This window comes from Microtus pennsylvanicus, chromosome 4 (assembly GCF_037038515.1).
Source record: "Microtus pennsylvanicus isolate mMicPen1 chromosome 4, mMicPen1.hap1, whole genome shotgun sequence".
Classification (NCBI taxonomy): domain Eukaryota; kingdom Metazoa; phylum Chordata; class Mammalia; order Rodentia; family Cricetidae; genus Microtus; species Microtus pennsylvanicus.
In genome coordinates, this window is record NC_134582.1 from 72302402 (window position 1) to 72446580 (window position 144179).

The window sequence follows — 144179 nt, forward strand, 5'->3', positions numbered from 1 at the left end:
CCAGACTTCACTGTGGCTTTGAGGTAAATAAAACCAGGGTGGCCTGGGCACCCTGTGCCCCTGTAAACAGAATGGAGGCAGCTGTTCAGACAGTCCCCCCCCCCCCCCCCCCCCGTCCAGCCTTCAATCACCCCGCCCAGCGACATGCCTTCCTGCTTCCTATTCAGACCCCAGAGCTGAGCAAGAAAACGGAGACCCTCGAAAGGAGTCTTGGCCTCTGATGGGAGCAGAGCTGTGCCCACGGGGCTTCCGAGATCCTGATTTAAGTGGGTTTCAAGTACAATCTTGACCAACACTTTAGAGTGAGCGCTGATGATCAGTCTCTACAGCACATACTCAGTCTAGACCTCTGAAACTTTCTGGAGTATTTAAAACCAAGTAGTCAGTGTTTCCAGAGACACTCTTGAGTTGTTTTCTTAGATAAACAGGCCAACTGCCTTCTCATGGACATCTTAGCTCCATCTTTCTCTTCAGGGCCTTTAAACAAAGGCACCTCTTGCTTTTCCCTGTGGTCCAAGAGCTAAAGCACCACCTTTAAAAGTATTGAGACACACACACACACACACACACACACACACACACAGAGAGAGAGAGAGAGAGAGAGAGATAGGTTATGCCCTGCTCGTGCCAAGGCCATGAAGTGCTCAGTGTTCTGTGTGTGGCATGTGGATGCAGATACCTAGAAAGATGCTTTTGACCACCTGTTAACAATTCTGCCACTCAAAAGAGCTCAGCTGCAGTTAACCCAAACACACACCGTACCTGTACCTGCACTAATAGCTTCCCTGGAGCCATTCAGTAGCCACATGTGGCCAGCTGCCCTCTTGTTACCTTGCTTCCCTCATTGATCCTCCTGATTCCCCAGGGACATGGGTTCTTTTCAATGTCTCTATCAAAAGGGCAATGGGTTCTGGGTGGCCCTCTTTCCCTTCCCTTCCTTTCCTCCTCTCCATTCCCTCCCTTCTATCTCCTCTTCTTTCTCTTTCTACCTTCCTTCCAATCCCGCCCTTCCTTCCAACCCTGCCCTTCCCTTTCTTTCTCTCCTCTTCTCTATCTCCCCCACTTTCCCAGCTCCAATCCCAATTAGCATCACCAAACTTAAGAATTCAAGGAATGAGTAGCATCCAGGGGCTTAGATGATACCAAACAAAGCAAAAACACAACCCAAATAAGTTTTTCCTTCAGTTCTTTCTGCTGGTCTCTTTCAGTGGTTTTAGCAATCCAGGCTCTGAGCGTGGGAGGAGTGAGAAGAGTATCATTCGAATGCTGTGTAAAAAAGCAAGAGAGATCTGCCAGCCAAATTAGCTGCCATCCAAGAAGTCTTCTAAACACAAATGCTAGGGGTTTCAAATAAAGCTTAATAAGACCCTAAAGGGAAATGAAAGACAAAAAATAAAAAGACAGGAAGAAAGAAAGAAAGAAAGAAAGAAAGAAAGAAAAAAGGAGAAAAAGAAAGGAGAGAGAGAGAGAAAGAAAAAGAAAGAAAGAAAGGAAGAAAGAAAGAAAGAAAATAAAGAAGAAAAGAAAGGAGATGAGAAAGACCGGGAAGAGGAAGGAAGGGAGAAATCTAGAGAAAGTAGAAAAAGTGTTCTAAGTTGTTACATCTATCTGCAATCATTGTGTATCAGTTTTTAAATTAATGAATTAATCAATCCAAAAGTGAAACTCTCAGAGAAGGCTGTGGAAACTCTGTTTTACAAAGGGTTCTGTTGGGAGGTGAAGGATGGAGGAATTCTCTCACCACCGAGATGGTCAGGGTAGAATGGTTTCCAGCACAGTTGCCTGAGGGATTCGAGCTGACCTGCCGATGACTTCAAAGTGCATCAGATATCAGCAGCCTGACCCCACACCATTTCCCTCTACCACAGTGAGGCTACAGATTAAGATATTAGTCTCCAGAGGGGAACTGAGGAACAAAAAAGAGGATTTGGAGCAAAACCAGGGAAGAGATTGGGAATGACCCCGAGACTCTACTGTTACTGTCAGCCACTGAAAGAAATCCACTATTGGCTGGCTGACCTGCATGTATTTTACAGAATTCTCTCTGGGGTCAAAAATACACAAAGGGCCCAGGGACGAATCAAACCCAGGTTTCAGTTCCCTTCTAAAGGATGTAGGCAGTCTGGGAACTGCCTTCATGACTAGCCTTTACTAAATTCCTGAGGACAGGCAGTGTTGGCCTGGGGGCTGCATCCACTCCACCAGGCTCCCAAATCTTCATCCACCCACCATGTTAGATGTCCTTCTCTTAGGGGAAAGAGGCTGCTGGAAACCCAGACACCCAAAGAGGGAGGGGACTGGTGCCAAGACGTCTGGGCCCCTTCTTCCCCATCCCACCCGAGGAAACAGGAAGCATAGCTAGGCTTGTCACATGGCCTAAAGTAGGATGGATGGTTCTGGTAAACGGATCCGGCTAGTACAGCCATAGGTGCTATTTCATATAAAGACATCCACCGAGACATTCCCCATCAGCACAGCTTCTCCCCACGAGGCCTCACTTCCCCCAGCAACTTCAAACCTCCGAGTTAGTCAGCAGCCTCAGTGGATAGTGACCAGAGTTTCCCGAGCATCTTTGCCACAGCCCACACGGGGGTCCCCAGCCTGCCTTTTCTTCGTCTACCATTTTCTATAACGTACCTATCACATTCCCCGTTCTCTCTGGTCTTTGCCAAACTAAACAGCCTTGGTTTTACTAATCTCTCCTAGCACGGAGGCAAAGGCCATAAATCTAATCACCATTAGAAAAAAAATGCCTTCCCAAGCATGCCTTGGGCGCTTAGTAAAGCACAAACTGAAAAAGACAGGCAGGGTGTGGAAGGAGGCTGTCACAGGATGTATTGCAAAACACAGATGTGGCTACAAAGTGTCTGTTGAGGAGACTGCGTTGTAAATTAGCCTGCCTGCTAAAGAAATAAAGGTGAATGAACTTGCTGATCGCCCCACCCGCTCTACCCTCTTTATCCTTCGTCTCATTGGTGCCTCACGTTTAAAGTGAACTAGGAAGAGGAATTAGATATGGAGACACAGCACAACTTTAGCCAGAGTAATATAAAATTAAATCTTGTTAGCTTCTTGCACCAATATAAGGACTTTACGGCTTCAGTTGGACATATTGTCTACATATAAATTTTTGTTTTTGTTTTGAGACAAAGTTTCACATATCTGGGGGGGGGGGAGGTTGCTGGAACTCTCTAGATAGCCAAGAGTGACTTTGAACTTCTTGTCCTCCTGCTTCGGTCTTCTAAGGGATGGGGTTACAGGAGTATGCTACCAGGCTTACTTCATACGGTCCTGGGAATGGAACTCAGGGCTTCCCACGTCTCAATAGGCACTGATAGAAGTGTATGTAACCCTGACCCCTTTTTGCATTTGTTTTAAAGTAACAAGTACAGTAGAGCTGGTTTAACATCTGACCTCTCCATGGCAAATTCCCATCATGTCTTCCTCCTAGTCTTCCAACCATGAATTCCTGAATTCCATTTTCAACACATACTACATATCCTAGGTGCTCTCTGCTTTCAGAAAGTAAGGGCGAGACTTTTGACACATCCATGAGACTAAAGCACATCTATGAGGAATAGCATCCCATGGGACAACTCTTTCTTAGCACATTTTAGGAATGGGAATGCAATCCTCCAGGAAGGCTGATATGTGGCGTGTAGTCTTGGACCACTAAGAAAACTAAATGCGTTCTTTTTAATCTATCTCTTTTCCCAAATATCTTCCAAAGACCAGGAAGAGAAAATAGGAAGATGAGTTACTTCTTATCTGTGAAAAATCTGTGCAGAACATTGAGCTGAGCTTGAGATCTAAAAAGCAAGGCCAGTGACCAAGAACCAAACGCCCTGGCGCCAGTCTCCAGAGCCAGGGTCCAGCTGAGAAACTCACCGTCTGGAACTTGAGAAATCTGACAGTGGGTCCTGTCTCGCGTCACCTTGAGCGGTAAGCGGCCTGGGAAAGATCAAGGTTCCAAGTTACCTGGTGTTTTAGTCAGGGTTCTCCAGCAGGGTATTAATGGAGACAGTTTATGAGGAAATGTTTTGTAGAAACTGACTCATTTTTTATGGTCAGGAAGCTCCACCGTGTGCTGTCTGCATGCTGGAGACTTACAAAAGACAAGGTGTGACTCAGTCCATACCCAAAGCTGAAAAAGCTGGGGCTCCTGGCATAAACCCAGGAGTCTGAAGGCCCCAAAACAGGAACCCTACTGTTGGCAGGCAGAAGACGATGTCTTAGCATAAAAACAGAAAACGTGACCTTCCCCCATCTTTTATATGTACATATAAGTGTTCTTGTAAACAGAAAATGGGAGGTGATGTGGGATTCTGCTCTGTATGCTGTGAATACAATTGGTTTAATTAATAAAGAAAACTAGCTTGGCCTGATAGGGCAAAAGAATAGAGGTAGGTAGGGAAAACTAAAAACTATAGATCCTTCCATGCCCCAGATTTCTCTGTGCACCAGAATCTCCCTGCACCAGATCTTTCTGTGCACCTGATCCCTCCCCGTACCAGATCCCTCTGTACACCAGATCTCCTGTGCACCAGATCCCTCCCTGCACCAGATCCCCCTGTGTACCAGATCCCTCCCCGCACCAGATCCATCCATGGGCCAGATCCCTCCCTGCACCAGATCCCCCTGTGCACCAGATCCCTCCCTGCACCAGATCCCCCTGTGTACCAGATCCCTCCCTGCACCAGATCCCCCTGTGTACCAGATCCCTCCCTGCACCAGATCTCTCTGTGTACCAGATCCCTCCCTGCACCAGATCCCCCTGTGTACCAGATCCCTCCTTGCACCAGATCCCCCTGTGCACAAGATCCCTCCCTGCACCAGATCCCCCTGTGCACCAGATCCCTCCCTGCACCAGATCCCCCTGTGCACCAGATCCCTCCCCGCACCAGATCCCCCTGTGTACCAGATCCCTCCCTGCACCAGATCTCTCTGTGCACCAGATCCCTCCCTGTACCAGATCCCCCTGTGTACCAGATCCCTCCCTGTACCCGATCTCTCTGTGCACCAGATCCCTCCCTGTACCCGATCTCTCTGTGCACCAGATCCCTCCCTGTACCCGATCTCTCTGTGCACCAGATCCCTCCCTGCACCCGATCTCTCTGTGCACCAGATCCCTCCCTGTACCCGATCTCTCTGTGCACCAGATCCCTCCCTGCACCAGATCTCTCTGTGCACCAGATCCTTCCCTGCACCAGATCTCTCTGTGCACCAGATCCCCCTGTGCACCAGATCCCTCCCTGCACCAGATCCCCCTGTGTACCAGATCTCTCTGTGCACCAGATCCCCCTGTGCACCAGATCCCTCCCTGCACCAGATCCCCCTGTGTACCAGATCCCTCCCCGCACCAGATCCCCCTGTGTACCAGATCCCTCCCTGCACCAGATCTCTCTGTGCACCAGATCCCTCCCTGCACCAGATCCCCCTGTGTACCAGATCCCTCCCTGCACCAGATCCCTCCCTGCACCCGATCTCCCTGTGCACCTGATCCCTCCCTGCACCAGATCTCTCTGTGCACCAGATCCCTCCCTGCACCAGATCCCCCTGTGCACCAGATCCCTCCCTGCACCAGATCCCCCTGTGCACTAGATCCTCCCTGCACCAGATCCCCCCGTGTACCAGATCCCTCCCCACACCAGATCCCCCTGTGCACCCGATCCCTCCCTGCACCAGATCCCTCCCTGCACCAGATCCCTCCCTGCACCCGATCTCCATGTGCACCTGATCCCTCCCTGCACCAGATCCCTCCCTGCACCAGATCCCTCCCTGCACCCGATCTCCCTGTGCACCAGATCCCTCCCTGCACCAGATCTCTCTGTGTACCAGATCCCTCCCTGTACCCGATCTCTCTGTGCACCAGATCCCTCCCTGCACCAGATCCATCCATGAACCAGATCCCTGTGCACAAGATCTCTCTGTGCACCAGGTCCCTCTGTGCAGAGGCAGAGCAGTTACTATGTGGTGATTCTCATTGGTACTCTTCCTCTACCCCCTTGTACTTTGCAAATACCAACCCTGAATCTTTCTGTCTGAAGACTCTTTGGGTCTACTGGAGTCATGTTTACTCTAACCTGGTCAAATCATCAGGAAATTCGAGACTCTTCCACAAACTTCTAGACTAAGGGGTAGAGAGCTGATTATTGCTAACCCAGGACCCTGTCTTGGAACAGATGACCTGGGTTAATCAGGTTCTTATCCTAAGATGTTGAATGAATGGCTGGAGATGGAGGCAGTCAGCAAGATGAAATAAAGGAAGTGTCATGGGGTGAACTTTCATAAGCAATGAGTGTTTCTTGTTATTTTTCTTCTCCATACCCATCGCCTTTCTTCTCATGGCTTCATTTCCTTCTCTGTTTTATTGGTTAAGAATGGCCTTCTCAGTTGCTTTTACTCTTGACATTACCATCAATCAAGATATCAAAACAGCTTCTTGTTTCTATCAAAGCTGCACTCACCTGCGCTAGGATAACTAGATTCCTTCCGTGAAGGGCAGACAACCATGGAGATTAGGGTTCCTCCACACAGCCCTCAGAGCTCCTTCACAGGCTGCAGATGTCAGGGCACCACTTTAGAACTCAACAGAATAAAAACAACAGTTTAATTTGGTCTCACAGAATTGCTGGCCATTTTCAGACTCCCTCACATGGTTGCAGGATATAGTTGAGGCTTCTTCGATTATCTTGTTTGGGACAGCTGGGGGGTAGTGGTGTACTTTTCCACTCCTGTTCTTTGTGTGATGTCCTTCCTTCCTTCCTTCCTTCCTTCCTTCCTTCCTTCCTTCCTTCCTTCGTTCCTTCCTTCCTTTCTTTCTTCCTTCGTTCCTTCTTTCCTTCCTTTCTTTGCTTTCTTCTTCTTTTTATTTTTGTTCTTGTTCTTTGTTTTAGAAAAACACTTTACAGTCCAGGTTCTTATTTCTTTTTGTACATTAGGTCATGAATTCATACAGAATGGGCCCAAACAGCTCAGACTCCTTTCCATTAGTCCTCACAAAGTGTGCTTCTCTAGGTGGAGCAGGCTAGTGCCTCAGCTGAACCTAGGTGCCCTTCTCTTTGGCTTCCTTTTTCTTCTGAATATTTCCTTCACTCACTACAGGAAGCTGTCTCTGATCATTGAATATTTGTGCATATTAATTCTCATGGAAAAGAAAACCTACCCTTAACTTATTTGTTTACAATGATACTCACGGCATTCTGGGTAACACTGTAGACTCTCCCAGTTTTGCCATGGTAGCACTTAGGAGGCATTCCTTTTTTAAACAATACCCTTTCCCTTAATGTCTACAATATCACCCTTCTTGTAGATTATTATGTATGTGGCCAAAGGAACAACTCCGTTTGTCCTAAAAGGCCTAGAGAACATAGAGTGAGTGCCCCTCCAGAAAAAAAGGGGGAAAGACTTTGTAGTTGTCATTTTGGTGAATTACTGGAAAATGACGGCCACAGTGGCACTTTCTTATAAATGGCTGGGCATTCGTCACTACATAGGCTTGGTGGTTTGGGGGTAGCTAGATTTTGTCCACAGCTACTGGGGGGTGGTTAAAGAGTATGGTATCTTAGTATCTTAGTTTTTTATTGGTGTTGACAAGACACCATGACCAAGGCAACTTTAAAGAAAACATTGAACTGGGGGCCTGTTTAAGTTTCAGAGGGTGAGACCCTGACCATCATGGAAGGAAGCCTGGCAGCGGGCAGGCAGGCATGGTGCTGGGGCAGAAGCTAAGAGCTAACATCTAAGCCCAAAGTTGCAGGCAGAGAGCAAGACTGGGCCTGGTGTGGACTTTAGAAACCTCAAAGCCCACTCCCAGGGACACACCTCCTCCAGCAAGATCATACCTCCTAATCCTTCCCACAACAGTTCAGCCAGCTAGGAAAGAAGCATCCAAATATAAAAGCCTCTGGTGGGGGTGCATTCTCATTCAAACTACCACAGAGACTCAGGTACTATCAGTCAAGCACGAATTGTACTGTATTCTACTTCAGGCTGGTCAAGAGAAGAGAAGATGGAGAGATAATTCCAAGACCAGTCTGCCTACCTGGGAACTGGATTGCAGCAGGCCTTTCCACTCTTTCCTCTGTGCAGTGACTGATAATATCATACTTCAGAGACAACCCCATAAAGACACAATTTATGGGATTTCTGAGCAGAACTAGATAGTAAAGAATCGCACAGGTGCCTAGGCAATGCCTGAGTCTGCATTAGGTATTTATATCAAGATCTGAAAACAAAACAAACAGAAAGCGCACACACTACACACACACACACACACACACACACACACACACACACACACACACAATTCATCATCAACTCTTGAAAACTCTGATTGGAAAAACACAGGAAACCAGGGATGGAAAGGTTCAATGATTTAACCAAATAAAACCATTAAGATCTTACCCTTTTAGGTTGGATTCAGAGTTCAGAATCCAAGCAATTTGTCATGCTAATCAGGATACCTTGGAGAGGGAAATGGAATACTATTAATAATTAAGGACCAGGACTATCAAACAACAACCAGAGTCCTGGAGACCCAGAGCATACCATGTCCCATATGCGGAGAATCGTTGAACCAATAAGCACAGTCTAAGATCTTAACCCAATTAGTTGCTTTATTCTTGGTAGACAGGGGAACGCTGAAAACTTTCCTAACCATGGAACTTAGAGATCTGAACTCATGTCCAGTTGCCCCCTTTCTGACCCACAGAATCTGAGCAGAACTCAGCCTTCAGCAGGGCAGTTGGAGAAATGGGAATGATTCTACCTGTTTATAAAGATGTTGGGAAGATCAATTGATCAATTGATGAGGAGGGCCTCATTCAGCAGCTGCATGCAGGTACCTGTCCATTCTGCGGCAAACATGAGCAAGCTCAATGCATAAAAAAGCTTAGACCTGACCCATGACTCCTTGAAAGCTATGAAAATAATTGTTTCATGTTTCCATTGTGGCCTCCAAGGAGTAAGCCCTGTTTATTTTCTCCTGAAAACCTCCCTGTTACAGGCCGCCTTTCATTCATCTGGAACACTGATTTTTGACCCTTGAGCTCTTAACACCTTTCTCATTGGAGAGAAAGGGCAGTTCAACCCGTCAGCAGAAAAGCATGTGTATTCCTTGACTCTGCCGGACGCTACTCAGTTCCACCCAGAAGAGGCCACAGGAGCAAGCTGTATTCAGCCCTCATCTGTCTCTGTGACCAGAATGAGGAGTAACATGGAAAAACTCATAAGGCATAAGAAGAATAATATGGGGTTATTTTAACTGTAAAAGAAGACCACACACATGGTCCCATGTGGACTGCACCCTGGCCCATCTTCAAAAACATGGAAGTTGCGTTCTCTCCAGCCATGCGTAGGCCTGGTTTAATTAAATGTAGGCCATGAATGGGCTGGCAACCGCAACGTTGAAGCGATGTCGATGGCTGTGGGAGAGGTTTCCCACAGTTCCCCAGTCCCCGATAAGATAGAGCACATGAAGTGAGCAACCTGAATGCTTGGCAGATGTTCCCCCCTTTTCCTCACCCTTTTGAATTTAGCAGGAAACCCCCAAGATGAGGTTTGACACAAGCATGCTTTTTTTTTTTACTCCTACATTTTGAAATGGCTGTGTTTGGGGCTAATTAAGTCCACATGCTTCTGATTCATTTACACTTAACTCATCAAAATGCTGTTTTGTAATAGCCATTTGAAGTCCAAGGCGCCTCACTTGAGTCTAAAAACCCAGGAAGTTATGGTTTGCCAGCCAACAGCAGGGTTCATAGACAGAAGGTTCAAGTGTGGTTCAAGACCAGAGAGTGTCACAGTTAAAAGTTGTCCTGAATGTCACCGTCAAATGTGGGCTGGTTCTGAATCTTCTGTTAGTCACTTGCTTGGAATGGCAGAAAATAATCACTAGAAGAAAACATGAATTAGGCAAAGTTCCTTGGACGTGATAGGGAAATTTAGTTTAAGTGACAATTGTATTTTTTAAAATTTCTCATAAAGTGCAACTAGGGTTTACAACCGAAGATTTTATGTCAATGTCCGCCACCTATTTTTGCTGTAAGAACTTACTTACATCCTGTGAGGTTTTGTTAAAGGTCAGCTTGGCACTCTTGGAAGTTGAGAAGACATAGTGGGAAAAACTTAAGTCAATGAGGGCGTGTCCTTGAAGAGAATATTGCAATGCCCGTTCCTGCCTGGGTGTCTCTTTGTTGCCCACCATGAGGTATGGGCCTCCCCTACCCAACCCACAGGTACACATGGTCGTCACATACCAACAACAGGGCTGAGAGACCATGAACGGAGACCTATAAAACCAGGGCCCAGAATAAACCTTTCTGCCTTTTAAGTTGATTGTCTCGGGTATTCTGCCACAGTGGCAGAAATCTGACTTACACAATTATACATGAGGTGGACTGAGAGACACAGCTCACACTCTTCTCTTTAAGAGCCTTCCTTCCCTAAGGTTACCTGACTTCTGCAATCTGTGATTTTTACCAACACCCAGAGTACATAAAGTGGGATTTTAAATTGTAAAATTTGATATTTAGACCACTAGAAAAGCGAGCTCCTACTATCCAGGAGGAAAGATGGATAGAAGGTATGGTTTTATGATCCTATCAGCCAATGTTGATAGCCTGACAGATCCGAGCATTTTCCTTGGCTAATGGTATAAGCCGGCCTTTCGCCTGCTTCTCCACCGGTTAGTGCTTCCGCTCAAACAGTGAATAAATCTTTGATTAAGACTCACTGGAAATGTGTTTGAATAAGGCCAGGCTGGCAGGGCATAACCACAGAGCATCCATCAACTTAGATCCACCTGCTGCAAGTAAGCAAATGCTTCCCCCCTAGGCTCAAAATAAAGTCTCACAGACTCATTGCCTACAGCTCATACTCTTTCCATGTGCTATGAGCAGAGTCTTTAAGACCCCATCATAGCTACTTAGTTCTGTTTATTTCACAAAAAACATGAGCATCCAACCACACCTTTTGGGGTTGTACCCACACCCCCTCCACTTCACAGGGAGGGGCATCCGTGGATTTAACCCACACAGCCCCTGGTGGTCCACAATCCCCAGAGCTTTTTTCTTAGCCTGTGGACTAGAAATGGCTATGCTGTCAACCCAACATGGGATCACTACCGTCACTGTGGACACAGCCCTCAGCGAGCCCTGGGCCTTCTTGTCCTCCCTCACGCTGGTCTGGAACCTTTACAGGGCACCTTGGAGGGAGTTTGATCCTCTTATTATAAATCCTCACGCCTCGATTCTTTCCCGTTTGCACAGGATGATTAAAATATTTCTCCTAATGCGATGGTAAACACAAGCGTGGAAGCAGGCAGCCATGAGCAGCAGGTCTCGGGTGATGCGCTTCTCTGCAGAGTCCCTCAACTTTCACTATTATCCATATAAGGGACTTTCTTAGACATTTTTCCCCTAACTTCTGCCCTATGAATTCTAAGACCACAGATACTTCATAAATCTGTTCATATAAACATAAATATGCATAAATTACAGCGCCTCACCACCACCCTCGAGACTCGCGGCTCTGCCCCAAGGAGAGCACATAGTCCCCTGTGAGAATATATGGTCCGCATCAGTGTTCCCCAGAGGGAATAAGCAGCCAGCAGCAGGACCCTTGCTCAGCTGCCCAGGCTCTGAGTTCAGTCCCAACGCCACAAAAAGTAAAATCAGATAAAAAGGGGAAAGGAGACTGAAAAAAAGCAACACAGCAAGTCCCCTCTGATGGTGCATTTTCTAGCTTACCTCTACTTAATAGTTGTTTGTTAATTATATCTCAATAAAATTAGATTTGTTTCACATTGGACACATTAAAAAGCAAGAGGGGGCAGGTAAAAGTAATTTCAGTAATAGATTTTACTTACGCTAATATATCTGAAGTATTATTGCACCAGGTAAGGAATCTAAAAACTGAGAAATGAGATATTTATGCTCTTATTTTCTTACCAAGTCTTCGAATCCTGGTGTGTTTCAGCCTTCGCACACACCACGGTGTTGAATAATGACTTTACGAGTTCAGGAGCCAGCTGTCATCAGCCCTGGACAGTGTGGTTTTAAATAATCCAGACTCATCTACGCTCATCATTCTTGCCATTCACCTCTCCCAACAGCTCCCAAGGTCAGGAGGACTTCTCAGAGCTGCAGTATTCCCCTCAGCCTCAGGGGACAACCCCCAGGAGATTCCTGAAGCCACAGTCAGGATGCCTACACACAGGAATGTCGTCTGACGCTGAGCCAGCTCCCAGGGCTCCCAGGTCACTCGTGAAAGGAGGCAACTGTGAGGAGGAGGAGAACTTACCTTACCATGCTGGTTAGAGTGGCATCTACTGTAAAGCATCAGTGACCCACTTTTGCAATTTTCCACTTCACATTTTCAGACTGTGCAGGCGGTAGCTGACTTTAACAACAGAAAGTAGCACAGTAGATCAGAGGGGCTGTTGTACTTGACTGTGTAGGCTCTCGAGTTCTGGCTTCTATTTTTTTGTACCCTGTGGTTTCACTTTTTTTTTTTTTGTACCCTGTGGTCCAGTGTTTTTCATTCTTCTTTCAGGGTGGTCATCCGTGTCTGTAGTGTCTATATTAGCCATGGTCTGACACTATAACAAAATACTTTGCAAAGCTTGGAAGATTGATTTGAGTTATGAGTGCAGAGGTCTCAGGCTGGGGCCTGAGAAGAGACAGGTATCACAAAACTCCTGGCAACTAGGAAGCAGGGAAATGTGGTGGAGAGCTGCCAAGATACCGTATAGCCTTAAAGATTCTTGTCCAGAACCCGCTCATTCCAGCAAGGCCCCATCTCCCTAAGCTGCCACCAGCTGGGTACCGTAACTCCAACTCAGGAGTCTTAAGAGAACATTTCAGATTCCAACCCTCCCAAGTCGGCTAGCTGCTTTTTCTTCTGCTCGATAACTCTAAAAAGTAGTCTGTTTCCACCATGGGATGTTGCTTCCAGGTGGGACATTCTCTCCAGCTCTTTGATCTTGATCCCTAACAGGACCACTTCCAGTTTACAGGAAGAGATTTATGGAGAATGGAAGGGACTGGCATGAGTGAGAAGCATCAGTCAGGGGTAAATGGGTACGTTATGTGCAAATGCATTCTCAATTGGCTGTAAAATAAAGCTTTATCTGCTGCCTCATGAACCAGAAGAAGGAAAGAAAGAAAGAAAGAAAGAAAGAAAGAAAGAAAGAAAGAAAGAAAGAAGAAAGAAAGAAGAAAGGGAGGGAGGGAGGGAAGGAGGGAGGGAGGGAGGGAGGGAGGGAGGGAGGAAGGAAGGAAGGGAAAAGGAAGGAAGGAAATAAGGAAAGGGAAGGAAGGAAGAAGGGAAGAAGGAAGGAAGGAAGGAAGGAAGGAAGGAAGGAAGGAAGGAAGGAAGGAAGGAAGGAAGGAAGGAAGGAGTAGACATGTCTCTGTCAAGGCTGGGTGCAGAGACTGCCTTTAGCATCCACAACACTCTTACAAGCCCTAGTATAGCATCTTTGGCTGAGCCTATGCCATCTGTATTGTCTTAACTCATCAGCCAAACTGTAAAGAAATGAAAACAAGAAAAATATACTAAAATAACCCTGAAAAGCTGCAATTCAGAACTCTACCCTTCCACCATCGGAGTAAATTTTGTGGGCTTCCAGATCACCTCCACTCTAATATCCCCAGAAGAGAGGAACTAACGGACCTCTGACAGACTTCAGGGCAGACTCACTGAAGACTGCAGGCTCAGTACACTTCTACCATCTAATAGTCTCCAGTTCCTCCCTCCTGCCTTCAGGTGGCCCAAGGCTGCCTGTATTTCACCCATCCTGACTCATTTCCAGACAGGTGTGGAGTCAGGTGGGAGGAGAGAACAGGGGAAGATGTTCGAAGCCTTTGGGCCAGCTACTTTGTAAGGCACAGCTCAGCAGGAAACAGGAGGGAACTGACTTTATCCAGGAGGAAGGCGAGAACTGGTTCCCAAAGGTTGTCCTCTGACCTGCACACACACTCGGCGACACTCGTGACACATTCACACACACACATGCACACTAAATAATAAATAAACAATATAATGTAATATAATACAAGAGTCATAGTGGCCAAGATTGGGTTCTGCAGCTGTTTTGGGGCACCGTGGCTACACACACACACACGCACACACACACACACACACACACACACACACACGCAGGCTCCCCAACCTTGGTATTTAGTGAGCATTAAACGCAGTCTGGGGCTGTTGAGATAGCTCAGCAGGCCTCCCTGGATGCCAATCCTGACAGCCTGAACTTCACCCTGGTGGGAGAAGAGAACCCACTCCAGCAAGTTGTCCTCTGACCTCCATGTCTGTGCTGCACCACACGCCCCTCAAATACATAAATGCAATTCTTAGAAATATATATGTATTTAAAAAGAGCCATGGGGTGGGTAGAGAGATGGCTTCAAGGTTCAAAGTGCTTTCTGCCCTTGCAGAAGTCCTGAGTTTGGTTCCCAGAGACTGTGTCAGGTGACTCACAACTGTCTATAACTCCGACTCCAATTGCCACCCTCTTCTGGCCTCCTCAGGCACCCTCACACACGTGGAATGGACACACACATGCAGACACTTAAGTAAAAATAAAAACATTTTTTCCTTTTTTTTTCTTGACCTTTTGATATAGGTCTTATTATGTAGCCCTTGATGTCCTATGTAAATTCACTATGTAGATCAGGATTACCTTGAACTCACAGAGATCCTACTGCCTCTGCCTCCTGAATGCTGGGATTAAAGGTCACATCACCAAACTCAGAAAAAAAGTTTTAATTAAAAATAAGTAAACGAAATCGTAAAGGAAGTATGCTTCTCCTTAGGATGGGAGTCCCAATCAGGAATGATTTCTCTCTGTGTACTTACTGTGTGTAGGGACAATTTTGCCTGTGACCCTGCTAGTCACTTCTTGTGCACAGAGGCCAGGCATTCTGCCAAAATGCCTACAACGCACACCACAGCCCTAGCTCTGGGGAGCCAAAGGATCCCTAGGGTGTGCTGGCCAGCTAGTCCAGCTGAATCAGTAAACTCCAAGCTCATGTGAGGCCTGTCTCAAAAATAAAATAATAATAAGGTGGATGAGTTGATAAGATGGCCCAGTGGGTAAGGGTGTTTGCCGCCAAGCTTGAGCTCTGACTCGTATCCCCAGGACCCACACTGTGTGCGCGCACACACACACACACACACACACACACACACACAGATTCATTCTCTGGTCATTTCCCCTGTGTCTCTCCATGAACCAGGCCCTCTTCTGAGCACACAGGAGAAAGTCCAGCTGTCGTCCCCTTGGCTTGCAGGCTTTGATTGCAGAGATGCAGAGAGGTTAAACAAATAGCCCCGGGCCTCACAGCTGGTAAAGCACAGGAGCAGAACTCTAACCAGTTGTTACCCTGACAAGAGAGCCTTCACGCTGGACCATCGGCATGGCGGTCTGGGGTAATAGAGCCTGACACTTTCAAGTTATCAGAGCCGAGACACGCAGGTGTTTCCACCTACCAAATGTCTCCCCTTAGCCACATTGACCTAGGGACACTATGGAAGAGGACCAAGCCCCCAGGCCACTCTTCCTTCCTTGACCCTGTCTTCACCCTGAGGTCACTGGAAACTGCAGGCACCACACTCCATCCACAAATTTAAAGGCACAAAGAGGCAGGTTACTCCTCAGGGCTCTCGCCCTGGTTCTGAGGAGCAACTCTAAGACTGGAGTGAATCCCCACCCGTCTGAGCTAGCCTGAAGGAAACACCGGCATTTTAGAAACACTCTCCCATGAAGGGAGGTGAGCTCACTTCCTGAGGAAATTACTGCAGGGGGCGTCTGCAGGGGCCAGCTGGGCCTGGTTTGACAACCTCTGAAAAGGCCTGTGGTGTAACCAGGCCTGAATATTGATTCAGATGAGTTATGCATATTTGTGTCCTTTATAATTTTATCACATTTTCCCTCCACATAGTTCGTCTGTATAAGACGCTGGGCTCATCAGCTCTTAGACGCCATGAAGACAACCGCTTTGAAATACTTGGTAACCAAAGAAGCTAAAGTCACTTGTGAAAACTATAAGGAAAGTGGCAGAAAACCCTCATCTGGGAGGGATCTGAGCGCGGGTCCTCAGAACCAAACAGTGTCCTGTCTCACTGTCTTTCCTGAGACCGTGGAAGGGAAAACAGGGCTGCCTGCGAAGTATCCAGCGATTGTCGTTAAAATGAATAGGGCTCTTTTCAAATATCCACATTCTTTTCACATGGCCTCACGAAAACATAAACATTCACTCCATCCTCAAAAAATGCAGGGGCTCTGGAGAAAAGAGCCACCTGTTCAGCCTCCTGGTCAGGGCAGGAGCCACAACTGGGTGTTAGCAGTCCGTTCCCAGCAGGGACAGCTTCCGGCTTTAAGTACCCTCGTCTAGGAGTGAGAGGCAGCGTTTGAAAGCCTCTGTCCAGGACGCTTCCCGGTCCTGCCCGGCAGGCAGAACTGGCCCTCAAAGAGACACTCAGAGAGGAAGTGGGCCCTCCAAAGCCTGTGTATTCTATTATTGTCTGATTTCTTGTGTCTATTCTTAGTCTTTCACCAACCCAAAGGGCAGGAGAGCATAAAGTCTAGATTCCTTCCCTACATGATAAATAGACTTTTATTCATTTTTTTTATCCTGAAAACTCACTGATAAGAACCTCAGTTGACTGTTGGTTCCTCTGAGCCCCAGTTGGGGAGGGGAGTCAGATAGGAATAATTGATTTCTAGTGATGGAATCTTAATCGTCATTATCCAAGAGAAATGAAGCATAATGTATTCAAACCCAAGAATAACAAAGTCAGCTGTTGTTTATTTATACTGTGTCTGTGTGTGTGCATGTACGTGCATGTGTGTCTGCGTGCTTATGGATGTGTGTGTGTGTGTGATGTAGTATGCATGTGTGTGCACATGTGTCCAGGTGTGCACACAAGTGGGGGAAGACATCAGTGCTCTTTTTCATTGCTCTCACTGATGGTCTGAGAATGTGTCCATCTTTAAATCACTTCTCTACATCTTGGGGTTGTAGCAAGAATAATAAAAACCCAGAGACAGTTATTGGGGTTCAAGGTGAAGATCAGAAAAGCAAAACAGACAAGCCACTAAAGTGTAATGATATTTCATTTGTATTTTAATAAATAAAGCTTGCCTGAAGATCCGAGGGTAAAACAGCCCCCCTGGCCAACCTTACAGACCAGGCAGTGGTAACACACCTTTAATCCCAGTAGCCGCACTAGTTTGCCAAGGAAACAGGGCAGTAATGGTGCATACCTTTAATCCCAGCACTAGAGAGGAATATAAAATGGGAGAGACAGCTCTCAGTCAGTCTCATTCTGAGGATTCCTGGGGTCAGGATTGTCATTTCAGACTGAGGGAGAAGTAAGAGCCAGTGCTGGCTGCTTTGCTTTTCTGATCTTCAGGTTGAACCCCAATATCTGTCGCTAGAGAAGTCTTACCTTTACCAAGGCTGAACAACTACAGACTGAGCCCTGAGTCTCTGTCTCTTCTGGGTTTATATTCTTCTTTAGTGCTGGGATTAAAGGCATGTGATTCCCTAGTTCTGGATTAAAGGTGTGAGCCACCAACACCTAAATCTGTTTCTGTGTTGATCTTGTGTAGCCCAGGGTGGCCTTGGACCATCTGCCTCTGACTTCCAAATCCTGGGATTTGATTAAAGGAATATGACACCACTGCCTGACATCTAGTGGCTTAGTTTTAGCTTCTGATCTTCAGGCAACCTTTATTTATTAAAACATAAATAAAATATTGTTTACTGGGTCCAGCCTCTGATGACAAAAGCGTCTCTCTGGATGCTAGAGGAAAAAAGAAACTTTTCTAACGGAAGACTCTATGTGCCTGTGGAAGAGAACATTGTAACTCCAAATCAAATGTTTAAAAAATGGCCAGGGTATAGTAGTGCACGCCTTTAATCTCAGCACTCAGGAGGAAAAGGCAGGTAGATCTCTGTGAGTTCAACCCAGCTCAGTATACATAATTAGTTCCAGGTCAGCCAGAGCTATATAGTGAGACCCTGTCTTGAAAAAGAGAGAAAGAGAGAAAGGAAGGAAGGAAGGAAGGAAGGAAGGAAGGAAGGAAGGAAGGAAGGAAGGGAAGGAAGGAAGAAGGGAGGGAAAAAAGGAAGGAGGGAAGGAGGGAGGGAGAGAGGAAGGGAGGAAGAAAAAACATTCGGTTGGTTACATCAACCAAACTGATCTCTTTGATTTCAGAGAACAGCACTGTCAACTGGTCTTTGGAAGTAGTAGAACAATGCAGGTCAAACAGTAGATTCCACAAAATTCATCAGAAAAGTGCACTCCTCAAACTATGTGCTGAGTGGGACCAGAAAAGTGCCCAGACTCTCCCCCAACGGGAGTCTCTTGCTGCAACTTCACCAGGAGCCCACAGTCTTGCACAGTGTACAAAGAAGAGGGAAATGCTTGCTGCCTAGGTTTATATCTGTTCCTCACTGGGAAGGATTGTTGCAGGAGCCATGAAATGGGATGAGTTGGGGAGCAATACCTCCCTGGGTAAACTACCTTCCCTTAGACCTTCTCTCAAAGGGGTGGGCCAGTGAGTACCAAAGTGCAGGCTGGGGTCTCTACATAGTCTACACAGTACATCGCATATGCCAAACATACCACGCCACACATCAAACCACATACAAAGATACACCAACACATACATACATCCACACATGATAACATACATCAAACATGCCATATTATATACACCAAACTTCACATTGTGGCACACCCCTCTGCACACCACTTCATCCTACTGCACACATACCATACCATACATCACACACTCCTCACACCTTACACACCCTAACAATACTATATACCACACAGAAACATTACATTGTGTTATGCACACCCCCACATAAACACACTGGTAAATCTTGCTTGTACAGGTAGAGAGACCATGGTGAGAATCTGTGCCATGTCTCTGAAGAGTCAAAGAGGACAAGGACATAAGTGGCTCTAGGAGACCTTTATGTCACTGGGTAGCCAAATGTAATGACATCCCAGGCTTCTTCTCAGAGCACAATAGGCTGGGCCTCTCTCAGCTGGGAGGCAGTACATTGTTAGTCACTGCTTTTGCAAAAACAAAGTGGACCACAATCCACACTCTAGAAAGTGCCCGTGTTTCCAACTTTATAGATAGGAAAAGGAACAGTAAATCTCAACAACAAATGAGCTTTTTAGATCAATTGGTAGCAAACCAAAACGGATGTTTTGTAAACAAAAGTAAGTTGTAGGTGGCACCTTCTTTGTGAGACCAACCCAAGCTTCTATCAGTAAGGCAAGAATTTAAAAGGGGTGCACGAGTGAGCTCTATAGGGGCAAAGGAAAGAGGACCATAGCGTGTCATTCATATGGAGTAGGCATATATCCGTTCATGTGTGGACAGGAAAAGAGCATGAAGGAGCCACAGCAACAGCAACAGTTGTCTGTGAGAAAGAAGAAGGGTTGTCCAGCAAGGAAACAGTCAGACCCAACAGCTGTCTGTGAGAAAGAAGAAGGGTTGTCCATCAAGGAGACAGTCAGACCCAACAGCTGTCTGTGAGAAAGAAGAAGGGTTGTTCAGCAAGGAAACAGTCAGACCCAACAGCTGTCTGTGAGAAAGAAGGGTTGTCCATCAAGGAGACAGTCAGACCCAACAGCTGTCTGTGAGAAAGAAGAAGGGTTGTCCAGCAAGAAAACAGTCAGACCCAACAGCTGTCTGTGAGAAAGAAGAAGGGTTGTCCAGCAAGCAAACAGTCAGACCCTTTCACATTTGACTCTGTTACTCTCATTTACTGGAATTGCTGAGAATGAAAACTCATTTTGATATTAATTGTGTAGCTTTAAAAACCAGTGCTAACAACAAGAAAAACGAAAGGAAAACATAAATCAAACTTATACCCATAAGTAAAAATTATTAGCTTTTAAATGTACGCCTCCATTTGCCCACCACTCTGGTTTAAAAGTCTGATTTTGTTTTTAGGCAAATGAGCTTCTGAAGATCACTCACAGAAATCCAAGAGCTATGTGTCCAGCCTCTTCTGTGTCCCAGTGTACTGGAGAGTCAGGAACTCCAGGGCTTGATGGCAGTGGTGGATGCCACAGCCAGCAGAGGCGTTAACGTTGTGTGCTTGGGACCATATCCAGCTGTCTCTGGCTCCTATCAACACGTGACCACTCTCCTGTTTAAGTTTCTACTTCTCCTCATACTGGAGAAAAAACAGTCCATTTACCCTCTGGTATCCATGGGGTTCTAGGATCCATCACATCAAAACGTAGGGACATAAATCCATTGTACAAAAGTCTTAGTCTTTGCATAATGCCAACACTCCTCCTCTTGTCTACTGTCGTCTCTGTCTTAGCTGGGCTTTCTACGGCTGCAATGAAATACCATGACCAAAGCATCCTGGAGAGAAAAGGGTTTATTTGGCTTACACTTCCACAGCACTGTTTGAGTTCCTCAAATAGGGCAGGAACCTGGAGGTAGGAGCTGACACAGAGGCCATAGAGGGGTACTGCTCTTCATGACTTGCTCAACCTGTTTTCTTGTAGAACCAGCACCACCAGTCTCACAGATGGCACCACCCACAATGGGCTGGGCCCTCCCCCATTGATCACTAATTAAGAAAATACCTTATAATTGGATCTTAGGAAGGCATTTCCTCAACTGAGGCTCCCTCCTCTCTAACGACTCTAGCTTTTGACAAGTTGACAAAAAACTAACCAGTACAATCTCTATATTACTTATTTTTAAAAAATTTACTCATTTTTATTTATATGTGAGTGTTTTGCCTCCATGTGTTTATGTATCACATACATAAAGTGCCCACAGAAGTCAGAAGAGGACATCAGATCCCCTGGGACCAGAGTTAAAGGTGGTTGTGAGCTACCATGTGTATGCTGTGAACCAAACCAGGGTCCTTTGCAAGAGCAGTCAGTGTTCTTAATTGCTGGGCCATCTCTGTAGACCCTCTGCCTATTATTTATTTATTTATTTAGGTATTTTTTTAGATAAGGTCTCTCTACATAGCCCTGACTGTCCTAGAACTCACTACTTTAATCAGGCTGGCCTTGGACTCACTGAGATTTGCCTGCCACTGTCTCCTGAGTGCTGGGATTAAAGGCAAGTGCCACCACACCCAGCATATACCTTAATTTTTGAGGCCAACTTTCTCACTGAGCCTGGACCTCACCAATTCTGACAATTTAACTGTCTATAGAGCCCTAAGGATGCTTCTGTCATAGTCCTGAAATTGGATTACAGGTTTAGGCCAGCGCGCCCAGCTAGGGCTCTTAACTCAGGTTGTTAGCACTTCACCACCTAGCCATCTCCCAGCCCCATAGCTGACAAACCTCAGAGAGTGGCCAGGCTTGGGGACACAATGGCTGACAAGCTCAAGGCCAGACAGATTTTTGCCACAATTCCTAGCTCATTGTCTTGGCATCACCAGCACAAGCCCTTCAGAGGCCATTCCCTCCACCTGTTCCCACTCTTTTGATCCCAGCGAGGAGACAAAGGAATGAATCACACCTAGATGTTTGTGACAACTCCCAGTCTACTCTGAAACCAAGCGAAGGTGAAACACAGAATTGCATTCACCAGAGCTGCATGTCTCTGGGGGGGAAATGCATCATTGCAAAATCTGACCGCTCAGCTTTCAAAAGAGTAGTCACATGGTCATTATTGGGATCCTTGCTGGAAATCTGTCCTATGCCAAATGCCGTTACTTCACAAGATAGGAAACTAGGCCCCATCCGGATGTGGGCATGGAATCCATGACTGCTCACATGTAGCAGAGCAGAGCCCCTGCTAAAAGGTCCTGACAGTATGTAAGACACCTGCAAAGTAAGGAGGGTGGGATGCACAGACCCAGCGTTTCCTTGCATTTCCCACAGCTCATGGGCCCCAAATTTCTCAAAGGAGCCCTTCTCCCACAGTTCTCTGTGTTTGATTGACTGTAAACACAACAAAGAAGCTGAGGCTGAGCTTCCTAGGGCTCTGAACTGAAGTCTCATTTGAAAACCACTCAGCCAGAACTTGTCATAGATACCCAATTATTAGGATGATGCTGTGGGACAATTGTCTGATTCTATCAATTATATTTTAAATGAACGCTGATTGGCCAGTAGTCAGGCAGGAAGTATAGGCGGGACAACCAGACAGGAAGTAGAGGCGGGGCAATGAGAACAGGAGAATTCTGGAAAGAACGAAGTCCTAGTCTGCAGTCCTGTCCAGCCACAGAAGAAACGAGATATAAATGCCTTGACAAATAAGGTACCAAACCACATGGCTAACATAGACAAGAATAATGGGCTAATATACATTATAAGAGTTAATAAGAAGCCTTAGATACTAGGCCAATCAGTTTATAACTAATGTAGACCTCTGTGTGATTTCTTTGGGACTTGATGATTGCGGGAACCGGGCAGGACAAAAACCCCCGGCAACAGGATGACTTGTGTCCTTAAGTGAGGTTCTTATTCCTAAAACTACATGTGTATGCGGGCACACACATACACATGCCAACTGTACTTGTAGTTTATCTCTCTTCTTCTTTATTTTGTTGATTTTTTAAATCCTGTATTATTCAATTATTTTATACTTGCTCATAATCTACTTTGATCATGTCCACCCACAACTGCCTTCCCCCTTCTGCTTCAACCTAGCTCCCTGTCAACTGATGGATGGATAATGAAATCGTCATATGTATAGACAGCAGAAGTTTATTATGCTGCAAAGGAAAATGAAATTATGAAGTTTGTGGGTAAATGGATGCAACTAGAAAAAAAGTAAACTGAGCAAGGTAACTCAGACCTAGAAAGACAAATACTGTGTGTTCTTTCCCATGTGTAGATAGCAGCTTCAAATTCATGTTTATCTTGGAGCACCATAGAGGTAGAGAAATTGGAAAAGGACCACTGCTGGGACCTTGAGGGAGAGGACAGGGGTGGGTACGAAGGAGAAAGAGGAATAAAGGGTTGGGAAGGTTTCATGAGAAGAAAGTGGAGGAGAGAACAAGGAGGGTATAGAGGAAGAATAACTAACACTAGGGATGTTTGGAAAAGCCATATGGAAACCAACTATTTTGAAAGTTTCCTGAAATAAGAGTTTAAGTGGAGTCACCATCACTGAGAGACAATGCTCCTTCCAGAAGCTGATAGGTAGTTCAACAAAAACACCCAAGGCCAGCTGTGGGATACCCATCTTCAAGGGGTCAAGAGATCCCAAATACCTCCAAAACAATGTAGGCTATTAGGATGGCTCATGGTTACTCATCAGAATGTGACGACAAGGACTTATTGCTGAAGACGCCAAGCACTTTCATCACAGACATGGAGAGGCCAAGATGCTTACTGGCCTGACACTGTGGGTTGAATTCAAGTGTCTCCCAGTGGCTCGTGTATTTGAAAGTGAGCCCTGGGGTTTCTCAGCCCAGCCGGGTTTCCTGTCTGTTCTCTGTCCTAACCGTGCTTGCAAAGTCACCAGCTGCCTTTCAGGCCTGTGGTCATGCCTTCCCACTATGGTCTCCTTGAACTATAAACCAAAATAAACCCTTCCTTCCTTAAGTTGATTCTTGCTCTGTGTTTGGGGACAGCAATGAGAAAGTGGTTAGCACTCTATGCAAGCAAGGTCCCCACGTTCGTCCGGTTTTTAGTCTCCCCACCCCCTTGGATTTCAGGAATTTTTAAGAAGCTATACTCATGATCCCTCCGACGTTGACCAAAACCAGATGTGTTAGGAAATATCTGCAATCCCTATCTGTCTCGTCCTAGACCAGGCAGATAGCTTTCCCTGGAGCTCCTGCTTAGCAATCCCACCTGCCACCTGTTTCTGTTCCCCACGTTCAGCCACAAGCCCCTAACTTCCCAGCCCCTGCTGCTCCCAATAGAACTGTAGATGCCCCCAACCTCAACCCAGTGACTCCTAAAGCGCAGGGAAACCAGAGCATCAAAACCAGGGAAGGTTTTGAGGAAAACAATCTTCAGGGACTTAGCTCCCATGTTTATTCAATTTGGAATGTCTGCTGGGGTGAAAAGAATCACACATGCACAGGCATAAGCTCTTTGCGCATTTTCCAAGGATCTGCAATGAAAACCTTTCCATGGGCAAAGCGTGAGGCTCTTCAGCTTTGTGGGTGGGATGGTGGAAAAAGCTCTGGGCTAGAAGAGAGAGGCGTTCATCCCTTAGTCCCAGCCTTAAGCAAGTTGCTTGCTGTGCAGCTTTTCTAGTGTCTGTAAAGAAGGATTTGGATTTATCTGCTGTTCTTTCCAGTTCAAAAATTCCATAAGCCCGTGGCTGTATTTCACCATGGGTATGATCTTCCACGTAAGGACCACGTGAACAAGAGCTGGGGTCTGCGATTGGCTGTGGCCCTGCCCTCTATACACCTTTCCCCTGTCTGCTCAAGGCATTATTAAATTTCCTATGGGTCTTGTGGGTTGGGTAGGCCACCAGCCCTTGCTGACAATGTAGTTAGTCAGGAAGCCATATTCCTTCTTCCTGCTTGTTCCTGTCCTCAGTTCCTACAGCAGAGCCTGGCACATGACCCAACACGGTGTAAACAGCAGACCACAGCATCTCCAGCAAACAGGAATGGATGGGGAAATGCAAAGGGCCTAGAAAAATCATAACCATAAAGATGATCTTTGGTTGGTACTGTCAGCTTTGAATCTGGCCTCCAGCTTCCTGAGAGTCGCAGAGAAGGAAGCTGGGTAGATATTCCATTAGAACCTGGGAATGGAGACTTCCCTGATACGTAGACCAGAACTCCCAGAGACATGCAGCTCCCTGCTAGGCGATTTCCAAAAGCTATTATTTTCTTACGAGGAACAGAGCAAATGCCATGCTCAGTGATGTATCTGAAGTGTGCCTGGTGGAAGAGGTTTCTGGGTAATTTTTCTATAATTTCTCAGAAAAGCCTGTGGTACAGCTAGTCACTTTGTCTGTCTGTGGCTAGAAAATCAGGTGATCGTGCTGGAGAAGAGGAACAGGATAAGCGGATACAGGTGAGGTGGTAGACATGTATAAGGGGACACAGGTGGCTAAGCAGAGGTTCTGGGTGAACTGTCAGCTGCTACACATTTCCCCGCCCTTGATGTCTGCTTCCACACAGCTCACCAGGAAGACTACTGAGCTTGTAGGCCAAGGGCAGCATCACTGCCCGGCACTCTCTGTCTCCCAGCAGAACAAGCCCTGGGGGCCTGCTCTAGACTGCTGTGTACCACCCTAGCCTCAGGGCCAGCCACTGGTCACAACTGTTATGCTTGTAGGCTGTGGGAAACCCTACAGCCCCACACTTTCTCTATCCCAGCAGGGCAGGCAGCATGGACTGTAGGGTGGCAGCTCCATACTGGCCCTAATCAGTACTGACCTGTTTCTTTAGGAGCTCTGGGCCTCTGTGTATCTCCTTGTCAGTGGTCCAGCAGCCCCACAGCTCATCAGGTATGCTGTTTGTACTTGAAGACTTCTGGCTGAGATGTAGCTATGAAGTGCATAGATCATTCATTTTCTGCTTGTACTGCTCTGTTCCGCCGTCTTTCCTTCCAAATTCATGAGTCCACTTCTTAAAAGAGTTTTACCATAAGACTTGCCCCCTCCCATTTGTTTTTGGATATTCTACAGCTACTTAATGCTCTGGAGATTCCTTTTCCATCACTGAGTCACCCTGCTGAGCCTTCGTGGGTCTCTCAGACTCCATGGAGCTCCATGCTGGGTCTGGATAGTCATAGCCATCTTTGTTTTCTCCTTACTATAGATTTTTAAAAAGAGATGTATCTTTCTGTGTATGAATGTTTTATCTACATGTATGTATGTATGTATGTATGTATGTAAATCTTATAGATGCTGTGACTGTGGAGGCCAGAAGAGGGTATCAGGTCCTCTGGAGCTAGGATTACCATTATGAGCTCCCATGTGAGTCCTGGGAACTAAACCTGGGTCCTCTTCAAGTTGTCTCCCCAGTCCTCTTATTGTGGTTTTATGTATGCTGTAGGAAGGGGTCCAAATTCACTCTTTAGTGTGCAGACATCCAACAGTCCCAATGCTATTTGCTGATAAGAACAGCTGTGATGTTTGATTCTATGTGTCAGTTTAATTGGGCATTGGGCTTGATGCTAATCTGCAGGAATCTGTAACAGAAATCCTGTGTAACAGTGGCAGGATCTAATTTGTAATGTTAAATACATTCCTGTGTCTCTTGGTGCTATTGACTGTTTCTCTATAGAACTCCCAATAGTTACTGTAGTCTTTTCTAGATTGATTTATTGCTAAAAGTTTCATGTTTCAGACTCAATTCTTAGGATACACACTTGTGATTTTTTTTTACACTGGGTGAATATATGTCGCTGTGATTAGTCTAATAAAGAAGCTGACTGGTCAATAGTTGGACAGGATAAATTTAGGCAGGACAGCCAAACTCAGAATGATGGAAAGAAGAACAGTCAGAGGAGTTGCCAGCAGAATACAGAGAGAAGCAAGATGGGCATGCCGTACTGAGAAAAGGTGCCAAGCCACATGGCAAAATGTAGATAAGAAATATGGGCTAACCTAAATTTAAATGTAAAAGTTAGTTAGTAACAAGCCTGAGCTATTGGCCGAGCATTTATAATTAATATCAAGCCTCTGTCAATTATTTGGGAACTGGCAGGTGGGAAAGAAAAGTCCACCTACCCTGCTGGGTCTTTGGTAGCCATGGATAAGAGGCGCCTGAAGGAGTACTCAGTGGAAACCCTAAGGGAGCGAGGGAGGGAGAAGGTGAGTTGTTGGAAGTCTGAGACATGAATGTCCTGCTACAGTTATCCCAAATTCCATTTAACAGGGTAAGTTTTGCAAGCAGTTACTTCAAGGAACGGAGGAAGGAGGGCATTACACACTTCTGTCTGGCTGCTCTCTCAGCTCAGGTGAGTTCCCCAAGAGGGCCTAAGCTGAGTTGTCATCAGCCAACACTCCTGGCAGCTTGCCAGCATGCCCAGTGGCTCAGAGACACACCATGCAATATCTACTATGCCTTCTCCTATGTCAACTCGATCCCATGAATTTTCAACTAAATCAATCAAGAGGTCAAATCATCCTCTTTGGTCTGAGGAGCCATCTTCTTGGGTATCTCAGAAGCTTTAAGAAGCTAAGCCAAGTGAGAAAAAGAGAAAAACCATCCTCACTAAGTAATGAAAGAATTCTACAGAACTGGCAAGAACACTGTGACGCTAGTGTTTGGATCTGAAAACGAAACCTCAGAAGCTCTTGTACAAAACTCTGATCTTCAAAATAGAGGCTCTTGAAGACATAGACAGGCTGGCTGACAGACTGACAGCCAGGACCAGTGGTTCTCAAGGCAGATGTCTTAGGTACAGTAGCTCTTAGATTATTTAATTTTCCCCAGTAAGTGCTGCATTCAAAGGACCTTTGTGTGAACTATTGAAGACCAAAGTCCACACTTTCAAAGGAGAGAGGAAGCACAGAATTAACTTCCAAACACACGTGTGTTCTGAGCTGTGAAGACTTCCCACCCTTTTTGATGGGAAAATGAGTGGTGGACAAGAAAGACCTGGGTGATAGAACTAGTTGTGTACATACCATTGTCAAGAGAAAGGTGCTGCCTCTGTCCAGGACCTTCTGGTTTCCTGGGCTGAGCTCCCAAAGTCCAGCTGAAGAGTGGAAGGAGTGAGAATATGAGCAAAGAGGTCAAGACCATGATGGGGATACCCATTATAATAGTTTACTGAGTTAATGGGAGCTCACCAACTCCAGCTGGACAGGGAAGGAACCAGTACAGGACCAAACTAGACCCTCTGAATGTGGGTGACAGTTGTATGGCTGGAGCAGACTGAGGGGCCACTGGCCGTGGCACCAGGATTTTTCCCCACTGCTTGTACTGGCTTATTGGGAACCCGTTCTCTTTGGATGGATACCTTGCTCAGCCTAGACATAATAGGGAGGACCTTGAACCTTCCCCAAAGCAATGTGCCTTACCCTGTCTGAGGAGTGGATGGGGGGTGAGATAAGGGGGTAGGTGAAGGGGATGGGAGCAGGGGAGGGAGTGGGAACTGGGATTGAAATGAAAATGAAAAATGATAGTTTGTTTTCTTTAAAAAATAAAATAAATTATGAGAGAGAGTGAGAAGTGCTAAATTCAACACAGTGCTAGCCTTTCTCCAAAGAGAAGCTTCTAGAATTTGGAATGTCAGGACTACAGAGCTGGTTCGGACAGTAGAGTGCCTGCCTCAAGCATGGTGGAATATCTGAATTCTGATCTCTAGTACCAGACTTTTTCTTTTGGGTCACCACCCAGCTCCCAAATCTTGACACAGAGACTTCTTTTTACTATGAATGCCTTGCTTCTGGCTAGTTCTTTCAATTTAAATTAACCTGTTTCTTTTTATCTACCTTTTGCCTCAGGACTTTTTGCTTTTCTTTCCTTTTGTATATCTTACTTTCACTGCTCTTGGCTGGCTGGCTTTTTGCCCCAGGCATGTCCCCCCTCCTTGTTTTTTTTTTTCTCTCAACTTCTTCTTATGTAGCCTAGAGGCCTCCTCCTATTTATTCTGTCTGCCTGCCAGCCCCACCTATCCTTTCTCTGCCTAGCTATTGGCTGTTCAGCTTTTTATTAAACCAATCGGGTGCTTTGGCAGGCAAGGCGAAACAAATGTAACACATCCTTACATAGCTAAAAAATGCAGCATAAACAAATGTAACACACCTTTACACAGTTAAAGTAATATTATGCAGCATTAACAAATGTAACACATCTTTACATAGTTAAAATAATATTCCACAATACAGGCATGGTAGACAGTTACACAGCATTCAACACCCATCCAGGAGAGGTGGATAAGGGGGAAGGATGGAGACAAGCAGACCCACAGAACTCATTGGCCCTCAGACTAGCTGAAACAACAGCTTTATCAGTGAGATACTTTGTCTCAAAAACTACAGGTAGAGCTGGGAGTGGTGATGCACACCTTTAATCCCAGCACTTGAAGGAAGAGGTAGGTGGATCTCTATGACTCTGAGATCAACCTGGTCTGCATACCAAGTTTCAGGCCAGCCAAGGCTACACAGTGAGACCCTATCTGAAAAATAAAGAACAACTGAGGGAAACACCTGATGTTGACTTCTGACCTCTACACCTGCACACACTCACACTAGCAAGTATAACACACACACACAGAGGCACATGCAAACAATAAGAAGGAACAGAAAGAAAACAGAATACAAGACATATGCAAAGAAAGTAAAACCACGTGTGACCACCTCACTTGGCACAGGTTTTGCTGCCATTACTCTGGCGACAACACAATAGCACCTTGAATGAATTTACACATCACAAAGCGCGTTTGCAGCGAATCTCACGGATTGCACATCTTTCCCCCTGTAGACAACAGCTTCTCTTTATAAAAATGTCTATTCCCTTTTTCCCAGTCTCACTTCAAGTACAATTTATATCAAAGGACTCCTGAATTTTTTTTCTGCTTAGGGGTAAGGGTTGGGGAAGAATCTTGTGGACATGTCCTGAAATTTTTCTGTAGCAGAAACACAATACATATCCAGTATTTCAGTGCAATGAATGCTTCGAGTCCCGTGGCAGGTGCTGTGGACACACATGACTAAGACACAGTTCCAACTTACAAAGTACGTGCAAGACAGGCTGTCCAGGTGACCTGGAAAAGGAAAGCTCAAATCTGACTACTCCTGTGAAGGAAGCTAGAGAAAGAACCTTGAGGACGTGAAGGGTCGTGAGCCTCATCGTATTGAGTGAGCCAAGTGTTAGATGAGCATGAAGCTCTGGGAGAGCACTCCTACCTTGGCGCATAGCAACTGCAGACCACACTGTTGTGCATAAAAGGAGGGAGAGAGCAGGAGAAGAGGAGTTGAAGAGGTAGCAAAACACAACCATGGAAGCCAAGTTGACCAGCTTTCCTTCGCTGTAACAAATACCTGAGTTAATCAACTTACTAAGAAAAAGGATATTTTGGATCACAGTTTTAGTAGCTTGAGTTGATGATTGAGGGCCTCACATGCTTTCCTTTACAGCAAGTCAGCACCTGACAACAGAGAATACAGCGATGTCCCACAGTCCTTAATGAGGCCAAGCAAAGAGAGACAGAGACAGAGGGAGAAAAGAGGAAGAGAGAGCGGGAGGGGAGAAGCCAGGCAGGAAAAAAGAAGTGGTTTGAAACTCCCGATTCCCTTAGGACATAATTCCCCATGACCCTCACACTTCCCTCTAGGTCTCAAAATTAAAGCTCCCTCTGCCTATTGCAAGCACCTAACAGAGAATCAAGCATTTAATACATAGGCCTTTGGGGTCTGAATTCAGTGCCTAAAGCATTGAGCAGTGGTAGATTTGCATGCTAAACCAGCTGTTCTGGTGACTTGGTGGATGGAGAAGGATGTAAAGGGGGTGAAGAAGACCTGAGAGACAAGTGGGAGAGCCCAGGCAAGAGATATTGACAACTTCATTAAGGAGGAACATTTAGGGACTAGCTGAGGAGACAGATCTGAGGAATACTTAGAAGCCAAAGAAAAACTGAATTCCTGGTAGGACTCCGGAAGTGTAGGGAGGGAAGAAATTAAGTATTGTCCAGGATCTCTGGATTGGAAGAGTGGATGGATGGATAGATGGATGGATGATGGATGGATGGGTGGATGGATGGGTGGGTGGATGGATGGAAAAACAGATAGCTGGACAAAGTGACTTTAGGAGAGTAGATCTATAACGAAAGGACAAGAAGTTGAATTTTAAATATCAATAGTTTTAAGGGACAGTTCGGTGAAAATAAATTTAAATTTCTTAAAAGAACTCTAAGCTAAACACAGATGGGGTGAGTCATGTATTATATAGGCGTAGAGTTGGGTTTGTTTTCAATGTCCCTCATTCACTGATATATTTCAGCCCCTAGAAGAGTGTACGCCATCAATGTCTGATAAGTAGAATAATTAAACTCTTGGGAGTGAAATAAATTGTCGAGAGAGACACACAGAATGACAAAGAAAATATGCAGTCACATAGAAGCAAACAACTCGGGGGGCTGCAAAGGAAGCTCGTCAGTAAAGTACTTGCCACACAAGCAAGAGTAACTGGGTTTGGGTCCCAGAAGCCACGTATTAGATTTAAAAAGCCTGATGTGGTGGTTCGTGCTTATAGTTCTGGAGCAGGGAGGCATAGAGAGGCAGATCCCTGGGGCTCACTGACCAGACAGCCTCGCTTGGTTCAGGGAGCTCCAGCCCAGTGCAAAAAGTGACAGATTCTGTTTTTAAAAAGTGGACACTGTCCTGACTCTGGGCCTTGTCCTGATCTATAACTCATTCCTCCCAAAATGTTGTCAAATTGGATGAAATCCGTAGCTTTGTCTCCACGGCATGGGTGGGTTGTGCCTCCTTTTGTGATATCTGCCAGTCATCAATATTTGCCAAAAGATCAGACTTATGTCTTCATCGCAAGAGATTAAAGTTCTCTTTCCCAACCCCTATTACTCTGGAGATAACTGCATGAATGGAAATGTTGAGATTATATTATGTAACCAGGAGCAACATTTTGTATTTTGTTTAAACTGGAAGTACAGAGTTGGTGTTTGGTACTGACAATAGCCGTGGTGATACACAACAAGTCAACTGTCTCTTTAGTATTGTGTGCACCTCTTTCTCTCTCTCTCTGAGTGAATGTGAGTGTGTATGCGCATGTGTACACACACATACATGTATGCTTGGGGATGCATATTACTGGAATATAAGTGTGTATCTCAATTTTCGGTTCAATATCTCTATCTGAATGACTCAAAATTATTCTTTTATTTATTTATTTATTAAAGATTTCTGCCTCCTCCCTGCCACCGCCTCCCATTTCCCTCCCCCTCCCCCATCAAGTCCCCCTCCCTCTTCAGCCCGAAGAACAATCAGGGTTCCCTGCCCTGTGGGAAGTCCAAGGACCGCCCACCTCCATCCGGGTCTAGTAAGGTGAGCATCCAAACTGCCTAGGCTTTCACAAAGCCAGTACGTGCAGTAGGATCAAAAACCCATTGCCATTGTTCTTGAGTTCTCAGTAGTCCTCATTGTCTGCTATGTTCAGCGAGTCCGGTTTTATCCCATGCTTTTTCAGACCCAGGCTACCTGGCCTTGGTGAGTTCCTGAAAGAACATCCCCATTGTCTCAGTATGTGGGTGCACCCCTCGTGGTCCTGAGTTTCTTGCTCATGCTCTCCTGCCTTCTGCTCCTGATTTGGACCTTGAGATTTCTCCATCTGAATGACTCAAAATTATTCTTGAGAATAATTTTACTATAAGCAAAGTCAATCATCCCATAACCTGGAATAAACAATACCAGCATCTATACTTAGAGGTCAGGGGACCATCTCCCTAGCATTTCTTTCTTCCTTGATTTCTATGACTACACCCTCTACACTATCTTCAAGTCCTATCATCCTGAAATCTCACATGTCCCTGGCATCTAGTCCTTTTTCTGTCACCCCACATTTATTCAAGGAAGTTCCATTTTTCCCAAGACTTCTGCAAGAGCCCTTTAACTATCCACCCACCACTTATCCCCCACAATCCTCCAGACCACAAAGGCCAGATACCAGCCTTTAGGGTAAAGATTTATTTTTATTTTATTTGTATAAGTATCTTGCCTGTGTGTATGTTATATCTGCACTACATGTATGTAGTGCCCTCAGAGACAGGAAGAGCTTATCAGATCCCCTGGAACATGCCACTCGAGTTTCAGGGGATCCAATACTCTCTTCTGGCTTCTTTGGGCACTGCATGCATTTGGTACACATACATGCAGGTAAACACTAATACACAGAGAAATAAATATTTCACATAATGCACATTCAATCTTATTTCCTTCCTGTATTACACACTTCATTGGATTTCTGTGGCAGCCAGGATGAGGACAGGGCTCTTTGTGGGGGAGGGTGATGTTTTCCAAAACAGGGTTACTCTGTGTAACAGCTCTGGTTGTCCTAGAACCCACTTTGTAGACCATGCTGACCTCAAACTCACGAAGACCTACCTGCCTCTGCCTCCCTAGTGCGGGGACTGTAGTGGTGTGCCACCCCTGCCTGACTATGGTTCATACTTGTTTACTGCTCCAGTTGGTGGCCTGAACCTGGGAGAACAGGGCCTAAATATGAGGCAGACTTAAGGCTATTACAACAGCCAACTTTATTCAAAGCATAAGAATCACTGAATGAAGTATACACAATCACAAGCACAGGTCGCACATGGCTAAACGTGTTTTCCAGAGAGGTATATGAATAACAACAACTGAAAAGAAGAAGAAAAGCCTTGGCGGGAAAGAAATGTAGATACTAGTAGTTGGAAGCTGGGCCTGTGTGCTGAGAGAGGGTAGGGAGAAAGCCATACCACCCACACTCACATCTACTACCCCCGACATGAGATATTTGAAAATAATCCCCACTTACTGAGTTCTGGCTGTGCGCATGACACTTCTGTTTATTATTCCCTTTACCAGGTTCTAACAAACCTCCGAGAAAGCTATTATTTTTAGGATCGTGCAACGAAAACGTGAGGGTGGTAACTTCTCCCAGGTCACGTACTAGTAATACAGAACAAGATCCATCTGTTCCCAAGCATCCCTTCAGGACCTTGACCCCGTACTGGAAGAGCTCCTCTCCCCCTCAATAAATACACAGACCACCCATCCCACGCACATTGGCGCTGACGGAGAACCAGAATGTCTGTCCTTCCTGGCTCCTGGGCACCGCGCTCTTCGCCGTCGCCGTTTCTTTTGGGTTGGCATTGAAAGCTGTGCCAATTATTCAACAGTCAGTTGGCCAAATACAGGACAACTTTGTGCTTCGTAGCGGAGCTCTGAGTGCCTTTGACTGAACTTCCAAATGAACAGTGCGTGCGGCCAGGGCTCAGCGAGAAAGGAGGTTTAATGAATCTCTGCGGAGTCTGACTAAGGCAGGCCTGAACCACCCGGGCTTGAACACAATTAGAAGAGGGGGTCGCCCCAGTGCTTTGGGCCACAAAGTATCTGCTATCTGAAGTTGGGAGGGAATTTCCTGAAATAGCTGAGGATTGCACAGTGAAGCTCAGCATACGAATTTGCTTGTTCCTCCTGCATAGTTCCTGTGACCAGTGAGGGCATTGTGTCAGATCCTGAGATTATTTTCACAGAAAAACCGCCTACCTTAAATAACTTTCGTGTACTAGACTGGTGATAAAGGGCTTTGTTTTATGGAACCACTGAGTATACTGGTGAAATTCGAACCAACCAAGGGTCCATCCTGAAATTGAAGATTGTCCCGGAAATCTCCTATATTTGTATGTAAATCTATCACAGACTTCTCTTTGGTTTTTTTGTTTGTTTGTGGATGATCTCAAGGTTAAAGGACAGCTAGGGAGGGTTCGTGCTCTCCTTCCAGATTACATTCCGCAACCAGAGGGAAACTAAGGCAGACCCTTCAAACAGCTAGTCACATCCCACCCACAGTGGAGAGCAGAAAGCAAGAGATGCATGCACTCTTATTTGCTTAGTTCGGCTCAGTTTCCCAACTCTTACAGTTTAGGACCCTGCTTAGGGAAGGGCGCCGCCCACTGTGGGCTGGGGCTTCTCACCTCAATTTAAGACAGTTCCCAACATACATACTCACAGGTTAATCCAACATAGACTCTCCCTCCTGGAGGCTTTCTTCCAGGTAATTCTAGGTTGTGTCAAATTGTCAATTAAAGCTACCCTCACACTGGTGTGTCTAATTCAATAGCTTGCTTTCTCAGGCTGAACCATAGGTGTGGATGCAAAAAGTATTCTAGGGAAGTGGTGGCGCTCTCCTTTAATCCCAGCACTCGGGAGGCAGAGACAGGTGGATCTCTGCGAGTTCGAGACCAGCCTGGTCTACAAGAGCTAGTTCCAGGACAGGCTCCAAAACCACAGAGAAACCCTGTCTCGAAAAACCAAAAAAAAAAAAAAAAAAAAAAAGTATTCTAGCCTGGGAAACATAAGACAAATCTGCTGGGGCCGCTGTTTTCTTCCTGGATCATCAGTCAACAGATCACGACATAATAAATAGAAATCCCTTACTTTGGCCACTGATATCATGGTTCTACCAATGTGTCCAAAATCTTACCTCTCACCGGTCACTTCAACAAAGGAAGAGGTTCAAGAATCTAATGGCAGATGCTCGTCAATTTGCAATGAACTAGGGGCCAATTAATGTGTGGGACTGCAGACAGCCGGGTATGGAGTTTGAAACTCAGGGCAGAGAGAATAGAGAACAAACACATTTCAGTTGTCCTAAGACATCTACTATGTGGCATTTTGTCATGGAAGCCCTGGAAAAGGAACACATAGAAATGTAGAGATCCAATGAAGAATCGCCTCCATCAGATTGGCTCCTGGGCATGTCTGTGGGGCATTTTCTTGATTGCTAATTGAGGTAGAAGGGCCCAACCCACTGAGGGTGGTGACGTCACTAGATAGGCGGGCTTGGGTAGTATAAGAAATCCGGTTGAGCTAGTGAGAGTCCAGGAAGCAGCATTTCTCCATGGCTTCTGTGCACGGTTCTTGCTAAGGTTCCTTCTCAGTGAAGGACTATGACCTGCAGGTGCTAAGCAAAAATAAACCCTTTCTTTCCCAAGATGCTTTTGCCAAGATATTCTATGAAGGCAGTAGCTGACACCGCAGATAAGGATTCTATCAACTGAGCTCCATCCCCAGCACCATAAGTTATTTCGATACGATATTTGTCAAAGCAAAAAAAAAATTAGAACGTATGATTCTTTGAATATTATTTTAGTGAGCATAACTTTGTGTTGTTGAAAATTAGTTTAAAGGCTGGACAGTGGTGGTGCATGCCTTTAACTCCAGCACTGGGGAGGCAGAGGCAGGTGGATCTCTATGAGTTCAAGGCCAGCCTGATCTACAAAGTGAGTTCCAGGGCAGTCAGAACTGTTACACAGTAAAGCCCTGTCTCAGGGGAAAAAAAGAAAAAAAGAAAGAAAAAAAGAAAATTGGTTTATAATTTTTAATTTAGATTCATTTATATGATTTTAAATTATGTGTATGTATGTGTATATCTTCCTATAGGCTTGTGCCCAGACCAGAGGTGTAAGATCCCCTGTAGCTGGAGTTACAGGTGGATGCGAGCTGCCTGATGATGGGCTCTGGAAACCAATTTTGGGCTTCCTGGAAGAGCAGTGGGATGTGGGATGTCTGAGTAGCCTGGAAATGAGTGAGCGGTCTCCATTTACTGCAGTATGTGCTCTTAACCACTGAACTATCTCTCTCACAAGGTTTTAAATTGTGATCGTTCATCATGCAGGGCTTTAAATCATGGTAACCCGAGGAGCCTAAAGAGAGCATCATTTCAGAATACTGAAGAGATCATTCCAAAGTCATGCTCAGGACTCTGTGTCGGCATTGTAAGCACCACAGTTGACATCCGAAAACACGAAAGAACACAAAATGATTTTTTTTGGAAGCTTTATAGGAAAGTTTCACCTTTAATAAGCTTTTTAATGCCTCTTTTAAAAAGAAAAATAGGGTCTTTTATTACATAACTCTAGCCGTCCTGGAACTCCTTACATAGACGGGGTTGACCTTGACCCCCAAGATGTCCACCTTCTGCCTCCAGAGTGCTGGGATTAAAGGCATGCACCACCACACCCAGTTCTTTTTAATGCTTTTAGGAATAATTCACAATATTAAAAACGTAAATTTTATACTCATTCCCCAAAACACAAGAGCCTTTGAATCTACTCCAGTGTGCTCTAACAATATTAGCATCCATTACCTGAGTCCTGTAACTTAAAAGTTGGACAGGAGATGATTCATTGGGAGCATGAGCTCCTCTTGCAGAGAACCTGGACTCAATTCCCACGGTCCAGATGGTGACTCATGACACCTCCAGTTCCAGGTGAGCCAACACTCTCTTCTGGCCTCTGCAGGCACCAGGCATAGATATTCAGGGAAAACATCCATACTCATAAAATAAAATAGTTTTTAAAAAATATCTTAGTTGTTTTTCTATTGTCGTGGTGAGACACTATGACCAAGGCAAGTTACAAAAGAAGGCATTTAGTTTGGACTTAAGGTTTCAGGGAGTAGAGGCCATGGTGGCCGAGTAAGTACACGATAGCAGAACAGCTGAGAGCTCACATCTTGATATGAAAGTAAGAGGCAGGGGCTGGAGAGATGGCTCAGAGGTTAAGAACACCAGCTGTTCTTCTAGATAATCCTGAGTTCAATTCCCAGCAACCACATGGTGGCTCACAGCCATCTACAATGAGATCTGGTGCCAACATTGTATACACAATAAATAAGTAAATCTTTTTTTTAAAAAAAAAAAGTAAGAGAGAGAGAGAGAGAGAGAGAGAGAGAGAGAGAGAGAGAGCTTTTGAAACCCGAAAGCCTGACCCCAGTGACACAGCTCTTCCAACAACGCCACACCTCCTAATCTTACTCAAAGAGTTCTGTCACGGGGGGCCAAGTATTCAAACATATGCACCTATGAAGATCATTCTCACTTGAACCACTACCAAAAAAAAAAAAAAAGTAAAAGCCAGAGCCAGACAACTCCAGGAACATTCAAAGAGAAACACATCAAGCTATGAGGACTGAACTGGGTAGATCAGATAGCTATATGGGGGGGAGGGGCGGCGCAGGTGGGTTAGGCCTGTGTGATGGGAGGAACCTACAGAACTGTTTGGCTGCTCAGTGAGAATGAGCCTCGTGGTGATTTCAAGTCAGGAATCTTAAACAGATTTGTTCACTGTAAGCAAGCAAAGAATGACAATTGGCAAGCAGCTTCTCCTTTGCATTCTCCAGTCAGTGGTTATCTGTAACTGAGTATCGCTAAAACAATCTGTCATATCCGCCACGGCTAAATGAATTCCTCAGTGTGAAAAGAGAGGTTAAGGACACGGCTTTATATATTTTTTACTATGGCTCATGTTTATAGCACCAAGCACTGTTGTCTGTAAATAACATCACCCGGCTCACACAAGACCAACGGATGTGTCGTAGATCACTCTACAGACAGGCTGACTACTGAATGCACACGCCCTGGTCCTCCATTGCGGATCATCGCACGCAAATGCTTTGGGCTGTTGTGGTCAGAATTCTCTGGAATGCATTAGCTTTTCAGCCTCTACCAAAGGCTGATACAGGGAAGGCGTGATGGCACCGCAGAGCTTGAGCTCGCTACGGTCCACAGACAGGGTCTGGGAGATCCCTGACTTTCTCCCCTGGCCCTGAGGACTGGTCCTCTATCCTCCTCCTTAGTCTGTCTCTCACTCTATGGTAGTATAGGAGACAAGGCTTGGGGACTTTGCTCCCTGCTCCTGTGGCACCATCTATACGCCTCTTATTATGCTACAGTGTTGCCTTCATGCCCAAGTAGATCTTGCTTTGATCTAGGGAGCTTTGATCTAGGGAGGAAGAGGGAGAAGAAAGATTGGAAGGAAAGAAAGGAGGGATGACTGTAAATAAACAAAACTTTTATTGTGAAATTGAGCACACTAAATTACTATAACCAATGTATGCTTTTTATTTATTATTTATTTCTTTGCTTGCTGGCTTTTGTTTAATTGATTGATTACAGTCTTGCTGCGTTGCTCAGGCTGGACTAAAACTCGCTATGTAGCTCCAGCAGGCCATGAACTCACACGCTCATGCCCTTCTGGGATTCCAGGTGTGCACCGCTCTGCCCAACTCATATTTTAAAACAAACTGCTTTTGAAGTCAGGAGTGATGGGGCAAACCTGTAATCCCAGTGCTCAGGACACTGAGACAGGAAGATTGGGACAAGATTGTAGATGACCTGAGCTATGGTAACAAATTCAAAACTAGCCTGGGCTATAGAGTGAGACTCTGTCTCGAAACACCAAATAGATATGGCTGAGTGAATAAAATGAGTTGCTCTCCACCTTCTTCAAAGCACTTCCACGGTTGGTTAACAGCTTTCCCTAATAAGTTTTCATCCCTCTGCTTTTCTTTATCGCTCTTATGCAATGGAATTGATACATGCCTTCATGGGAGATATGATGACCAATCTTGGCTGACTACATCTGGAATCAACAAAAACCCAAACTGCTGGGCACTCTTATGAGGGCTTTTCTTAATAGATTATTTGAAGCAGAAAGACCCACCCTAAATCTGGACCACACCTTCTTGGTTGCAGCTCATGACATGGAAGAAGGAATCTTGTTTTTACCTCTTTACCCCACTCTTGTTGGCAAGTTCATCTATCCTGTCACTGTGGCCAATATTAAATCCAGCATCTTCAGGATTCCAAGGTAGACTGGAGACCAGCAGCTCTCTAGGAATCCTCTAGAACTTCAGTGCTGGACTGGGACTGCTGGGACATCCAGTCTTGTGGACTGAATGGCTACCAGATTCCCATCGTTTCTGATGTGAGACAGCCATAGTTGGACTACCCAGAGTATACCCTATAGGTCCATCTATTTCATCCCAGATATGAATATGTGTATGTTCATGTTCTCTTCGTTCTGTCAGCTCTGGTCCTTCAGGGAGCTCTGACCAACACAAGGGACTTGCTCCTGACCCAGACTTTTCACTCGTGATCAGGCTCCCGAGTCATGCTCTGCTTTTGGAGGCAGCCTTCCTCTTTCTCTGTAGCTTGCTTATTTCCAGCTCTTTGCAGAATCCCATTGTGTGGCCCCGTAGTTGTTTTTTTTCTTTACCTAGATAGACACTCAGATTCTGTCACATTTGTCCTGTGACAGTTGTTTTTACAGACTTGCTCCTACTGTGGAGGCCAGTATTATCAATTTTACTTTATTATAATCTCCTGAGTAAAAAACAGGATGGCATTTCTTTCTGTTTTTAAGAAAGATGACTTTTCCGTTCCCCCAAATTCTCAGCCCTTAACAGAGGACTGTGCACACAGTACAAGCTTACCAATCTTTTCTTTAAAAAAAAAAAGAAAAAGAAAAAAGAAAAAATACTTAGCTTTTTGTTTAGTGTGTTTGAGAAACACACACACGGAGACAAAAGAATAAGTTGGAGCCGGTTCTTTCCTACCATGTGGAATTCTAACCTCAAACCCTGATCCGGCAGCTTGGCAGCAAGCACCTTTGCCCACTGAGCTGTCTCACAGGCCCACCCATCTTTTATTTGATGAATGAACAACAGACCTACAGTACAGACAACACGACAAACTTACTCATAAATAACCAAATGTCCTTTGTCTTCGAATCCCATTGTATGGCTGAACCATCTGTGTTAGGTTTCAAACCTGAAACAAATGGCTGAGGTGTCTCTTTAAGATTATCAAAGCAGGGCCATCCTGGAATGGCATACCCTGCCCCCACCCTAAGCTTCTCGAATCCAGGGGCTGGGCTGCTCTTCCCCCAGCTACCCTACCCTGCGTAATCCAATCATTTTGGTTACCTGGTCTCTGTTCGTCTACTCTGTTTTGGGACTCCTAGCTGCTGCTCCAGGTTCCCCTCTCTCCCTCCCCCTTCTCTCATATGATTTAGGGTCACACCCACTCAGGACTCTCCCAGATGTCCCTGCCTCTACCTATGTTCCCCATTTTATCTACAATAAACTTTCTCCTTCATCACATCTAAGAGCAACCATGACCCTTCTTTTCTTTTTATTTCTTTTTTTGTTCATCTCAAGTGGTCCTCAATCTCTTCAGAGATCTGCTGAATTTAGCATTTAAAGTATTTAATAAACAGCTTCCCATTATAGAGAGGAACACCCCATCCTAGCATTTTCAAAGAAGACAGATGGAACACGAAAAGTCCATTTGGATTGTAGGAATGCAAACCACTGGGAAAAACTGCCCCATGCTTCACCTCCTCCCAGGGTTCTGTTCAAATTGGGGACACTGTTGGGTTGACTGCTTTACTCTGCCTGGCCAAAATAAGGTCAGTTTCCCCAAGTTCCTTCTCCACAGAAAAATCAGACCTAGGTCTCACAGCCAAAAAGCCTCTGCTGCTCTGTGTGCCAGTCAGGATGGTCCTATAACAGGTAGGGACTGGGGGATGCAGGGAAAGCCTGGTGGCCAGTGTCCACTTTAATATGGTAAATAGGCATTTCAGCCATTTGTCCCAGGTTTGAAACCTAACAGTCTGTAGGAGCATCTTACCTTCATACTGCTGTTTTATAATGAAAAACCTCAATCATACACTGAAGGCTTAGTAAGCTAAATAGTTTTCCCATGAACAACTATGTATGCCCACATCTAGTTCCTTCCATGAGCATTCCCCCATATAACCACTTTAGAGAAACTATTTTTAAAAAATACTTATGCTTGTGTCTGAAATTATGATTCTGCAGCCCTGGAATGGGGAGGGCGATGGTGAATAATTGATTTCTGTCTTTGTTTATCTTTTTTTTTTTGTTAACTTCTCAGGTGAATTTGTTGAGCAACCACCTTTGGATGCCACTTGGTGCTTGGTTAAAGAATTTACTGAAATCAGTAAAGAAGATAGATTCATTATGAGATTGGCAGTGTTCATCTTTTTGAGTTAAAAAAAAAATGTTGTACTGGAAGCCCAAAGCCATTTTCCTAGATAACCAGAATTCCTAGGGAATGTATTCTGGAGATTGTGGGGCAGGTCATCAGCATCAGGTACCAGCAAGGGCTCAACTGCAGTCTGCCCCAACTCTTCCCTCCAAATGGCCTTGTATTTCAGACCCAGTTGTAGGTTCTGCAATGGGCTGCATTCCTGCTCACAAAGTCACATATGAGGTCCCAACTGTCATTAATTCAGAATGTGCTTTTAAATATGGGCAAAAGGGTTAAAAAAAAAAAAGAAAGGCGAAGTGGGTACCTTTCAGCAGGTCCTGCCAAGATATGCCACTAAGCAAAAACCCCACCCACAACAGAGTTAGTACAAGAGGTTTATTGGGGCAGGGGATAGTGAAAGAGTGAAAGGCTGTGGAGGAAGGGGCATGGCGGCATGGGCGAGGCAGGCAGATAGACAGACAGGGAGACGGAAGAAAGAAAAGGAAAGAAGAGGCAAGAGAGCAAGCTGTGACTGGCCAGCACTTTTAAGGGTGCACATGTTACACAGCTGACAGTGGAAAGGCACCTGGTGACAGGTGGTGATGTAACTGCTTTGGTGTCAGAGGCAGGCTGCTGCCACAGGAGGAACTGGCAATGGGGGACTTTGGAAAGGTCAAGTCAAGGTGAAACTATTAGTGTGGCCCTGATCTGGTATCCTCTTAAGAGGAGCACACACACACACACACACACACACACACACACACACACTCAACACACTCACACACATATACACACATACACACACTCACATACACACACGCATACACAGACTCATACACACTCAAATACACACTCACACACATACACACTCAAATACACGCATGCACACACACGCACACACACACACACACACACACACACGGGGAGGGGGAAACACCTCTAGAGGACACAGACAAGTCCCCATGCTCCACCCTTCTTCTTTTTGAGACAGGCTCTCACATATCTTCGGCTTCCCTTGAACTCTATGTATCAGAGGACGACCTTCCACTACTACTGACCTCCTCTGGGCCTCCTGCTGGGCTCACAGGCACACACCACTGACGCTGTACTGTAGATCAGAGCCAGGCTTCGTGTGCGCTAGGCAGGTACCCCCCCTCCACTGAGCCGTATCCCCAGCACCATGGGCTGCTTCTAGTTGTGAAGTGACCATGAGATTCTTTTGCACACTGCAAACATCTCTGGGGCTTCCTCCTCTTCAGCAGTGAGGCCCCATGGAGCCTTTGGTTTATGACACAGCAGGATTTGCTCCACTCCCTCCTTTCCAAACTGCTTGTCCTGGTTTCTCTATTCACACCACACCATGCTTTATCAGTTGGCAATCCTGTTTCCCTTCTTTTTTTGTTCTTGCTGTTTAAATAATTCCATTAACATGTTCTGGTAACTCAGCTGTTCGTTTCCTCTGAATCAGTGCTTTAACAGACACATTCACCCTTAAACATTTTTTATCTACCCCTTTGGTCCTCAAATCCTTCGTTCTATCAGTTGGCTTAGCTGCTTGTGGTTATCTCTTTTACAGGGAAGAGGCTGGTATGGGGGTCGGGGCAGTCACTGTAGAGGAATTTCTGCTTTGAGCAAGAGCTCTTTCAGGAAAGCCTAAGGAGTTTCCTGATGCCAGATTCAATGGATGGCCACAGTCAAAGTGTGGTCGGTATGGTACAGCCACCAGCTCTGGGCAAGGTGGCATCCACCCTGAGTGGAGAGCCTCCCACTTGGGAGTTTTCCAGGTGTTAGAGCTAGTCATGGGGAGAAGGGAATAGACATGCTTAGGCCCAAAGAGTATGTGCGTGTGCACACGCCTGTGTACAAGGCAACAAATCTCCAGTCGCCAAAATACTCAAGACAGGCAGAGGGGGGACAATCTTGCTGAGCCACAGACTTGGTCATGCCCCTGTGTGGTCTGTTGGCAGACCTGCTTCAAAAGTCTTTCTTCTTTGACACCTTCAGTCTCCATCTGGCCTTGTTCTGAAATCTCCACTTTGGGAATTATTCCTCTGGGTATGTCCTGAAAAACCAAGTTAACAGAGCACTACCTAGTAGCCTAACACCTCCATGCCAATTGCTTATCAGTCCATACACAAGCCAGGGCTAAGCTGTTGTCTGGTAGCCTTGTCGGTCATTAACACCTCCGTGCCAAATGGGTTGTCAGACTGTGCGGCTCTGAAGCTGGGTTTTCTGGAAGGCATGGGGCAGAAGCCATGTTAGAGAACTGAAGTAGCTATTAGATGAGAAATGCCCTTTGCTGGAGTCCCAGAAATGCCAAAAAGTAACACATGAGGGGTCTCAGCCAACCTTCCCCAGAATGCTCTTCAACAAGGTTATGGACTTTGAACATCCAGTGGATACAGGAGAGGTGCGGCCTTAGGAAACTGCAAAGATTGATTCCAGAGGAAAGAAGAGGGAAGGCTGCTCTAGGAGCCCGTGTGTGTTCCTTCCCCAGTTTCTCACTCCCAGCACCAAAGGTTTGCTTCTTTCTGTATCACGATGCTGTCCTTGCTTAACTTCAAGTATTTGTCCTGAAGACAGTTTTACCGTGATTTTAAGGTCAGGACCTAAAAATATGAGCACAGATATTTCAGTTATATGGGTGATGGATTTTTTTTCACTAAGGTCAAATGCTGTGTGGCTGTGTCTCCCTTTCCATACTCCCAATGGAAGGTCAGGGAGTGTTCCTCATGGCCTAGGCCTCTTCCAAGCCCTGTGCTGAAATCCGTTTTTGCCAATTGAGTGCCAAAGGAATGTCCAGCATCACACAAACTACTAACATCCAAGGAGCGAGCAGCCACACGTGCTACCAAGGAGGCCTTCCTTTTAATGTGACTAGAATGTGACAACCTCATGAGGTCTCTGGGAATTCTCCCACCTAACAGCTTTTTCTAGAGGGCATCTAAATGTCCTTCCCACAGCTTTCTTACCTCCTTTCTATTTTGTATTCTAGATCACTCTAGTTGGAGATGCAGCTATTTTTCCAGCGGTCCACACACAAGCATAGATGGAGAGGGGTCGGCCCTTAGGTATGATGTCAAGGGAGAAGCTGGTGTGGTGTTTTTGTTGTCTTGTGGGGAAAAAGTTTCCTTTCTCTCTCCCTCCCTTCCATCTTTTTTCTTTCCCTCTCCCTCCATTTCTTCCTCTCACCTTATCTACTTCTTTCCCTTTTCTTATTTCTCTCCCTTCCCTTCTCTCTTTCTTTCCTCTCTCCCATCCTTCCTTCCTCCATCCCCTTCCTTTCTTCTCTTCCTCTCTTCCTCCCCTTGTTTCCTTTTCCCTTCTCCTCCCCGTCTCCCTCCCTCCCTTTCCTTTCTCTTCTTTTTCTTCTTTCTGTCTTTCTGTTTCCTTTCCTCCCTTCCTCACTTTCTTCTTTTCTTCAGTTATGACTCCGAATCCATTGTTTGGCTAACACTCGTTTTAGTTCATTTTGACTAAAGTCAGTTGGCATGAAACCTATTCATAGGCCAGCCTAATTTACAGGTTTGTCCATCATTCTGATGCTTAATTACCTAAAGCTTTTCAAGTGCAAGCATTCTGGGAACTCAAATGACCCTATTAAAGAACATCGCATAGGGAGGGATAAATGGTAACTCCCGGGATTATTTAATAACCCGTGGGTTTGGGCATGTCCCCACAACACCTAATCACAATCAGCTAGAATGAAGAGCCTACAGGCCTACGTTGGGGGCTGGAGGGTGACTTGGTGGTGGAGGTTTGCCTACACATGCACAAGGTTGGTCGGGTGGCTGTGATGGAAGACCAGCTAGTGAAGTCTTGATAGCTTTTCTCTCGAACCCTTTGCCTTTGCATTTCTAATTCACCTTTATAATGTAGTCCCTTTAAAACATCATCTCCCAGCTATATGAGAAACAGGCTGTATTCAGCAGTTTAACAAATACAGGCAACTCTTTCCTGAACAGGCCCTTGAAATTCAAGGGGAGAGGCCCCCTCAGGGCCAACCAGCACCTCCACCCAAACCAATCATCGGAGGTTACCTGGTACGGGAAGGCAGCGTGGGTGGGATCATTTGGGTGGTATCCCCCAAAACCACAGTAATTGGAGGGGAAAGGAAGCAAATATCAATTAGGATCCCTCAGCCCTTCCCGGGCTTGGATTCCAAGGAGCCCCACCTTGGTGTCTTCATAAGTAGTGGCTTTCCGGGTCAGCCAACAAAAAACAAAACAACCAAGGCCCCCTCACTCCCACCCCAACCCAGCACCCACATAGGCCTCCTTTCCCAGAAAACCTCTGTGATATGCCCACGACCCTGATGTGTGCCTGGGAATTGTCAGCTGGATCGTTGACAGCTTCTCAGCGCTTTGTGGGAACGCGACCCGGGCGGGGATAAGGTGCTGTCTTTGAAAGTCCCCCCCCCCCCCGCAAAAACATACACATCCTTTGCAGGCTATGGGATACTAAAACGCACTTCCTCGCTCGCCCCCCATCCACGTTCTCCCCAACCCAGGATTCTGGAACCATGGCCAAAAGGAGCGCAGCCGTTCTGGGAGGGGGGCGCCGGCTGGCGGCGAAGAGGGCTGAGGACCCCCCGCACTGAGGCCGCGGGGGGCGTGCAGGGGGTGGCCAGGGCTCGCCAGGGCTCGCCAGGCCGGGCGCCTCCCAGGACGGCGGGGAGGGCAGCCTGTTTACCCAGGAGGGCTGCACTGATAGCACGTTTCTCCAGTTTACTTTGCCTTCCTTGGGTTTATTGTAAAGGGGTAAAGTTTTCGGATCCGTCACGTGACCCTGACAGGTCCTGCCTATGGCGCGGCAGACCACCCACGCCGAGGGCCATGGACCTGCTTAATAGAAACAGGCTTGTAATTGTGAGTCCGCGCCGCACTCCGCCGAAAGCCTGCGGCGGCCCCGCGCGCCGGGGTTTTTACACTTTCCGTTCCTTTTGTAAAGACGGAGGAGGAGGAGAAGACGAAGACGAAGACCGGGGAAAGAAACGGCGACAGGGCAGACAAAGAGACCCGCGGCGACAGGGCCCGGGGGAGACGAAGGGAGACAGGGAGAAGACAGAGCCACGCAGCTCCAGTCAAGGGGGGCCCCGGGAAATTAATAAAAGGAATTGATGTGAACCTCACGGCCAGCGTCCGCGCCATTGGCAGCTGCGCTCCGGCCAGGGGCTGAGGCCGGCTATGGTGAGTGCGCAGTGCCCCCGGGGACGCCCCACGCCTAGTCCCGACCCCTGGGCTGGCGAGGAGGGTGGGTGGCCGGAAGGCTGCAGCTCCGGGGTGCAGGATCGGGGTCCGCATCCCCACGCTTGCCTGATACTCTCACGCCGGGACCCTTGCCCCCAGGCCGGCAGGGCAGAGAGGAGAGATGGCTGTGGCGCGCGGGGGGGCAACGACTCCGGGGGAGTTCCCACGGAGGGGGTCGCCTGGGATCCTATTTGCACGCTTGAAAGGGTCGCCACCTTGGTTTCCGTTCCTCGAGCCGGGTGGTGACTACTGCCTGGCCAGCGCTGGCAGCGCGGCTGATGGAAGGGTTGGTGGCGGAGAGTGACAGCGCTGGGGGGCCGGCAGGGGGCTGCTCAAGGGAGCACGTGCGCCGCAGACGCTTTTCTGGGAGCAGGGGACACCAACTGAAGGGGACCGGTGCACCCACACGTAGGGCTGGCGGCAGCGCGCGCAGACACCTGGCTGAACGTGACACCTAGAGCGGAGGGAAGCGCCTTGTCAAAGCCGCCGGCTCCTCCCTGCTGCGGTTCTTTGGGAGAAAAGAGGCCAAGGGCGCTTTGAGTTCACCGCTGGGCATGGGTAGAGGAGAGGGGTGTGTGCTGACTCCTGAGCCTACGGAATCGGGCACTCTGGTGCCTGTCACCCATTAAATAGGTGGGCGGGTGGCGCAGTGCCCAGAACGATGTGTGGGGCCTCAGGGGAGCCTCGAAGTAGGTTTTACTGACCCAGACCTTCAAGAAATGAGTCGGTCCCAACACAGGAACCCTCCGGTTCCCAAAGACTGCTTTTGATGACACGTGGTATGTCTTCATGTATTTAAGTCCATGTTTAAAATCAGTTGTTTCTGATGTCAGTGTCTGTCTCATAAGGAATCTTGTTCATGAACTACCCCAGAGACCCGTGTTGTGTTGGACTCGGATGAGAGGATCATCTTCCCTTCTTATCCTTCCTTTCTCCCTTGGAACTAGGTAGAAGTACTGAAGACCCTCACTGGGTGCTTCTAAATAGTTAATAATTGAACCACTGAGTTCTTGAACCACAATAGTTATTTTTCATCGTTCTGTGTGTGTTCGAATTGTTTTTCCTTCTTCTTGGCTCAGGTACTTCAACATGCAATTAGTTGCCTCCACAAAGCAAGACAATGCTTTTTGGTGTCATCTTTTGTTACTGTAACTTATTATTTCTGGGTGGTTCCTCAGGATACATTGTTGCCTCAGGTGCATTGTGCCCTGTGTTGTAAAACAAGGGTCTTTCAATTGTGAATGTGTGTGTTTCAGTTGTCACCCAGCTTCCTTCCACCAGGCAATAAATGACTTTGAATCCATGATCTTTTCAAATTAAAGTGTTGAACCAAGGTGACACCAATAGACCCTGCCATTTTAATATACCAGTTAGCTTTATGTTAAACTCATGGTGAGAAGTGTATCAAATTTCTGGCTATATATATTTTTTGTCATAATCTGACAAGCCATTTGAACAGGAGTTAGCACCATTTGGAACTGTTTTGTGAGCAGAGATTTTTTAACAGATTGCTTTCAATTGTCTACAGATAAGAAATTTGTAAAATAAATATGGATGAAAAATGCCCACCTTCCCCGTTCTGCCTCTCTCCCTCCCCCCACACCTTTTATTTTCTGCAGCCTCTGCCACAGTGTATAATGCCCCATTGAGACATGTAGGCGTGATGTGTAAACCGGATTAGGAGTATGAAAGAAAGACACACAATAAGCTGGAATTGTTTTACTTCCCTTTCATTTCTCATGCCTATATCTCTAATAAATTTGCTCCAGCAGTGGGTCAAAGGGATCATGTTGCTCAGCTTCTTTTTCACGCAAGACCCAAAGGCAGGGGGCATTGAGACACACCGTGTGCTTTCTGCCACAGTCAGAGCATAGGGAGGTAGAGAGATGATGGGAGAGAGATGGAGGGGGAACGTGCTTGGGGTTTGAGTATTTCAAGAACACAACTCTATCTATCAGAGTGGGGAAATGTAGCAAAGGAGATGTTTAAAGAGGAGGGGGGAGGAGTCCATGCTGAGTCTTCTGTCAAGTTCATTGAAGACTCTGTAGTTGGTGACATTCCTAGCAAAAGGAATCAGTAGCTTTTGGTACTGCATTTAAAGCTAATTATTCAAGTATTTAAACCTGCAGTGATTGGCTCCGACTTTTCTGGGAGCTTCTGAGGATACTCCCCTTGGTTACCCTCCCCACCCCCAGCCCACTGTAGGCTCCTGGGTCTGTACTGTGGACCCTTTCATTTACTCCTTTGTGGAGTTGGGAGCAGCTTCCCATTAAAGGAGATCAGAGGTAATTAGCAGCATTATTTTGACAAGTTGGCTAGAGCAGTTCCCCTTCCTCCAGCCTGGGGGGCTGGTGGGGGGAGTTAGTAAGAGCAGGAAGCTGGAGGTAGAGAGAAGAGAGGGGAGTCAGGCCCAATAGTTTTACACTCTGGTGACTTCAGGATCTTTCCTTCTCTCCTCCCTGAAACCGTTTAGGGTCATTTTCTGCCATCTCCCTGTACAGTCAGTATAAACACACAGTCTGCCAGTGAGCAAATAAGACATTTGTGGAGAGCCAAGAAAATGGGATAAGATGGTGGCAGATTGGCTTAAGGCTTAATTCTCATTCAAAATGCCTTTGAACTGCCCAGGCCCTAGCCTAACACTCGTGTCCTGTCCCATCCATACACTGGACACCAAATCCTCCTCCCTGTCTCCATCCTACCCTTGTAACAGCCATATATAGAACATCACATCCCCTTCCTCACTGCATCCCATCCTTGCAACAAAAATATTGTAGGATTTTAGCATCATATTTGCAATTCCTTGAATTTCTGGAAAACTATTAAACTTGTTGTGGGAAAATTATGACCAAGCCTAGGGTCAAATGGCTGGAACACCTTTGCTCCTTTATTCATTTATCTGGATCTTAAAGATCCACTTAGTTTCATCGGAGAAGCCAGTGAAAAGTTAAACCTCAACAAGCCTGGCACCCATAGCTTTGCACCATTGGAACATTCCAACACAAAGGACAGATGTTTTATCTCAAGTGTCATCTTAGCACTCGGACAATCTGATGTCATTTTTGAGATGTGTGTGGCATGGCTGTGGCTATCTGAAGCACTGGAACAGAGAGGGGAGGAGGCAGTGAGAAAATCCAGAGCTTTGAAGGAATCCGTTATGGAAATCTACAGTCTTGGATCATGGTGGGGAGAAAAGAATGACAATTTCTGTTTTCATTTAAGCTTAAATTGGAAGAGGGGATGATCACTCAACTCTAGCCTCACAGAGGCTGGCAACTTCTGCTTGTCAAGGCCTTAGGTTCTCAGTTATCTGGGGAGTCACCAGGCAGAAAGACCCTTAAAGGGACTGAACTGCCAGCAGACACCTTAGCAGGCCTGCCTCCTCCACTCTGCCCTCAGGTCTGTGGAATCCTTGCGGTTAGCTGGAAGTTAACAAACCCGGTGTGGCTCAGCGGTCCCCTGCACAGGGCATGCATATTAAAGCCGACAAGGCTTACAAATGTAAATAAGGGTAGATTGATTAGGAACAACATTATCGCTGGGAATGTCACACTCACGGGCATCAGCAATGAGGCAAATTGGGGGCAGCCTCGGCCCTGACCACCCAAGTCGAGCAGCCTTTTTAGACTGGCTCCTCTTCCCTTTCTTAAAACGTTACAGAAACAAGGCCAATTAGATCCCCAAAGTAATTCATCTCTATGAAAAAAGCAGACCACAGGGGAAGTGGCGGGTGGGGGCTGGGGAGATTAAGATAGGGCTTGTTAGAGAGAGCCTGGGGATTGCGCCCTGAAACCTACGGGTAGAGTTTACAGGTCAGGACCATTGTCTGAGATGCTGAAAAGTTAACCTATCAAACAGCGGCGAGGAGTTTGCTGAGCTCTGCAGACCTCAGGGTTCCATGTTCAAAACGTTTAAGAATTAAGTCAAGCCGAGGGAAAAGCGTCCGAATGGAAGAGGCTTTGCATAGCTAGATTATAGTTCCATTCTAGAATCCTAGAATCCAAATAGCTATATGCAATCGAAGAAGTAAAACCCGTGTATGTGGGGGGGGGGGGAGCAAATGCTTAGGAGTAAAATACTGTAAGGAATTTGAAAGATTACTTTCATAGGGCTATGTAGTTAACTCCCTGCCATATATATAGCCAGCTTCAAATTTAAAATCACGCTGACCTTTGAACTCGGGGTGTCACCCTCGAGTATTGAAAACAACCCAATTTCCGAGAGCAAGAAATATGAAAGCTAAAATAGTAGTTCATACTTTTTTGCTTTATGCTGATAAGCTATCAGAGAAAAGGATTTTACTCCAAGGCTTAGCAGCTCCGCTTCCAGCACTTTGCTCGTTCTTAAGGTAGTGTCCTTTCCCTCACCCTGCATGCCTTCCCTTAAGGATTTTTCAGCTGCACTTCCGAAAGTCAGTCGTTGGAAAATCACATGCTCCCTGGTGTTAGGAATTTTGAATTTCCGCGCTGGCCCAGCACCCAGGTCCTCTTCCTTATTCTGTGAGCACCCCCAAACACTTCTACTCGGTCACTGATCGCTCAGATTCACCACCCGGCTTCAGGAACCGCTCAGGTTTTGTGGGTTTGGGATTCAGGATGGTAAAGCGTCCTAAGTCTGGAAGGAGATGAGGTTGGAGGGTGGGTAGGCAGGCTAGGCAGCGGCGAGAGTGCAACGCGGTGGGAGGGAAAGCCCCCCTGGGAGCCGCGTGCACTGCCCCTGCCTAGCCGCAGCCTGCGCCACTGAATGGAAGGGCCGAAGCGCAGCCATTGGCCGTCAGCAGGGAGGCCGTGCACGCATTGGGCAGCGCGAGGGGGCCGGGCCGCCTTCAGGAATGTACTACGGCGTGTCCGGCACGTCTGTCTGCGCCGGCCAGGCGCGCACACCGTTCAGGGCCCCGGAAGGCGGTGCGTACCGCGTTGAGGGCTCAGGGCGCGCAGGCCCAGGGAGCCGACCGGGTTACCTGCTGTGCCTGCGCCCGGCGCAGGCCCCAGACCAGAGCGCGCGTGCGCGTGCGCGCCAACGCGTGCGCGCCGACGGGCCTCTCGGTCTGGGTCACGTGGAGGACCAAGCTCCGCCTTCTCCCCCGCTCCTCCCCCTTTCCCTCCATCTGGGTTTCTTTCTTTCCTTTTCTTTCTTCTTATTTTTTTTTCAATGAACACACACCGTGTGCATCTTAAAGCCACACTGCCCCATTTCACGGCTTCTGTTGGCTTCTTACTACTCCGGTTCCCTCTACAGTTCAAGTGGGAAAAGAAAAATAATAGGATGTAGCAGAATCCAGTGTTTCTGGGTCTGGTGTCAACTGAGGGAGGAATTTAACTTGAAAACTTATTGGAGAATGGAATGTGCTTTCTTAAGTGTCTCCCCCCCCGCAAAGAGCGTAGTTGTGTAGACAGTTTAATTTGTCGCTGGTTCCAGGACTCCCCCCACCCCGAAGGTCGCATGTTTTTTGTTCAATGTAAAGCAAATCCCCGGGATGTCTTAGTGACACTGGACGCAATAGCAGTACAAATCCTCTCGATCTGCCCACAATTTGTTTCAAATGAATCCGACATCAAAGCCTTTATTCTCTCCTACGTCACACTATTAAATATTACAGGATGCATACCGAGTTTTATTTTTTAAAAGCCTAAAATTTACTTTATGTAAGAATATGATTAATTAAAGGGGGATCCAGATGAAACCCAAATAATCAAGAAATCTCTCAATTTCATTTCTCTGGGCTCCTGAAATATATATATATATGAGTCAAATAAAAAAAGCCTCGACTTCTACGAGACTATGTGTCTGGGTTCTCTTTACAAACTCTTTCAAATTGGACTGTGCTGGTTTTTTTTTGCGGGGGGGGGGGGGTGTGCCAGGGGATTTTTTAAAAGGTGGCTTTTCCCAATATCCTTGCTCTCTTTAGATTTCCATTTTGTTTATCTTAATACGAGGCGTTGTTCCCTGCGAGAGTCTAAGTCTTGCCTTTGGTTATAAAAGAAAAGAGGAGAAAAAAAAATTGGCACACACTGGCGCACTATCCACCACCCTGTCATTATTGGTGCAGGCCTGGGAATTCAAGGCGGACCTCCCAGTATTTGCTGCAGCTTGAGGCCAAAGAGCCTCTAAAAGGGTTTTCTTTGAGGAATCTCAGAAATTGTTTAAGCGCTTAAAAAAATATTACATATCCCCCGTGTCTATTGCGAGGCAAATGCTCCTGTATGTGTGAGCGTGTGCGTGTGTGTTTGCGCGCGCGCTCGCAAAAGCCGTCTCACAAAAAGAAGACACTGTTGAAAAGAAAAGAAATAAGAAAGAAAGGAGGGGGAGCATTCCTTAATGGAAGCATTGCATGAGAGAAGGTTGGCGCTGAGCGAGTCCCCCCCCCCCCCAAGCCGGGGATGCACACACGGGGGTTGCCTACCTGGGTGGTCTCTCTACTTTGGTGAGCTGTTGCTAAGCAGCTAATAATAGTCATGTTTGCTGAGTAATTTCTGCCCTCCGCGAGCCAATCGCGTCGCAGAAACCCAAGCCATCTGACAGCCCCGGGGGCGGGAGTTCCAGCCTTTTTCTCTTTCGCTCGCTCTCTCCCCCTCCACCCCCTCCCCTCCTCCTCCTCTTTCTCCAAATGGAGAGAGTTCTTTTTTTTCTTCTTCCATCTCATCTATTGAGTCAAGGAGCTGCTGCGGCCGCTGCCCGCTGCACACACACAGAGCGGAGTGCCCAGGTCCCGGGAGCGAGAGAGGCGCGCGGCGCGGGGGCAGAATGGTCCAGCGGGTCGGTGAGGAGAACAAGAAAGCAAAGTCCGGGACCGAGCAGCCACCGCGAACCCAGCAGTCCGAGAACGAGCAGCCGCTTCAGAAGCCGCCACCGCCAACCCCAGCCGCAGCAGCAGCAGCAGCACCACCACCACCACCAGCAGCAGCAGCAGCAGCAACAGCAGCAGCAGCAGCAACAGCAGCAGCAGCAGCGGGAACAGTGGGAGCAGCGGCTGCCCCGGCCCGGCATCGCTGAGACCCGCCGGGCACCGTCGCGTCGCCGGCAGCGGGCGCCGAGGAAGCCAGCACTAGTGGCGGGGGTCTGCGCGCGCCTTCTGCCGTGAAGGGGTCGCGGCGCGGGGCGGGGACGTCTGGGGGGACTTGGGGACCGCGAGGCGCGCCCTGGAAGCGCCGGCTCTCGCCCTCCCGCGAGCTGGATGTGGGCAGCGGCGGCCACAGAGACCTCGGGACCCACGCGCAATGTGGCAATGGAAGGGGCAGGGTTTGAGTCCCCGGCAGCGGCCACGGCCGCAGCACCCGCAGCGCCCGCCGTGTGAGCGGCAGCAGCGGGTCTGTCACCCGGAGCCGGAGTCCCCGGCGGCCAGCAGCGTCCTCGCGAGCCGAGCGCCCAGGCGCGCCCGGAGCCCGCGGCGGCGGCAACATGGCCTCGGCTGGTAACGCCGCCGGGGCCCTGGGCAGGCAGGCCGGCGGCGGCGGGAGGCGCAGACGGACCGGGAGACCTCACCGCGCCGTTCCGGACCGGGACTATCTGCACCGGCCCAGCTACTGCGACGCCGCCTTCGCTCTGGAGCAGATTTCCAAGGTGCACGTCTGTTCCCTCCTCCCTCTCCACTCTTCCCTCTTCTTCCTCTTTGGGATCCCTGCCACACACGCACACAGACACCCTCCTGAAAAAGCAGAAGACAAGTGAAGGTTGAAAATTTCAAACCCTCCCTCCGGACTTCGGAGGAAAGGGCTGTCTGAGGTCCGCAGGGGGTGGAGGGGTGCGTGCGTGCGTGTGTGTGCGTGTGTGGTGTGTGCGCGCGCACACGCCCTCCCTGGTGTGCCTTTTCCGGAGCTTTGGAAACCGTCCTGAGTGGACCACCTCCAGGGCGGCTGCGGTGCAGCGCTGCCCCGGGCCCCAGCGCCGTTCACCCGAGCCCCTGCCCTCGGTTGCAGCCTTAAACCTCCGCGTTGCCACATTTCTTAACCTCTTCGAGGGGGAGGCGGAGTGGAGAGAGGCGGAGAGAGGCAGAGGGGAGGGAGCCAAAGTAAAGGTGGTTTCCTTTTTTGGCAGCCGGTTCTGCTTTCGTTGAGCTTGAAATCTCTGCTTCCTTAAAAATTATTCTCGGGAGAGGACGTCCCCTCTCTTTCAGGTTTTGGGCCGCCTCTTCTCCCAGCCTGCCGGAGAGAGGGGCAGTTGTAAACAAGTTGCCACCTTAAATCTTCGGTGCTGGTGTGCGGAACGACCGGGTTCATTGTGTTTACGAGGCTGGCTGAACTGTGTGGAATCCAGGGAAGGCGAGCACCTAGCCTGGGGCCGGCCGGGGCCCTGGCCAGCACCAGGGCTCCGCCGTCCCGAGAGCAGCCTGCGCCCAGCCCGGACCCCCGCCGGCGCCGGCTTGGGCCTCTTCCCCGTGTACTCGGCTATTTTTTTTTTCTTAAAAGATTTCACCAGGAGGGAGTGGGAGAGGAGGGAAAGATCCTTGTGGCCGCCCTCTTCCGAGCACAAATAGTGTAAGTTGCAGATGGCTGCCGCACTTTCTAACTGAGCCCCCGCGTCGTCTTCCAAAGCCATGGCAAAGTGTGTGGAGCGAGCTCTGGCTGCCGGGCTCACCACGTGGACCCCCGCGTGCAGCCACGCCAGGCCGGGGGCCAGATGGGCCACGGTCGCTGTATATTGTCCCTAAGTGCGCTTGCGTTCTTCACCCGCCTTCCGGCGTACGGGAGGAAGCCCACGGCTGAAGCAGGACTTGGGGCAAGGGGGGGTCGTGGCCTGGTGATTTAAGTGTTGGACTTCTCTGCCCTCCCTCTCCCGGACCGGGATACTAGTGCCTGCCTGTCGTTGGCGGCTCCTGTTAGCAGCCTCTCTCCCCAGCACGCCAAGTCTCATTCAGGGAGAGTGCACAGGCCACGCGTGGGGGCGCCCCGTGGTCCCTAGAGTGCAGTTCCCACGCTGCAGCCTCGCTCTGATTTACAACCTAGTCCCCCCCCCCCCATGCCCTCTGACCGGTCCAGGTTCCAGCCCCGAGGGCAAGTCCCTGAGCCACGGCCGCCCACGCCCCCCACTGCTGGGGTGGGGGGTCCCCAGGCGGGTGTGCGCGGATAGCGACTCCCCGGCATTCACTCCTCCCTTCTGCTTCGTCCCCAGGGGAAGGCTACTGGCCGGAAAGCGCCGCTGTGGCTGAGAGCGAAGTTTCAGAGACTCTTATTTAAACTGGGTTGTTACATTCAAAAGAACTGCGGCAAGTTTTTGGTTGTGGGTCTCCTCATATTTGGGGCCTTCGCTGTGGGATTAAAGGCAGCTAATCTCGAGACCAACGTGGAGGAGCTGTGGGTGGAAGGTAAGAGACCCGGCGCCGCTGGCGCGTCCTTCGTCTTCCTTCCCTGTGTTTGATAAAGATATTTGCCAGCCTGCACCTAGAGCCTCGCTGTGGCCAGTGGAGCCCCTGCCCGCACCAGGGGCGACTGTTTATTGTTTGCATGCCTGGCCTGCAGCCAGGCCCTCCCGACAAAGGCCGCGCTGTAATCTACTCGGGGCGCTGCGCCTTGCTAGGTGTGGTGGGAGAGAGTGGCGGGGGCGCGAGGCCCCTGCGCGGGACGGACCACTCGGCAGGGCCGAGGGGGGGTCCCCAAGGTCCGCCACAGCCGCCTGCCTGGCTTTGACCAGGGTGCCAGCGGCCGGGGGAAGGCCTCTCGGATCTGGGCTCCTGGGCTCGGCTTTCTTCCCTCCCCCCCCCACCCACCCACCGCGTCTGCCGAGAAAGAAGAGGGGGTGGAGGGCAAGGCCACCCCTCTAGCTGCAGGGAGTGTGCGCGCCCCCGGGGCGCGCGGGGGGCGGGCGCCGCGCGGGCCTGCGGAGGCGGCCGCGTGTGTGGTCCTGTTTTTGGACAGCTTTCAACTCTGGGGGAAAAAACATTTGTCTCAAGGTACAAAAAAAAAGGGGGGGGGGAGCGATGTGGGGGGGGTGAAAAAAATAGTAAAGCCCAAACTGGAACGCGTGTTTGCAAAATAGATTAATGTTTCCTCGCGGGTGGGGGCTTTTTAAATGGAATTATTTTGGGGGAAGGCTGCGTTTGGCAGGCACGCAAGAAAGCAATGTTTTTTTTTTTTTTTAAAGAATGCAGGTTAGATAGGAGGGGCCACGGGAGCTCCCCCTGGGGTTTGTGTGCCGGTCTTTTTTATCCACGTTCCTCGATTTGGGGGGTTGCGGACCTGCTTTAGAAAAGGACTTCTAAATTGAAACTAGCTTCGCCGTTTTTCCCTTACCCCACCACCATGGACGATTTTAGGCCCTTTGTGATTACAGGCTTTCTTTTCCCTTTTTTCTTCGTTGGTCGTTTCTCAGTCATCTCTTTGAAAACTACCAATCCCTTGTTTGAAAACATTTTAGCCTCCGGCATACACTGCTTTGGGCATCTGAGTAGTTGGGCAGTTGTTTCAAGCCCAGATAACTGGTGCATGTCTACTGTAAGCCACCCAGGATAAAATTTGGAAACCGAGTTAATGAGCAATTCCTCAGGATGGTATTGAAAAGTAACCTTCCAGAATATCCACCTTTTGGTGTTCTGCAAACTAATGGAGTATTTAGTTGAGAAGTGACAATTAAAATAATAGTTGAAAAGTAACAATTAATAATCCAAATCGTCAAAAGCAGAACACATTCCTGCCTTAAGGTAGCTTGGTTAATGAATACAAACGTGTCCTTTGGATTTGCTTCCTTGTCATTGGTAGTTCAGGGACTAGTTTTATTGAGCACCTACTTAGTCCCCTAGCAACAAGTTTCCTGAGTTTCTATACTGTCTATGCTGTTCCAAGCACTGTGTTGGGAGACACTGCCCAGAGATCTGTGCTTTAGACTTCTGGAATTCAATGTATTTTCACCGAGTTTAGGTTTACACTTGGACTGGTCCGTGAACGTTTAATTAGGAGAAAAAAGGCCTTAGTGATGTCTTGAGGCAGACAGGAGTACTGGAGAGGCTAGCAAGAGGATGCTGTAGTAGGAAGAGGCCACTGTCAACAAGACCCCCGGAAAGGGAAGTTAAGGTCCTAGGTGCAGGAACTGACCAGCAGGGCTAAGAACTAGAGCTAGTGGTTCCACAGTTGACTTTTTCCACACCGATGACCATGTGCGATTTGGTTTTTAGTAGTTGGAGTAGTTGTTTCAAGAATGACATGAGATTTGTGAAGATGGACTGCAGGGTTCAGTGGGAAGGTAGTCAGTAAGGGGGCACACCCTGGCCTGCTTTGGGCATCTTGAACTCCCCCTCTCCCTCCATACACACAGACACTAGTACAGACCATACTGCGGCCCGATCATGCTAGGGAAACCCTCCTCCACATCCCCAACTCCAGGCTCAGGGGTCTTAGCTCCTTCCTGCATTGGCATTTTAGTATGGCTCATTGGTTCCTGGGAACACTTAACACCTACATTTTAAGCAACCACCATACTCCAGGTAGTATGTATTTCTTTTTATAAGTCTTGGAACTCAATAAAGTACCTATACATATATGTATATAATGTTCCTTACAACAGCTGTCCCTTTTTTCAAGTGACAACTTTTCCAATAATGACCATAAATGGTCATCTGCATTTCTATTCATGTTCACTTTGCCTGGCGTTCATTGATTTCCACTGTTTAGTCTGATATTGACTTGGCCTCGTTCATTCATTTATTCATTCTTGCCTTCTACAAGAAGCAAGTTTCATAAATTAAACTGGACAAGGGGAACCCAATGTCACAGTAACCTGAGGTCTTGTTTATGCTGTATGGAATTTAGTGTTCTCCTGTGGGTCTTGGCTTTGAGGAGTAAATTCCCGGTGGTGATGGGTGACAGTGGAGGTTGGAGAGTCACAGTGAGCATCAGGCCCAAGCTGAGGTTCATCTTTGCTCCAGTCCCTTCTTTATCCTGTCAGCGAAGCACGCTGTTGCTTGATGGTTTCTTCAGGTTCTGGGTGTGATTACAGGAGCCACCAGCTTGCTGTGCACACAGACAGACAAGGGAGGTCTCACATGTCCTCAGTTAAGCATCACAAGAGAGGAAAGACAGATAGTAAGAGAAAAGGGAAGCTGGGGGGGCGGTTTCTCCTGCCTTTGTGCTTGTGTGGGTGTCTTCACACAGGCTTACTGTGTGCATCCTGTCTGCCAAAATATTTTTACTATGGCTAAAAAGTAAGGGAAATCTCTTCGACAGCCATATCTTTGCCTTGACTTCGTGGCATAACATCCTGAAGAAAAACGTAGCTTATTAAGATAGTCAATCCATTTACCACAAAGACGAAGCCATTGTTTCCCTCCCTTCCTTCCCACACGTGCACGCCTTCTGTGCATGCATAAGTGATAATGTTTTTGATTCTGTTAAGATGTTGGTTTAATGATTGCCTTTCGAGAAACTTTCCATCGTATGTGAGGTGTCAACACACCTGAGTCTTAGGGTGTATTTTTTTTACATGTCACAGATGTCAACAAGAGCTTACTTGTGAGTGGGCCAAAAAGGTTTGATAAAGACCTTGGTGTAGTTGAGCACCTACTATCACAGAAACATGGTGGCTCATAAACACAAAGCCACGAGTGGTTATTTCCACGCAGATGCATTTGACCAGTGTGGGTTCTCTGTGCCTACTCTGCACCAGGCACTGCCCAAGACACTTGAGAGAAAGAATGATGACCATCTATAGACGAGTCACTAGGTGGTTAATTGCCAAGTTGTTAAGGAAATCAGGGGAGACTTTCAGGATGGTCCCAGGCTTGGGAGGGTGGAGATGAGGAATATTCTAGGCATAACAAAGAGGAAGGATGAAGACTCAAAAGTAATAATAATAATTTGTGGTGGCCTTCAGATGTTCACCTTCCAGTGACCATGGAGGGCATGGATGAAGTAGGGGTTGGGCATCTGGTGGTTTGGAAGGTTCACAGGGGTGTGTGCCCTGTAGAGTGGTTAGGGCATGTGTGGGCTCTCCAAGATACTGTTGTAGATCTGTGCTTCTTAGCTCTTGGTCCCCTCCCTGATGCCAAAAGTGCTTGCATTTGCTTCTCAGGGTGCTGATGGGAGCTGTTTTTGTTTTGTTGTTTTGATTTTGAACTGTGCCCATTTCTCAATGGCATTTCTTTCCTGAGTTAACAGATCTGCTGTTCTAGCTCCTTAATATCTGTTTCCCCTCTGTGCGCTCCCCCCCCCCAAGCTCTCTGTCACAAGTTTGTTGTCAAGGTACTCCTGTGACAGAATCTTCATTTATCTCCCCGAGATAAAAGCTTAGCCAGCGCCTGGCCTCCTTTTCTGAAGAGGGCAACAACCTTGAAATGACTCCATATTGCCCTGGTGTTTGATTGTTAAGGGCTTTAAGGCCAGTATCGGGGAGGAAGATGAGAATTTTTCTTTTAAAGAAAAATAGGAGATTTTGCTTTTTTAAAAACATTCTTGTTTAATGGGCTCTCTCACTCTCAAGTCTGCACTGTGTGTTTGCTGTGGGCTGTGCACAGTTAGAGCCACCATCCTACCGTTGCTCAGCCTTGGCACTCTTGCCATATGAATCCGGATGATTCTCCACTGTGAGAGGCTGTGCACCCTAGAGGCTGTGCAGCAGAACCCGTGAATGCTACCCACTAGGTCCCAGCAACACTGTCCTCATCAAGTCATCATACCCATTCGTTGTGAGAGGCCCCAACTGAGAACCACAGAGCTGGGTAGAAGACCTGTGTTTTGCAGGTTTAATTGGGTCTGCAAAGGCATCACTGTGGTGTGTGTGTGTGAACAAGTGCACACAAGAGAGGTGCAAGCATGTTGTTGGTGTTCCCTTTGTACCCAGGGAAAAATGAATGACAAGTTAAAACCACCAATAAGTACTTGCAAAGAAAACAGCGCGTGGCTCAGGTATTCCCCACGCAGGGCAGATGGTGAGCTCCGGACCCATCTCCAGGCTGCCCACCATTCTTGACCCACCAAGAAGTTCGTTCATAAGCCAGTTTGGGTCATGGACTGTTGCAGATGCATCCAGCGCTGCTTGGAGCTTCCAGGAGATGACAGCTTCCAGATGTATGAGCTGCCTGGTCTGTGTGTTTAGGTTATGCACCACAGCTGATGCCGAGATTAATGCTGGCTGGAGAGCTAGGGAGATTGGTCTGCTTTTCACAATACCATGTTTATGTTTCATTTGGATTTCACCTTCAGTGCTGACCTGCCTGTGACCCCTGGAGCCCTATCCACTTGGGGTGAGGTGGTACTTACTCCCTCTTGCTTAATTTCTCTTGCTGGGGGTGGGGGTAGAGAGGGGTTTCTGGATGCAGAGAGGGGCTTCTGTGGCTGCCTCCCACACAGTGAGTGTCTGAGAGTGAACCCCGGAAGAGCGCTGTGCTCAGGGGGTGATGTGTCAGGGCCCTTGAATACAGTGTTTTACAGCGATGCTGAAGGAGACTAGATTTCATGGAATCCGTTTTGCACAAAAGTCTTTCATCTCTTGGCAACAGCATTTTGACACTTTGGGGTGTGGGAGTGAGGGGATTATTCCTAAAAATTACTGTACCTCTACGATTCTCATATTCTACTGTTACTTCTAGTGCCTGCTACAGGCTCTTGACAGGTGGCTCCCTTTCTCTTCTGTTCTATCTCTGGTCACCCACTCCTAAATTGCTGGAGTTCACTTTCCCACAAGTGGGGTCAGCTCTGCAAAGGTCTTTCTGATCAGTTAGGAAAGAATTGGTAGGTGTGTGCTTTTGAACCAGTGGGGTGAGACAGTAGCTTCAGAGCCTTTATATACTTTGTGGGATGTAGTGGGATCCGTGAAGTGATCTATTGGGTTCTGGCGAGCAGAATAGTTGCTTTTTGCAGAATTATAAGGTAACTTTTAAGAACCATTGGCATGTTCTTTCTAATGTGTATAAAATGACCAGAGTATATGGACTAAATCTTAACCCCCTTCTTCTTGTGGCCCATGATGTAGGGGAGAATTGAGCCCTGTAGCATCTCTGAGCTGCTGAGCAAGACACAAACTGTAACATTTCCACCCAGACACCCAGACACCTTACCTGCTTCAGCTTTTCCCTAAATGGAACCCTACCAGAGCCTGTGGAAATACAGGGCTTTGATAGAGATAGAGAGGACTGATTTTCTTATCCAGTTGTTGGCTGACCCTGTAGCCTTAGCTGCTCCCCCTCATGAAATAGTTCAGTTAATACCCCAAGTTCAGAAGGTTCTGTTGGGGAGGGGCAGTTCAGTGTGGACAGGAGGAAGACTCTTTTGGAGTCTTCTCAGTGGGGACAGTTTTTGCATGCCCAGATACAACCAGGAGTGCCCCGGAAGTACAAGCCCTTCTGTTCCTTTTTCTTTGCTGCCAATCTCTGGATTTGGGCTCCTTACTAGGTTTCTCCCTCTCAAAGCAGATTGTGGATCCTTTTATATTAGACTGATACTCCCTTTATACTGCTTTGCATTATTTTTTTCTGCATATCAGCATTTAAGTAGATTTGGCAGGAAAAGTTCGCCTTCCTAGACAGTGAAATGCTGCCATCGAGAAACTGCCTGAATGTTGGGAGGTGTCCAGAAAATTGCATCCTTGTCTGTCGAGGGTGGCGGTTAGGGTGGTGGTGTTGGGATTGAACTGGAATCTAGAACATAGTTGGCAAAACAGTTGCCTTGTGTTAGGGAAACTTTCTTTGGTGGACAAAGACAAGGTTGTTGGAGAGATTTCATATGGGAAGGCAGGTCTTTCCTTGTAATCCAGAAACCCAGCTGTGAATTGGCCTGACTAGTTCACTTTACCTGTGGGTTCCATGGTACTTACTGTCAGTGGCGGTGACACTAGTGAAGAAGCAGGTGTTCATGCATGTCACAGTATACGCGTTATATCCCTCCTGTTGGGATAGACGAAAAGAAGCTTCTGCAGATGTGCTCAGTGGAGCAGCTATTGACCAGGCATGGACAGAAGACAGCAGAAGGACCTGGAAACAGGCTTTCAGTCAGTGTGCTTAAGGGCTTCTGGCTACCAGCTCAGGGATCCTGCCCAAAAATGCCAGATGTATTACATAGTTAAGGATTGCAATGTAAACACTGCTTCGTGCCACAAGGCAGGGTGGTCCGTCTCCTATTTAAGAAGAACAGGAGACCCAGAGGAGCAGAGCAGGCCTTTGGCTGTCTGTCCACCCAGCACAGTCGTTCCGCTTGAGTTAGGGGCTGCACAATCAAGGTTTGGAAGCACAAAACCCGATACATTAACACTTTGGAAGGCCGCAAGCAGTGTCCTATGTTAAAATGCCTTTCGTACAGGGTGTTGGAGATGTGGCTCAGTAGTACAGCACTTGCTAGCGTGCCCCAGACCCTGAGTTCTAGCCCTACTGCTGCCAAAACAAACAAACAAACAAAGGAAAGTTGAATAGGATGGGGGTTGGGAATGAGTAGGAAGAAAGCTGTGTTCTTCCAGGAGGAGCATTCTTAAGTTACTGTAAACAGTGTTCTTGCCATCTGCTCTTAGTTAAGTTGAAAGGTGAGGGGAACCTAGGCCGAGATAGGCCAGCTCTCCTCGGGACCTCCTACAGTGTCAGAGAAAGCCTGCCATGTTGGTTCACCTTCTAGGTTTTAGCCCAAGATTTATCACAGGGCTGCTGCAGTGCATGGCTCAAGATACCATGTCAGATGAAGGGCTTTCCGTTTGCTGTGTCTTCTAGAGGAAATTAGGATCTGCTGCTGGCCAAGGGGGTGGGTAGCTGGGCTTCTCTGGCTACTACACACTCAGGTGTGTTTTTACAGTGCTGCAAACAGCTAAGAATAGGGACATCTAGAGAGACCACAGAATGTGTATTCAGCCTTCCTCAGAAGGACCAGACCTGCAGTGAAGAAAGTGGGTTTGTGAGTTAGGAGGAAATGGGATTTTGGCAATTGTTAAAATAAGTGGTCTAATATTTTCCTGATTTAAGAAAGCCACCCATAGCATGCTCTGAAGAAATGGTAATAGTAAAAACAGGAAATTTGAGATTACAGAAAATAGAGGCTTCTTGACTCCCTGCCTTTTCCTCCCCCACTGTTTCCCCCAGTTTGCCCATCCTCCCCACCCCCACCTTTTCCCTCCCACACGCCTCAGTTTCCTTCGCCCCTTTACTGGGAAACCAGAAACCTTTACAAAATAGTTAAACATCACGAAGGCCTCACTCAGCCTAAGGAAGAAAATACCAAACCATTTTTTTTCCTAGCTGCCCAAGAGGTTATTTGTTTTTACCTGTTTCCCCTAAGGAAATTGTCATACTGTTATAATTAGTTTAAAATATGTCAAGAATCACGCGTCATTTTAATCTACATGTGGTCCAGAAAAGCACATCCAATACTGGTTGCAACTGGCTCGGTTGCAACCAGTGCGTGCAATTTGAGAGACTCGGGATTAGGACTAAATATCTGTTAGCTGCTCTCTCTAGAGATTTGGGGGATAGGATGACCCCCTTTTTTTCTTCTTCTCTTTTTTTCTTAAAATAGGCTACAGTTTCACATGGGCTCCCCAAAGAAATCTCTCCCCTTTTTTGTTTCCCACACCAATTGATTTATCATTTTGCTTGCAAGCAGATCCAGAATGTTAGGGCAAGAACACACTCACTTTTCTCTCGTAACTTTTTTGTTGCGGACCGAAACCAGTTGACTTGAATAAATTTTTCTGAGGCCTGAATGTAGCCAGCAACGTGGAAAAATCTTGCCATTCAGGGCCGTCTGAATGTACATTTCAGCCACACAGTAAGCTGCATTGGTAAGCACTGGACTGCTAAATACAACCATTTTTCGCAGCAGCGAGTTAGACAGGTGATTAGCATAATTAGCACGGCGCAGCTATACATATGGTAATGTTGAGTGTGTAAGTGCCAGCTGCGGAGTAAAATTTATGTCAGGGGTCGGCAGGGCTGTGCGAAAGTATTGTGTCCCAGCTGCAGGTCAGGGCCGCCAAAGCTTACCTCCTTTTCTCTCGGTGGTGAATACGCCAAACAGAAGAGAAAGACAGAAATATAACAGGTACTGCTTTGACGGAACAGCCCAGTTTTGTGCAAGAGGAACCGTTTGGTAACGTTGCATACATATATCCATGCTTGTACACACTTGCAGACGTCCCATTACTTTCTCTACAAGTGATCCTTCCTTCAAGCAGGTCTTCATGAGTGGGTATGGCTAGGGGGTAGGTGGGAAAATGAACCTGAGGGTTTCCAGTAAGGGGAAGGGGAATTCCAGGCCCTGAGCTATATAAAAGGGCTTGGAAGTTCTGGTTTTTGTCAGCCCTGCTTGCCTCTCCTCCCCACATTGTTTTCCTTCACATTAAGTGTGGGGAGAATTCCTGACTGGGTAGGATGCTGTTTTCCTCTTCAGGGAAAAGGGACTATTGGGCATGCGAGTTCTGACCAAAGGGCAAGGTTTCATTGGTGGGACTCTGCCTAAAGTACTGGTCTTAAAGTTAGGAAAAGTGTGTGTGTGTGTGTGTGTGTGTGTGTGTGTGTGTGTGAGAGAGAGAGAGAGAGAGAGAGAGAGAGAGAGAGAGAGAGAGAGAGAGAGAGAGAGAGAGACCCCACTGTGGGCTGCAGCATTTCCTATGTCTGTAATCACTGTCAGACTCACTAAATTCTTTACAGATAAAATAGAAAAAAATCAAGTAGGGTCCTTGCTTGAAAGAGCAGCCCTGAATGGCTCCCTCTTTGAAACGCCTGTTCGGGACGCAGTGAGGTTTTGTACATTTTCCACCCGGAGAGTTCTCCTCTGTTCTTCCCTCCCCCACTTTTTTGGTTGGTGGCTGAAAGACGTGGTGGTGTTGACAGAATATGGTTCACACACCACGCTGACCCGGTGATGAGACTTCCTCCTGGCACCAGGGGGTCCTTATGTACCGTCCCCTAATCCAGCTAATCCTGATGGCAACAAAATCATGAAAGTGGCCCCCGGTGCTGCATGTCTCCTTGCACAGATGTACAGACACGGCCAGTGTGGCATTTCTCAGAGTCCGGGGAGCCTGCCTGTAAAGGTGGGGACTGCGCTTTCTCTCCTGCATGCCTGCGCAAGGAGAAGGGTCTGGATACAAACTTTCAGAAGACTAGGGAAAACAGAAATGAAGTCAGCTTCACTAAGATGGGAATTGGGCTTGGTGTCATGCCACAGCCATACCCAGCAAAGGCTTGTGTTTGGGTGCTTTCTATTTCTCTTTTGTTGAGACCGAGTCTCATGTAGCTGAGGATGGCTTTGAACTTCTGACTCACAAGAATCACCGGGCTCAGCTCTGTATGTGCTAGGCAAATGTATTATTGACGGAGTGATCCTAACCCCCTTCTATTACTTGCTATTTATTTTGGTGTTTTGAGATGGACTTACTATGTGGTCCTGACTGGCCTGGAACTTTCTCTGTAGACCAGGCTAACCTTATACTCACAGAGATCTGCCTTTCTCTGCCTTCCAAGTGCTGGGATTAAAGGCATGCACCACTAGGCCAGGCAGCCCTTTTTATTTTTTTTTAAATTAAGAACTCAGGCCTTAATTAGATGGAATCACTTGTGCTGGTTTCCGGTTCCAGCTCCTGGAGGTGCTCCCTTTCTGCTCACTTTTCTGCAGATAAACAGACTTGACTGGTAGTGCATTCTTGTGAGCTTGGGGCACTTCCCAGCCCGGCAAGCACACAGTCAGGGACAGAGATGTGTCTGGATGGGGCCTTTAGGCAGTTTGGTTTGAGTGAGAACACACACACCATTTCCTTGTGACTGAGGGAGAAGGGGCCACCAGCAGATGCCAGGTTGTCTTGGGAGCTGCTGCAGGCAGCAGGCCTGGTGGCCGAGTGCTGGGCTGACGAGATTGCATCCGACAGGTTGAGTGGGTTGGTCTTAGGGAAGACCATTCAGAGGAAGCAGCCCTGGCTGGTAACAGATGGCACTGGGAGCTACTAGTCTGTGGAATGGGGGTGGGCGGGGCACGGATGCCTGCCCAGTGCTCTGGTGGGTGTCTGCCCACTCACTCACCTGCCGTCAGCCCTCAGAGGTGTGGTCTTCGGGTGGGTGAGTGTGTGAGTGATGTTTTTTGCTCTTTATGGGTTTTTGTGTGGTCGTCCTTTCAGGAGGGACCAGTGTGCTTTGAGCTGTCTGATTCCAGCATTTTCCCATGGTAGGCACTTATTACTCTCCTGATGGGAAGGGGGAGACCTTTAAGCAGCACCCCTTCCCCACAAGGGGTGGGTGGGCACAGAGACTAAACCTCACCCTGAGTTTTCAGCCAGCTCACTACCTACATCTCCACCATGTCGTCATCGTCTCCCCGCCCCTCTCACTTTAGAGATGAACCTGTGCCATTGATTTTTAGAGTCCTTCATCTTAGCCATGTGTGTATTTTGGCCCTCCTGGTAACTAGTCACATCACTGAAAGAAGGACCTGAAGCAACTAGAGGGTGACAATTTCTCTTTGAGTCCGCTAGATAATTCCCAGGGTTAATCAAATGTGAATGTGCACAGACCCCATTTTCCTAATTGGACTCTGAGTGGATGCTTTTCAGGCTGAAAGGGTCATTTGTTTTGACTGACTGACTTTTTGGGGCTCTGGGGGGAATTAATATCTTGGACAGATGACTGTCTGTTCTCGAGCTCTGGCTGAGGCCATTCATTCATTCATTCATTCGTGCAACACATTCTGAGTGTGCGCCACGGTCCTGGTTTGCCTCTGTTGCTGGCTCACGGGGGGAACACACCACCTTGCTGTCCACCTTCAGATCATCTTTCCGTGGGGCAGGAGAAGCTTTTATTGTGAGTCCTGGAGACACTGAAATTTTATTTAGGTTGCAGGAAAGGCAGTAGCTGTCCAGCAGGGGACGTGGTGGGGGAGAAACTCTGGTCTAGAGTAGATTGGAATGGTGCCCATCCAGAGGGTATGGCTTGGGTGAATGCCCCGCCCCATGCTTCCCTTGGAAAACTATGCTGGATGGTTTGAGGAGAAAAGGAGACATAGCCCTACTGAGAGATTCTTTGCAGGAGCAACGTTTGTAAATACTGGTGTCAGCTTTATATTTGCAGAGGATGACATACAGAATTTAAAAGAAAGAAGGGTCAGAATCAAAAGGAAAATGAGGCCATGGTCCATGGGCTCCTATTACACAGTACAGCCTCCTTAGTGACAACAAAGTAGCGGATGCAACAAATGAGTCCAGTAAATAAGGGGGAAGCTATTTGTCTACATCCTCAAAGCTCAAGCTGGGAGTGTAATGTACTCTGGGATACATAGTTACCTGTGAGGTGTAGGGAAGCTGGCAGGGTAGTTGGATTAGTATAGCCCCATTATGGCCTGGTCAACTGCTCAGAGCCTGTGTGACACAGCTGCCCGGGTCCATGGAGTTACTCAAAGTTTCTCTAAGCAAACGGTGTATTTTTTTTTTTTTAGAGCTCTGCAGATGGACAGAGTCACAAATGCATACGGTTGTTTTGGGTCTTGGGATCCCGAGTCTCTTTCAGAGAGGCCAATGGTTATTTTATTGTTAGAGATAATACATTTAGGGATAAGATGAATTAAAAGATCGCAGTAAGGTGTATGTACTTGAGTCTGTTTATTTGTTAACTAGCTAGGATCTCACATAGTCCAGGCTGGTCCTCTCTTAAAGACACTCTGTAGCAAAGGATGACCCTGAGCTTCTGATCCTCCTGCCTCTGCACAGGAGGGCTAGGATCACAGAACTGCACCCTACCTGGTCTCTTGTTAACTTCCTGGGGAAGCACTCTGCCAACGGAGCCACACCCTCAGCCGTGGAACTTACATTATTTTTACTTTATTATTTTTAATTACGTATTTGTGGGTGTGGTCTGCATGTGGGCATGTAAATGTGGTACCCAAGAGGCCAGAGGCATTTGAGACCCTAGAGCTGGACTTGAAGGCAGTTGTGAGTCACCCAGAACGGGTGCTGAGAACTGAACCCAGGTCCTTTAAAAGAGCCGTCAGTGCTCCTAACTGCTGAGTCTCCCTCCAGCCCTTAAATCTGTTTGTAATTCTTGTGTCTAGGAAGTCTTTTCTTGTCACATGGTTTCCTCCCCTTTCTCCCTTTCTCCTCCCCTTCCTACTTCCCTCTTTTTTTTTTAAACAAGGAAGTCTGCATTGCAAAAAACTAAAAGTGGATTAATTCAAGAAATCAGATAAATATTCATAGATCGTTACTCAGCAATCATAGCTGTCCAATGGTTCACTGACCCTGTAGCTAGCTGAGGAGTGCTGAATTTTATGGCTCATTTTCCTTAGGTACTTTCACATAGGTGAAATTTGGTTATTTATTTAAAAACTATGCAAGAGGAACTTTGACCTTGAAGGTGGGAAAGAGACCAGGGCTTTAATATATAATGTGTTGACTTTCTTAGCTCATTCATTCTTTCATTCATTCTTGACGTTGAACCGAGGGCCTCCTACATGTCAGCCGAACCTTCTTTCTTTCACTAAACTACATCCTAAACCCAAACAAGTTCATTTTAGATTACAGAACTTGGATACTTGCTGTAGGTAGTAAATGGGGTCTCATGCACGCACGCGTGCACGCACACACACACACACACACACACACACACACACACACACACACACACAAGCCCTGTGCCTTTCAGATCTTTTAAAGTCAGAGGTTATAGGCCAGCTCTGATCTGCAGGACTATAATCATCTAACATGGGTTTTGTGAGACTTCAGAGCAGCAGGAAGGCAGCCAGGTAATGAATGAGCAGCTTCAGGCTCTCCTTCTGCCTTGGTTCACCATGGGCATTTGCCAAGATAGCCAACAAGAGTCAGGCAAGCCTGTAAAACAGCTCTGTCCCGAGAGGCTTCCGTTCCTTAGCTTGCTCACCGCATAGGGTGAGTACTGCTGCAGTTGGTGGTGCCTAGTCTACCCCAGGAGCTGAATCTCCTGGAGCAAGCCAATGAATGACATCATCCACTCTCACCGGGTTCCAGCCACCCTCTCCTTGCAGAAATCAGGCTTCATCGTGATGTCTCCCAGCTCACCTTAGTTGTCTTCATGACGCTTGGTTTTCTTAGCATCGCCTGTTCATGTCACTGGTCCTGTAATCCTCCTGGAGCAGAGCCTTAGGCAGGAGTGCCTGGTCCTGTCCACCAAGTGTTCCTACTCCTTAGTACATGCCACCTGCCACACACCTGTGCACCCAGAGGGAGATAGATCCTGGCTGGGTGAGCCGAGCTGTTTAAACAACTGTGGATGAGTTAGCCAGTCATCTGGCAAAAACACTCAGTTAAATAATATTCAGTAAAGGCCAGGCAGTAGCCGCGCACGCCTTTAGTCCTAGTACTCGGGAGGCAGAGGTAGGCGGATCTCTGTCAGTTTGAGGATAACCTGTTCTGCAGAGCGAGCTCCTGGACAGGCTCCAAAGCTACACAGAGAAACCCTGACCCAAAGACTTAAAAATAAATAAATAAAATACGAATGTTAGGCCTAAAATGTCACTGCATCAGAGGCACAGGTAAGCCTTTCAGTTATCAGTAGGACGCAGCGTGCATTCTTGCAAAGTTTCAACTCTGCTGCTTGCATGGCCTACTTTATCACTGATGGTTGTGATCTTGCGTTGGCTGGTGCTGATTGTCACGTAGGTAAGATTCATAACTGACGGTTATGAGTTAAGCAGTTAAGAGAGCATACTGTTTTTGCAGATGACCTGAACTCGGTAACCCGCACCCACATTGGGTAACTCGTACCCACCTGTAACTCCAGCTCTAGGGAAATCTAATGTCATCTTCTTGCCTCTGTGGGTATAACACTCAAGTGCATAGCTCATACTCCCATACACACACACAAATATAAATGATTGGGACTATTAAATCTTTTTAAAAAGATAATGAGTATTAACCCCTAGAGCAAAGAAAACAAAAACATGCAACCCCAAAGAGAGAATGGATATTCAGTTGCTTAAAATGCATTTATTTTAACATACACTATAGGATGGTAACGGGGCCAATGAATTACATTGTTCTATTTTGAGACTCTCCTTTCTGTTTGTTTGCTTGCTTTTAATAATTTTTCTCCGAGACAGGGTTCCTCTATGTATCCCTGACTGTCCTGGACCTCGCTTTGTAGTCCAGGCTGGCCCCAAACGCACAGAGATCCTCCTGCTTCTGCCTCCCAAGTGCTGGGATTAAAGGCGTGACTAGCACCACCTGGAAGAATATCCTTTCTGAAACCTCCTATGCAGAGAGTTTAGCTTGAAAGTGCACAGCGATGTCCTTAGCAGTGTGTCGTGTGCTGGGCAGTGGATTTCTTTGTGAGCGCTTGTGTCGAGGGCTGTAAATGGAGACGTGTGGGCCCAGGCCCATGTCTGGTCAAACGGTTTTGATTCGCATAGAGAGCTCTGCTGTAAAAGCAGTTGTGTGTTGGGGGAGGGAGGGGCTCGGCTTTGTGGCTTGCTTTTATTTTAGCTTTAAAAAAATATATTATTAGTATCAATATTATTATTGTTGTCCTTTTGATTTGAAGTCACCCGAGTTTTAGTTTTAAAACACAAGGGAGCACAGTGTCCTCAGCAGGGTCTGGTCACAAGGAGGCAAGGGGAGTCCAGGTTTGGGGTATGAGACGTGAGAACACTAAGAGAAATGAAGAGGTTGTGCAGATGTGGGGTTGCCTTGCAGCTTTTCAGGGGTGCTCCGGTGTTTCCACACAGGCAGATGTCAAATTCAGTTGGCTAGGTGCCTGAAAGCCTGCCCACAGTGAACAAGAGACTGTCTTTGGTTAGGACGAGAGGGCTTGTTTCCGAGTTTCCCTAGTGCTGAGGCTGGAACTCAGGACCTTGTAGATGCCAGGCAGGCCCCGAGCCACACCCCCTAGTCCTGCTTTTTCTATAACGACTTTGGTAAAGGCCTCAGCCATCCCCCTCTGGCATTCCCCAAGCTATCTGCACACTTTGAATACCTTTTATGAACCCTTCGCTGCCCTCTTCCCACAGCCATACGCTCCTTTAGCCTCACCTCTGAGCTCCATGGTGGCCTTGGCGGCTTCTGGGCCCATGCATCGGGTCCTGCCAGCTCAAGAGTCTGCGCTCGTTTTCCTAATGAGGCCATTGTTTGCTTTCTAGCCTCCCCCACTGTTTATAAAATACGCCAAGAGAACCAAACACCCCACTGTTCTCAGTACTTACTTACTTTCCCAAACCAAATGTTTATGTCCTTGAATACTAAACTTGAAGAAAAAGGATTCCTCCTTGTGGGAAAGTGACAATCACCAAGTTCTTTCCGAGCGATGGCCAGAGAGGTCTGTGTCTCAGAAACTCAGAGCTTATCGGTGACTTTGGGAACTATTCAGACCAGCTTCCTTTGCCTTGTGTATGTGTGCGCACATGGGAGCAGATCCTCCGTCTTCCCAAGATGCCTCTCAGCAGAGTGTGGTTTACTCTTAGTGTACAGAGTACACAGAAAGGAGATCCAGAGTCAGTGGTTTAAAAATCATCCATTGAGCCTGCGTGCCAGTATGCCTAGCTTTAGCCAAACTTGTAAAAGAGTCAGTCGGTGCTGGATAGAGTTTCTCCTTGGCCTCAGTGGAAGGCCCAACAGCACCTGGGAGCTTCCAGACAGGTTATACCTTCCCAGAGGACTGAGAACCTGAGGCCTGTGTTTTTTGGATGCTGACCAGGTGATCCTGATATTCCCCTGCTGTGGAGTTCCCCTGGCCCTTCTGACTGGAATCACAGTCTCTCTACCCACGGGCTGCCTTCCTTGTGACTTTTCCACGGAGGAGAAACTTTCCCTTGTTACCTTTGCTAGATTGCTTAGAAGAATGTAAATTGCGTCATTTATCACAAAATGTTCTGTAGGCATATTGTTGATATAAGTAAAAGAGACCAAAGGTGTTTTGTTCTGGTCCGCAGAGAAAAGAAAGGTATATTGTGTTTCTCCACCCCTTCCTCTCTTAGATCTGTGGTGTCTGGTCAGAATGCATCCAGTAGATTTGGGTATTTGACAAGCATTGGGCTTAGAGAGTATTGTTTTTTATTAGACTTGTCATTCCTAAAGCCAGCCTTGCCGTTCACTCGAGTTTCATCTCCAGTTTGTTCCCGGTTACTGAACCTGTCTTTTAAGGAATGGTTTTGAGGTGAGTTCTGTTCTGATCGATACCTATCCATGTTTGTCAGTTGGTGGACGAGTGAGTCGAGAATTAAATTATACCCGGCAGAAGATAGGAGAAGAGGCTATGTTTAATCCTCAACTCATGATACAGACTCCAAAAGAAGAAGGCGCTAACGTCCTGACCACAGAGGCTCTCCTTCAGCACCTGGACTCTGCTCTGCAGGCCAGCCGTGTGCATGTCTACATGTATAACAGGTAAGGCCAGCTGTGCTGTGTGCACCGGCCAGCAGGCAGGCCTCTTGCTTCTGGAAATAACTTCGCCTTTGGATTATTAAGTTGATTTCAACAGTTTTCTGATAACTTTAGAACCCAGGGTTTCATAGATGTTACACAGTGCTACCATTGATCACTTCCCCCTGTTGGTTTGTTTTTAGAGGTTGTTAGCAAAATACTACACATTGAATCTTCCTTATCCAAAGTGCTTGGGACCAAGAAGTATCTCAAACATTTAAAATAAATTTATTTTGGAATATTTCCATGTAAGTAATAAGATTTATTTGGGAGCAAGATCCAAGACTGAAGACAGAACTGATTTATGTTCTAATATACCTTATATAGTATTTTAGTACTTATTTTTGTGCAAAAAAAAATGGAGTTTCATTGTATGGAATTTTCTATTTGTGGCATGATGCTTTTGTCCAAAAGTTCAGATTCTAGAGCTTTCCAGATGTGAATGTTTGAGATTAGGTATGTGGTCAACCATATCATCTGCGTGTTTGCTTGCATGTGTGTCAGTGTACCTCATGTGTGCAGGTGTGCAGTCTGAAACTGGAGTTAGAGAGTGTGCGCTGCCATGTAGGTGCTGGGAATCAAACCTGGTCACCTGCAAGAGCAGCAAGTGCACTTTACCTCTGAGCCATCTCCTCTGCAATGTATTTCTACTAAGTATCTTGGCATGGTTCACAGATGGATGCGGTTCTCTTGTGGGGGTTACACGCTGATCTTTATCCCACTGCTTAAGATATTTTTTCCCCAAATTGAATATTTTGTTCACTTGGTAAACTATCTCCATTACTGAACCTTTCTTTGGATAGTGTAATCTCAGCCAGCAGTGTAAAGGGCAGAGGGAGGGAAGAGAGAGAGGAGGAGGGGGAGGAAGTCTTACTTTGCATGTACAGGTGACATTAGTTGCAAAGCAAATGAAGGGGTAGGTGTTGAGTTTCCCTGGGAATTCTCTGGGATGTCCGAGTGAGGTAGATTTATACATACACCTTTTAAGGGAGTTTTGGAACAGAATTAACATCTGTTTCCCCCTTTATCTATAGTGACTTGTCTATCCAGTCAGTCCCTCAGGATAGGAACCACGTGCATGGCCCCTGGTGGAGCAGGGGAGGTCAGGTGAGCTTTGGAAGGTGTGGACAGATCTTAGCAACCTGCTGTCCTCCCACCACTGGTGTGCACTGTGGAGAAGGTAGCTGCCTGGCCTAGAAGGCAGGAGCTGCAGTCAAAGGCCCTATAAAGCTCTTGGCATGCCCTGGGTGACCCCACATACATCATATGTTAAGACCCACTCTGAGGCATGTGCCATTCACATGCTTGAGGACAAGATTAAAGGTTCCCTACTGTGAGGTGACATCCTTCTCAAAGACGCTAAGACGAACCCTTGCATAGTCGATGTATGTATATTTTAGATGAACAAAAAAACTTAAAATGAGATCAAATGGAGCATTTGTCCAAGATCCTAAGGTTATTAAATGATGAGTCCAGGTTTCAAACCCCTTCTTCTGGATCCACACCCAGTGAATGATCAACAGTGTCTTCCTCAAGCAAACACAGAGAACTGGCTCATCAGACGGCATTGAAAACCTACTTGTAATGTTGGATAGTCTATGCTGGCACTACACAGAGTTAATGTGTGTGTGTGAGTGTGTGTGTGTGTGTGTGTGTGAGAGAGAGAGAGAGAGAGAGAGTGAGAGAGTGTGTGTGAGTGTATGAGTGTGTGGAGAGAAAGAGAGACCTACATGATCGGCAGGTAGGTAAGTAAGAGGAAGGAAGGAGAGATGGTGAATGAACGAGAAATACAATCACAGGTTGGCATAGACAAAGCCAGGCATGGGCAGTGCCCACCTTACATACCCCAGGTGTGGGATAACAGCCAGGACTCCACATGAAGAGCCATTTTCACCAGCATTAGGCAACAAAACTTACTAGCAAGAGGTAGACTTTCTAAAGGGCACTGAGCGAAAGATGGGAAAATTCTAGAAAGAAGCATAGGGAAGAGGGCACCAATGGGTGAAGACAGGCCTCCTAAGAAGACCAATAAAATAGAGCAGTTTGGGGTATGTGTGTGTTAGTTTTTATTTTCATTCCTTTGGTTTCCCATCTCTTCTCTTTCCAAATATCCTTTTATTTTTGATTAACACTTATTTCCCTAAACACATTAAAAAGCTGTGGGTTTAAGGTCATGCCTACCAGACTGGGAATGCATGCAGTCTACCTGGCAGAGGTTGCTTATAACATTTGTGCTTAAGAGGAGGAATGTTTCAGACTTGACCTACAAATAACATCTGCTGGTTTAAAAAAAAAAAAAGATAAATAAAAGCCAGCAATGGTTTCCCACCTGACGATATCCCAACACTTGCTACACTATCTCAAGCTCCACTTATTTTGAATTTGTGATAATGTCACTGGATCGCTGCAGGTTGTTTAATGTATGTGGAAAAGCAGATTAATGGTGTAAACAAGATTATTGGTAGAACACTTAAGGAAACAAGACTTTTCAAGTACTTGGGTAGCGTTCATTTACATAAACACCCCACATGTTAATTACGATCCAGTGTTATCTATTCATTAAAACGAGCTTGCCAGCTTTCTGCTTGGCAAAAGCGCTGCTGGTTTTGACAGATGCTTCAACGTGATCGAAATTACAGCCTTTTGATAAGTCCTGTTGCTCCAGTTTTTAGCTCGTTTCGTTGCAGTAAGAAGTGTTCTGTTTTACTTTTCTCTGCTTTTCATCCCAATAGGCAGTGGAAGTTGGAACATTTGTGCTACAAATCAGGGGAACTTATCACGGAGACAGGTTACATGGATCAGGTACATGCTTTTCTTGTTTGCAAAGAGGGAAAAACCGTTCACAGTTTCTGGAAACAACCCCAGCATCGAGTGTTAGCCTAATGCACTCCTTGTTTTTGCTTTGACAGATAATAGAATACCTTTACCCTTGCTTGATCATCACACCTCTGGACTGCTTCTGGGAAGGGGCGAAGTTGCAGTCGGGGACGGCTTACCTCCTGTAAGTGTGGCCTCAGGGTCGAATTGCTTGGCTCTGTCACAGTTTCCGGTGTGCCTTATCATTGTTTATTCTGTTTCAGTTTTGGACGAGGAATAAAAACATTGAAATTCCAAGCGCATTTTTTTTTTTTGAGTGAATGGTTGGGGGTGGGGGTGAGAGGGGACTTCAGCAGAATGTTTTTTTTTCTTTTTTCAAAAACAGTTCTGTAGGCATCATTAAATTTCATTCACTTTTACCAACCTATTTATATGCAAATAAAATGCAAATTACCGAGCAGCCCATGCAATTTTTTAAAAACTCTTTATAAAATGCTTGCGGTTATGCAGACCAGCACTCAAACCTTTAAGAAGAGAATTTATTGCTGGGTACATATCACAAAGAAATACTTGAAGCTATAAGATTCAAGATCTTCCAGCAAAGTCATATATTAACCCTTCTTGGGATTGCAGTAATGATGTTTAAGGGGGATATACGCCCTCTGTTAAGGCCATGACAAGGGATGCTTCATAGCCCCGGCAGTTGGGAGTCACACACACCACATCATTTAAAGACTGATGGTTACTCAGTGTAGACATTTTTCAGCTAATTACGCAAGAGTTAGTGCTTGGGTTATTGTTTCTGTACTGGCCGGCACATATCTGCAAAAGCAATTTGCAGTGGCCATCCCCTGACCTTCAGTGTACAGTTTTAGATGGGAAATAAGGGGTTTTGTGTTTTCTGGTTGGGAGAGTCTGAATAATGACTTCAGCCTGGTTAAGCAGCTACAGTGCGGTTTGAACCACATAGCAGGCAGCCAAAAGCCTTTCTGGTCTGTCACCAGTGCAGTTTCCAAAGTGAGTGTGGGGGAAGTGGCTGTGATGGTGGTGATGGCAGGAGCCCATGGGGGGCTTGCCCACCCCACTGCCAGCCTGCCAGAGAGGGCACATAAGAGTGAATTGTTGACGGTTACAGGTCAGATACTTGATTGGTGACATTTAGAAAGCCTCTTTTAAAACTAGGAGGCACTGATGTTGTATTGTGATTCCCTCGTTTGGTTTTTAATTTTGGATCTTGGTGTCCTGCTTAGAAGTACCCACCTCCACTCCTCATTGGCTAACTTTTTAAACATATTAAATACAACGTTAGGGGATTAAAAGTCTCTGATATCTGTGTTAATTTGCAAGCTCCCTGCTTGTCCTCTTTAGTCATGAATTCTTTTCCTGACTTGTTCATAAATAGCTTTGTTGGGGAGGAACACTATTTTCCCTTTTTACCCAAGTCCCAGAATTTTGCTTTGCACAGCCTGTTTTGCACAGATGGAGCCACAGTGCCCTCCTGCCTGTCTGAAGCCAGTTGGTTTTCCATGGCCTCACCTCTTAATTTCTTTCGCAGAGGTAAGCCCCCTTTGCGGTGGACAAACTTTGACCCCTTGGAATTCCTAGAAGAGTTAAAGAAAATAAACTACCAAGTGGACAGCTGGGAGGAAATGCTGAATAAAGCCGAAGTTGGCCATGGGTACATGGACCGGCCCTGCCTCAACCCGGCTGACCCAGATTGCCCAGCCACAGCCCCCAACAAAAATTCAACCAAAGTGAGTTTCCAGAGAGTGTGGGGGGAAAAAAAGCCTTTTCTATTTAATTCTCTTCCTCTATTACTTTCATCTTAAAGATTTCATTTGCCATGAGTTTTGTTCTTTTTTAATTTGGTGTATGGCACTAAAGTTGTTTACAGAGCTAAGTTTTGCTGTAAGATTTAGCATAACCCTCATTAGTCTCGTTATTAATGTTTTCTCTGAAACAAACAAGCCCTTAACGCACTGGATTTTAACGAGGCATGTGACCTGCCTACTAATTCCCGTAATTATGTGGCTGTCTTTTCATTACAGCCTCTTGATGTGGCCCTTGTTTTGAATGGTGGATGTCAAGGTTTATCCAGGAAGTATATGCATTGGCAGGAGGAGTTGATTGTGGGTGGCACAGTCAAGAACGCCACTGGAAAACTGGTCAGGTAATCCAACACCGTACCCCACACCATCCCGTATTTATTATTGGACTCATGTTAGTCCTAGCTAGCTGTCCAGGGTCAGTGAATCTGGGGGAGCATGAGCACATCAGGCCAGTTTGCAAAGTTTTCTAGAATGGATTTGTGGTTTCCACTGGAGCTGTAGTCGTTTGTTTCAGGGTTTTGAAACGTCTGGCCTTTATGTAGACTCGTGGGGCAAGAAAATCCATTCATAGTATGGGATTGAGTGGTGGGAGCTTCAAGAGTCAAAGCCCAGGAACTACAGCCCATATGAGAGTTAGCCTTTGTGCAGCCGGGGACTCCAGTCAGTCAAGTGTCAGGTGTTCCGTCTGAGGTTTCTCCCTTGGGACACTGTCTCTGGGATTTCTGCACAGAGAGAGTGCGTGGCTGAACCCAGTGTATCTGGTCAAGCTATCTACTCCCCTCTCCTTCCTGTTTCATGGAATAGGAACTGAGAAAGGAAATTGCCTATTAATTTAATTTTGGGGTCTATCTGTAAAAGGTTTGTAAGGTTACACCTTTAATATGGTACATCAATCTATTAAATACAATAACCATCCTGGTCTTGTTTGAATGGAAACATGTGCGCACAGAGGACGGATGAAGTCTGGGGGAGAGTTGGGGGCGGTCACGCGGGACCTCACGTCGCACACACTGCTTGCTGGCCGTGCTGACCTGCCTTCTGTCCATTTACCCTGACACAGCGCTCACGCCCTGCAAACCATGTTCCAGTTAATGACCCCCAAGCAAATGTACGAGCACTTCAGAGGCTACGAGTATGTCTCTCATATCAACTGGAACGAGGATAGGGCGGCAGCCATCCTGGAGGCATGGCAGAGGACTTATGTGGAGGTGAGCCCCTACCTTGATGTCAGGGACAGCTTGTAACTTAGTCCAGTCTTCATCTCCTCATTGGAAACATTGTTTCCCCTTAGGTTTAGTGGGGTTTCCTTTGTTATTGAGTCAGCCAGTACTCACAATATTGTGCCGCCCAGGCAGTCTCAAACCTTACCCTCCTGCCTCAGTCTCCTAATTGTTGGGGTTACACCACCTCCCTCAGATTAATTTTCAAGACATTTTAATTCTGAGTACTGCATGAGATACAAGCTTTTCTTTATCCAGCTGTGTTAAGACTTAGGAGTAGTGTCTGAAGAGACACTCTCTCTTAGCAGGGATGTCCTAAAACATGCCTCGTAACTGTTGTGAACTCCAGAGTCCAGGCATAGCAATGTGAAAAAAAGAACTGGGTGAGCAAGAAAAGGTGTCTGGAAAACATTAGCAAGACAGAATCTATTCACAGCTGCAGGCCCCTTGGTCAGGTCATGTGACAGGAGACTGGCGTTTGTTTCCCAAGCAGTGACCTCTATGGAGCTGCCTGTGACCTTTTGAAAGTGGCCAGCAAATGAAGTGGGGGAGGTGGAATTTATAAGAATGAGTCCTTTTGGATTAAGAAGGAGCAGTCTCTGGCTATGGAGGGTGAGAGAACCTTAGAGTTACAAAGTAACACACTTTGGGTTTTTTAGAGTTACAAAGTAACACATTTTAGGTGTCTTAGAGTTACAAAGTAACACACTTTGGGTGTCTTTCTGGTCTCTGCTCTCCCTTGATCCCTGTAACCCACTGTAGAGGGAGGTTCCTCTTCCCTCCTCCTCTGACCACTTGAGGTCACATGGGACCTTGTGAAGTATCAGCAAACAGTATGGGGTGCACGGTGGTGTTCCCCCAAGGTCTGTGCTGTTGAAGCATGTTGATGCTTTAGTTCCTTTCGGGAATTTAGCCCTTTGTTTTGTGACCTCAGGTGGTTCATCAAAGCGTTGCCCCAAACTCCACGCAGAAGGTGCTTTCCTTCACCACCACTACGCTGGACGACATCCTAAAATCCTTCTCTGACGTCAGTGTCATCCGTGTGGCCAGTGGCTACCTACTGATGGTAATTCTGGGCTCCCCCAGGGTGGGGTGGTCAACTTGGTTTGAGCTTGTTTGTTTTGGAATTTTAGCTCTTTACTTTTCTGTGACGGCACCTGCTTTTTAGCTGCTGCCCCTAACGTACAAGTACACCCCCAAGGACACCCAAGACAGGGACAGCTCAGCCTTGTTGTGTGATGTTTGTAGTGTAAGATATATTTGTTGGAGTTAATAGGTTCTACCTTTGGATGTGGGGCAATTGGAGGGGGAAAACATTAGAATCCCCACACATTCTAATGTTTGGCTCTTGTTTTGTGTCTTTCCCCCACCTTCTCTCTCCATTCCCCTCCACCCCCCTCCCCTGTTGTTCTGCTTGCAGCTTGCCTATGCCTGTTTAACCATGCTGCGCTGGGACTGCTCCAAGTCCCAGGGTGCCGTGGGGCTGGCTGGCGTCCTGTTGGTTGCACTGTCAGTGGCTGCAGGATTGGGCCTCTGTTCCTTGATCGGGATTTCCTTTAACGCTGCAACAACTCAGGTACTGCAGGGACCGTTCATCGCTGCCCTCTGGCCAACACTTTGCCCAGCGTGCTGGCCCCCTGTGTGTCTGTCTCACCCAGAGAACCTGCAAAGCCTTTTCCATGAGGATGCCATTTACCTCAAGAGGGCTGGCTCCCACTGGGCCAGTCCGTTCTGTGGGCTAAAAATGGTTCAGTAGATAAAGGTGCCTACTATGCAAATTTGGCCATCTGAGTTCCATCTCTAGAGCCCATATAAAAGGTGGAAAGAGAGAACAGGCTACAGAATTGTCTTCTGACCTTTGTACAGTGGGCTGTGTGGTGCACGCATGCACGCACACACACCATGTGCATATACACAGATACACATTCGTACTTTTTTTTTTTAGTTCAGAGATGCTCTTGGTAGGTAGAGACATTCACTTAGAATAGCGTGTATAATTTACTGGTTCTTAAACTCCAGTAAGCATTAGAATCACACTGAGAACACAAAGATGGCTGGACCCGGTCTATATGGAGGTACTGTCTTATATTTTCAGTTTTTCGCACTGATGCTGGACTGGGGATCACTAGGAACCACAGCTTTAGATACGAGTTAGCTGGCTTTTCATTTTTACTTCTAAGATAAGTTATTGTACCTAGACCTTAGAAAGAAGCTTGTGAGAACATCTGAGTCATAACTGAAAGGTTTTTAGGGATGCAGACTTCCGGATAAGTATGTTGTCCACCAAACTGGCCTGAGCGCCCCTTTGGCACCTGTGGGGCACTGGCAGCCATGTTTCCCTGTGAAGTCTTCCCTGGCTAATGCTGTGGTTGCCTGTGTTTGCTGTAGGTTTTGCCATTTCTTGCTCTTGGTGTCGGTGTGGACGACGTCTTCCTCTTGGCACATGCCTTCAGTGAAACAGGACAAAATAAAAGGATCCCATTTGAGGTAACAGTCGGAGGAAAGAAGGATGTCTGGGGGGACTCTCAGAGCCCACTCTCTTCCTTGGCATTTGTCCTGTAGTTTTTCTGCTGTCTGGTCAGTCTCAAGTCAAATGAAACGTCACTCTGAGAAACGCCAAGAGCCCCATTTAGGGTGCCCATGGAAATGTGGGGGTCTTAGTATTGTGCCGCATGCTCCTGTGCCATCTCTTCTCAAAGCCCAAGGTTGTTTCTGTGGTTTTCTTTGGCTACGGGTTTGCATTAAGTCATCATTGTCTTCGACTTTCCCATTCGGGTGATGGTAACTGTGAGGAACACATGATGTTGAAGGAGACATCAGCAGAACCTGGTGCTGGAGGTTCCTCAGACCCAGAACAGCCAGTCCTATAGAAAGCGCCACCACGTCCTCTAAGGGGGGGGGGCTAGTTCAGAGGCAGCCCTCAGTACTGTGGTTTGTCTTCCTCAGGACAGGACCGGGGAGTGCCTGAAGCGCACAGGAGCCAGCGTGGCCCTCACCTCCATCAGCAACGTCACCGCCTTCTTCATGGCTGCCTTAATCCCTATTCCTGCACTGCGAGCATTCTCCCTCCAGGTGAGTTTACAGTGGGCAGGTCCCTGTGGCTTGTCTGGTTAGTGTCTCCTCTCTGCTTCACTTGAGTCTAGCGCTGATTTTGCAGATCAAGTGCATGCTGCTGGGTAGGTGCTTCAAGGCATGACCTGGTACTCCTCCCAGGTCAAGTGCTGGGGCTCTTTGCTTTCTTACACCTTGTCATCCAGGAGCTGTTCACTTGTGGAGTTGTGCTGTGTAGGCCAGCAGGCCCAGGGATGTTCCCCGAAGTCCTCCTTGGCTGACTCCTCTTTCTAGACTACCCCCTTCCAGTCACCTCATATCTCCCCTCCCTTAACAGCCCCACCTCAAGGCTGTAAAAGACTCCACTGGAGTATGCAGCTAGGGTTGCTGGCAGGCAGTGACCATCACACTATATGAGAGTATGTTGGCCACTTGGCTATGTCCTGCAAGGGTTATATCTTGGAGATCCTTGTGTCCTGCCGCCTTTTCCTTGTTGGCCTCTGCATTTCTGTCCTGTCCTCTGTGGTTCCTTGTTCCCTTTTCCGGCTGCTTAAGCAAGCTTAGATTGCCTGCTGCTCACTGTGTGTGCAAAACCTGTGTTGCAGGCCTCGTTACTCTGACAGCCTCCTCCCATACCCAGGCTGTCAGCCTGAAGAGTCTATTCCCTGGGCTAGACCTAGTAGTCGTAGTTCATAGAAAGTCTGAAGCAACCAGAGCAGCAGGTTTTTGGGTAGTTCATGACATGGTAGAAGTTTCTTGAATTAATTTCAAGTTTTGAAGTTTCTGCTGAAGGGAGCATTTGTCTCTCTTCTTCTTAGACTAGGCTGTCTTAAGGAAACTTATGAGGTGGCCAGCTGCCTGGAGGAAGACTCTTTGATGTCCTTGTGTGAAACTGTTGTCAAGTTTGTACTCTTTCATGGGCTCTGCTCATCACCAGGTGCTGATCATGGGAAGAGAAGGTGACAGATGATACATTGTGTCCCTATTTATACTCTTTAAATACACATTTGTCACTTAAGTAGAAACGGTCCCCTGGGTGTTTGAGCTTCATCTCCCTTCCAGTAGAGACCCTGCTGGGGGTGAGGTGCAAGGCCTCCCTAACAGTTAGTCTAAGATCCGAGACTGAGAGAAGAGCTTGTTCTCTGTCAGTCACAAGCACCAACTCCCGAGAAAAAAAAAAGATACTAGGAAGAGGCCTGGCGTTATAAACGTCTATGGGAATAAAGGTAACAGTGGTTCATAAGTAAAGTCGAATCTGAAACTGGACAGAGCTGCAAGGAAATGGAAATAACCAAGGGTTCGTAATGGAAAAGATAAGGGAAGAAATGCATGGCCTTGGTTTCAGGAAGCAGTTGGCACAGGCATGCATCTGCTACACGCTCTTCTTGTGTCCGCTCTCGATCGTGTGCGGCTGATTCTGGAATAGAGCTGCTTCTGGAGTCTGCAGTATGAAGCCTTCTGCTCTTGCTCTCTCTCCCACTCCCTGTCCCCTCGCTGTCCGCCTCGCTCTGCTCCGTCAGCTCTGCGTCAGCTCGCTCGCTCGCTCCTTTTCTTTCCCTCACTCTTGGCTCTCCTCTCCTCTCAGTACTGGTGGTTCCTCAAGGCAAACTCTCCTCCCCTAATGACACCCCACGGTGTGGTCTCTCCCTGAGGATAGAAAAGCCTTTTAGGAAATCCAGTGCGCTAAGTTCTCCCAAGGTAAGCACCTTTACAGGGCCGAAATGAGTACTTTATGTTTCTTTGTGTGTGTGCGTCTGTCACCTGTAGCCACCAAGAGTATCCAGAGAGAGGGGGCCCAGAGAGTTCTGTGCCATAATAAACCACTGTGACATTTGGATTTTTTTCCTTATGAAACTTCGTTCCCCCCCCCCCCCCCCCCCGACCAAAATAGTAGCATTCCTTCCCTCAAATAAATAGCTTGTCTTCTGGTCAGCCTTCATTGTAGTGTGGTTCCTCAGTGAACCCCCTCCCCCCCACAAGAGCAAGACCCTTACTCCTTCTAATGATAAAGGTTTGCTTTAAATGTTCATTATTTTGTGTCATTGCCCCCCCCCCCCCCCCCCCCGTGTATGTGACTGTGAGCATATGGGTGTGTAGGCTCACACACAGGTGCCAGAGCAGGACATCAGGTGTCTTCCTCCTTTGCTGTCTCACCGAACCAAAGCTTATCAGCCATTGGGCTGGATGACCAGGAAGCTCCATCCCAATGCTGGGATTACAGGAAGTAGAAGCCGTATTTAACTTTTTATGTGGATACTGGGAACTGGTTGTGTGAAAAAGCTTTTCCTGGGGCAGTGCAGCACATGCGTGTCCACTCACCACACAGGGAACCTGTGACACGACCAGAGCACAGAGACCACCAAAGTCCAGCTTGGTGAACTAATGATTGCTACTTGCAGGAGTATTAGTGAGGGGTTACTTACAGGAGCAGACAGCTATGTCACCAGAGCCCACCCCAGCATGGGTAACAGCTCACAAAGCTAGGAACCTGAAGCCCACTGCACAGCCTGCAGGCAGCTCAGCAGGTTTGGCTGTGTCCTTTACAGATGACTCCTAGTCTAAACCTCTGCCTCTTCCACACAGCTGATTTGATCTCAGGGTCTTCTTTGCAGCTTGGCTCTGCTCGCTCTGGCAGGGAGGGGGCCTAGTGGATCTGATACTTTCAGTTTCAGGGACTTTGATAGCTCTTTGATAGAATGTTTCAGTTCTGGAGGAAACTGTTTACACAGCAGGCTTTGAAATCGGGTCCTCAGGTTTTCAGAGTGACTACCCTTACCCACAGAGCATTCTCTCTATGCCCCACCCCTTCTGTCTGTGGCAGTGGGATTTTAATTCAGGACCCCACAAAGAAGTAGTCTACCAGTGAACCACTCTTAAGCCAGTAAAAGGTTTTAGGTTAGGATCCTGCCACAGGTGTCTCAGCAGGGCCACTGCAGGTGCTTCGGGGGTGGGGCAGCATCTTCAAGCAAAGTAGCTGGATTCAATCCACAGCCAAGATTGTTTCCATCCGATTCTCTGTCTTACTTAGAATTTCTTTTTGTTATTTCTAAGGTTTTGTCTTCTTTTGCAGAGACCACTCTGTCTTGAGAAATTCTTGCTAGTTACTTTTAAGTTTTTGACACCCATGGGGGATGTTGGCATTTGTTTTCTTTGCAGAAAATGGTTTCCTCTAAATACGTAACACATTGTCAAAAAATAGGTTAGAAGGGGCATTGCTGTGGGCTCTCATCCCTCTGCTTCCATCTGAGTGAGCAAAGATAGCTGCCTGTCAGACTTTTTTTTCATGAGTGTTGTCGTGGCTACACCTGCTGCCTGTGCCCTTGTGAGCCTTAGTGGCTCAGGAGTCTCTGCCCTCACTCTTGAGAGATGCCTAGGACTTATCTCTGCATTCTACTCCTGAGCTGTAAACATGGCTGGAATCAAAAAGGGCGATGGCATGGAAAATCTCTAGTCTTAGTCTTCCCAGAATTCCCTGCATCTAATTGGTCAGTGGTCCACACTTAGTGTGAGTATGCCCTTTCAGGAGTCACCAGCCCCAACAAGAGCATCCAAACCAGTTAAGATGAGGACTTTGCATCACACCTCCATTTGAATCTGAAAGACTGGGAAGCCCGTCTTTCTAGGTAATTGGTTGTCTGTGGCCAACTGGCTACATCCTGGTTACTATAGGAACACAGTGGGTGCCTATGGACAGCCTGACCTCCCATCACCTGTCTCAGGACTGAGTGGTTTGAGTCAGGAGTTCCTCTATTGCCTTGTCTCTTTCTTGTCCCTCCTGGACCTCATCTTCATCTTCGAAACCTTTCTCAGGAAGCCTTCTTGGACCAGCCACTCTGTCCACCCCAACACACAAGCGCTCACCGCTTGAGCTGCTGGGGACCTGCCTTTTAAAATGGCACCTCTCGTTCAGCCTTGGATCCGATTGGTTTGTAGCTCTGAGGGCAAGGTTCGTCTTTACTCTCTTGGCTTCTCCAGCACCCAGCACAGATTAGACTTCACAGAGAAGGGATGTAGCTCCTAGATAGCGTCTCCCGTCACAGCTGTGACAGGAGCTTGTCACACATACATGCTGCTTCATAAGGAAACACATTTAAGCCCTGGTTAACCTGTTCTGTTGACAAGATCCTTTGAAAATCGACTCAGGAAAGAGTTGGCGTGATGTAGAAGACTTGGCTGTTTATCGAAGGGCATCTCCTCCAGCTCGCTGTTCCACCTGGAGCATAAACCTACACTCCCTTCAAAAAGCCCTTTGTGAAATGTCTCCTGGTTTTTAATTCTTGGTACCAGTGATGGCCAGGCTTCCTTTCCTCGCCCCAGCCCATCTTCCTGTTTTGAGACGGTCTCAGAAACTATCCTTTGAGAGCTGTACTAGGAGATTTTACTTCTTAAATGAATTTCTGATTATTTCTTGGCTATTTAGCATCCCCTCCCAGTTCGTTTTTTCTGCTTCTTGTCCACTTCTCAGAACAAGGACTGCATTTGGATGCCCTGTCGACTTTGCCTAATAACAGCCCAATTTTGCAATTTTTACTAGGTCAGCAAGAGATTTGCCCAAGTACTGCAGAACCTAACCCTGTGTTTATTCTAGGTTATAGAGTGGCTTTTGAATCCATACTTATTTATTCTACAGACTATAATCACACACAGGAATTTCTTTCTGCTTAACTCTCCTTGACCTTGGCTGTTGCTCCCACAAGCTGCTCCCGAGGCTATTTGGAACGTGCCTATTAAAAACCTCAGGGGACATGTGTGAAATTTTATTTCATGTTTTAAAGGTGACACATTGCTAGACTTGATCTACTTTATATACAGATTATTAATCAGGGTTGTGGAAACTCTTAGAAACGTTCTAGAAGGAAAATACTTCTTTTTGTTTTGAGGTAAAACTTCTCAAGTCTTTTCTTTGCCTGGCTTTGTAGATGTGATCTGGTTAGGTTAGTAAGTCGGTAATGGTTTCATTCCAGCATGTATAAATTCTGGGTTTCTTCCATTTCAGTTACACACAGCGTCTTAGTGGTGGGGAGAGAAGAGGGAGACCATGCACTGTCTGGTAGCTCTGCTTCTCTAGGTAGCAGCAAGTTGTTGAGAGATTAATATCCAGAATGTTTTTGTGTGGGGTCCTGGGGAGATGATTCAGTGGTTAAGAGCCCTGTCTGCTCTTCAGAGGGCCCAAGTTCTCCTCCCAGCACCCACGTGTCAGCTCACAGTTGCTTGTAACTCCAGCCCCAGGGATCTGACTCCCTCTTCTGGCATTTGTGAGCATTGCATGCACATGGTACACATTTGCTTATGAAGCACCGTGCTAACTGGGAGGTGTATTGTTGACTTCAATTGCGTTTCTGCTCCAGGCTGCCGTGGTGGTGGTGTTCAATTTTGCCATGGTGCTGCTCATTTTCCCAGCAATTCTCAGCATGGATTTATATAGACGAGAGGACAGGAGATTGGATATTTTCTGCTGTTTTACCAGGTATGTATGTTTTCAGGGTCCTGGGGCCTCTACTGGGCATAAAAAGACTGTTTAGAGTCTGAAGGGGATGTAGCTAACTGTGTGGGCTGGTGTGATGGGGACAGGAAAGGGCAGACAGAGGACTCTTCAGCACGTGTGAGCTGTCACACTTTCCTCCTCCCCAAACTGAATATGCCCAGAAACCTCCTTAGAGATTCTGCCACTTGTGGTGTTTTCTTCCATCGTGAACCTGTGTTTGTTTGGAACTGTTTGGTAGCTCTGTGGAGCAGAGGAATGCTGAAAAACACTTGTGTAGAAACACAGGGTGATAGATTTTGTTTTTAGTTTTTTTAGATCTTTGGAGTTCTGCTTTGAAGGGGGTTATCACTATTTCAGGGTCAACTATGCCTTTGTCTTGGACCGGATTACATCTGTGTCCAAAGGAGTCAGGTGATGCTTTCAGAGAAACAGATTGTGGTGTCAGTAGCCAGCATCGGTGCTCAGCAGACGTGAAAGCCCCTTCTCTCCCTCATGACCACACACTACGGTGTGTTTCCTTCTTCTCTTTCAGCCCCTGTGTAAGCAGGGTGATTCAGGTTGAACCACAGGCCTACACCGAGCCTCACAGCAACACCCGTTACAGCCCACCACCACCCTACAGCAGCCATAGCTTTGCTCACGAGACCCACATCACCATGCAGTCCACCGTCCAGCTCCGCACGGAGTACGACCCTCACACTCACGTGTACTACACTACCGCCGAGCCCCGATCCGAGATCTCCGTGCAGCCTGTCACCGTCACCCAGGACACCCTCAGCTGTCAGAGCCCAGAGAGCACCAGCTCCACCCGGGACCTGCTTTCCCAGTTCTCAGACTCCAGCCTTCACTGCCTCGAGCCCCCCTGCACCAAGTGGACGCTGTCTTCGTTTGCTGAGAAGCACTACGCTCCTTTCCTCTTGAAACCCAAAGCCAAGGTAACCTTCCACCGTGTGTGGCTTCCTGCCTGGAAGAGAAATATGTGAACTGTTGGCACCTTTGGGATCCATCATCATCATGTTCGTGTGCGCTCAGGACAGGCCCGCCAGCATCAGATTGCAAACCTCAGGGCCCCTCTAATGAGCCAACTCCTACATGGGGAGGCTCCGTGAAACAGATAGTACTATGAGTATAAATGTGTCCCTTGCTTTATATATATTTTCATTCTTTGTGAGATTACTTAAAAAGGTGATTTAGTGTGGTTTGTTTTCTCCTCTGGGAGACTGGGCTGTTTATGTGGAGTGAAGGAAGCAGTTGGTGCTGGTATTGGAGGAATCAGGAATGTGTTTCTGGATCTCATCCAGTGCCCTTCCCTCTGTTGCAGGTGGTGGTGATCCTCCTCTTCCTGGGCTTGCTGGGGGTCAGCCTTTATGGGACCACCCGAGTGAGAGACGGGCTGGACCTCACGGACATTGTCCCTCGGGAAACCAGAGAATATGACTTTATAGCTGCGCAGTTCAAATACTTTTCTTTCTACAACATGTACATAGTCACCCAGAAAGCAGACTACCCCAACATCCAGCACCTACTTTACGACCTTCATAAGAGTTTCAGCAGTGTGAAGTATGTCATGCTGGAGGAGAACAAGCAACTTCCCCAAATGTGGTTGCACTACTTCAGAGACTGGCTCCAAGGTAGGTTTACGGCAGGCCGCCATTGTTCACCTGCCGCGCCCCAGCTCCCAGACAGTGATTGCCTTCTGTCCATCGTATGAAAGTATTCCATCGTAATGAAGCAGCTTTATCTTACCTGTGTGTGTGTTGCATGCATGTGTGTGCATCATGTGCGTATCTGGTCCCTGAGGCCAGAAGAGGGCATTGGGACTGGAGGTGTGGGTGCTGGGAATCGAGCCCAGGTCCTCTGCAAGAGTAACAAATGCTCTTAGTTCCTGAGGGCCTCTCCAGCCTGTTTTGTAGAAAGCCCCCTTCAGTGGCAGTCTCCCAGCTCTGGCTTTAACAACTTACAACTATGTGAGTAAGAGCCCTTCTGTTGACACTTTTGTGAACACACACTGGAGAAAGACATTAGAAAACAGGGAGCCTGGAGGTCTATTGCTCCTATTCCTTTTGGATGGTGGCTACTTTGGTGACCAAGTGAAACTGGAGTCTTTGGTGGGATTTCTGAGCTGTCTGTCTGTTAAATTACAGCCTACTGTAACAGTGGGTTGGGGCAGCTATTGCATATTTTGGACATCTTTTATTTGTATTCATTTACTTTGGGTCCCTAGCGAATCAGAGTGGAAAGTGTAAAGATCGCTCACTCCTACCAGGCCTTCCCTGTGTCAACGTCTGACACTGAAGTGGTTGTGTGTTTCACACTGACCTTTGACACTGCTGTCTTCAAAGAGCTCCGTACCAACCATCCTTTCATTTGGCGGTGAACTTAGAAATGCTTACCCACATCCTGCTGTCTCATGGAGAGGCAAACCCTGCTTCTTCTTCCTCCTCCCTCCCTTTGTTTTACCTATAGATTGTGTGTGAGTGTGTCCGTGTGCATACACCATAGTGTGCATATTGAGGTCAGAAGACAGCTGTCCTCTTCCCACCATGTGGGACCTGGGGATCGAACTCAGATCAAGCGCCTTTAACCCTCTCAGGCACATCTCTAGGAAGTACTGTTGGTAGTCTGGAGAGAAGTGTAAGACGGACTGAATTTGCTCTTAACTGCTGACTGGTTCCCAGAACATCTGTTAATGTTGACATGGGCAGGGCGCAGTAGACAATCAGGACCATTATCCACACAATCCAAGCAAAAGTGCTTTTATTGGAGCACCCAAATAATTGCAACTCCAGCATTTGTTGGCTTAGATTATCCCTGTGGCTGTCTTAATTTCCCACTTAATTAGGCTTATTTAAACACATATTTAAGTGCCCTTTTTGTCTTAAGTCAGTACTCTTGCATGTAAAGATCAGGCAGCCAGTTTCCCCTATAAGTCTGCACTAGGTGATAAACAGCTTGATCCGACAGGAATCGGTGTTGAGCAGTGACTAGAATTTGCTCGTACAAACGTGCCAGGTCCCACTTCGGGGGAAGGTGGAGAAAGCATCAGGAAGCCCTGGAGATTGTCTTGAATTCGCCCCAAGTTTTATTTCCTTACACTCGGTTCTCCATGTGTTATTTTTTTTTAAGTAGTGAATTAACAAAGAGCCAAACAGTTGCCAGAGTCTCTGCTTTTCACACCCCCCCCCCCTCCCCGCCCCGTTCACATTGACCAAAGACATGCAAATAACTTGCCACAAATGACAAAGAGGTCTGCTGTGCTGGGTAGAGGAGCGTGTTGCAGAAGGAGCTCTCCAATGTCTTCAGCCAGGGACTCCCCTTTGGTGAGGTAGGCTGGGGCTGGGAAGGGTGTCTTCTTAGACAGTCTTAAAGACCAACTCTAGTAAGACCCAAAACATTCATATGCATAGATATCTGTAACTTGAACTACAGTTTGGTTACTGAGCAAGCAGCACCCAGCCAGACTGGTACACGTCAGAATCCCACAGCCCTGCTGGAGCTGTCATGCCTCAGTGGGTCCTTCAGGGTCCAGAGTGCTGCTCACAGACAGGAGGGCTCTTGGCTGCTGAGTGTTTGCTCAGGTCCCTGAATATTTCCTTGGAGGAAACAGTTATTCTCACAGCGACGTTTCTTCCAGAGACTTGTATGTTGTGTTGAAGTCCATTCAGCTGTACCGTCTCACTGGCCTTGGTCAACACTCCAATTGGTACTCTGTATTTTCACTCCTAGAAAAATATTTAATGGCTTATATAGGGATTATCTCATGCCATTTTCAAAGTCAGTTCTGACGTAGAACCCAGGGCAGTACTCTCCCTTTGAGGTCTATCCCCAGCCCATAGGACAACCGTGAACATCCACATAAGGAGGTAAAGGAAGTTAGAGTTGAAATCTGTGCGCCATGTGCAGGTGGCATTTTTAATTCACACTGAGTTACATGGACAAAGTAGATGATCCTTTCACTTCTAGGGGCTTGTATGTTTGGGTAATTCCTGTAGCCCAGACTGTCAAATGTTTCTAGTAAGAACTGCAGCTGAAATAAATACAAGGTTCTGCTATAAACTTTTGGAATGTAAATGTCAGCCAAGGGGCACGTGTGTGGTGTCCAGCTCATGGTAGTTGAGATTTTCAGTGGTTAGTCAAAAATACTGAACTAGTTGTGAAAGAACTCAACTATTCGTGAAGTCCGTAACTGTAGACTGCATTGGGGCCAACATTGCAGGAAACGTGTTCTGCCTTGGCTGCAGGATCCCTAGATAGTGCAGAAGTCTCTCTGTGTGAACAGCACACTGCTCTCAGCGTGGCTTTCCATAACGTGTTCTGCCTTGGCTGCAGGGTCCCTAGATAGTGCGGAAGTCTCTCTGTGTGAACAGCACGCTGCTCTCAGTGTGGGTTTCTCTCCATATGGATGCTGGCTCTGCGCTGCCTGGGCTCAAAGCTTAGCTCTAACCCTTTAACCTTTGCAGACCTCAGTCCTCTCATCTGTAGGGTGGGGATGGTGATGCTAATTGGCTCCTCAGGAGATGAGCTCTAGAACTGAATGCTAAGGAAGGTGGACGCCTGGAGTAGCCCTTGGTAGCCCTTGAGCACTGAGCCCTGCAAGTCTGGAGTAATAAAAGCTCTCCTCTCTCCTAGCTTGGCAAACAGAGCAGGCCCCTCATAGGGGGTTGGGGAGTGGTTGGTCCTCCCTCTCTGTTTATTTTTTTTTCCAGGATGGGGGTGGGGAAGGACTTTGGGTCATAAAATAACATCTGCTCACTGCTGCCTGTGCAAACCTTACTGTGAAAAAGTCTGTCTGAGGCTGGAGATTTCCACGCTGGTGGTCCCTCTGTCTGCCTGCCCCTGCCCCTGAAGTACGGGGCCCACGGGTGACCCAGCCTACATCCTGGAGACAATGCCCACATCATAATAGTGTTGGAGGGGAGCTTTTGTTTTATGGGCATTCCTACTTCCTCCCGCTCCCCAACCCCAAACGCCTCACCATGCTAAGCATTCACAGAGCATATATTTTTGTTGTTTAGTTTGTGTTTTGTCTTTGAAGTCCCCCTAGTCCTGTCCTGAAATGAAGTAAAACACATCTCTCTAAGCAGATGTATCTGACACAGCAGGCACAGACAGGGCTCTTCTGAGCACCTGGGACTTAGGGGTCTACTGGGGAGGGGGCTGGTGGGGGTGTTGGGGAGAGAGCCCTCCAGGCAGTGCTTAGACCCTAAGGCTGGGTCACCAGGGTCCTGTTTTCTAGTCCAACACACTTATCTCTTTACAGCTGTAGCCAAAGTGTCAGGTCTGTAATGATGGTTTTGATTACAGAGGCCAAGCCCAGCTGTGTGTGGTGAGCTGATGGGCTCCCCATCCCCCAAGCCCAGAAAGCTCTTTTCCTCCCCTCCCAGGGCTTGCGGTTTGTCATCTGTTCTCATAGAGCCTCCTTGTATTGGCCTGTGGCTTCCTGTTCTCAAACAGATCCAAATTCGCCCTGAGGTATTTCCCCGTGTTCCTTCTCCCCCCACATACCCCTCCCCGTGGAAGGGTGGCAGAGAGGAAGAGAACAGGAGGAGAGTGAATAGGTGTTGGCTGTGATCTTTACACAACCTGGCAGCAGAACCCACAGCTTGTATTAGCTACACAAGTCAAACAGATGGATCAGATTGTCAGAGCCGTGTTTGCTCGCCCAGGCTCCAGGGGCAGCCAAGCTGCTGTTGGAGGTTGGGAGCTTGAATGGGATTTTACTGCTCTCGGTAGAACTTCTGGTCCTGTTGGGGAACCCCTGACGTAGCTCCCTGTGTGGCATGAAATGGTTAATGGATGTAGTGTGTGTCTTTCTCTTCTCCCTTGCTGCTTGATGGAATAGTCATGAAGTTAAAAGGGAAAAAAAAAAAGAGTTGAGCTATAGCCATGGTGGTGCGCACCTTTCATGCCAGCACTGGGGAGGCAGAGGCAGGTGGATTTCTGTTAGTTCCAGGCCAGCCTCATCTACATAGTGAGGTTGAGGTATAGGCCAAGGCAGGCAAGGATGGATACACAGTGAGACCTTGTCTGGAAAAAAAAGGGGGACCTTCCTTCCTTCCTTCCTTCCTTCCTTCCTTCCTTCCTTCCTTCCTTCCTTCCTTCCTTTCTTTTTTAAAACAGGGTTACTTTATGTAGCTCTGGCTGTTCTGGATCTCAACTATGTAGACCAGGCTGGCCTTGAACTCACAAAGATCCGCCATCTATGCTTCCTGAGTGCTGGGATTAAATTAAAGGCTTGTGCTACCATTCCACCTCCCCTTTCTGTGTGTGTGTGTGTGCGCGCGCGTGCGCACGCATACATGCACAATAAAAGGCATTGCCGTTGGCGTTTCAGGCAGTTGTATTCCCTCCAAAGTGGGTTCTGGGATCTGAACTCGGATTCCCTAGAAGAACAGCAAGGGCCCTGAGCCATCTATCCATCTCCTGGACTTACGTTCCTTAGTTTGAGTAAACCGTGTGTTTTCTTGTCCCCCTAGCAGCGATTGGTTAGCACGGCAGTCCTTTCTTAATTGAGAGAAAGCTGCAGATGGGGCCCCCTCCCTGCCCGCTGAACTCAGCGTAATCCCTCAGAACCAGGCCCTCTTTCTTGGTCCAGGCTTTAATGTGTTGTACGCGTTTGCTGTTCACAGGACTTCAGGATGCCTTTGACAGTGACTGGGAAACTGGGAGGATCATGCCAAACAATTACAAAAATGGGTCGGACGATGGGGTCCTCGCCTACAAGCTCCTGGTGCAGACCGGCAGCCGAGACAAGCCCATCGACATCAGTCAGGTATCCCACTGTTCCACTGTGAACAACCTCTGGGCAGCTGACCTGCGGAAACTGGGCTGGCGGTGTGGCATTCCCTGGTTGTTCCGTGAGGACCTGAAATGATAGGAGGTGGTAACTGTGTGACCCCAAGCCGGCCAGAAGGCTTCCCTTTCCCTTCTTGTCAAGAGAGGGGACGGACGCCATAGCGATGATGGTGTTGACAGTGCAGGCTTTTCCCAGTGACTCTTCCTGTAATGCTCATCAGTATGGTGTATTCAGACAGGGGACAATAATGGATTTGTGGTTGGGTGGGTGAGCAGCTTAGGAGATCAGAGAGGTCACTTGGGCCCAAGAATAGATGGTGAGTACAGGCAGCTTGCTGTGGTCTGAACATAGCAGATGGGTACGCACACTGCCCACCTTGCTCAGCCCTCAGGAGTGAAAGCTCTTCCCTTTGATAGTATTCTGTATCTGAAGCACCTGGACTCTAGCATATTTGGTTTCCTCAGGCATGTTCAGGGGTACATTTGCACCCTGGATTTGGAGTGAGTTCTAGGCCTCTTTGTGGGTAGTAGTTTGCTTTCTCTGTCTTTGGGCAGAAACCGTCGTGTTAATCATCTCGGCAGCTCTGTATACTATCTTCTCCCTTTTGCTGGCGCTAAAGGCGACAGATTTACAAAGTACATGGTTCAGTCATTGTGGAGTGTGAGCTTTGGTGCTTTATAGTGGCATGCAACAGGCTGTCGGGTCTGACAAGGGTATGGCAGACCAGCCTGCCTGACAGGATAGCAGAGACATACTGAATTGGACTTAGGGATCAGGGAGTCTGTGGGATGCCTGTGGTGGGGCCAGGCACCAAGATACCATTTCCTCTCCCGGGAGAAAGAAGAGCATGCCGCGTGCACGGAGGCCAGGAGCTGTGCTATGTAATTCCAGAGACAGTCTGAGGACCTACAGTTGTTAGCGATCCCGTGGATTAATTGAATCCAGATCCCTGCCGTCTACGTCTCTCCCTCTCTTCCACGCTCTTTATTCCTCCACACTCTTTCTCTGTGAGCTGCTGTCACTGGTGATTTTCATTTTGTTAAAAAAGACCGAACGTTGGAAGGAGGCCTGGACCTAAAGTAAACAGGAAATTTTTTTTCGGTGTATCTACCATATTTATAATCCGCACTTCGTCTCATAGTGTCTTTGACTCGAGTAAAGCCCACAAGATCTACTGTGGGAGCACATGTGGCCCCTGAATCTGACCAGGGCTCAGGAGTGAGATTACTCAGAGAGGCCCTGGCTTTGCATCATTGTCTTCCCCTCTCTGGCAGTGGGCATTTTTTGAATGTGCAGGTCATCGGAGGCTGTGTTAGCAAAATTTATACAGATGTTGTTTTATTTTATAGCCCCTGCATTTACTGGGTGGTATTTCCTTCAGTGTTAACAACAGAGGTTAACTACACACAGACGTGGACGGGGATGCTTGCCAGGTTCCCCCCCTCCCCGCCCCTCCTATAAATATGTTTTTCCAGATTGTTCTTTACCCGCCTTGGCTGCAGACAGTCTCTTTTAGCATTCAGATTTAATTGGTTCAGCCAATTCCTGGGCCATCTGCAGAACCGTGTGTTTGCTGTAAACACACTGGTGATTGCATCCCCCAATAAGTGCATTTTGAAAGACATCAGAGGTATTCTTGTGGGACTTGGGGCACTGTCAAGCCATGGGTATTCTGCTGTTTGTTGGAAAAGTGGGTACAAAGCTCTGGTCTCCCAGCAGGAGTGTGTTTTACCCCACAGCCCACTCTGAATGACCTCTGTTCTTCCCGTTTTGTAGCTGACTAAACAGCGTCTGGTGGATGCAGATGGCATCATTAATCCCAGCGCTTTCTACATCTACCTGACGGCCTGGGTCAGCAACGACCCCGTGGCTTATGCCGCCTCCCAGGCCAACATCCGGCCTCACCGACCAGAGTGGGTCCACGACAAAGCTGACTACATGCCGGAGACCAGGCTGAGGAGTAAGTAGCCGTCTGTCCAGAGAGGCTGGGCTTTCTCAGAGGCTCCTTTCGCTGCTGCCTGGAGCTCAGCAACAGCCTTCTTCGCTGACACTACCCAGGGTTCAAAAGTGTAAATAGAACAATATATTTCTCTTAGTTTAAAACTCCGGGAGACAGATGAGGGTGTGTAATGGAATACAGCCCTGTACTCTCGCTTTGAGAAATAAGCGTTTCTAACCTCCTTTTGTAGCTCGAACGCCAGGCGTTTCTCCTGATGCCAGCTGTTCCATGTGAAAGTGGGGGGCGCCTCCACGCTGAGTGTTATTTTACTATTGCCGAGTTTTATCGCTAGGGATTATATGTTTATCTTAACTTTGTCAACTCTGGTGTTGAAGGGATTTTTGGCATGTTGGGTCATTTCTATAAGCCACCAAGCACCTGTGCTCTGTCAGAGCTGTTTAAACTGGACACGAAAAGTCTGTATACATCAGTGTTCTCCTCTTCCCTTCACCCCTAAGCCCAGGGTTTGAAAGGTGGCTCTGTGTGGATTTAGTCTGCATTTATGTTAGAGATGTTAGTAGCAGCGTAGGCTTTGGGTGTGGGGCCAAGAGAAGACATGAGAAAGAAGACGGGTCCCTTTGCAAACGGGGCAGGCAGCTCTCTGAACTCCCCTGTACTAACCCCCAGAGACTGGTGGCAAGCAGCCAAGGCCTGTCTTAATGAAAATTTATAGTTGAGATTATAATAGGGGCAAATCATGTTTAGCAAGTCAACTGAATGACCCCAAAGGGTGTGGAACACACAGGGCAGTAACTAAATGCTTGTTGTGTGAGGATTTCTTCCCCTCTTGCTGAAGACTTAGCATTGCATTAGAAAAGCGGGAAAGGTTTAAGTCGCCAGGTCACTAAAGGACAAGAAAAGTCAAGTGTCTTTTTCTGCAAGGCATGACTCTGGGATTATTTGGATCTTACAAATGGTCAGGGAGAGCAAATTGGACATGGAAACGAAAGGTCAACATTTAAGTCCTACTACGGCATTTAGAGTTCTCACAAATGGTAGCTGCTTCTGGAATAATAAAATCAGAGGCTTAAAGATATACAGATTACAGGGCCTTCCACTGCCCATCCCACTCTTACCCCGTTGCTACCACCTGATAAAATCAAAGGGTTGGTTCTGGGCTCAGGACACAGCTCAGTGGGTATGAGCTTGCCACACAAGCGTGAGGACTGGGTTTGAATCCCCAGAACCCACATGAAGCTGGATGTGGTAGCGCATCTGTAATCCCAGTGCATAAGGCAAGATGAGACGGGGTGGGAAATGTGTCTGGGAGCTTCAGGGCCAGCCAGCCTAGAATATGCACAGCAAGCAGCAAGAGACTTTTGACTAAGAAGGTAGAAGGAGAAGATTGACATCCAAGGTCGCTCTCCGACCTCCACACGTGTGCCTGAATGCACAAGCACGTGCACACGCGTACACACACAGTGAGAACAAACGGATTGTTAGTGAGAAGTTTTAAACCAACTCTGAATGTTGCAAAGGCCCAGATCATTGTTTGTCTGTTTTGTTGGAAGATGGGTAATGAATGCACTTTGGGGGAGTTCCCGTTTCTGTATTTCACATCCAGCATCAGTGGCGTTGGGGTGGTGGAGGCTCTTCACCCAGGAGCCCTCACTCACACCGCTTCTCCTTTGTCCAGTCCCAGCAGCAGAACCTATTGAGTACGCTCAGTTCCCTTTCTACCTCAACGGCCTACGAGACACCTCAGACTTCGTGGAAGCCATCGAAAAAGTGAGGATCATCTGTAAGAACTACACGAGCTTGGGGCTGTCCAGCTACCCCAACGGCTACCCCTTCCTGTTCTGGGAGCAATACATCAGCCTGCGCCACTGGCTGCTGCTAGCCATCAGCGTGGTGCTGGCCTGCACGTTCCTAGTGTGCGCGGTCTTCCTGCTGAACCCCTGGACGGCTGGGATCATTGTGAGTTTACCATAAGGGTCTTTATAGAAGTCGGATTCCTTTTGGCATAGCTCTTTCTGCAGCCGGGAAGTTTTGTTTATGTCTGGGCCTTTGGAGGAGGAGGGTATAGATTGCATCATCTGTAAGATATTTATTCTACTTGAGGTGGTGAGGTTCATGGGGAAGGTAGAGCCCCTAATGGCCGGAATCTCTGTCCCCTCTCACACAGCATTAAAACGTCCTCGTGTAAGATAGGAGACTTTGTAAGCCCACTGCGTAAAGAAAAATAACCAAAGCATAACTAATTTCCTAACTCTGAAGTCTTATTTAGGGCCTCATCCCAGCCCTAACCATGTGTGGAGGTGTGTTACGGGGAAGCATGCACAGAGAAGTTAGGACAGTTGCAGGGGTGGGGGAGACACCTGGGCCCTTTGTGCACAGTGAACACTAACTCCTGGGGAGATGGAACTGCCTCTCATCGCCATTTGCCTCGGATTTGAAGTGAGTCTCGTGTAGAGACTAAAATCCTGGCATTGTTTAAGTTCCGTGAACTGTGGTATAGCCTTTAAAATGCCAGAATTACAAAAACAGGTTTTGTTTCTGTGCTGAGTCTGGGCAACAGGTACATGAAAGGTAAATGTTTAGTCTGCAGAGGTCTTCGCAGCACTTAAGCCATGGACGGCATCCATCTTCCACCCTTCCTCCCAACCTCTGCCACCACCCACTGCCCTATCCCCAAGCGAGAAAGTTCATTTTCTCTCCTTCCTCTATGTGGCGGAAGTGTGGGGGGAGGGAGGTTCACAAGAACCTCCTTGGCCCAAGAAACTCCAAAGTTCTGCACTCATTTTTACAAGGAAGATGAAAGGCTCTGACGCCTTCCCTTAAACCTGAGGGTCTGTGCTGTGACCCTAGCCGCTCCCATCTCTTGAAAGCACAAAGGCCCCGTAACCTGACACGTGTCCCCAGTTTCTTCCTTTGGTCTCCAACCAAAGCACAGTTCCTTTACCTACAAAAACCTTTATCCACCCGATCCTATCCGCTTTCTTTAGGTTACAGACTATAACAATCAAAAATACTGCAGTATGAACTCACTTTCTGGTGCTTACGGTTAAAGCCTTGTTGTGAACCACAGTAGCCCTAGGTATTGGCTCTGGGAGCCCCGTGTGCCAGAGACTGCTGGGGCTCAGCTTGGGTCTATTAAAGCAGTACTGTATTTGAGTCACCTATGTTCACCCCCTGTATTGTGTTACTGAGTTGTCTCTAGTAACTGTTGCTGATGAAATAATAATGGGTAAAGGCTGAACTCTCATGGTCTGCTTCTTCATAGATGGTTCAGGGTGTGCTCCCTTCCTAGGATAGGAATATTAGAAAAATAATTTGCAAAGAGTATTAAACTGGTGGATAGCAAGATAGCTCGGTCAGGCTGGGTGTGGCGGTCTGTGACGAGGGAGGAGGCCTGACTAGCCCGGCTAGCCTGATAGTAAACTCCAGGTCTCAGTGAGAGAACCTGTCTCAGTGGAGGCTCCAAAGAACACCTCCCAGCTTTAGTTCTAGCTTCCATGTGTGTGCATACACATACAAATACACACCACGCACAAACACACATACACTAAACTTTGTCTTAAACCGTTTTTTAGCCTGGACAGTAAGTTGTCCTAACATCTTTGCCGTAGGAAGTTGAAATATAAGACAGGAAGTTGTCCAGAGGTAAAGGAAGTCAGTATTTTTCCATAGTATTTCAATGACAGGTACATTGTTGCTCCCATGTTGGGATTGTTGGTTTGCCCCTCCTAGTGTACCTGGTGCCACCTTACTAATTGCTGCGTGCCCTTTTCAAGGTCATGGTCCTGGCTTTGATGACAGTTGAGCTCTTCGGCATGATGGGCCTCATTGGAATCAAGCTGAGCGCTGTGCCTGTGGTCATCCTGATCGCGTCTGTCGGCATCGGCGTGGAGTTCACCGTCCACGTGGCTTTGGTATGGGGCCTTCTTAACCTGGGCCTTCGTCTCCCATATGTCAAGCACAGTTCTCCCTACAGAGTCCGAAATGTTTGAGGGTTCTTAGTCCCTTGGGGAGTCCTAGATAAGATACACGGGGAGTGAAAAGGGCTGCACGCCACTGCAGTGTGTAAGGGCTGTGCACGGCGATGCAGTAGCACTCCTATCCCGGAGTTGTCACTGTTGTCCCGAGACAGTCTGTGTGTTTAGGTGAACATCCACACAGTTTTAAGTACAGTCATAAAGTGGGGATAAATACAACAAGACCACCCTCAGAGGCCTGGTGGGGGATAGCGTAATTGAGGGTGAGGTGAGTTGGCAGCCGCAGAAATACCCTGGGGCCTGTGACTGAGCTCAGGTGCACAGCCCTGCAGAGCCTGCTCTTCCACCTCAGCCCACCCAGCTCTGTAGACCTCCCAGCTCTGATGCATCCATGCAGCAGAACACAAGAACCAGGGACGCTTTCACAGGGACCTTGGCCTTCTGTTTTTACACACTGCCTGTGTTGGAAGAAATTAACCTGAGAGAGAGGCTAGAATCCAATAAATGAGCCAGCTATCCACACTGATGAGAAAATTGGTCGAAAGCCTTGCAGCAAGCAGTGTGCAGTTTACATTCTGACTACAGCTATGCTCACATCTCAAGTACCTGGGGCTAATAGAGGCATTCAGTAAATACGTATTGACCGGTATAGTGTTTGCAACGCCCCAGCTGGACACTCAGCTCTCAGTCTGAACTAAGGGATGCTGGCTTTGCTTTTCCAGCATGTGCTTGGAGCTGAGCACGTGGTGTGTGCCTTCTGCAGCCTCTCAGAGCTGTGATTGCACTCACAGGTTGTGGATTGGCTGTTCAGAAGGAATGTTTTGAGGCTATTAGTAAGATGATGATTTAGAATCAGTATATTAGGTAACTATGTGTGCACGCGCGCACACGCACTCTTGGAGAGGCTGGAGGGTAACAGATACTCTTATTGAGGCACCATTCACCTTATTTTGGGGGACAGTCTCTCACTAGCCTAGAATTCACTGAGTAGGTTAGGCTTACTGATCAGCAGAGTCCAGAGATCTACCTGCTGGGATTATAAGCCTGGACCACCATGCTTTGGGTTTTGTTCAAGATATGCATCTTCACTAACTGTGGCTCAATATGAATGGGGTGTTGTCATGAAACCAAGTACACATGCAGCCTCCAATATTTCAGGCAGACCTGAGGCTGAGACTTTAGCTCAGTTGGTGGAGGACTTGCCTAGCTAGTAAAAGCTCACAGCTACCTGTAACTCTAGCTCCATTGGATCTCATGTCCTCTTTCCTGTCCTCTGTGGGCACCGGGCAAGCACATGGTACACAGACATACACCCGTATGCATAATACTTTTCTTTAGAAGACCTAGTAAACAATGCTTTATTTCTTTAATATCATGACATTTAAAAAAATCATCTTTTTGGCTTTATTGCTACATTTTCGATTTTTTTTTTAACAATAGAATAGTCTCTTCGTAGTGTCTCTACCTACCTAACATGAACTTAAGAATTACTTCTGGGGTGGGGGGTTATAGCTGGGTTGATAATATGCTTGCCTCACCTGCTGGAGGCCCCAGGCTCTATCCTCAACACCCCATAAACCAGGCATAGTAGCACACCTGTAAACCTAAGTACTCTAGACGTGGAGCCAGAGGGATTACGCTCAGGGTCGTTCTTGTGTAATAGTGAGTTTGAAACCAACCTGAGATACAAGAGAAGATGATAAAACCCAGGTGTAGACAGAGCTGAGCACTTCACCACGTGCATCCAGGAATGTGACCGTCTCCCTTCTTCCTTTGCTCAGGCCTTTCTGACAGCCATTGGTGACAAGAACCACAGGGCTATGCTTGCCCTGGAGCACATGTTCGCTCCTGTTCTGGACGGTGCTGTGTCCACCTTGCTGGGCGTGCTGATGCTTGCAGGGTCCGAATTTGATTTCATTGTCAGGTAAGCAGAAGTGGAGTAGAGAGCCTGTATGGCTTATTCCTCTGTCGGGTAGGTAGCACATCTCAGCCTGTCTGAGGCCCACAGACAAGCTCTCTCAGAAGCTTTCTAGTCTGGCAGTATCTTGGAAAGCGGAAGGGCAAAGGTTAGAGCAGAGGCAACTCCACAGCCTGAAGCTAGAGTCACCTGGTATCCCAAGTGTTGAGTCTACAGAGATGGCTGCAGGTTCCGATAATTAACTGTGTTCAGCTTTGATTCTCTCTTCTTCAGAACTACGGGAGGGGCTGGGGATGTAGCTCAGCGGAGGGCTTGGCCTGCACGAAGCCTTGGATTCTGTCCCCCACACCACGTAAAGCTCTGTAGCCCCAGTCCTTGGCTGTATACTGAGTTTGAGGACAGACAGAGACGCATGAGACCCTGCCTTAAAATATAGAAAGAGAACTTAGCATACCTCCAGTGTGGTCACCTAGCTGTAAACCTTACACAGGCGATGAGTACGGTGTACCCAGATTGTGTGTTTGGGTCCCTTCTGAGTCTTCATCAGTGCTGAACCTCTGACTTCAGGGACTCCAAACCTGGCCTGTGTACTCCTCTTGGATCACAAGGCAGGATTTTGCTACTTGGTATGGATGGGTAAGATGGTGACTTTTCCAAAGTATAAAAGACAGTGAGTTTTCATTTTGAAAAAGCATCTTCAGATTGGAACCAGAAGGAAACTGTACTCTCTCAACGGTGCTGTTGACTTCACAAGCTGTCTGCTCCTAGGTAGAAAAGCATGGTCTGTTGCAAAGAGGCCAATCCAGCATCCTCAGTATGTAAGATACTAGCGTGTCTTTAGAATAAGGCAGAGCCCAGAGAGTGTGTACAATGCGCCACATGTCTGGAGACATTACCTAATCAGGCTGTTCTTGGTAGCATTGTTTGGTTTTTCTTTTATTGGTACTCTTCAAAACAGAATTGCACTGTGCTTCGCTCTGGGCTAAAACTTCTGTAGAGTTTGGCTGCTCCTCAGGCCATGCCTTAGGAAAAACACTACTGTGTGTTTAAGGCAGGAAAGAGTGAGGAAGACTAGAAAATGGTCTTTAGGGGGTTGGGGGTTTGCGGTTTTGTTTATGAAACAAGTCTCATGTAGTTTAGGTTTGCTTCATACTTGTGATGTAGCAGAGAATAGCCTTGAACTTCTGATTGTCCTGCCTCAGCCCCCGAAGTGCTAGAAGTATTGGCGTGTGCCACCACATCTGGCTCTCATCAAGATTTACACTTACACAGGCCAGCCAAGGAGGGAAGCTCACTTTTCCAGATGAAAAGCAGGCTTTTAGCTAGAAGTTGTAGCTGAAGATTAATACAAAACAAGCATTAGCTACATTGGGGGTGTAGCTCAGTGATACAACAAGTACCTGGCTAAGGTGCATGGGGCGAGTCGGTTCAATCCCCACCACCAGAGGAGGAAAAAGAAAGGACCAGTCTTGAGGCATAGCCCACTGGGCAGCCAAGCTTCCAGAGTATCCATCTTTCTGGATGAGGGCATGGTTGGCTCACTGTTTGGGGGTAGAGTAAGCTGAGGTTGGATCATTTCAGTGTAGACCAGCATTCTCTGTGAGACGCTTCCTGATAATCTGGGGCTATTAAAGTGCAGACTGACAGGGGCCTTTCCAGACTGCTCTCAGGTGAGTCCGAGCATGCGAGTTTTCACACAGCCTACTGACAGGTTAGCAAATTGGTCAGTAGAGTCTCCTTTGCCAAACATTGGTGAGGTAGCTGGCTTGACTTAGATCTTGATTTGGTTTGCCTTGTTTTAAATGGTTGGTTTGGCATTTCTCTGCATGCCCTTACACAGGTTCTAGCTTTGTCTTTCTGGTACAGAGTTTTGGCATGGTCTCTGGGCTCTTGCAACACAAAGGCGATAACAGCCTCTTGAGTGCCATTTTTTGTGACTACTGGCGAGTAGCACATAACCTTCTTGGTTGTGTGGCGTATACTCTGATGGGATTGGGAGATTCAAGTCTCGGCAGGCAGTTCAAAGCCAAGAGAAATAAATGGAGGGTATGCTGGAACCTTGCAGGTTAGCCAAGAAGCTAGCGCCCAGCTCTACAATGGACACAACAAAGCAGAGCCCATTTCCTCGCTGTCCTCGCTGGGGCTGTGCTCCTCCCCTCCCAGAGATATCAGGGTTCCTGTTTCAAGCACTTAGAAGGGCTTCCCATTTTCTAAAACAGGGCGGATAAAGTCCTCACCGGAGTTGAATAGATGAGCAGACACTGTATACATGAAGCCGTCAGGAATCTAATTGGTCTGTTTATGCTGCAGCTAGATGGATGGGATGCAAATGTCTTAATGCCTGCCGCTGATATATGCCTCCGCTGAAAGTCCCACAGTTTACGTTAGAGCAAGACGTTGGCGGCTTGGGTTTTTACTAATGCAACTCAGCGGGTTTTAGTGTTTACAATAGCTGTGAGGTATTTGTATTTTTATAGGGATTCTCTCTCCTTTCATCTGATGTCAGAACATACATGGACATGGCATTGCAGGGTGGCTGTTCAGTTTTATGGTCCGGGGCACCATTAACAGATAGATATTTGGCCCTCCCTCTTTCTTTCCAGAACATCCTAACCCCACCCCCACCCCTCCAGCCCAGTTCCATCAAAGCCCTAGAAATCATTATTTCCAGAGAAGCATCCTTGCGTGGAGCGTGTGCCCTCCAGCTGTGCATAGTGCTGGCCAGAAGCGGTCCCTGGCTGACAGGTTTACCTTGGGTATTCTTGAAGGATCCCAGACCTTTAGCCCTCAATGGTGGGAACACAGAACTCGTTCTCCACTCTCGCTCTTCTGCCGTGGTGCTTCAGCCTTTCTGTTTGAATTGGCTGACGCAAAACAAGAGTATTCAGAGATGCTAAAGTGTTCAACAAAAGATTGGCCCGCAGAGCAGCCTGCCATTGTGGAGTGCCCTCGCCCGCACAATGCCCCGGCTCCCACAGAATGGGCAGGGTTTTCTTTGCAGAGCTGGTTCCTATGTTCTAAAAAAAGGTTGAAATCGGAGCTATTTGGTAAAACTGGAACCCAGAGAATTCTAGGCAGAAAGTTGTGATTAATGAAAGCCCAGGGAAACCCTTACCTGATGCGCCGGAGACTTAATTAGAGATTCTGCCGTAAGAGGCAGGGGCATTTCACAGTGGATTAGCTGCCTGCAGAAGCGGGCTGCTTTTCCTCCTGGGCCAAATTGTTTAAATTCTACACCCTTCACTTCATTTGTTTAAATTCTACACCCTTCACTTCATTTGTTTAAATTTCTGCTGGGTTTTCGTGAGCGGGGCCCCTAGGCATTGTCTCTGTGCTTTCAGGATGTTCAGCCATTCATTTCACATTCCATATTTCTGTGTTGGTGGAACACGTTCATAAATAACATTACAGGCATGAGATTTCAGCAAATTAACAAACTAATTTTTTTTTTCCTTTCATGAACTAACACTCTAGTGTGTGGAACGTCCTCCGCGGAGTCGTAGGGTTAAAAAAGAACAAAACCCCACGCTAATCTTGTGTTAGAGTTTGAACTGCAGTTTTGTGGCTGACTTTTCAGAGCAGTGGGATTGTTGAGCCAAGCCCTTGGTGCAGAGTAACATTTGGGTGCCTGGAGGGCAGAACGCTTGCTTTTCACGCTGACGGTCCCACTTCCCTTTTGTTTTCCAGATACTTCTTTGCTGTCCTGGCAATCCTCACCATCTTGGGGGTTCTCAACGGACTGGTTTTGCTGCCTGTCCTCCTGTCCTTCTTTGGACCCTGTCCTGAGGTCAGTGATTACCAGGGTGAGGCATTCACCCCGCAAGCCACCTCCTTTCCCCAGTCCCCATTTAGATATTTAGGTTCTGCTGATGGCGTGACCTCTTTAGTAAATATTGAGCAACAGTGGCTGTTTTACTGTTCCGCTTGATAGCTCAGGCTGGGGGCTCGGGAGCAACTTTGCTTTAGGTCAGCAGATGGGCAGCTTTAGTCTTGGGGATATGTAAAGGAAGGTTTTCTACTTCAGATAAGTGTGTGGGCTTAACAGGCGTAAAAGGCATCCGTCCTGCCTCTCTGGCGTTGGAAGACATAGGCACTGCTTTTATGCCAGTATCTTGAAGGTCTGCCAGACGGCAGGGAGAGGGGAGTAGATGCAGGATGATGTGTGGGTTCTTCTGTCAGGTGACAGAGGATAATGAACTTTAAGATGGGCCAACAGATAAACGAAATGTAACACTTTTAATTGGGAATCTCCATAAACAGGTGTCTCCAGCCAATGGCCTGAACCGGCTGCCCACTCCTTCGCCTGAGCCACCCCCGAGTGTTGTCCGGTTTGCAGTGCCTCCTGGTCACATGAACAATGGGTCTGATTCTTCTGACTCGGAGTACAGCTCGCAGACCACTGTGTCTGGCATCAGCGAGGAGCTCAGGCACTATGAGGCACAGCAGGGTCCCGGAGGTCCTGCCCACCAAGTGATTGTGGAAGCCACAGAAAACCCCGTCTTTGCCCGGTCCACTGTGAGTCACCTGGGGTACTGGGAAGGATTCATCTTTCCTCTGGCAGTGGGCCAGGAGATCCAGGGGAGGTCCAGGGAGATCTGAGCAGCAGATCTCACAGACAGATGGGTGCAGGAGAAAAGTGTATACACCAGGTCAGATCACAGGAAACTGCCAGCATGCCATTCTTTGTAAACTGTGACTGAAGCGGCAGTGTCCACATTGTTGCAGGGAGGCGTAGCTTGCCTAGAATAAATACTCAAAGCCCTGGGGCTCATCCCCAGCCCCACCCTTAGTCAGCATGGACTCAGCTGCAGGCCGTTACCCCTTTTCCCCTTTCTGTCCTTCTCCCCCACCTACCATTTCAGAATATGAGGAAATGGAATAAATATTGTACTGCCATGAGAAGCTTTTTTTTTCTTCTCATCTCTATTACCTTTAATTGGCCTTGGTACAAAATTATTTTAATTATTATCTAAGGCTTTCCCATAGCTTTGTGGCTTCAAGCTCTGACTGTTGTAGATGCCTGGAGATCTGTTGACGCTCAGAAGCATTCTGAGTTCTTCCCTTAATTCCAGAGGGTAGAGGAGTCGACAGGCTCCTTCCTTACCCACCCTCGCCCCCCAGTCAAGATATGCTCAGCCTTAAAGAGCCGAGGAAGGCTCCAAAGTTCCCCTTGCTTGCCCAAGGCCCCCACCATCCTTACAGGAAATGTGTACTCGAGTCCCAGGCCAGAGCAGCCTTCCATGAAGGAAAGAGTGGCTGGCCAGTGAATTGTGTCGTCGTCGTGACCCCCCCCCCCTCGCCCTCATGACGATGCCCTGCTGAGCTGCAGTGTGAATCTGGTTTTGTTCAGCGGAAGCCTAAAAATAGGTACAAGCTCAACGACTTTGAAGTTGGTCACGGTCCTTTTGATTGATGTGGCCACTGTGTTGCTCGGGCTTTGTACAGAGACCCAGAAACCAGATTCCTAATGGCTAGGCAGAGACAAATGCGTCTAACAGAACTATCAGTGATGGCAGAAGTTTGCATTCTGCTCTTCAGTATGTTAGCTCCTGGCCACACCTGGCTTGGGGCTGGGGGGCGGGGGTCAGGTGAAGCAAGGCTAATATATGGCCCAGACACTGGAACCTTGATGTCTCTAAAAGCTACTGTATATGATTGCTTATGTACCAGTATCCCACCCTGCCTCTTGGCCGTCCAGAGCCAGACACTTAGTATTTTTGTGGAAAAGAACCCAGGGTCTGGAGAGACTGGTCAGTTGGGTAGCTGGTTTGTGGATGTTCCTGAAGCTGTGGACAGCAGCTATATGCCTCCAGACAGCTGTGCTGGAGCAGGCAGGATCCACACCCTGGATGTTACTAAAGGAGTGGGTTTTCCTCTGTGGGTGGAAGGACATCACCTTGCCTCCCTGTGCTCACCTGTGTCACCTCTGCAGGTGGTCCATCCTGAACCGAGACATCACCCTCCCTTGGACCCTCGACAGCAGCCGCACCTGGACTCTGGCTCCTTGTCCCCCGGACGACAAGGCCAGCAGCTTCAAAGGGACCCCCCTAGAGAAGGCTTGCGGCCACCCCCATACAGACCGCGCAGAGACGCTTTTGAGATTTCTACTGAAGGGCGTTCTGGCCCTAGCAATAGGGACCGCTCAGGCCCCCGTGGGACCCGTTCTCACAACCCTCGGAACCCGACGTCGGCTGCCATGGGCAGCTCTGTGCCCAGCTATGGCCAGCCCATCACCACTGTGACGGCTTCCGCGTCTGTGACCGTCGCTGTGCATCCCCCACCAGGGCCCGGACGCCACCCCCGAGGGGGACCCTGTCCGGGCTACGAGAGCTACCCTGAGACTGACCACGGGGTGTTCGAGGACCCCCATGTGCCTTTTCATGTCAGGTGCGAGAGGAGGGACTCTAAGGTGGAGGTCATAGAGCTGCAGGACGTGGAGTGTGAGGAGAGGCCGTGGGGGAGCAGCTCCGACTGAGGCGTGTGCCCCAGGGGTGCTCTCCAGGGTTTCCTGAGCACTAGCACACCCCAGACTGGACCCTGGGGGACCTTTCCTCCCCAAGTCAAGGCTGGTGCGGCCAAACCAATACAGTTCCAAACTGGATTTCTTCGCACTAGTAATCTCTTGAAAGCAGTTTAGCGGCATTACCTTGCGCCTGTTTGCCGCCGCCCACAGCAGTTCTACCAAGCACACAGATGACCCTGCAAGGTGAAGACAGGTGAAATGAATTTAGCTCCACAGTCAGCCCACTGTAGAGTTCCTGTGCTCTCAGTGTCCACCCGGAGTTACGGGCTGTGCGGTGTGAGAGGCACACAGCTCTGTGGTCGTGACCGTGATGTGACTTCCTTTTTTGTTTTCTTTTAAAGGGTAATTAAAATCTGAAGCAAAGAGGCCAAAGATTGGAAAAAAAACAAAAAAACCCGCCCCCACCTCTTTCCAGTACTGACTGCTTGAAGAGAACTGCTTGGAATTATGGGAAAGCAGTTCATTGTTACTGTAATTGATTGTATTATTTTGTGAAATATTTCTATAAATATTTAAGAGGTGTACACATGTAATATACATGGAAATGCTGTAAAGTCTATGGCCTGGGGCCTCTCCACTCCTGCCCCGGAGTGGTCTCTCCAGACCACAGGGGTCCCTCCCCCTGTGTACATTCGTCTCTGTGCCGCAACCAAGCTTAACTTAGTTTTTAAAATCTCCCAGCATATGTCGCTGCTGCTTAAATATTGTATAATTTACTTGTATAATTCTATGCAAATATTGCTTATGTAATAGGATTATTTGTAAAGGTTTCTGTTTAAAATATTTTAAATTTGCATATCACAACCCTGTGGTAGGATGAAATGTTACTGTTAACTTTTGAACACGCTATGCGTGATAATTGTTTAACGAGCAGACATGAAGAAAACAGGTTAATCCCAGTGGCTTCTCTAGGGATCGTTTATGCAGTTCTCAAGGGTGTGTTTCCGTGTGTGTGTGAATGTGTGATCTCTCAGTGTACTGTACTGTGATTTGTTTTGTTGCTCTTCTTGTTTCTCTTTGTTTCCTATGACCTTAGCGCTGGCCTAGTCAAGCTGGGAAAGTCCAGGTCCCTTTCTGTCTCGGTGCTGGTGGAAGGGTGCACCTGTCATCTTTGATGCTTTTGGCAGCTCCTGAGGTCATGGGTAGTCCTCCAGGGACCTCCCCTTGTGCTTCAAAGAGAATATATTCTCATAGGTCCTAACGTGGGGTGTTCAGACCTCTGTGTATGGAACCAGCTGCCTTCATTGGCAGTGAATCTCAGCTGGGTCGCGAGCTGACACCCAAGAGAAGTGTGACATTCATTGTACCTTTCTGATGACCAACGCCTACACACAGCCTCCCACCCCCATAACCCAGATACAGGCAGAAAAATCTCCATCATTCAAGGTCTACACTCAGACCTTTAGAAATCTGAATCCCCCTCGCTAAATGGGCTGCCTGGTTGGGGTGTGCTGATGGTGGTACAGTCAGCTATTGTGGGACATGAACTTCTGAAGACTTCTCCACGTGTCCTCGTCCTCCTGTGCACACTCCTTTCCTTCTCCAGTGTTAGAATTCATCCTGTGTGGTGTTCGTGGACGAGCAGGAAAATGCTGTCCCATAACACTCTTTGAAGCAGATGTTAAATCTTGAAGTTTGATCCAGGTCTCTTTCCCTGAGGTTTAGGCTTCTTTGCCTCTGGCCAGAGACTAGTAGACGGTAGTGCAGTGCCCTCCCTTGTGAGTGAGCACCGAAGGCTTGTGTCAGAGGAAGGAAGCTTGTGTCCCGTGGAAGCTACTGTGAGGAGTGCTCTCTGCATGCAGTTTCCTTCCATCCCTCCTCTCCTGCGTGCACGTCTGTAAGGCACTGAGCCCTAGTAGTACCAGCACTCTAGTAACCTCAGACCGTAACGCTCATCCCCAGACTGTAAGGTACTAATTGGAAGCCATCTGTGGCTACCATGCGTGTGTGCGTGCGTGCGTGTGTGCGTGCGTGCATGTGTGCATGCATGTGTGTGTGTGTGTGTGCATGCCAGAGGCCCTGGCCACCCACTGCTACTGTCTTAATGCCTGTCAAGCCACTGTCTGCCTACCCAAAACCAGCTCTGCTCAGATAACTTGCACCCTGAGTTGAGAAGGGAGATGTAAAATTCTGAAGCCGCTTCCCTGCAATTCTTGGTTGTGTCCATCACTCCTAAGCCTCGCTCGCGGCATAAGGAAGTTTGTACAGCCCTTGGGTTTCTGTGTGTCGTGAATTGCATCAGCCAAGGCAGGAAGGACGCAGAGCTGACAAGAGACTACAGTCTCGGAGTGTGTGTGTGTTCTCTGTCTGTCTCCTCATAGTTTTATTTTGTCTGTATTGTTTGTTCATTTGGATGTTTTAATTTTTAAGAGAAAAGATCTTTGCTGATATTTATAATTTTGTATCATAAGAATGTCCTCCAGAGTCTGTCATGCCAGTTTATAGCAACAAAAAAAAATTGCAGGGATTTTATTTCTATTGGAAACACTATTGCGGTTATGTTTTACTTTTGAACAGAAGTTTTTATTTGTATAGAGTGCTTACTAATGTTAAATAGTTCAGAGTATATAACATCTACATTAAGGACTCATGGTAGGTTTTAGTGTCAGGAGTTTAAAGGAAATAAATATTCAAACTGGGTCTCGTCTGCCAAATTGGGTGGGAATGAGTTTGTGTCATTTCAATTACAAAGATGAAAGTATGCCATATAATTTATTTATATGAAAATTTATTTTTGTAGTGTACATAGTAGTCATCAAGTCTTTTGACAGAAGTATATTTTTAAAGAATTTATATGTGATGAAATCCGTAATGTCTGGAACTTTGCTGAGACACGAGAGTGAGGACACCTTCCGTGGTAAACGGCTTCACGGAAGAGGACACATTTAACAGTGTTGAGAGAGAGTGCAGGTGAGCAGCTAGCCGTGGGAAGGGGACACATTTAACAGTGTTAAGAGAGAGTGCAAGGAAGCAGCTAGCCGTGGGATTGGGAAGTGTTGGCGTGAGCTTTGTGACCTGGTATGGTTCTCAGATGAAAATGTACAAAACTCTCTAAATATTAATGTTCAAACACTGATAGAAATTCTAACATGAATAAAGATAATATAACTCGTTGGTTTATGTGCCTGTTTGTAGAATGTTCCTTAAAGTGTGCATATAAGAAGTTCCTGGCCGTCTGTGTGTGTTTCGTCTTGCTAGCCTTGTGGAAGCTGTTTTGTGTGTATTTATGGACCCTGAGAAAGTTCCTTAATGACCCTTTTAAGTGAATGTTCCCTTTTCTTACCTTTCCATACACATACTCAGGAAATATGTAAGGCCAAATTCAATCTAAACAGAATTGGTTTGGAGAGGTGGGCCGGCAGTTGTATGGGTGCCTACTGTTCTTGCAGAGGGTCGCTAACAACAGTAACTCCGGTGCCCGGGGATCTGATCAGGGCCCTCTTCTGGCCTCTACTGGCCTGTACACACACATGCCCACACAAAGACAATGATTTAAAAATTAGAAGTATTTTAAATACAAGACATCAATAGTAACACTGTAGCTGGTGATGTAGCATTAACTAACCTGAGACACTGTAGCTGACGATGTAGTACTAACACCTGAGATACCAGTATTAACACTATAGCTGGTGATGTAGCACTAACTCACCTGAGACACCAGTAGTAACACTAGCTGGTGATGTAGTCCTCACTGACCTGGTACAGGATGGTTCTTCATTGTTGAATTTTTGATCTCTTGATCATTGTCATGAATGGCTGGAAACAACATCCCTGTTTGGGTGTTTTGTTTTTGTTTTTCAAGACAGGTTCTCGCTATCTAGTTCTGGTGATCTTGAAACTCACTTTGTAGACCAGGCTGGCCTCAAACTCATAGAGATCCACCTGCCTCTGCCTCCCAAGTGCTGGGATTAAAGGGGTGCACCAGTACTCCCAGCTTAACACTCCTGTTTTTAGTCACCTGTTTTGTATCTGTAAATACGTGATCAGGACAGCTATATCTGTGTCTGTACATACTGCTCACGGCTGCTTTCACGCTATAACAGCAGAATTGTGTAGTTTGCGGTGGTGATTGACTGGCCTACAGACCTTGAAATATATACTTTCTGGCCTTTAGGAAGAAACCTGCCAGTCCCTCTTAAGACAAGAAAGTATTTGGCCAATGCTACTCGAGTGTGGTCCATGAATCAGCATGCCTTGGAAGTTTGCTGGAAAAGCCAGAATCCAGTGCTGCTCCAGACTCACTAAATCAGAGTCTGTGGGAGGGAAGCCCAGGAGTCTGCTTTAACCAGTGGTTCTGAAGCACCAGAAGAAACAATCTCTAAATTCCTTCCAGGCGGATGTGGCCTTGGTTCCCTAATGCAACTCAGGCTGAATGGCCAGCACAGGCCAGATTCTGGAAACAACCGAGATCCTGACTCTTCTGTGTGGTCTTTCCACAAAAACACATGTTCCTCTGTGGGAAAGAGTCAAGACCTGTGAACTTTGCATTTATGTCTGGGAGTCCAGGCAGAAGAATTCCCTTCCCAGGGTTCTGCCACACACAGCTGTGAGCAGGACCTCAGCAGAGTCTGTAGACCCCTAGTAGAACAAGCAGGAGATGTGGGGCCCTCTGTCTGCCCTTCCTGCCTAGAGACTTTCCCAGCATCCAGCTAGCCAGCTCTGGGCAAGTCCCTGGAAACCTTGGAAGCCTGTGTGTGCCGTCTATAAATGAAATATGAATGATCTCTGAGGGTGGAATCTGAAGGTTAAGAATGGTGATGGATTCTTGGTCAGGGATGAGATCAACCACATCCCACACTCTACAGTGATTCCCCTAACCTGGACCCAAGTTCCCGTCTCAGGTCGCTGGGGCCATTGTATGGAGACCTAAGAGTAAGACTCAAGCCCCGCAGTGATCTCCAGTTGGGGCGGGGCAGAGGGATGCTCAGTCAGTAAAGGGCTTGCCATGCAAGCTCGAGGACCTGAGTTCAATCCCCAGGACCCAGGTGAAAACGCCAAACAGTGCTGCGCTTGCAATCTCAGTGCTGAGGAGATGGAGACGAGCATCCCTGGGGTTTGGTAGGCAGCCTAGCCAATCAGCCAACCACTTGGAAAATGTGAATGGTTCCTGAGAAACAACCCCGGAGCTTTTCGGTATATAAGCACAAGAGCATGTGCACACACGCACACGGACACACACACATACATACACACCACACATACAATACACATACATACACAGCACACATACAACACACACACATACACACACACCACACATACAATACACATACATACACAGCACACATACAACACACACACATATACACCACACATACAATACACATACATACACACCACACATACAATACACATACATACACACCACACATACAACACACACACATACATACACACCACACATACACACATACAACACACACACATACATACACACACTACAAACACACACATGGAATCAAATAATTTATTAATTCGATGACCTCCATCATAGACACTATCTAGGAAAAGAAGTTAAGCATTGTTTTATGTCTTACAACTGTATCTCTTCCTGATAGAGTTACTGGCCTGCTCTTGAGCCCTTCTGTAGTGAATTTCACAAACAATGCTAACTTGATTCCAGAATTCAAGTCAAGAGAATGTGGACTGTAGTCATATTTCATTTGTGTTTTAGTAAATGAAGTTTGCCTGAAGATTAGAGAGAAAAACGGCCCCACTGGTCAGCCTTACAGACCAGGCAGTGGTAACACCTCTAATTCCAGCAGCCATACTAGTTGCCATAGAAATCAGGAGATACAAGCCTTTAATCCCAGCCCTGGAGAGGATTACAAAATAGTAGGAGACAGCTCTCAGTCAGTCCCATTCTGAGATCCTGGAGGCAGGATCACCATTTTGGACTGAGGTCGAGGTAAGAGCCAGTGGCTGGATGTTTTACTTTTCATCTCTTCAGGTCAAACCCCGATTTCAGTTTTTATTACTCGTGCTTCAGATGACTCTCCAAATCTGATCATGGGAAATAATACCAGCATTAATTAGAACCCAAGCCAGGAGGAGCTTTCTTTGCTCCTCAAGATGATGGTTGATTACCACCCAGTTTTGTTTTTGTTTGTTTGGGGTTTGGGTTTTTTGTTTGTTTGGTTTTTTGAGACAGGATTTCTCTATGTAACTGCCCTGGCTGTCCTGTCATTTGCTCTGTAGACCAGACTAGCCTCAAACTCCAAGCTCAACTGCTTCTATCTCCTAAGCACTGGGTTTAAAAGACAATTTTATGTTTTTTATTTCACTTTTACATTTATTGTATATGTGAGGACAGCTTGTGAGAGTCAGTTCTCTCCTACCATGTGGGTCTGACAGTAGAACCCAGGCTCTCAGGCTTGATTGCTGGCACCTTTGCTTGCTAACCCATTCTGTCAGCCAGTTTTCTATGTTTTATAATTGATGGATAGCTGATAGGAAACTTTATTTTTAATCATGTTAGCCTGGGACAAAATTTTAATCAAACTGTGTACCAAGGTCTGCCATCTTTATTCAGGACCTGGGATCCTTTTCCTTTTTCTTCTCTTCCCCATTCCCTTTCCTCACTCTTTCTCTTTCTTCCTCTTTCTCTCCATCTTTTTCCATGTCTCCCCTTCTCTCTTTCTTGATCTCTCTCTCTATATATCCCTCTCTTCCTTTCTTTCTCTGTCTTTCTACAACAACTAGACCACAGCTACTGGGAAGCTTCAGGCCTCTAAACTACAGGCACCAGTCATGCTGATATAGAGACAGTTGTTTTGTTTCTGTTAACTGACCTCCCAAAGGAAGAAGTGGAGTTGGGTCTACTAATCATCTGAAAAGAACTTTGGCCAGGTTTTAATTGCTTTTAATGAAGGTTATACATAATGAGAACATATTGTAAGCATGAGTCTGTTAAATCATTCACATAGTCATGACGGAGGATGTGCTGGGCACCATTTTCCCCATAGGTGTCCTGCCAGGAAATCAGAACAACTGTCATTTTGAATCTCTGTGAGAGATACCCTGACCTGTTCAGATAGTGGAACTCCAGCAAACAGAGGGACTTGGGGCTCTGTTACAAAAAGAAGTGTGGCCAATGTAGGTGATTGAATCACAATGGACATAGCACAGCTGGGACTTCCAACTTGCCGTGACTGAGAGGAGATTTCTCTGAAGTGGTTCCCTCTTGAAGCAAAGGGAACAGAGCTCACATGCTTCAGGGGTCTGCATGCAGCCTGTGGATGCAGCCTCCTGTGGCCAAGGAAGACTATAAATGCGACCCCAAGCGAAATCTATAAATTTCAAACATGAGAACTTTTTCTTGAGATTCTTTGGGGGTGGGAGTGTGCCAGGCTCCACGCCCCCGTGTCTGCGCTCTGTGTGCTGGCACCCAGTTTGCGAGCGTTGGGCAAGGGGCTGGAGGTTAAAATACACAGACACACACAGACAGAGAGACAGCGACATGGGTCATCCTTGAATTCCCCAAGAGTGCCCCCTTTATTGTGTTCAGGGGCAGATTATATAGAGATAGCCGTGCCCCAGCCAAACCCACCAGAAACCACTCTCCTGCCATCAGGAACTCCTGAAGGTCTCGTGCTCAGAGCAGCTGTAGGCACGCAGATCAGGGGATTACAGGAAATTCAAGACCTGGGGTCTCACTGCTCCCAACAGGGGTGAGTAGTTTGGTTGTACAGGTCTCCAGCATGAACTTCACAGATCACAATGCCATATTGTAATTGTGATGTCGAAAACTTGGACACACTGCTAGGGGGAACCATCACTGTAGAGACACAGAGTCCCTTCCCTAAAAGACCAGAGACCTCAGCAAGCAGCAGTGTCTGCTGGGAGAAGCATGGGGAGCTCCACGACACGTCATTTTCCTGGAGAGTGTTATCGTGATTCATCTGAGGATACCAGCACATGACGTCAGAGTGTGCAGAAACAGTAAAGTCAAGCAAGGTGCTCCTAAGAGAGCAACTGTAGGAAATGTCTCTATCAGTGACACCATCTTTACACACAACGGACAACTTGTGTTCTCTCAGAAAGCAGGGTGGAGTGGATAATAACCTGTTTTATTTGTATAAAGGAAAAAAACTATGTAGATGGAGGAAGACCTGAGCAAGTTCCGACTGGTGAGTTATTATATAATAATGAGGTTGCAGGAGGAAGCCCAGGTGGAAATGCCAGAGACTCCTCTGCGTAATTACGAATGGGGATCCGTGGCAGAGGCAGGTGGACGAGTGTTGAAAGCTTTCACAGCTAGAGGAGAAGCAAGATGAGGCAGGAATGGAGAACAGCAAGAGACCCCCTGCCACAGACCAGAATCAAAGAAGCACCATCAGAGACAGACAGGTCGGATGAGCAGAAAGCAAGGCCAGCGTCTCAACAAAGGATGACGCACCCTTCAAAGAAAGGCCAAGCAAGGAGGCAATACAGTGAGAAGCTTGTCAAGAGCTGGCCAAAGGCCTACAGGAGGTCTGTGGTTTACAACACTAGAGGTGGCCCTTTGTGCTTGAACTCCGAGGTGCACTTACCCTTGTTGTGATGGGCATTTTTACCCTTCCTCACAGATCCCACCTTGTGTGGCATCATAGAAGGTTAAAGCTGCCAGGGACCCTTGCCACCTTATAGCCTAACATAAGCCAACAGCCACAGCAATCAAGGCGGACCAAAATAATCTAATGTTTGTTACCTCCTTGACTTCATGTTTCCCTACTGTTTTATGGGCTAATTTCAAAGATGCAGGAGACTCCCATCCATACTGCTGTTGGAGCCAACGAACCTTGAGTCTTGTCCCTACAGGAGCCTGTGCAGTCCCCTGCACACCCAGCAAATGTTTGTGCTAAAGCAAACAGCGGCAGTGAAGGAAGCAATTAGCAAATCTCTGAGTTCTCCTTCTGATTACACCTAAATTCCAAAAGCTAGTTGGCTAAAATGTTCTTCCTTAATTAGAAGCAATTAATACGTGAAACTAGGTTTGCATTTCACAGGAGTTTACATTTCGCGATTGAAATCTCCAACTTCATTTACTAATGGTCTCTAATGGCCTGTAATCATAAGGCACACACAATTACAGGGGGATTTTCAAAGTGTCGGAATGGAAGAGTGTCTGAACTTAGGAATTATTCTTCCATTGCCGAGTACATGGCCAAGATCTGCTGTAAAACACATGTCATGTGTACACATGCTTGCTCAAACACTTCACAGGAGCACATTGGTGACATTTGACCCCCTCAGGATTTCCCACTCTCAACTGTCATCCCTCAGCATCTAGGACCTTATAGACAACCAAGATCCTCACATGCTCAAGTCTCCTGTAGAATATGGTGTGACTTGTCACACCATACATCCTGCTGCAGACTTCAACTCATCTCAACAGTACTTACGCCTGATACAATGTAACTGCAATGGAAATTGTTATTCTGAATCATTAGGATATAACAACAAGGTAAAGGCCATCATGTTCCATACACGTGCACTTTTTTTTTCAAATACTGTTGACTCAAAATTAAATAAATTCATGGGTGTAAAACCCACAGTTCAACGGCTCTCTCATCCCCTCTCCCCGAGGAGACATCTCTCTCTCTCTTTTCATTGGTCAAGCTAGATACTCCTAACACTGAAGCCTACTGAAATCCATCTGTAAGACACAAGGCTAGGGGAGGCCTCTTTCCTTAGTGTTTGCTGCACTAGCATAAGAACCTGATTTGAATTGCCAAGCCATGTAAAAATCTGAGTAGGGCAGCACACGTCTGTAATCTCAGCCTTGAGGACACAGAGGCAGGAGGATTCAGCTTTTCCTGATCAGCAAGCTTCTGGTACCAATGAGAAACCTTGTATCCAAAATCAAGGAAGAAGATGCCTGAGGAGTGACCCCCAAGACTGTCCTCTGCTCCACATGCATGCATGCATGCACACATACATGAACACCTAGGCATACACATAGATAAAAACGTGAACATGCTTAAGCCTATCCCTGTGTAGCAGTGAAATGCAACTCCCTGGTTTTTGCTTGATGTATGACAGGCATGCATCTCACGAGCTCCATAAACAGGGCTCATCTGCAGAGTCATCATGAGCCGGCAGCCGTGGGGGCGATTAGAGAAGATGAGGAATAGGTGGAGGTGGCTAATGGGAGCAGAGAGAGGCATCTGTGGAATATGGAGGTGAGCTAAGCTGAACGAGCAGGCCTCTGCGGGGGGGGGGGGGGGGGGGCTTGACGGCAATTCCTCGTCACACAGCCAAGTCTTCTCATGCAAAGATGTTCTAAGATACAAGTGAGAAAGATGAGTGAAAAACAGAGCCTGTTTTCTTTATGTTTTAAGATTGATTTTAATTCATGTGTATATGTGTGTGTCTATGTGAGTGTATGTCATGTATGTGTGGCGCCCTTGGAGGCCAGATGACAAACCCAAGGGTGTTGTGTTCTCTGTCAGTCCCTTAAGATTTCTATTTAGGTGTTGGAGGGATGGCTCAGTGGTTAAGAGCACTGGATGTTCTTCCAGAGGTCCTAAGTTCAATTCCTAGCACCCACATGGTGGCTCACAGCCATCTGTAATGAGATCTGGCGCCCTCTTGGGGCCTGCAGATATACATGGAGACAGAACACTGTAGACATAATAAATAAATCCTTTTTTTTTTTTTTTTAAAGATTTCTATTTAACAAGTCAGGTTTGATGGCACACACTTTTAATGGGAGGCAGATGCAGGTGATCAACCCCAGACTGGCCTACAAAGTTCCAGGACAGGCAGTGCTATGTAGCGAGACCCTGTCTTCAAAACAACAACGAAAAAGATTTTACTTTAACAGATGTACCATATGCTCTTCAAAGTGGCTGTGGTTTAGCCTTGTCCATGTCTCCGCCCTTTCTATCACAGCCTGTTCTTGGAGGACAGGTGTCTTGTTTAGCTTGTTGTCAACAAACCTGGGAAGAGGGAACCTCGATTAAAGAATTGTCTCTATCACATACACTCCTTGGATAGGTCTATTCGGGCATTTTCTTGGTTGCTTATTGGTGTAGGGTCCAGCTTATTGTGGGAGGTGCCACACCTGGGCAGGTGGGCCTGGTTTGTATAAAAAAGCAAGCTGAGTAAGTCACGAGAAACAAGCCAGGAAGCAGTGTTGTTCTACAGCCTCTGCGCAAGTTTCTGCCTCAGGGTTCCTGCCCTGACTTCCTGCCCTGACTTCCCTCAGTTGGAGTGTGGCCTGTAAACCTTTTCCTCTCCAAGAATCTTTTAGTTATGTCTTTACTACAGCAACAGAGAAACCAACTAAGATAACAGGTAAGGAAAGGAGGAACAGAACTGGGTCCTTGGGTACTAATAACATATATTTTTCTTACAAACTTTATTGTGCGACTTCTTACAAACTGGAAGTTGGATTATGTTAGCAAGTGTATGGCAACATCTTTCTGACGACTGCAGTGGGATCTGGGAGGGGTAAGTAGTGCATAAGTCGAACGGCTGATGATTTGATAATCCCAGGAGGCGGGTTTGGGTTTGGCTCCAAGAAGAGGTTATCAGAGTTGAGAAAATCAGAGGAAGGCAATCATTTTATCATGGCAGGGTCATCATAAGGGTTAGCAGGGTGATATCCACCCATGAACAAAAAGTGAGAGGGGTTGAAAAGATGGCTCCACAGTTAAGAGCACTGGCTGATCGTCCAGAGGACCCAGCCTCAATTCCCAGCACCCACATGCTGGCTCATCACTGTCTATAACTCCATTCCCAGGAGGTTTAATGCCCTCTTCTGACCTCTACAGGCCTGAGACTGGCTCGTGGTGCACAAGCATACACTGGAATGCCACAGGCACAGGAACTACTGTAGTGAGGGAAAGACAGAGAGAAGAGAGTAGGCTTTTCATCTTGTCTTTCTCCCCCTGCCCTTTTACTTTATGTATATGAGTGTCCCGCTTGCATATATGTGCACCAGAAGAGGGTATCAGGGTTCTCTGGAACTGGAATTACAGGCAGTTGTAAGTCACACGTAGGTGCTGAAAGTTGAACCCCAATCCTCTGCAAGAGCAACCAGTGCTAACTGCTAAGTTCTCTCTTTAGCCTTCAACTATTTTTAACATGATGATGATGACAACGATGATGATGATGATGGTGGTGGTGGTGGTGATGATGTTGATGGTGATGATGGTGATGATGATGATGGTAATGGTGATGATAATGATGATGGTGATGATGATGATGATGGTGATGATGATGGTAATGGTGAGGATGATGGTGGTGGTGATGATGGTAATGGTGATGATAATGATGATGGTGATGATGATGATGTTGATGGTGATGATGATGATGGTGATGATGATGGTAATGGTGAGGATGATGGTGGTGGTGATGATGGTAATGGTGATGATAATGATGATGGTGATGATGATGATGTTGATGGTGATGATGATGATGGTGATGATGATGATGGTAATGGTGATGATAATGATGATGGTGATGATGATGATGTTGATGGTGATGATGATGATGGTGATGATGATGATGGTAATGGTGATGATAATGATGATGGTGATGATGATGATGTTGATGGTGATGATGATGATGGTGATGATGGTAATGGTGATGATGATGGTGATGGTGGTGGTAATGATGCTGATAGTGATGATGATGATGGTAATGGTGATGATGATGGTGATAATAATGTTGATGGTGATAATGATGATGGTAATGATGATGATGATGGTGGTGATGGTGATGATGATGCTGGTGATGATGGTGGTGGTGGTAATGGGTGGTGGTGATGGTAATGATGGTGATGATGATGATGGTGGTAATGATGATGATGTGAGGGTGTGGGGGTGTACATGCCATGGCACATGAGTGGAAGTGGAGGACAAATTTCAGGAGTCACTTTTCTCCCTCTACTATGGACTCTAAGCACTGAAATCAGGACATTAGGTTTGCACAGAAAACACCTTCCATCTGAGCCATCTTGCCAGCCCTATCCTTTGATTGATTCCCAAAGACAACATCCTTATAGCTCACTCTAATTGGATACATACCAGAAAAACTAAAGCTGAGTGTGGTAGCTGATTGTAAGTCAGGGGACATATCAGAAGGTGTCACAGAGTTAACCCTGTAAGTCAGGTGATACAGCAGAAGGTGTCACAGAGTTAACTCTGCTGTGAAGGTTTCTATCACTAGACACGGGAACCACTGGGGTGGTAGGAGAAAGACACAGAAAGGGTGTTTCCTTTCTTTCTTCTTGGTTTTTTCCTTCCTTTATCTCCTCCCCCTCTTTTGAGACACAGATTCTCTGTGTAGTGATGGCTATCCTGTAAATTTCTGTATAGACCAGGTTGGCCTCAAACTCAGAGATCGCCTGCCTCTGCCTTGCACCACCACTGTCCCTTTCAGGGACACACCAGGCAATGGTCCAAAAGCTCTAACTACACCCTACCTCTTAGACTTCCTACCATTTTCTAATAGAACCAAGTTTTGGGGGTATGATGATTAGCTTTCTAAATTAACTTTACATGATCTAGAGTCACCTGGGAAGAAGGATTTTTAACCCAGAAAATGTCTTCATAAGATTGGCCTATGGGCCAGTCTGTGGTGGTGCACACCTTTAATCCCAGCACTCAGGAGGTAGAGACAGGTGGATCTCTGTGAGTTTAAGGCCAGCCTGGTCTACAAGTGCTAGTTCCAGAACAGGCTCCAAAGCTACAGAGAAACCCTCTTGAAAAACAAAACAAAAGATTGGCCTATGAGCAAGTCTATGGGGGCATTTTCTTGATTAATGACTGATGTAGAAAGGCCCAGTCCATGTGGGTGGTGTCATCCCTGGGCAGGTGTCCTGGGCTGTATAAGAAAGCAGGTCGAGCAAAACCATAGAGAGCAAGGTAGTAAGTAGCATCCTTCCATAGTCTCTGCCTTAGTTCCCCTCAGTGATGGACAACACCCTATAAGGTTAAATAAACCCTTTCTTCCCCAAGCTGCTTTTGGTCACAGTGTTTATCACAGGAATAGAAAGCAAACTAAGACATGGAAGATACTCAAAACCCGCACCATAACATGGACGTGATAAGGAACCTAGAAACACCTTCAGACACTATATGGGGGAGTATGGACAGGAGCATGTATAGAGGATGTATATGCATCATATATGAATGAGTACCAAGTATCACACTCCATGTGAAGGGCTTAAACATCAGATCTGGGTATCTATGGGAGTCTTGAGCCAATGGATTCCAGACTCTGACTGGGCATCTTTCTGCTCCTACCACAATGGCAGACTTTTCTGAGGTGTTCTGCACAGGAAGAGATAAACCCAAAAGAATGAGCTGTGTGTCTAGCCCATGCACATTGTCTGAGGATTTAGGAAGGTTGCAGGTGTGGAGCCAGTCATACCGAAATGTTTCTGCTTATGGAAGTTAACAGAGCAGTTGCAGTGCAATTGAGCCTGCTCGCCCTCTATGGAATGCTTAGAAATTTAAGATGTATTGGAAAACCAGTACACCAGAATGATAACCCTGCTAGCCTCCATGATTTTCTCATGTCTCAGTGACATCCTTCCTATACCTTCAGATTTCTCAATAACCCAATGGAAGTTTCCCTGATCATTCTGGGCACCTTCTGGGCAGATGCAAGGGTGCAAGGGCCCGATGCCTGTGAAGGGATGCAACACTGTCCACTCAGTGGATAAAAAGGGTTTCATGTGAACCATCACTCCTCCTGGGAGCCACTCAGATTCGTAGCAAATGTCTCTAGTATCAAAGTTCCAAGTGGCCGGGTCGTGGTGGCACGCCTTTAATCCCAGGCAGAGGCAGGCGGATCTCTGTGAGTTCGAGGCCAGCCTGGTTTATAAGAGCTAGTTCTAGAACAGGAACCAAAAAGCTACAGAGAAACCCTGTCTCGAAAATCCAAAAAAAAAAAAAAGTTCCAAGAAAATGACATAAAACTCCGAAGTTATAACACAGACACACTGGACAGCTTCATTCTAGGGAAGTAATAACCACCACTAAACCTTTAAGAGTCGAGTCACTGGGCATTGTGGCATACACCTATATTCCCAGTACTCAGAGGCAGAGGTAGGTGAGTCTCTGTGAGTGCCTGGAAAACCAGGGCTCTGTTAATAAAGAAGTGCTCTCTCAAACCTCCCTCAACCCCCCCAAAAGGGAGAGAAGAGCCAACGCCATAGCTGAGTGGCAGGGCAGTAGCCTACTGGGCACAAGGAGAGGATTGAAATCCCCAGAGCTACAAAGGGAAGAACACCTTGCTTTGCATGTTGGCAGTGTGCATCGAAGACCGGCATGGAAATATCACCTATGAGATTTGTGACAATTTAGTCACCTGGAAGATTAGTAAAGTCTGGTATCTTCAGGGACCCTGTAACAGTTACTGACATCAGAAGATCTTCCAAGAGTCAATCAAAAAGCAAATCATCAGCTGGGCAGTGGTGGCGCATACCTTTAATCCCAGCACTCGGGAGGCAGAGGCAGGCGCATCTCTGTGAGTTTGAGCCCAGTCTGGTCTACAGAGCAAGTTCCTGGACTGTTATATAGAGAAACCTTGTCGGGGGGGGGGGGGGGAGGGAGCAAATAATCTGGCTGACAATATGGCTCAATGGGTAAGGTAGTTAGTGGATACCTCAGCCTTTCTAATAGATTCATAAGAAAAGGAAAGCACTAGACAGTGAGAAGGCTCAGCAGGAGACCAAGCTCCCAAAAGAAGTTGTACTCTACTCTAACCTACACACACACACACACACGTCAGGGTGGGGGCAGGAAGGGAAGAGAAGAGAATGCAAGAAATGACAAAAAGCACAAACAAACAACAACAAAGAGGGGCAGAGGATTATAGTCCCGTGTCCGAGCGGACATGACAGGAACAAAGGCAAAGGTCAGCTCTGGTACGAGGATTTCATATAACCACATCACTCACACAAAGAGTTTTCTATTCCGTACTGTATTTCCTGAACCACACTATGCAGTGTGCCCTGTGTTCTTCACTCGGCACTTCTCCTTGTGTTTCAGTGACGTGCATTTTGCATATATGTGGTATTTTTAAATTATTCTGCTCCAAACAATCTCCTTTCACATGCAGCAGTTTTCTTAGAGATCTGATGACTTTCCAGTCTTGCCCCCTGCCCCTTCCAAGTCCAGTCCCTTCTTTCTTCTTCTCAAGCCGGTGCGCTTAGCCAGCGCTTCTCCCTCCATCTCCGGCAGGCAGCAGAGCGTTGCCCCGTGGATGTTGCTGTCCATGCAACTCTGTGGAAGATTCCTGCGTACTGCGTGGGACAGGGAGGCCTCAGAGCCCCCAGATGCTGCGTGAGGCTGGGCTGGGCTTGCGGTTGTCGCTACAAAGGGACCGCTGCACATGGCAGGCCAGCAGATGCCAACAGACAGCTTTTGTGAGTCCTTCTTCATGTTAATTAACTTTTGTGAGAACCTTCATGTTAATTAACTTTGCTTGGGCTTTCCCTCTACTTGAAAGCTTTGGAGTGGTTTGTTTTGTAAAATGCTTTGACTCCAGGGAGAGCTGCTTCAAGGGGGGGAACAGTGAGAAACAAAGAAAGGGAAAATTTTTAAGTGGGCTCTGCTTACCAGGAAATGTCTTCCCTTGTCTGCGTCTGTCCCCTCCCCCACCAAGGCTAGCTCCACCATCAGAGAGAATTTTAATAGCCCTTTTCTTACCCTAAAACACTCAACCAGAAGCAGACCTCCATGGCTGTGGGAGCCAGCTTTGAATCTTCCAGGGAACACAGGTGCATGTGTGTGCACCCGCGCATGCGCCTCCGAACACTGCGTTAAATACAAAGTATGACCAGCTTTGGGACAACTTAACAGAACTCAGAGGAAAAGGAACACGGAGCTGGAGTTTCCGGGCCAGTTCCGATTAATTTAAAAATGTGATCTTCCCAAGTCTCAGAAACTAGGGTGAAGTACAAGTCGGTGCTCCTGGGAACACGGTCATGGTTGTTGGATTGGTTGTTAAAAGTTCCGGTGAGGACAAAAGAAAGAAGCGAGCTATCCCAGCAGCCACCTGGTATTTACGGAGTCCTCTGCTTCCAGACCACAGATTTAACAATTTACTGAAAATGTTTTTGGTGTTTGTTTGTTGTGACATGATCCATTTATGGAGCCCTGACTGGCCTGGAACTCCCTGTAGACCAGGCTGGCCCTGAACTCACAAAGATTCACTGCCACTGCCTATGAATTAAAGGTGTTTAGACAAGCTTGCTCACAGGGTTCCAGAAGGGAATAAGGATTCAGTGTGTGCCGACTAGTTTATGTCAGCTTGACACAAACTGGTGTCATCGGAGAGGAAGGAGCCTCAACTGAGAAAAATGTCTCCTTAAGATTGCACTATATAGAAGCCTGTAGGGCATTTTCTTAGTGATTGATGTGGGAAGACCCAGCCCACTGTGAGTGGAAACCAGGCTGAGAAACCCTGTCTCGAAAAACAAAAACAAAAGCAAAGCAAAACAAAACAAAAAAGTGAGCAAGTCATGAGGAGCAAGCCAGTTAGCAGTACCCCTTCATGGCCTCTGTGTCAGTTCCTACCTCCAGGTTCCTGCCCTCTTTGAGTTCCTGTCCTGATGTCTGTGAAGAGACACGATGACCATGGCAACTCTTAAAAAGGAAAACGTTTCACTGGGGCTGGCTTACAGTTTTCAGAGGCTTTCCAGTTTCCATTACCATCACGGAGGGGAAGCATGGAGGTGTGCGGACAGACATGGTGCTGGAGAAGGCAGCAGCGAGAAGTGCCACACAGTGCCTGGATGGAACATCTGACCTCAGAGCCCACCCCTAGGGACAGACTTCCTTCAAAAATTCCACACCTACCCTGACGAGGCCACCCTTTCTGATGGTGTCACTACTTCTGATAGGTTTCCTATGAGTCTATGGGGGCCATTTTCTTTCAACCTACCACACCTAACTTCCTTCAGTGATGAACAGTGCAGTGGGGAGTATAAGCAAATAAACCCTTCCTCCCTGAGTGCCTTTGGTCATGGTGTTCATCACAGCAATAGTAACCCTAACTAAGACACAATATGATTGGTGTTTGTTTGTTCTTGTTTTTGTTTTGTTTGGGGGTGGGTGGTTTCAAGACAGGGTTTCTCTGTGTTAACAGCCTTGACTTTCCTGGAGCTGGGTCTGTAGACAAGGTTGGCCTCAAATACAGAGATCTACCTGCCTCTGCCTCCCAAGTGCCACCACTACCTGGCTGGGATTTGCTTTAATTTGTTTGTTGGTTTGCTTGTTTGCTTTTAAATACATTTATCTATTGTGTCTGTACAGAAATGTACACACTTGCTGGAGGACAACCTGTGGGAATCCAGTCTCTCTTTCTACCATGTGGATCTCAGGGATGGATTCAGTCAGCCTTGGTGGGAGTGCCTTTACCTGCTCAGCCATCTTGCTAGCCTCTCTATTGGGAATTAGAGAAATATGATTCTTGATACATTCTGGCAAATACTACCCATATGCTAATAATCTTAGTGAAACAGAATTCAAAATCAGTGAACTAAGTTTCTGACAGAAGAAAAGTAATAAATTAGGCTGTGTCATGGTTATCACCCACCCAAGTTATTGACGTTTGTAATGAGAACCTGCTAGACAGAGAGCCAAGGGTTTGGTGGTTACCTGCTGGGTTTCAGTCTTGCTGTGGTCTGATCTTTCTTTCCTATCCCCCTGTTAGTACCCTTTCCAAATAGGGATGTTTTCTCTACTCTTTTGTATATTGAAGGTGTATTACTTGGTCTAAAAAGAACAAAACAGGAGTTCATGGTTAAGAGATTGCCTGTGTCTCAGAAGCAACTTGATGTCTTTTGAACCGTGTTAGAACGATTATGGAAGTGGAGACTTTTGGAGTTAATTAAATACAATCACCATTATGAACTGAACGTAAGTCTTTGGAGCGAAATGTGAAATGTTATGGGTTACAGTGATATATTTGAGTTTCAGGTTGCCAAAAGGTGAACTTGTTGTAATGGTTAATTCCAATTGAAATTCCCAGAACCTTAATGGGGAATACCTTCGGTTGTGGAATACCTCTGCTTTTCAGTAGAGGATTAACTGAGCTGAGGGACCTGCTCCGAATGTGGGTGGCATCGCCCTGTGGGCAGAGTCCTGGAACGAATAAAAAGGGAGAAATGAGAAAGCCACCTGAGTATAGTCTGCCTTTTCTGCTTCCGAATGATCGGCGGAGATGTGATCAAGCAACCTTCTGCTACCAGGAAGGCTGGCTCTCAATCTAGCCCCACACTTCCATGACTGACTGTATCCCCTGAAGACGAAACAAGGTTAAACCTTCCCATCCTTGTTGTAGGAGCTGCGGGCTGTGTTCCTGCCTCCCCAGCTCCTGGTCGCCTGGCTAGCTTATGCCCCGAAATAACAACACACAAATTATATTCTTTTAAACACTGCTTGGCCCATTATATCTAGCCTCTTCTCGACTAACTCTCGCACCTGGACTAGCCCATTTCTAATAATGTGTGTAGCATCCCAAGGTGCACTTACCTGGAAGATTCTAGCCTACGTCCATCCTGGGTCGGAGCTTCATCGCGTGTGCCCCCAAAAGCTGAGCTATGGCGTCTGTCTGAGGCGTCTACCTCACTTCCTCTTCCTCCCAGCATTCTGTTCTGTTTACTCCTCCCACCTATGTTTTAACCTATGAGGCCAAGCAGTTTCTTTATTACTTAACCAATGACCTTCCTCCATCATTTCCCCTTTTTCTGTTTAAACGAAAAGGAAAGGCTTTAACTTTAACATAGAAAAATTACATATAACAAAACAGTTATCAAGTAAAAGTTACAATATTTACATCTATTTTATCTTTTTTCATAACTAAGGAAAACTATAACTATCTATATATTCTTTAACTCCATCAAAAACTCCAGGATGATATAATATTACCTAAGCAAACAAGAAATCCAAAACTCTAGAAATGACAGAGACATCTTGCTGCCTGGACAGTCACCCAAAGTTTCTCTGTACCATTGGGGCATCCATCTTCAGCCTACAGGCCCCTAGTTTCCAGCAGACATTTCCATGAAGCAGGAAGTTTCAAAGGCAGTTCAGTCACTATTTGTTGTGTCCTGCAGAATGTCTCGCAGACTCTTTCATGAATCAGGAACCCCGAAAGACCATCTCACCTTTAGGCAAGTTCAGTAGTCCTCTCTCTGCGGGTTCTTTGTGTCCAGTTTATGCATCAGTCCAGGCAAGAGCAGTTTCTTGCCCAGATGACTATCAAATTCCATAAGGATCCTCTTCGATGCCCATCTTCCTCTTGAAGTAGATTGGTGCTGCCAGGAGCAGAGTGTCTCATTGTCATGAAAAGCCCTAAGTTATTAAAACATTAAATGTCCTGTAGTCTTTGAAAGATATGAAGAATATCTATCTAAAATATATCTATGTACATCTAGAAAGTCTAACTAACATAACTACAAGCTTGACTATTATCAATGATTATTCATTAACAATCTATAAACATTACATTTTTAAATGAACTACACAATCACAATACCCTAATCAATATCAGAAATATATATACATATAACAAAATTGACCTTAAATTTAAATCACTAAAGCAAAATCCATATTAATGCAAATTATTCATACCTATATCATATCCCCCTTTAAATGTAAAAGAACGTTTATAAACCATATTTGGGAACATGGGCGCAGTTTTTTCTCTCCAAACTGCTTCCTGCTGAATGGGGGCATCGTTAATTAGGTCTTTCATGGTATAACCTGTGTGCTAGTTTCATCTCAGTTGGCAGTTGAGCGAAGCAATTTTCTGAAGATGTTCACAGCAACCCTGCAGGAGGGCGTGGTACATCATACCATATTGGAATAGAAACAATCCACAGACTCTCACCCTCTGTGAAAACAAAATAAGAAACTCCTTTCCAAAGCATCATGTCCTTAGATCCAAATTTCGAAGTCAAGGCATTTTCAAAATATCTATGTTTGATTAGTTCAGCAGCATTTATAAACAAATATCTTTTAGCAGCTGTTGCTCTTTTCTCAGCATTCAAACAATTCAAACAGAGCATAATAGCATACAGTATCAAAATTCTCTGTGTATTTTCCATCTTTGTGCGTTTTATTTTAACCTCTATTTTGTTTATTTTTATTTATTGCTTTTTGAGACAGGTTCTCTGTATCTTTGACCTGGAATAACTCTCTAGACCAGGCTGTCCTTGAACTCTCAGAGATCCGCCTGTCTCTGCCTCCCAGGCATTGGGATTAAAGGCGTGTGTTACCACACCTAGAAGTCACGGAGGTCAATCTCCCTCTACCTCCCAAGTGTTGGGATTAAAGGTGTGTACTACCACACCAAACAACTCTCTTCCTTTTTTTTTTTACTTTAAGAATTTCAACTTTTAGTCTGTATATATTTTTAACACACAGTAAACCATTTAGAAATTTTCTTTGTCTTTGAATCTCTCTTTACTGTATATCTCTCTTTTTCTGACCACACGAGCCTTTAAATTACTGAGCAATATGGGTGGGATTAAAGCCGTGGCTTTGGCAGCTAGATCCACCCCATTCCTTAGCTTTCCAGCCTCATGGCTGAGGTACTGGCTGTAGCCTTGTTTACTGCCACAACTCTATGGCATTTCAAGGTCCCTGCCAGCAAGCGAGCTTCAGCAGCCTGTGCTTGCAAACCATGTGAACCGCCTGCGTAAAAGAGTCAGAGTTTGCCCTGGCAGGACAGCCCAGAATGCCGGTTTTAAATGGCGCAGCTTTTTTCCTGCCATGGCTGAAAACCAAAAAGCATGCATTCAGCTTTTCGTCAACACCATTTAAGTGTTTCGTGGCAGGACCTCTTAATGAGCTGCAGGGTTTTGCAGCTAAAGCTGAGTCAGGAAGCCTCTCTTAGATGAGAGCGCTTGCTTGCCTCTAGCAAGCAGAGTAGACCCAAGAAATTGTTGCTACCAAGAAAACATGCTTTACTCTTTCCCAAGCTTTCTCAGGCTTTCAGTTGATTCAGTTGTCCACACGTCTGGGCGCCATGTCCTAACACAAAAAGTTATTCCATGTTCCTGTTACTCAGTATTCACACACGTGTATCTAATATTCAATAACTATCTACTTTTAGCCCAATGAGAGGAGTTTTGTCCTCATTTGTGCTTACCTATTTATCTAACACAGACTCATAAATGAATTTATCAAGCTATTGATTTTTTTAAATTTTACATCATGAACCTCCTTGAAGTGCTGACATAGTTAGAAAATTACTCATTTCTGAAACACACAAGAATTGTGCAGTCTGTGGCGTACGCTATACTCGCTACACTCCGTGAGTGCGCCCTCTCACCCAGGCACACACTTAGCCTCTATGCAAGCATTTGGAGTACAAACTGTGGTTAAGTCTTCAAAGAATTATGGATTGGGATTCGGCGGTTGGATACTTGCCTAGTATAAACAAAGCCTGGGAAAAGACAAGGAAGTGGAGGGAGGGGAGGGAGGAGGAGAGAAGGAGAAGTCTGACATACTTCTCCTTCTCTCCTCCTCATACTGATGTGAGGTAGATGGACCCCAGTTCCTTGCAGCTTTTCTGCCTTTAGCTGTTTTAGTGTACTGATATTTCATTTGTACTTTAATAAATAAAGCTTCCCTGAATACCAGAGAGTAAAACAGCCACCCTGGTCAGCCTTACAGACCAGGCAGTGGTAACACACCTTTAATCCCAGAAGCCATGTTAGTTTGCCATAGAAAGTGGGCGGTAGTGGTGCACACCTTCAATCACAGAACGAGAGAGGATTATAAAACAGGAGGAGACAGCTCTCAGTCACAGTCTCATTCTGAGATTCCTGGAGGCAGGATCACCATTTCAGATTGAGGTGGAGGTAAGAGTCAGTGCCTGGGTGTTTAGCTTTTCTGACCTTCAGGTTGAACCCCAATATCTGTCTCTGGGTTTTTATTAATCATGCTACATTTCAGCCCGAATCTTCATGTCTATATCCTGCCAAAGCAAGTGGATGAGAAGCTGCAAATCCAATTCATGGTTTATATCTCTTCCTTTCGTCTGAGTCTTTAGATATGCAGCAATGGACTATTCTATTCTGATAATCAAGGATGTTCGTTTTTTCAGTTATCTGTTCTGATCTGTCACAGACGGCAGCCATGGCCTCATAGAACTGGGAAGGGATGATAATTTTCTAGCTAACTTACATGGGAATGTTTTCAGTAGGATACATAAATGCTGGCAGAATTTTGAATTCAATCTTCTTAAAGAATTTGTCTGAAGAAAGCCTGTGATAGTTTTATAGATTTTTTTTGTCCACAATTATCTTCTGGTATTGATAAAAAAAATTAGTCTTTAAATTAATTGGGCTTAAGGTAGTTTGGTTTGGTGTGGTAACATTGCACACGGGAGTTCTGGAACTGAAAGAGGGTGGTAAAAATCAGATATGCATCTGAAGGCTCTGAAATGTTGCACAGATGCAAACATGTTTTGGGTCTGTTAAGAGTGATTTTCTTGCAGAGATCCTTATTTTCCCACTACCATATGATATGGTATCCAGTAAGCAGCCTGCTTTGAAGTCATTGATGACCTCCTGCAGTGTCTTTTCCGCTCATGATACATTGGCCACCATACCCCATGTTTACAAATGCCATCGCAGACCCTTGTCATGCAAGCGCGGCTTCCTTTGCTCACCGGTGAGGGTGACTGTGTTTGATTTCCTAGCTTCACCAAAGTGGAGCTACTCAGCTTGGCTTGAATTGTGGGAACACACAACAGGAAAGAGAGGACCAAAGCGGAAAGGCTGCACTGCTGCTGGCGCTACAGGTGGGCTGCAGAATGATGCATTTCTTTGCGGTCTCCTATCTTCTCAGTTCCTGTATGCTGCCTTTTCCAGCTACATGTTCAAAATTTATTTTAATTATGTGCAGATATATATCTGCACATATATATATATGCCCATGAAGGACAGTATAACAGAATGTGCAGCTAGGAGAAATGAAGAGACTTTGTTTTATTTTTTATGTTTGTATATAGTTCCCGAATATTATTTCTTTTTTGAGATTTTATTTATTTTTGTGTGTACCAGTGCTTGCCTGAATGTGTGTCTGTGTACCATGTGTGTGCAGTGCCTGCAGAGGCCAGAAGAGGCAATGGATGCCTGGGGTTAGATCTATAGCTAGAGGTTCGCTGCCATGTGGTTGTTGGGAATTGAACCTGGAGCCTCTGGAAGAACAGCTAGTGCTTAACCACTGAGCCATCTTTCCAGCCTCAGACAAATACTATTTTTCTTTTTTCGAGACAGAGTTTCTTTGGAGCCTGTCCTGGAACTAGCTCTTGTAGACCAGGCTGGCCTCGAACTCATAGAGATCTGCCTGCCTCTGCCTCCTGAGTGCTGAGATTAAAGGTGTGCATCACCACTGCCTGGCTTCAAATACTATTTTTCTAATCAGAACAAACTGTTGATTAAAAAAACGACCAAAAATTATTTCTTGTATGGGCTTGAGTAGGCATGATAGAGCAACCTTAAAAATTCTGGTCTGTCAGCTTCTAGAATCTTGTTATTTTGATACCTTGGATAATATTTCTTGAGAAGTATGAAGATTAACTTAAGACCTTTTAATCTTTTTTATTGAAAATAAATCTTTTCATACAATATATTCTCATTATGGTCTCCTCTTTTCACCTCCTCCCAGATCTTCCACACTGTCCAGCCCCACATCTTCTTCTCTCTCTTTAGAAAGCAAACAGGTAAGCAAAAATGTAGACCAAGTAGAATAACAAACAGAAACAAAGAAAAAGCATAAAACATACACACACATATATACACACACACACGTTAGAAACAAAAGCTAAAAACACAAAACCAGGAACCATAATGTACAAGCAAAATTCCAGCAAGGTAAAAAGTGCCCAAACAAATCAGTGTGTGACTTTTAGTCTTTAAAGATTTACTTTTGTTGTATGTACGTGAGTGTTTTTCCTGCATGTATGTCCACCACACATGTGGAGTGCGCACAGAAGCCAGAGAGGACACTGATCCCCTGGAGCTGGAGTTACAGATGGTTGTGAGCTATCACGCAGGTCCTGGGAACTGAACCCTGGTCCTCTGCAAGACCAGCCATGCTCTTGTCTACTGAATCTCTGCAGCTCCTTTTCGGCCTTCTTAGCCGTTGTAATATTTTCCCCACTCTTGACTATTTGCTCTTCATTGCTTCTAAAGGGCAAGTTTGTCTCCCACATACACTCACGTAGACACAGACACACAACACACATATACACACGCACACACACAGAGTGATCTCTGGGTAGCAGAAATATGACCCCCACCCTGGGGCTGGAACTTGAACATAAGGCATCACGCATGTTAGGCATTGTGGTGCTCCCCTGAGCTAGAAACTTGTCCAGTTTCTTCTTCCTTTTCCTGACCCATTGATTGTAACTCCCTCCAGTATACCAGTGCTGCTCCTACAACCATCAATAGTTTGCTTGTTTGAACAATAAACTGGACATCTAACTCTCTCCAGGCAAATACAGCATTGCTCCATTTTTTGTCGTACTTAGTGTAGTGTGAAGTTTCTGATATTGTCAGGATGGGTGGATTTGCATGTACTGGTAACTAAAGAGACAGCAGCTCTGCACAAAACCTACCCTGTCTTCATCACGACAGCTTACAAGTAACCAATCGTTGTATCGGATAGGGTAGCTTCTCTGGGTGACTCAGTGCAGTAGCTACTATGTTGTATTGTTCACCCATCCTTGATGATGTGGCCAGTTCACATCCAGACTTACAAGTGTGATTGGCCAGCTCTCCCCTTTTATTTCCCATGTGACTATTAGAAAAATTTAAACTCGATACGTAACTCGGCTAACCCTGTATTTCTCCTTAGTGCATGTGTGTGCATATGGAGGTCGGGAGACAGTGGATTATTACAGGTTATTCTTTCACGGTATAAAAGGTGATAAAAGACAATCTGATCGATAGTAGGTATCCATGCATCTATAAGTTGTAGAGTTTGTGCATACAGATCTGATATTGTAGACCAATCATTTGATAATGAAATTTGGTGGCTATGACTCACAGGCTCAACTAGCTGCCCCCACAAAAGTTAGGGACAGAGACGAGCAGAGAAAAATAGGATGGAATGAAAACTATGAATGTGTGCTGTCCCCCAAGAGAAGTCAAAAGACCAAAACGGTGGTTAGGGCCTCCTGAGAGTACCAACTTTGGGTTTAATTGTCCTGTCAATTTCCAACCAAGGATGTGGGAACCTGATATCTACCTACCGTAGACCTGAGAACAGGCACCTGCCAACAGAATGCTGGGGCAGGCCCTCTCGCTCAGGGGCTGGGAAAGGCCGGTCAGTGAGCCATGGGGGATCAGTTTTTGAGTATTAAGATATCATAGAGTTTGCATTATAGAGGAACTTACTTGGGGTCTATCAACCCTTTCTTTTTTTTTTTTTTTTAATTTTTCAGGGTTTTTCCCTAGTTTTTGGTTCCTGTCCTGGAACTAGCTCTTGTAGACCAGGCTGGCCTCGAACTCACAGAGATCTGCCTGCCTCTGCCTCCCGAGTGCTGGGATTAAAGGCGTATGCCACCACTGCCTGGCTATCAACCCTTTCTTATTTTTATTTCTTTCCCTTGGATTTGGGGTGTCTGTCCTGTGCCTACTCCCACCTTTTAGAAACTCCCAACTGTTTTGGATTCACAGATGCATAGCTGACAGGCATGGAATTCTGAACGAATTTTGCCTCAAATCTCACCATGTCTGATTTACACTTAGCCAGAAGACTGAGAAATCATTTATATCTAATTTAGACAATATTTGGTCGCTACCTCAAGTGCTGCAGTACGTTCAATCCTTTAAGGGTGGAATTAATGCAGATAACTTATGAGAAAAACATACATTTGAAGGGTCCTGGTTCCTTCTGATCCTTTGTGAAGATGATGCCCCCCAACACTCGGAGACAAGCAACATTTCCAACTCCCCATGTCATGTTGATAGTAGTTACATTCGGGCCTTAGGAGACCAATCAGGGTCCACACAGAACTAAAGCCAGGGCTCCTGGAAATTTGACTGGCTAAGACCCCAGGCCCTTGCTTTTCTGGACCAAGCTCACCAGATATCTTTTGTTTACACTGATGAAATATTTGATTTCTACATACTGCCCCAAACCTCCTCACTCTCATCTGTCAAATGGGTTGATTTGAGGCAGAGAATCGCTGCAAAGCATTTTAGAGCAGGCCTGGCTCATGATAGGTCTCTTTCTTTCTTAAACCTTGCTTCTGTGGCCCACTGCAGCCCTCTTGAGGGAAACAAAGCACCCCATCCCTGCTCCCTGGAGCCTCCACCTGCAACCTACTCTGGAAGAAGGGGACCATCAGGCTCCCCAGCTTTCTTTCTAAGATACAGGGTGCAGCAGGCTCCATGTGGGGAGACTGTCTGGGGTCTCACCTACCCCAGGGAAATGGCCACTTCAGTCCCTGAACCAAAAGACAGTCAGAAGAGAGCTGAAGTTGCTGCTGGTTCCCTTGGGAACACCAGAGGGTAGGGGGACGCGCTCCCTTTCTGCTCTCAGCTGGGAAGAAGCCAATGGAGAATTCACCCTTCGACAGACAGCACCCCCTCCCCTCCCTTGCCCTGCCCCCCTCCGCTCCCACAGCCCACCAGTTCTGGGGCAGCCCTGGGTAGCAGTTTGGGCCTTTCTTTCGGCACACAATTGACTGGAGGACCCAAGTCGGGGCCATTCAGACGCCGCGGAAGCCTCTGTTGTTGTCCGCACGCTCACAGCTTCTAGATGCGTCTTGTCCATGGGCGGCAGAGCCAACTGGCTGGCTGCCTCCCACGACAGCTCTCAGGGTTTTTTGTTTTTTTTTTTTTTTTTTTTTTCTGTGCCTGGTGTGTTCTGAAACTTTAAGGTTTTAACCTTTCAAGTGATTTTTTTTTCCTGTGGGTTCCTATAGACGTTGAGTTCAGGCTACCTTTTTCCCCCCAGCCCCCTAAGCTGAAAGGTTCGATTCTTCCATCTATCCATCAACAAATCGCATTGAATGACGGTGCTCAGTGACCCAGGATGCCACCGGAGACAAAACACACCGTACATATTTTCTGGTCTCCCTGGAAAATTAGTGCGAACACTTTCATCAGAGCAGAGAGGGAAATAAGCACAGAGCGGTGAAGATCGGCTTTGTTTTCCTAAGAGGAGGTTTTTGCCTTCCTCAAACAATGACGTTTATATTTTTCTTTGCCTGCACATTAAGCAGATGAGTAGAATTCCTGTGGGCATCCGGCTGGTGTTCTGCACACAGCCCGAGGATGGCCACCTCTCCTTCTGGGCCGTGGCAAATCTGGTCCATTTTTGCCCTGACTTGTCAAAGGTGACACTTAAAATATTTTAATTCCAATTCTTGCCCCATCTGCTGCCTCCCACCCCACCCCCGAGCCCACCCCCAGCTCCACTCTGTGAAAAGGCGGTGGGATTGCTCTGCACTTGCTCCTGCTAAAGTTTGTCTTTTATGAGGAGCTAGGATCTTGACTTCTGGAAGAGAAGCCAGAGAAGAAGCAGGCAGTGGGGTCCTCCCTGCAACCCCAACAGTTGACCCACCCTGCCCCCGGCTCCAGGATGAAGACGATTGATCCCCAACTTCACAGAGTACAAAGTTTTGGGTGAAAATGTTTGTGTGCTGCAGGATGGTCTATGCAAAGCAGCTTCCGTGGGAGGCAAAGCCATCCCAAAAGTGGCTGCTCAGAAGGTAGCAGTGATAATTAACCCCAGGGAGTCTGACTCAAAACACCTGGTAGAGGAGGATTTTTTCAATCCCAGTACTTGGGAGGCAAAGGCAGGAGGATCTCTGTGCGTTTGAGGTCAGCCTGGTCTACAGACTGAGCTCCAGGACAGACGGTGAGTGCTACACAGAGAAACCATGTCTCAAGAAAAACTACACACACACACACACACACAAGAATTTCCATACACAGGAGGGGACCTCAGTCAGGACAACACTCTGAAGATGGACATTCATTTGTGTGAGTTAGGAGCAGGAAGGTTTGCAGCAGGGACAGGGCTTCTGGAACTCAGAGGATTTCGAATTCAGAGGAGCTGCTGGGAAGAGTGAGTGCAGAGCTGGGTTGCATTAATAAAAACATAACGATTCCAACAAAGGAGGTGCGGCTTCCTCTGCACTACCGTGCAGCCGTAACAGGATTTGAGCCGGCTGTGGTGACACGTGCCATAATCCAGCAGCGGGGAGGATGAGGCAGGAGCAACGGCTTGGGCTGGGGAGACAGACCCTGTCTCCAGAACCCAAACGAAGCAGAACTCTGACTTAGGGAGAACTGGGTCACGCTCCAGCGCTGGAGCTGATGATGAGCTGTGGTTATAGAAACAAACACTGATGCTGTGTCTACCCTGACGTGTGAGCATGTTAGGAATAAACACTGATGCTGTGTCTACCCTGCCGTGTGAGCATGTTAGGAATAAACACTGATGCTGTGTCTACCCTGACATGTGAGCAGCTTACATGGAGCTTGCACACTCTGCATGGCTGCTTTGATGCTCATGTTGACATACAGTCATCACGATGCCACCTTACCTAGCACTTCCAGCCTGAGCACAGAACTTCAATTGCTGTGATACACAGTGCCCTACGTAGGGTGAGTTGGTCACTGCTCACCTCTAGACCCAAGCAGCAAAGCTTTAGAGCACCAGCCCAATGGCACAGTGACTGGTTTCACGTATACAATTTAAAATAGCATATGGCAGTTCCTCTAAGATTGCACATAAGGTGTGTATGAAACATGAATGAGTTTCATGCTTAGGCATGAATGCCATCCTCGAGATGATTCGTGATGGTGTGTGTGAATATTCTAGAATCTGAATCTCTAGGCTCAAGCAATTTAGATAAGCCTGTGCAACCAGTATTTCCATCAGCCTTAGAAGATAAGTTTCAGGCATCTGCTGAGGCTTCTCTTTCTGTCCAGTTGGTTAACCCGCAGCCTCCCCTCATGCACTTGACTTCATCTAAGGGGCATCTTGTTCCCTGGCAGATGGCTTTGGATAGCTTAGGAGGGAGGGTCCTTGATAATGGATTTGACCAATCACAAGCCTAGGTTCAACCTGGTGATAAGATTTTTGCGCTATCACTGTGCTAATTGCCTTGGGAAAGGGGATCCTTGAATAAGCAAACTAGTTAATCATAGCCCATTAGTTTCCTCATCATAAAAAGGCACCTTTCCTCTGTCGGACAGTTCAGAAGTCAAATGTGTAAGCAAAGCACACGAGATTGTCCTTTAAAAAAACAAAAACAAAAACAAGAAAGTGCCCACGACAACATTGTGATGGAATATCAAAGCAGATGTTAGGAATGTTTATATATTAAAAAAAATCAAAACAGGCAGGTCAAGGCTTTATTTAATATGGCCCATGTATAAGATTCTCTCTTGCTTAAGAGGACTAAGTTCCAGGCAGTTCCTGGGATGTTTTCAGAGCTTCCATTTCCCTGAAGAAGCTTGTGGGGATCCCCTCTGTTCTGCCTCTCTAGCCGTCCACTGGTGACACCTACCCTTGGTGTATTGGGTAAGCCTTATCCTGAGCTCTGAGTCATTCCTGTTCCCAGAGGGGAAATAGGCACGAACCCTTCTCTCCTGCTGCTGCCTTCCTACTCACCTCGCTCATCTATGTAAAGGTACGGTTTTCCATTACTCTCTGGTAGTAACGGACATTCACTCATGGGTAGAGATGAAAAAGCTAAAGTTGTGTTTACTTATTTATCTATTTTTAATAATTTAACTTTCTTTTTATGTGCATTGGTGTATGGGTGTCAGATCCCCTGGGACTGGAGTTACAGACAGGTGTGAGCTGTCATGTGGGGGCTGGGAATTGAACCCAGGTCCTCTGGAAGAACAATCAGTGCTCTTAACCACTGAACCATCTCTCCAGCCCAAGATGTGTATTTATTTATTTATTTTTGGTTTTTCGAGACGGGGTTTCTCTGTGTAATAGCCCTAGTTGTCCTGAAACTAGTTCTATAGACCAGGCTGGCCTCCAACTCACAGAGCTTCACCTGCCTCTGCCTCCTGATATGTTTATTTTTAAAGGCCTCGTGTAAACAGAAACCGGTGAAATCTTACAAAATAAAACATTCCTGAGACATTGACCCAAGCATCCACATCTTTAGGTGGTCAGGATGTCTCATACACGCCTTCTGCTTCTGATGGGTCCTGTAGGGCTTATTCTCACTTTCCAGGAAGCATCCTACTTAAAGGGAATAGGAGCGGGGAGACACTTATAAAAATTCCCAAAGTCAAGTGTGGTCCTAGAACTTGTGAGTTTGAGGCAGAACTGTAAAGGTTTGAGGCTAGCCTGGGCTAGGTGAGACACTGTCTTAAGACCCAAGCAAACATCCCATCCTGTATCCCCTAAGACAGTCTCTTTTGTCAGAAGCTAGCACGTTCCCATTCTGTCCTGCTGTTATTCGGATTGGCCAACACTATGCATTTTTATTTTTGAAGTAAGGAAAGCAATTTGATGAAGTTAAACAGCCCTCGTGAATTAATCAGAGGAAAATACAGAGCCGCTAATAACAAACCTATCAAAAAGAAAGTGCCTATCCATTGTTCTATAGGCACTAGCAGAGAGAACCAGATGTAGGTTGCCAAGAGCTGCTCAGCTCACAAACTGCAAGGAAAGCGTGGACTACCAGGCTCTGATGCACTCTTTTCGTTAAGATGTGCTGTCAGTCAGACTGAGAAGAAATGTCTAATTAGCACCGTAGGACACCAAAAAATGTAACTCCGTCCCTCTCTTTCTGTTCTTCCCCCATACCACCCCTCCCTCCACATTGGACTTCATGATCAAAAGAATCCAAGAAATTGCAAAATGCATCACATTACACAACCCAGCTAGGACTAATGTTTCCAGCCACTTTCTTTTTTCCTGCCCTGTATCCATGGGAGGATCCCAATACAATGCCATGGAATGAAAACCAACAGGTTGTATCTTGAGATCTTCCTTTGCAAGGCATTGGAGGAATTTGGAAGAGTTCTGCTTCCTAGGAGCATAGGAGAGGTAGAAAAGAAAGGCCTTGTTGGCCTACTTCAGGGACAAATGGCATGGCAGTTTGGCACATTCATGTGTATAATGTACTACTACCGTTACCCCAGTCTCAGCAGAACTGGATGCAGTCCATAATTTTTTGTTTAATAGAAACCTGTTGTGTCTTGACGTCTCTCAAGGGTCATGGTCCCTCAGTAGTCCCAGCTGAACTCAAAAGCTTCTTGGGGGTTAATTAATGGTATCTGAGGAGGAATTCAGGGCTATAGGAGGAGCGAATATAAAATATTAGAGATGGGCTCAAGACTCTGAGAACTGTTTCCATCCCCTTGATGTCCAGCCACACAAAACTGTTTTTCTCTTCCTCGTGGTGCCTGCCATCTCTCTCCTCTTATGCATGCTTTCCTCTCTCTTCAGTCAGGATTCCACACTGCTGGTCTTGCCGTGGAATTTCTATTGATCTTTATGCCATCCTCTTCTCTCTCGTCCCCTCTTCGTATGGCCACCTCTTAAACATGACTGAGTGTATGTCTCACTGAAGGGTTCAATGGTTCCATCACGCTCACACTGGGCACTGAAGACTCCATGATAATGCCACTGCCTGCTTTGCAGGCTCATCTGCCTTGACTTCGTCTTTGAGTCAACATGGCCATTGGAGTCTTTTGTTCTATGAGCAGACTTTTAGTGGCCTCCTATTTCTTCAAATAGACAGAAAGCAGTCTTTGTATTTTTCAAAGCATGATCTTTCTTCTGTGATCTTTCTTCTTCATGGGTCTGGGTTTATCATGTGGTGTTTTGATGACTTGCTCACAGTGCCTTGTTTTCTTGTATGTGGAGCCTGCTCTTTCATTTCCTGACTACCCAGACCTGAAATAATCACACAGAAACTATATTAACTACAACACTGGCCAATGACTTAGGCATATTTCTAGATAGCTCTTACATCTTGAATTAACCCACTTCTATTAATCTGAGTATTGCCACAAGGCTGTGGCTTACCTAGCAAGGTTTTGGCATCTGTCTCCTTCAACAGCTACATGGCATCTCTTTGACTCTGCCTACTCTCTCTATATCTCTTTAAGCCTGACTATATTCTGCCCTGCTATAGGCTGAAGTAGCTTCTTTATTAACCAATGGCAATAAAACATATTCATAGCATACAGAGGGGAATTCCACATCATTTTCTCATGTGTTCTCTGGTGTCTTTTGCATTATGTCCATGTTATCTAAGAGAATTCCTCAAAGCTTGAATTTAAGGCAAATCCCCCAGAAAGAATTCTAGTTTATATCTACTAGGTATTTCAAACATTTCAACTCTTTTCCAATTGCAACTAAATTCTTGGCTGAAGATTAAACAAACCACACAGGTGATGTGAATTTGGAACATGTTCTTTCATATCTGGCTGCTCCATGGGTATGAACTCACATATTCGTTCACTTCATAGTTGGTCTTAGTTAATTTTCTATTGCTGTGAAGAGGCACCATGACCAAGGCAACTTATAAAAGGAAGTATTTAATTGGGGACTTGTGTATAATTTCAGGAAATGAGTCCATGGCCATCATAGTAGGCAGCATGGCAGCAGACAGATAGGCATGGTGCTGGAGAAGCAGCTAGGAGCCAACATCTGATCCACAAGCATGAGGTATATATATATGAGAGAGAGAGAGCACTAGCCAACTCAAATGGTGACAACTTTTGAACTTCAAAGCCCACTCCCAGGGACATAACCTCTTACAACAAGGGCACACACCTTTTAATCCTTCCCAAATAGCCCCACCAACTGGGGATCAAATATTCAAACATATAAGCCTATAGGGCCATTCTCATTCAAACTGCCACAGGAGGGCAGGCTTTCTTCCAGTGCCTGCTTGAAGAGGCAGGTTTTTGTGTAGGTTGCTCATTGAAGATTTATACAAGTCTTAGCTTTATGTAAACACCTCCAGTTTGATACCTCATGTTTTCTGTCACCTACCTGCAGCCCTTCCAAACTGTTGCTCTAGTAAAGATTGATAAAGATCCACAGAGCAATACGAACCCAGTAAGAACCCACAAAAGTCTTACTACCAGTTTATCGAGGGGTGCAATGAAAAGACAAACAGATACAGAACAAATCAGACGCTGCCACTGATCCAGCTGCCTTTGTCCAGGCGTTCTGCTCAGGGGTGAAGAGCACCAACTGCACAGCCTCTCCTCCTCTTGCTTTCTCACCACACCCAGAGAGTGAGAGAGCAGGAGGGTGAGAGAGCTCTCCTATCAGCTCTTGAGTGGTCACACTTGCAAACAAGACCACACCCTAGGGCTCATCACGCCCCCAAAGTCATTGGCTAATGAGATCGAAATCCCACAATAGCTTTAAATCAGACCATGTAGTTCTTAGGCCTCTGGATGTGGTTTGAGGGTGGGGGGGGTATGGAAGAGTTTGGAACCTGAGGCTGGAAAACCTCTTAAATACTCCCAGTAGAGGTTAATGGGCCATGCCAGTGAAAGCCTGGAAGACAGGAATGTTGGGAGAAATGAAGACAGTAGAGACCCAGGCTGAAAGGTTCTGGAGGAGAACAAGGACTCTATCAGGAACTGAGCTAAGGGCCACTTAGGTGATGCTCCCAACCAAAGAGTTCTGGCTGCATTCTGTCCACATCTCTAGAACCTGCATGGTTTTAAAGAAGACCTCACTTTACAATAAAGAGCCAGTTTGTTCGCCAGAGGAAACTCTGGGGCGGGAGTGTCATGGTTTCTGCTCGTGGCTCTCCTTTAGGTCTACAGTTAGAAAGGGAAGCTGGAAGCCGAAATACGAGAAAAGTGTAAAGTTTGAGGAGGAAAGGCGTCTGAGCAAATTTCAAGTTTCAGACAAGCACACTGCAGATAGCGAAACATCTGTCATTATTAAAGGAATCAGCACCACAGAAGAGAAACTGCCCTCTCTTCTGGGTGATCAGAAAGATGTTCTAAAGACAAGACCTCACTCATCATAAGCTTCAGCTTGCCAATTTGTCTGAGAGAACCTGAACTAAGAACTCCATAGAGGTGATTCTCTGCTCACCAACTACTGTTCAGGAAAGTATTTCTACAGGGTCAGCATGCGAAGGTCAAGCACCTGTGGGTGAAACAGACCAGATTTCATCATTCAGAGCTAATGGCAGAACCAGGCAGTGCTGGCAACATGGTACTTATTTTGTAGGCATGAAAGATGCATGATTGAGTGTTTCACGGAGTCTGCAGCCTGGTTCCCGAGACTTACTGAGACCATAATGCACCATGGGTGAGAATCGGAGTTTAAACATGAACCTCTTGGGAACGTTTTAGACACTGTAAGGGCTAAAGTGGTAAAGACATTAGGCTTTGTAAACAGGTTAAGGGGGCTCAGTTTAGAAATCAGAAATGTCCAGGAGGAGGAAGGGGAAAGCCTATAACTACTTAACTGGTCTTTTTGGGTGAGTGTCAGTTCCCAAAACAATTGACCAGAATTGGGCAAAAGAAATGGTCAATTTAGTTTAAATGAATGTGGCAACCCATTTTGGTAAAATAAACTTACCTTAGGGGATTCAGGAACTTAGAAGTAATTTCTGAATATCAGTGTGATGATTTTGCTGGTCAAATAACTTTCTCTTCTCCAATTGTGGTAGCCTAAAGGGCCAGGCTT

The 144179-nt window shown here is 46.9% G+C and overlaps 1 protein-coding gene across 2 annotated transcripts; it reads left to right on the forward strand.

Annotated features, from left to right (window-relative positions):
- Nucleotides 1-53956: 53956 nt before the first annotated feature.
- Nucleotides 53957-111669, forward strand: Ptch1 (patched 1). 2 transcript variants are annotated; one of them, XM_075969379.1, is made up of 23 exons: nucleotides 53957-54268; nucleotides 55817-56009; nucleotides 72751-72940; nucleotides 75709-75778; nucleotides 75886-75977; nucleotides 77349-77547; nucleotides 77842-77963; nucleotides 78683-78830; nucleotides 79777-79908; nucleotides 80263-80418; nucleotides 81231-81329; nucleotides 81789-81914; nucleotides 87242-87360; nucleotides 87911-88313; nucleotides 88700-89009; nucleotides 94008-94150; nucleotides 95951-96134; nucleotides 97810-98090; nucleotides 99908-100045; nucleotides 101890-102032; nucleotides 105714-105813; nucleotides 106287-106541; nucleotides 107959-111669. In XM_075969379.1, the coding sequence occupies exons 1-23, from the start codon at nucleotides 54107-54109 to the stop codon at nucleotides 108499-108501; spliced, it is 4308 nt and encodes a 1435-aa protein (XP_075825494.1). In that variant the 5' UTR covers nucleotides 53957-54106; the 3' UTR covers nucleotides 108502-111669. The 2 variants fall into 2 exon arrangements, with proteins under 2 accessions (XP_075825494.1, XP_075825493.1); XM_075969378.1 differs by lacking the exon at nucleotides 53957-54268 and adding an exon at nucleotides 54926-55182.
- The last annotated feature ends 32510 nt before the right edge of the window (nucleotides 111670-144179 follow it).

Bases quoted from the DNA above. Each gene is read 5' to 3' on its own strand.
- Ptch1 (XM_075969379.1), top strand. From the start codon at position 54,107: ATGGCCTCGGCTGGTAACGCCGCCGGGGCCCTGGGCAGGCAGGCCGGC. The intron at 94,151-95,950 runs GTATCCCACTGT...CCCGTTTTGTAG, and splicing joins AGCCCATCGACATCAGTCAG to CTGACTAAACAGCGTCTGGT. The intron at 105,814-106,286 runs GTCAGTGATTAC...CTCCATAAACAG, and splicing joins TCTTTGGACCCTGTCCTGAG to GTGTCTCCAGCCAATGGCCT.